The 144,179-nt window shown below is 43.2% G+C and overlaps 2 protein-coding genes and 1 pseudogene across 4 annotated transcripts; 2 read left to right on the top strand and 1 right to left on the bottom strand.

The window, feature by feature from the left end:
- Window positions 1-30,151: 30,151 nt before the first annotated feature.
- On the top strand, window positions 30,152-94,490 carry CCDC39 (coiled-coil domain containing 39). The gene is made up of 20 exons (XM_061637390.1): window positions 30,152-30,671; window positions 32,446-32,565; window positions 33,955-34,101; window positions 38,936-39,094; window positions 55,873-55,965; window positions 56,066-56,194; window positions 56,460-56,651; window positions 57,571-57,674; window positions 58,526-58,658; window positions 61,626-61,820; window positions 63,038-63,202; window positions 63,841-63,978; window positions 64,229-64,437; window positions 66,956-67,079; window positions 68,041-68,200; window positions 78,558-78,664; window positions 88,795-88,935; window positions 89,107-89,286; window positions 89,441-89,517; window positions 91,166-94,490. The coding sequence occupies exons 1-20, from the start codon at window positions 30,522-30,524 to the stop codon at window positions 91,311-91,313; spliced, it is 2,871 nt and encodes a 956-aa protein (XP_061493374.1). The 5' UTR covers window positions 30,152-30,521; the 3' UTR covers window positions 91,314-94,490.
- Window positions 70,282-70,388, top strand: LOC133389869 (U1 spliceosomal RNA; annotated as a pseudogene).
- On the bottom strand, window positions 91,929-120,614 carry TTC14 (tetratricopeptide repeat domain 14). 3 transcript variants are annotated; one of them, XM_061637392.1, is made up of 12 exons: window positions 120,314-120,612; window positions 114,577-114,701; window positions 111,415-111,614; window positions 110,244-110,328; window positions 110,009-110,138; window positions 108,305-108,457; window positions 107,576-107,647; window positions 101,121-101,240; window positions 100,902-101,024; window positions 97,928-98,045; window positions 96,244-96,353; window positions 91,929-93,266 (listed from the first exon to the last, which is right to left on the bottom strand). In XM_061637392.1, exons 1-12 carry the CDS (start codon window positions 120,457-120,459, stop codon window positions 92,354-92,356), a joined length of 2,295 nt encoding a protein of 764 aa, XP_061493376.1. In that variant the 5' UTR covers window positions 120,460-120,612; the 3' UTR covers window positions 91,929-92,353. The 3 variants fall into 3 exon arrangements, 1 of the variants encoding a protein (XP_061493376.1); XR_009764123.1 differs by lacking the exon at window positions 96,244-96,353 and having other exon boundaries at window positions 93,251-93,266; window positions 96,819-98,045; window positions 120,314-120,614; XR_009764122.1 differs by lacking the exon at window positions 91,929-93,266 and having other exon boundaries at window positions 96,272-96,353; window positions 96,819-98,045; window positions 120,314-120,614.
- Window positions 120,615-144,179: the final 23,565 nt, after the last annotated feature.

Genomic DNA, 144,179 nt, shown 5'->3' with positions numbered 1-144,179 from the left:
ATAACACTGCTTAAAGAAAGATTTGTATTTCAGCTGTATCATACCAGTGAAAATACAAATAATCACACTGTGGGTGGTTGTTTTTTAAATGGAACCTTTTGGAGCTGGTAGAACAAACTGAGCATGCTCGATTGCCAAGCAACCAGAGGGAGTGGAAATGTTAAATTAGAAGGTGTGGTCATTAGGAACCTGCATAAGAACATAAGAACATAAGAAGAGCCTGCTGGATCAGGCCAGTGGCCCATCTAGTCCAGCATCCTGTTCTCACAGTGGCCAACCAGGTGCCTGGGGGAAGCCATGATTGATCCTTCCCCTCAGTGTGAGTAGAAAACACCATGTTTGCAGCTGGCATTGAGCCCTTATTGTGGATGGTGCAAACAGAAAACAGAGGTAAAAACAGCATGTTTAGTACGAAGTAATGCTCCCATGTGGATAAGCCCTCAGTGTCACTTAAGAGAGTCTGGGTGCGTATCAATTGTACATATGTAGCCTCTGATCTTAGGACAACTGGGCGAGAAATTTGATTCAGTTCACATTTCAAGTTGAATCTATCAAATTTGCACATTCCAAAACTACATGAGAACCATGAGAAGCCATCCTTTGAAATTCGCACTTGGGGAAAGTATGCATGAGAATGAATATATGAGTGAAAATAATATACAAAAATGCATTTTATTATGAGAATTGTTTTTGCAAAAATGTGTAGATTAGTCAAAACTGCCTACAACAATGTGTTTATTAGGAGAAATTCTCACTAAAATGCTGGATAATTTTCATGAGGATTTTTTTTTTTTTAAATTGCGAATTGCAGAAACGTGGAGAACTGAATTTAAGACTGGAAAAATGAGAAATGGGGAGAACTAAACTGACAGATCTTTCCATCCCTAGTTAGGAATGGGGACAGTGGGTGTCATCTCTCATTCTCCCCCCATATTCTCAGTATCCCTGGATTTTGACTATGTAGAAAGGTTGAACATATTGGTCTGGTATATAAAACAAATAATGCTAAAACATAATTTATTGGGATTCATATGAGAGATAACAAAAAGATACAAAATGGTTGTGGCTACATTTAGATATGGGAGGTACTCCACTCCAGTTAGATTCTTAACAGTTCTTCTAATATTGGAGATATATACAATACTACACATTAATTAGGAACCAGTATTTATTTACTAAGGTTCAGCAGGATCGAAAACTCCTTATTTATTTATTTACTTATATCCCGCCCTTCCTCCCAGCAGGAGCCCAGGGTAGCAAACAGAAGCACTAAAAACACTTTAAAACATCATAAAAACAGACCTTAAAATACATTAAAACAAAACAACATTAAAAACATAAAAAGCTTTAAAAACATCTTTTAAAAAAGGGTTAAAAACATTATTTTTTAAAAAAACATTAACGAGCAATTCTAACACAGATGCAGATAGGTCTCAACTTAAAAGTCTTGTTGAAAGAGGAAAGTCTTCAAAAGGCACCAAAAAGATAGCAGAGATGGCGCCTGCCTAATATTCAAGGGGAGGGAATTCCACAGGGTAGGTGCTGCCACACTAAAGGTCTGTTTCCTATATTGTGCAGAATGAACCTCCTGATAAGATGGTATCTGCAGGGAGCCCTCACCTGCAGAGTGCAGTGAACAACTGGGTATGTAAGGGGTAAGACAGTCTTTCAGGTATCCTGGTCCCGAGCTGTATAGGGTTTTGTACACCAAAACTAGAACCTTGAACTTGACCTGGTAGCAAATGGGCAGCCAGTGCAATTCTTTCAGCAGCGGGGTGACATGTTGGAGATACCCTGTCCCAGTGAACAGTCTCACTGCCGCATTTTGCACCAGCTGCAACTTCCGGACCAACCTGAAGGGCAGCCCCACATAGAGCGGATTACAGTAATCCAACCTGGAGGTTACCAGTGCGTGGACAACAGTGGTCAGGCTATTCCGGTCCAGAAACGGCCACAGCTGTCTTACCAGCCGAAGCTGGTAAAAGGCACTTCTAGCCACTGAGGTCACCTGGGCCTCTAGCAACAAAGATGATCCAGGAACACCCCCAGACTACAGACCTGCTGTTTCAGAAGGAGTATGACCCCATCCAAAGCAGGCAACTGACCAACTATCCGAACTCGGGAACCACCAACCCACAGTGCTTCCGTCTTGCTAGGATTCAGACTCAGTTTATTGGCCCTCATCCAGCCCACCACTGAGTCCAGGCACCAGTCCAGGGCTTGCACAGCCTCTCCCGATTCAGATGTTACAGAGAAATAGAGCTGGGTATCATCAGCATACTGCTGACACCTTGCCCCAAATGTCCTGATGACTGCTCCCAAGGGCTTCATATAGATGTTAAACAGCATGGGGGACAAGATGGTACCCTGCGGCACCCCACAGCACAACTGCCAGGGGGCTGAAAGACAGTCACCCAATGCTATTCTCTGAGAGTGACCCTGGAGATAGTATCAGAACCACTGTAAAACAGTGCCTCCAATACCCATCTCACCAAGTCAGCCCAGAAGGATACAATGGTCAATGGTATCAAAAGCTGCTGAGAGATCAAGTAAGAATAACAGGGTTGCACTCCCCCTGTCCTTCTCCCGATAAAGGTAATCCACCAGGGCAACCAAGGCCGATTCAGTCCCATAACCAGGCCTGAACCCAGACTGGGATGGGTCAAGATAATACGTTTCAACCATAATATCTCTAAAATGTAAAGCCTGAGGATGTGGACAGGATTCTAGGAGAAATGAGGGCCACTACCTGCTCTCTGGACCCTTGCCCATCTTGGCTGATTAAATCTGCCAGATTGGGAGTGGCTGGCTGGTTGGCGCATTTGATTAACATCTCCCTAAGGGAAGGTTCTATGCCAACACTGTTGAAGGACGCTGTGATAAGTCCTTTGTTAAAGAAGCCTTTGTTAGATCCTGCAGATCTTAACAACTTCCATGCAGTCTCTAATCTCTCTTTTCTTGGCAAGGTGATTGAGAAGGTGATGACTGCTCAACTCCAAGTTTTCCTGGATGAATCGGATTATCTAGACCCTTTCCAATCAGGCTTCAGGCTCTGTCATGGGACAGAGACTTGTCTTGGTCGCCCTGCTTGATGTACGCCGGGCATCAGACAGGGGGAGTACATCCCTGTTGGTGTTGATCTCTCCGCAGACTTTGATACCATCAACCATGGTATCCTTCTGGTCCGTCTAGCTGGTGTGGGAGGCACTGTTCCTACCTGATGGACAGGACCCAGAAAGAAGTGATGGGAAACTACTGCTCTTCCTCCTGGCCTTTGACGTACAGGGTCCCGCAGGGTTGCATTCCATCTCCCATGCTTTTCAACAACTATATGAAACCTCTGGGACAGGTCATCCGGAGATTTGGAGTGCAAAATCATCAATATGCTGATGACACTCAACTCTATCTCTCCTTACCTTCTGACTGCAGGGAGGGAGTGCTAATCCTAAACCAGTGTCTGGAGGCTGTGAAAGACTGGATGTGGGTGAACAAACTGAAACTTAATCCAGATAAGACGGAAGTGTTGCTGGCCAAGGGGAAAACTGTGCCGGGATAGGGCTGCAATCTGCTCTGGATGGGGTTGCACTCCTCTTGAAGGAGCAGGTCTGCAGTTTTGGGGTGTTCCTGGCTCCTGCCCTGCTGCTTGAATCTCAGGTGGCTGCGGTGGCTAGGAGTGCTTTTGGCCATCTTAAAATGGTCTACCAGCTGCATCTGTTCCTGGAAGCAGGTGACTTGGCCACAGTAATACATGCTTTGGTGACATCGAGGCAGCGGCGTCACTAGCGGGAGTGCGGTGGGGTGCGGAACTTTGGTGTGCGCCCTCCCAGGGGCATGGACGAGGTGGCTGGGCTTGCGTGTGTGTGCGCGTGTGCGCATGTGCGTGCACTCGAGGCCAGCCACCCCGTCCATGCCCCTGGGAGGGCACATGCCAGAGGGGCACCCAGCCGGAGAAGGCCTGGGAACGCCGGCGCGCCTCCCTCGCCCCGCCGATGCTGCTCCCGGTCTCGCCCACCCGCCTCCGAGGAGGAGTTGGAGCAGCCTTGCCGGGCAACGGCGCGGGGCGGGGCAGCTCTGGGTGTCACCCCCCTCATGGTGACACCCGGGTGCGGGCCACACCCTCCGCACCCCAGTAGTGACGCCCCTGCATCAAGGCTTGACTATTGTAACGCACTCTACATAGGGCTGCCTTTGAAAACGGTTTGGAAACTACAGTTGGTTCAAAATGCTGCAGCCAGAATGTTAACTGGAGCACAGCACAGGGATCATATTTCACCTGTGCTTTACTGACTCCACTGGCTCCCAATTTGTTTCCAGGCCCAATTCAAAGTGCTGGTTTTGACCTTTAAAGTCCTAAACGGCTTTGGACCAGTGTATCTGAAGGACTCCTTGCACCCATATGCTCCTAGCCTGAATTTAAGATCATCTGCCTCTGGTCCCCTTTGCGTGCCTGGAACTAAAGATGTCAGACTGACAGGCACATGAGAGAGAACCTTTTCAGTTGTGGCTCCTAGGCTTTGGAATTCACTGCCTCAAGAAGCCTGTTCTGCTCCCTCCCTGATAGTTTTCCGGAAACTCGTAAAAACTATCTTGTTCCAGAGAGCCTTTGAGAGGGTCTGATGGGTGAGTCTGACACTGTACGTTGTCTATTTTTACTCTTTCTTTTTTAATTTTTATCTTGTGGTTTTTACTATTGTTTCCCCATATATTTACTCATATATATACATGCAGGTTTTCGGTTTGTTTGTGTATATGTTTTTTGTATTTTATTGTATTTTAAATAATTGTATTTTATGTATTTTAACTTACTGTTTTGTCTTGTGCTTTTATTCTGTATAATTTTATTATGTATATGTGTGGTTTTATTGTAAGCCACCCTGAGTGCCCCATTGTGGAGTAGAAGGGTGGGATAGAAACATTTTAAATAAATAAATAAAATAATTTGGCAGGATCACCCTAATTACAAAGGGGGAGGGGGAACTACTGTGCCAGAAATTCTTTCCTTATTTCAGTCCCTGCCTTTGTATATATTAAAAGATAACTGGCAAAAGATGATAAATATGTTTTATTTTGGTTCTTTTTGTTTGTTTCTTCTCTGCCCTGGCTCACGATAGCCTCCCAGACAGTGACGGAACTAGAAAGACCTAAATGGGCCCAGCATACCGATAGCCTCTACGGTATTTCCACCATGAACTTTAAGATCAGCTCTCTTAGGGTTACTGTCTGCGTGCCATAATGGGACAGCAAGGGAATGCAGGGAGATGTTGGTGACTGATCGGCAACTCTGGCATTCTTTTCTTCTGGGAACTCACCGAATCCCAAGACTAGAGTCCTGTTCATTCAACATATCTATGCATGTTTTATTGATTTATACCAGGTGTGTGGAACCTTTTGCCTTCCAGATGTTGCTGAACAACAACTCCCATCAGCCCCAGCAAGCATGACCAGTTCAGCAACATCTGGAAGGCAAAAGCTTCCCCACACCTGATTTAAGCCTCTTATCTTCCACACCTTCAGCACTACAGTATTTCCAAGGCATCTGGGAATGCATGAAAAGAGGAGTGGGATCATGCTGACTAGCTAGACCCCTAACCCCTGCATTGGAATTTGTGAACATATGCAGGTAGGGTCCATTAACAACAAGAGTGGGGAAACCTTTCCACGTTTCAAAGGCTGTATTCACACACACACAGACACACACAGACACACACACAGACACACACAGACACACACACAGACACACACACACACACACACACCCCAAAAGCACTTGAGCAGGGTCAGTGAGAGGTGTGGCCTGAAGAGGGGGGCATATACTCTGTGGAGAGTTCCAAGGGCCAGACAGGGGTGCATGGAGGGCTGCATTCGGCCCCTGCGTCTGAGGTTTAAAGCTGTCAGTGAAGATGAAGAGGCAAAGACCATCTCCTGCTCCATTCACTCGTATCCACAGATATGTCATCTATATGGATGCCTTCCAATAGCAGATACATTTTAGTCATATTGGCTTTTGGTGGCCATTCGCAGGACAAGATGGGGATTAATCTGTATATCTGGGGGATTTGTGATACATCCAAATACAGATACCTGTTCTGAGACTGTGGGACGAGGCTGGGCTATGAATTGAACAAAATAAATAAAAAAGCAGTCCCAGTGTTATCAGGCCGAAGGGAAGCAGAGCTGTAATTAATCACTACTGGGCCCAGTGCAACTGTTAAAGTAATTAAGCAAATTTATTAAAATAGAACCAGCTCAGTGGTTAGGATAGCTTGCAAAGATTCAGGCCTATGAAACTGATGGATCTTATTTATTTATATATATTTTAGAATGTATGACTACCACCTTTCTGCTGTGTATGCATTACTCAAGGCATCTTACAACAAATGACTATAATTTCACAGTAAGGCATTCAAGGGAAAATATCGCTAAATACCTATTCCAGAAGTCTTCCTCATGGGTTAAATGTGGAGGAGGGTATTTCTAGAGGTATTTGTTGATTCTTCTGGTGTCTTGAAACAATTAGAAAAGTTGTAAATAAAAAACCATGATTTCATGGGGACTGAAGCTCATACAATCTTGTGGCCTGACCCAGGACATTTTGCTACCTCAAGTGAAGGACCGGATGGTGCCTTTTCCATTTCCACATACAGAAGCCAACCGGACTGGCAATTAAATCTTATGTAAATCACTGGCCACAGACAGCATCCTCTACATCTGAGGACAGCAGGTTAGCTTAGGGGGCTCACACACCTCTGTCTTCCAACACCTCACCTGCCATTCTCAGTGCAGGGGGATCTGTGACCCACTGAAGTAGCTATCTGACAGCACTCATCCTTACGTAGGGCCAGCCCTGATTCAAAGTATTGCAGATACAGAAATGAAAAAGGAGGTTTCATATCTGGTGGTCCTGTCCCCAAAATGCCTCATTTTGGGAAGATGTTATTAAATTTACAGAAGAAATGGTCAGGATTTTAATCCCAATGAATCCATTAATTATTCTCTCTGGTTACCTGAAAAATGTAGGATTAAAGATCCAAATGGAACTGATTTTCCTCAGTGGGAGCTTACCTTGAAATGCAAACAGCAGCTTCAGAGAGGTTATTTTTGTTGGGATTGAGAAAGAGTTATACTCCCCGCCCCTTTGGCTACTTAGGATTCCTTTGCTGCTGCTATGTGTATAGAAAAATCGTAAGAACACAAGAAGAGCGTGTACTGGAGCAGACCAAAAGCTCATATAGTCCAAAATCCGGTTTCCACAGTGACTGATTGAATGCCTATAGGAAACCTGCAAGCACAACTTAGCACAACAGAAGTCTCCTGCTCATGACCTCCAGCAACTGGTATTCAGAGACATAGCATACTGCCTCCAACAGTGGAGGTAGAATAGCGGAGCCTTATCTTCCATGAGTTTGTGTAATCCTTTTTTAAAGCCATCCAACTTGATGACCATCACTACATCTTCTGGAAATTAATTGCACAGTTTAAGTGCTGTGTGACAAAGTATTTCCTCTAGTCTGTCCCAAATCTTTCAACATTCAGCTTCATTGGATGGCCCCAAGTTCTAGTATTATAAGAGAGGGAGAAAACATCTCCTTATCCACTGGACATGACATTAGTTCTTGCAATTAATTTGTGTGATTCTTGCAATTAACTTCATGTCTAGTTTGGCCCTCAATCCTGTGGAGAGGATTCCTTGTGATGGAGCAGGGAACACAGGATGGAGTAATTTGCACGGGGTTTTTTGGACTTCCCTAAGTATATTTCTTTCAGAACCTCTGTGCCAATAGCAATTATGTGGATCCATTTCACCTATGGACTCCTTCTGGGAGGAAGGCTTGGATAGAAATTTTTAATAATGATGGTGGTGGTGATGTCCCTTCTCCTGCAGCAGTGTGAAGTCAAGATTTCTCTACCTCCTTCTCCCTGCCCCCCAAATAAGGCCCTGGGTTTGGCAAATGTACATTCCAGTTTTGTGTCTGATTAAAAAGATATCTATTTTCCTCTTCCATTTGACTGCAGTAGCATATCAAAAGCATTAGCAAATTTAAATAATGGACAATTGGATCCCCATGAAAGCATCAGGCTGTTTGTGACACTATGTCATGCTCTAGGCATTGTACAAATTAGGATGAAATCTTTAAACGCAGCATAAATCATAGTGCTGATTTAGGACTGGTGGACTGGTATCCAAGCAAACTAGAATGTCTTACCTGGTGAGCATTTATCATTGAACCACATGTTGGGTTTTTTATGTGCTCTATAAATGTCAGTCAGAGCCAGGCTGTAGGATGGAGTACTCCTTCATGGAACACCCCTCTGGAAATGCACTCTGGTTAAAGGGTGTGGAAGGCTATTTTGACATTCCTCTAACCAGAGCATTCTTAAAGATGAGTTAGGCAAATCAATAGTGCCACCTGTTGGTAGCTTCAAAAATTACACACACATTGAAACTATGCAGTCTGTTTCTAGACACTTACTTGGAAGTAAATCTAGCAATGACAGGGGAGGAAAATGGCTTAAATTTAATAGGGCTTACTCCCATGTACATATGCACAGGATTGCTGCCTTGGCGTTACTTAATTACATGCCATGCACTTCTACTGAGTCAATAATTATTTGCAAAACTCCTCTTCCTTGACATGGCTAATCCTGTAATTTAATCTCAGAGAAAATGAGGCTGTAGTTCAGGTGTTAATTGCTCTGAAAGAGGTGTAAACGGCTGATAATGGGATCATTGCAAAGCAGAAAAGTTCCTTTGACCAAATTGGTGAAGTTTATCCCAAGTACTTTTGCCTGGATCAGACTACATGGTGACTGGGAGATGGTGTCGTGTAGTGGTCAGAATGTCAGACTAGGAGTCGGAAGACCCAGGTTCAAATCCTCACTCAGACATGAATTTCACCTTCAGTTAATCACTATCTTTCAGCCTAGACTACCTCAGAGGGTTGTTATAAGGATAAAAGGGGTTGGTGCCTTAAGCTCCTTGGAGGATGGATAGGATAAGATCTGTGTTGGAATTGCTTTGTAAGATGTTTTTAAAGCTTTTTTTAAAAAAGATGTTTTTAAATACATTTTGTTTTAGTATGTTTTTAAAGATGTTTTGTTTTAATAATTTTTAATGCCTGTTTTTATTATGCTTTAGAGTGTTTTAATGTTTTTGTTTGCTGTCCTGGGCTCCTACTGGGAGGAAGGGTGGGATAGCAAATGTGTTGTTGTTGTTGTTGTTAATAATAATAATAATAACAACAATAACAATAATAATGATGATGACTATAAATAAACGATGAAACATACATAGTGTTCAAAATATGTGTCGACAGGAATGGATCCACTGAGGAAGGCAGGTGTGAACTGCAGTCACATAATGGCTTCACCATGCAATCATTTTTTGTGCCAGTGGTCAGCCCATGTTCAGTGGTTTGTAGAGCTGCTCTAAATATCTGTAAGTAACAGAAACTAAGTTCTGTGCAGCAAATAACTAACACAGGGAGAAATCGCCTCAGTCCCTAATCACAATAGCTGATTCAGATGAAGTGCATATTACAGGAGCACATATATTCCATAGCTACAACACAAACACTGAACTTGGTCTCATCTGTGAAAATCGGCATCCTAATAAACTCAGGGTTTTTTAAAAAAAAAAAAATTCTAGGCCTCATGGATGAAATATAGCATGCTTGGAAGTATGTGAGGAAATGCCCACTGAAATCAAATGGAGTGGTATTGGGTAGGGATTTGAACAGGATTTTGAGAAGCTGGGGAGAAAAGGGGGGGTTCAGTGCACAGCACCCTTCCCCCATTCCCATGTGGCTAGTGGAAACAGAAGGGCAGAGCAATCCGAACAAAGGGCTGGGGAGGAGCAATGCTATTGCTCTACCACTGTATCCCAAACCCTACTTGCTCATGCAGGTGAGGGCAGGATATGTGGGTTTTACTCCGTGTTTGTAATGCCAGCTCTAGGGTGGCATAGCTGATGGGACTGAGGATCGGTCCCTTCTGTGTGGTTTTATATCTAGCAGACCAAAAGCTGCCAGCACTGTATCCCAAAATGACCAATCTTTCTGAAGAAGCTGTAGCTCAGTGGGAGAGCACCTGTTTTGCATGCAGAAGGTCCCAGGTTCAATCCCCGGCATCACCAGGTAGGGCTGGGAGAAGCTCCCTGCCTGAAACCCTGGAGAATCCTGAGCTAGATGGACCAAGGGTCTGACTCAGAACAAGGCAGCATCCTGCATTCCTGTGTGCAGCTTTCTGCCCACAAGGGCAGTGGTTCCCAAACTCTCCACCCCAAGGACCACTTGAAAATTGCTGAGGGTTTGATGGGTGACTTAATGATTTTTTTCTGCCTGTTGTAGCCAGTCATAATGTGCTGTGCTAGATGCTACGTTATTTTTTAACAGTATTTTTGTGGCTTCTTTTATTTCTTGTATTGTACAGCAATTTGAATTCTATGGAATACAAGTTGTAATACCATAAAATGCAACATGAATATTAAAAGAAGCAATAAAAATACAATTGAAAATCCCCTGAATAAAGCTCATGGAGCACAGTTTGGGAACCACTGCGCTAGGGTGAAGCTCCCTCCATGACACTCTTTGCCCCACTGATTGTGTTATAAATATGTTGCAACATTTTCAGCACAACCATATGCATGCTAATTCAGAACTTCCATTGTGTCCAGTAGTGTTTACTCTCAAGAAAATGTGCTTAGGATATACACCAGAATTGATTGAGCATTTAGATTGATCTAAAATATTTTGATTGATTTTTTTTAAAAGAACTGTTTATTGTTTTTAATGTAATACTTACAAATTCGGGGAGAGGGGAGGCGGAAAATACCTTCTTAGAAGGGGCCTTCCTTCCTGCATCTATCTCAGCCAGACAAGATGGGATGCCTCTTCTGAGATCATGCCTCTTCTAAGATCATACCTGCTGTGTCCCATGCACAAACAATTAAAGAATTCTGTGTTCTCCAGAACTACTGTTTTATTTGTATCATAACAAATGCAGATTTAATCAATTAATTAATTAACTCATACAATGAATTGAGGGGTAAAAAATTATTTAATTGAGTGACAGTTCTAAGAATAAATTACATAAAATAAAAAATGCAGAGATGTAAGCAATAATGCTTGTGCCTAATTTAAAAGGATCAAATTGTGGGGGATGTTAGAGAATTTGAAGAGGCACAGAATTTAGGCTACTTTCATGCAGAAATTTGATTTTGTGCAGAGTACACATGGGCCACACGTATTAGAAATCACAACTCATGGCATGCCATAACTAGCCATTGCTATCCCCAGGGCATGCTCCCAATTCTATATAGCTCCAAACAGGAAGTGGCAGTGGGGTAAGTTAAGAATGGTTATGGACTTTTAAGGGTACTGCTGCTAACGGTCCCACTGCCCTGATAGACTGTTCCTGCTCATTAATTGATGTGTACAAAAAAGTCCCCTGCAACCATCTGTTTTTCAAAGTCACCCCATCTCCTGTTTTCCTCTTCCTCACCAATGGCTGAATGTGCTTTACTGTGTTAGGCTGTAGACAGAAGGCCAATGAGAAGCTGAAATAGTGCCATGCTGCATGGCCTGCTGTCCTCACACTGAGCATCAGAGCAAGATGACCATACAAAATCTAACATTATTTCAATAACTGTCAAGATATTTATTTTTGATGGTTGATTTAAAAAGATAATTTATAGCCCACTTTCCCCTCTCCATATGGAGCAGCCCAAAGCAACTTATAGTAGTTATCAAAACATCTTAAATCAAAAGCCAATCATTAAAATGTCGATAACATCCCCACCTCCCAAAACAGCAGCATTAAAACATCAAAATCTTATTATGCAACAGGAAAGCTAGGCTAAACGAGGGAAAAAATGCTTAAGAGGTAGAATCTATCTCTGATTGACCGGTGGGCTAATTGACAGGTGGACATAGTTTGGGGAAACTGGACACCCTTGTGGGCCAAGATTGGCCTGGAGACCAGAGGTTCCCAATCCAAGGTGGATAAATCAAAAGCTTTCTGGGACCAAAACAAAAAACAAAATTCAAATGATGTCAGAATACCAGAGAAGAAGGGCAAAAACCAAATGCACATGTTAGGGAATTCCACATGTTGGGTACTGCCACAAAAAAGGCCCTCCCATAAGTTGCCATCAGACACACTTCAAGAGGCAGAGGCACATGCAAACGATGTGCCATCAGATGATCTCACAGAGTAAGGAAATCTATATGAGAGGAGGTAGTCCTTTAGATTACTTGTTCCTAAGACCATTAAGGGTGTAAAAGGTAAAAAAACAGCACCTTGAATATATTGCGTGGTCTTCAATGCTCAGGTGCATCATACCTAACAACTGTTTCCCATGAAACGGGGAAAGGATGCTGGAAGCATGCTTGCATTGTAACAAATTCCTTTGACTATTCAGATTTATTCATTATAGAAATGAGTACTATCATGTTCTTTCACTCTTGTTTACTTCCTTCAGGGATAAAAGCAGTATGATGACATGTGTCAATCTGTATTAAATAAGATGTAATAGGAGATGGAAGCCATGTGGTTACAGTTGGAGAGGGAATAATCATAGATATTGCTTCCTTTTTCCCCTCCTCACCATTTATTTAACATGTCTGACTTTAGAAAAGTTGGAAACACAGATGTTATCTCAATATTTTTCTCTTTTTAGCTGATATCTAGAAGCTGACTTAAAAAAAAAACACTCCACAGGTTGAGGAAAGCATTGTTATTTACAGGGCCAGCCCTACCATTGAGCAGGGGAAGGCAGCAGATAACAGGATACAATGAACCCTGTCATTTATTTACTATATTTTTAGCCCATAGATGTACCATTTGGTTTTGTGCCACAGGCTTCAAAATGTTATGACCATCTCTGTTTGCAGAAGTAATACAGTTTGGTTGGATACTTCATACGCTGCTTTCTTAATGCACATTGTTAATCTGTGTATGTGAAATAATAGCATTTGTGACAAGTTTTTTTTAAAAAGGGGGGAACTGCAAGAAAATGTTGCAGTGTGCAGTCTTGCTGTTCAGGGTTTCAGGTGCTCCATTCCATTTCCCCTCCTAAGCTTTCCATTTCCCACCCCAATAGTCAGTCAACATGGGGGTTGCCAGGTTCATGGCCTGAGACTGATCCTGTATCTTTAGGAGAAAAGAAAGCCTGCCAAGTGCAGGTATTCTTGCAACTCTGTAATGGGAAAAACCACAAGGTGGAATTCTCCTTTCCTCCTCCACAACTTTTAAAGATACAGAAGGCCTCTTGGAGGCCAGGCCAGGCAACGAAGAGGTCTGTATCTTTAAAAGTTGTGCAGGGGGAAGGGAGAATTCCTCCTTGTGGTTTTTCCCATTACAGTGTTGCAAGAACACCTGCACTTGGCTGACTTTCTCTTCTAAAGATACAGGATTAGTCTCAGGCCCTGAGCCTGGCAACCGTAGTCAGCATCCTGTCCTGTGCCAACTCAGTCCTCATCAGACTACTTTTGGGAGTCCCCCCCCCAGGGTTTTATAAAGTTTTTTTGGTACTTCTGTAAATCCTAGGGTTTCCACAACAAATCTCCCCCTTGTGCATGGGTGATGCCAGTTTGGCTACATAAAGATCCACAGTCACAACCTGAACATCAAAAAATGAGGGAATAATACCTGAAAGGCTTACCTTGCATGCAAGGTTCTATTAAAAGTTGAAGGGGTTGGGGAGGGAAGAGTGGAAGATAGAGAGGACTGTTTATTTTTTAAAATCTTTTTCTCATCAGGGCTAAAAAGAATCATCCAAAGCATGTCAAAACTGGAAAACAATTTACTTGGGATGGTCTCCTTAAGTGTCACAAAACTCTTCTCTGGCTGCTGTGACATCTTCTAATGACATTACAGCTTGTGGCCCCATCTCATCTAATCTGTTAGCAAAATCCAAAAGTCACTTATGTCAGTCTCTAATGCAAGCTAAATGAGTCCTCCAAGTAATAAGAAGCTTCGCAGAATTAGTTTTCGTTCTGCAGAAAATTGCCATTGGGGCCGGCACTTTTATCTAAAAATTTCACTTGTGCATAAGCAAAAAACTCATATATTATTTGGTTACATTCCATCAGTATGAGAAATAACATTGTGAGAATTCAATGCATGCTAATGATATATAGAAATCCACCTGCTTTCCGATAAAATGAGTTTAATTTTCTGTTGCCCACTGCCTGGTTGGCCTTTCATAAATTACTTATGCACAGCTATTATTAAAATAGAGGGAAAGCAAATTAGAAAGTCCGCATATCTCTCTACTGGATTTAACCAAGGCAGGGCTGTGACAGCTAGAGTCAGCGTTTTTGAAAAAAAATTCTGCTCTCTTGAAAATTTTTGCATCTCTATACAATTCTGTGCCACTGTTGTAAACGTTCTGACCTGCCTTCTTACCAAATTAACCCAAATCCTTTCTATTTTTCAACATTAATGGAATCCTCTAGAGTCCTGCTGATATATATTAAAATATATTTATTGGTTAATTTGAATTCCAGCCATTTTTTTGTACCTCATTTCCCAGCACTTCTGTTATATCTCTGCAGTTTGGAGCTTTAGCATTAGAAACCTTACAAATTAAGATAAATGCATCTGACAATTATCAGATCAAAAACAACTTAACTTTCATTGGAATATATGATTGCAAATTTCCCTTCCTGATGAAAGGGAAAAATGAGGACTTTCTCCTTGAAACAGTTAATTGGATTTTGAAGCACTGTATATTTCAAGCAATTGGTACAGCTTTTGCCTGGTCTATGACTATATGACCCTTTGGCTTTACAACAGACAATGGGTTTTCGTTTTCTTGCAGATCTTTCAAGTCCATAGTTCACGGTGACTTTAACTTTAATTTCTGTTAATGATATTATTTTGCTCTTTTTAGGATCAAACTTTCGTGTGATGGGTTTGAGCAGCAGTGGCAATCCCATTAGCTTCTCAGATTGCACTCTTTTTAATGCTGCTTGGAGCATTATTTCATTTTATAATATCTTTTCTCACACTATATATATTTTACAAACATAAACACACACACACACACACACACACACACATATATATGCACACACACAAAGAATTTAAAACTAGCTGTTACTCTAGGAGATACATAAGAAAAATAAATAAATTGAGGCTACAACCCTTACCTAGGATTCAGTCCCATTGAACTCAATGGGATTAACTTCTGAGTAGACTATAAGGCTGCACTGTAAATTATTAAACCTTTGTACAGGTGAATCTGATAACCCTAATAGCCATAAGCCATGGGATGCAACCCATATTAGTCATACTTAGAGGAGACCCATTGAAAATAAGGGACATGACTAACTTAGGTGCATCAGTTGAAATGGGTCTACTCTGAGCTGAATAAAAACCCCAGTGATTTCATTTCCATATGTGTGTGGTAGGGTTGCCAGGTTCAATCCCTGAGACTGATCCTGTATCTTTAGGAGAAAAGAAAGTCAGCCAAGTGCAGGTGTTCTTGCAACCCTGTAATGGGAAAAACCACAAGGTGGAATTCTCCCTTCCCCCTCCACAACTTTTAAAGATACAAAAGACCTCTTGGAGGCTGGGCCTGGCAACCAAGATGTCTTTTGTATCTTTAAAAGTTGTGTGTGGGGATGTCAGTGGGGCTATCCCTGATTTACTCTGTTAGGAGCGTGATTAAAAGGAAGGCCAAAGGCTATTTCTGTGCTTGTGAGTTGACCCTAGTTGCATGGCTATAATGAAAAGGAGTGACTCAAGGATAAGACACAGTACCCTCCATAACTGGGGGGTGGGAAGGATTATTGCCCAAATAATCCCACCACCAGACTCTATCTCTAAATGACTAGAAAAAGGAAGGAAGTAAAGCCCGAGAAAAACAAACCAGTGATTTCTAAAGGAGTCAGTGAGGGAAGAATGGGTTGCCTTTCTATTCCACAAGAGAATGTTTCATATTCTCTTGCCTGTTGGATTGCCCTCTGTTTTTTTTTTCTCCTCCTCCTCCTCTGCTGGAAATTGTAGGTCTAAGAGGGGTAAAACTATAGTTCCCAGGATTCTTTGGAGGAAATAGCATGCTTTGAGTGTGTTTTAAATGTATGGTGTGTACACTGCGGATAAAGATAGAGATTAATCATGAGTACATCTATGTATCAACAACGTCAAATTTCAAAATATTTAGAAATAAATTTGCAAATAACAAGCATTTAAAGTACAGGATGAATACAAAGTAAGTTATCAACTAGAAGCAAACTGTATTAAAACAAAAATGGACAAAAGGAACAGCTCTGGAACAGCCTTCCAGTTAATGAACTGTAATAATTAATAATTAATAGTTAAATAACTCCCTCATTAGGAGCCAGCTGCTCTCAAACTTACATTGCATCTACCGGTTGCTTAATGTCAGCTTTCCTTTCACGTCTGCGTAAGTTAATTCAATTGTCCAATGGCTGGGATCGAAATAACTTTGGGCTTGACTTCCTCAAACATCCACTGCATACAGACACAAATGCCTCATAAGGGACCACTTTTGAAACTTTGTTTTTGATTGGAAAGGGGAGAGCTTTCAAAAGCAGTTTGTGATATGGCATAAAGATGTGCCATTTCAAAGAAAATTAGCACTCAGCAGGCACAAGTGCTTCGGTGCCCCTAATGTAGCTCTTTAAGCCAGCCTTCACCAACCTGGTGTCCTCCAGATCTCATCAGGCCCTGAAGGGCACCAGGTTGGCAAAGCCTGCTTCAATGGAGTCCAACCAATATATGTACAGAGGATGCATTCCGATAGAGGACCGTCCTTTGACAGCCCTTTACACGGAGGATGGTCCTTTCTAAAGATTATTGTAATGTACGACAGGTGGGGCTGCCTCTGAAGCTGTAGCGTAGTGGTAAATTCAGAAGTGCAGGGTCCCTTCATGATAGTCACAGCCACATCCTTTTTTTTTTTTGCTGCTGGGTTGAGCATGAGATCCTTGTTAATGCCTTCTCCCATAACAGATGTTCCTAGGAACCAATAACAGGAGAGTGTTAGCTACTGAGAAGAGTCTTCTCAGTTAACTCACAGCTCCTTTCACTCAAATTGGCTCCAGTCAGCAGGAAAGGACAAAGAAGGATGTTAGGAAACTCTTCTTGGTGGCTATCACACACCCCTGTTATGCTGATTGGTTCATAGGATGCTGGAAACATTGGGGCCCTGCTCCCACACAAGTAAGGGGTCTAAGACCCCCTGAGTCCCTGGATGACTACACTCCTGCTCTGAAGACAATTTGGAAACTGCTGCTGGTGCAATGATTATACTATTTTTATAATAATTTTAAGTTTATAATTCCTCGAGGCTGTGTACACACCATACATGGAAAGCACATTATTTCCCCCAAAGATTCCTAGGAACTATAGCTTGTTAAGGGTGATGGCAGCTGTAGTCCGTGAGGGGTAAACTACAGTTGCCAAGATTCTTTAAATATATGGTGTGTATGCAGCCTCAGTCTCCTAGAAACTGACTGGTATTCGATGATGAACAAAATGAACAAACAATAGGACACATGAGCGCCTTACGCTACTGTGTATTTCACCTCTCAATGTCCAAAGATGCTGAGAACCAAGGAAATTTCCCCATGCCTAACATCCAGGCATCTGTCTGAACCAGCAGAGACTGGAGCCCCGATGTCAGTGGGGCAGTGAACCCACTCTAGGCTTTCGTCTGAACTTTCAAGGAGCTTTGCACCTTGGACAGCTCCTTGAAAGTTCAGACTATAACTCGGAGCACATTCACTGCCCCACTGACATCAGCTGCCATTAGTCTGAAGTGCTCCCTTTCTACTTTAGAGTTTGCAGCATCGTAGTACACACAGCTATGGAAGTATCTTTGCCAAGACATTTCACTAAGCTACAAAAAGCCCCAAACACTATATGCCTCCCAAGACTTTCTGGAGCAATCTGTCCTGCCCCCTTCGGATTCTGGGAAGCAAGACTATTGCAGGTATCTTGGAAGGTTCCACTTCTTGGCAGAATTAATGCTCTCCAATAATCGGCTCATTGCTGCTTTAGCCACAAAGTCATTATCAAACAAAAACTGGGAATAGTAGGCAGACATTTGACACTAGGAGCATAATATACTGAAAACAACACACAAGTCTTGTTTGCATAAGCATGTGAATTAGTCAGCTTAAGGCCAGAGGGAAAGACAGCATTCTCTTATGATGACTTTTTTAATATATGAAACTCACTCTACTGTATTTGTTTGATAAGAGATTCAAGCCTATTGTCCTGCCCTTTACTTCTCATCAACAAGAGCACTTCAGTGCACAGAAATATGATTTTTCTGCAGAGGAACAAAAGCAAGTGAGAAGAGGGGAGAACCAGCAGATGGAATATTAGGGCTGATTTTGGCCCCCGAGCCTGAAGTTCCTTACCCCTGCTTATGGGGTCCTAAACAACCCCTTCAGGAATGCTGTTTGTGTTCATTCATGTGATCACGGCCTAAGTTTCAGTGGCTTGAAATAAAGTAAGAGGTGCACATCCCCTTTTATTTAATTGTTCAGTCAAAAGTATTTCCAAGTCCGTAACTTCTTTCCTGTTTTGGTCAGTTTTACTGCAGGACCTAATGTATCCGTTTTGTTTTTAGTAAAAGTAGCAAGTTTCTCCACAATGCCTCAGCAATGACGATTAAGAATTTGGTTTCCTACTAGCCAAAGTTTTCTCCTGTTTCTAGCCAAGGCTCTGATTCCATCCTGAATGAAAGGAAGAATTTTAACAAGGTGTTTGCTTGTGAGTTCAGGACGTGTATTTCTAACGTGCACCAGATCAAAACCTTTGCTTCTCTGTATTGCCACTGTCCGTTGTGTACTTAAGTGGATCTTCAGTCATCTTTCAGCTGACCAGCATCCATAATAATGATGATACCTTTCTCTCTCTCTCTCTCTCTTTCTTTCTTTCTTTCTTTCTTTCTTTCTTTCTTTCTTTCTTTCTTTCTTTCTTTCTTTCTAAGAACTGAATGTTAAAGGTGACTAAGTTCTGCACACATGCACACCCCTAATGGCTGAACATCTCCAAAGGGCATCAAGTCTTTTGGAGTAGTAATGAATACGGATTTTTGTCTTGCGCACTGCATGGGAGAAGAACTTTTCACGCCTTTCCCCATATAACTACCATGAAAATTGGACCCTAAGCAAGAGTGTGAGTCACTGATCAATACAGCTCCAAGGCTTCATGCTGTGTGCAGAGAGAACTGTAAAAGACATTAGAAGAACACAGAAGTGGAAGGAGAATGGAGCCAGATTGTGTCTGTTAGGAAGCTATTATCCAAAATCAAAATGTGTTTATATGGGATGGGAGCCATTTCCTAAACAAGAAATTACTGCCGGTGCTTCTGACACCTCCCTCAAATGTCACTCCTAGGTTGCAATGCCCTTGCTATCATGGATACATCTACATGTATAACCACAATGTTTTACAATAATAATTAACTAATCTCTTGCCAATAACAGAATGTGCTAAACTTAGTGTAGCTCTGTTCAATACCTAAGGGGCTTCCCTTCAGATAGATCTGGAAGCAGCAGCAGTTAGGCTGCATACTGAAACAGCCAGGTGTGGACATGTGGCGCCATTGCTGAAAGCAGGGGTGAGGAACCTTTTCCAGCCCAAGGGCCGCATTCTCTTCTGGGCATCCTTCTGGGGGACAGATGTCAGTAGTGGTGGGCAGGGCCAGAGGCAAAAGAGGGCAGAGCAATGAATGTAACTTTTTCTTTTGTACCACAGGCTTTTTCCTATACATACTCACACACCACTCTCTATCCTCCATCCAGGCAAGCAAGAGGCATTGTCAGTGTTGAAGGACACATTCCAGCCAGGCAAAAACACACAAGGATGGTGAGAAGCAGGGCTAGTGTGCAGTGTGGTCTGAGGAGAGGGGGTGTGGCTGGGGAGGGGTTTTGGCCTGGGGAGAGTCCTGAGAGCCAGCTAGAGAAGCCCGGAAGGTCACAATCTCAGGCTTAAGGCGAGTTAGTTTATTGAATTTATGAACTACTCCCCACAATAGAATGTTCTGAAGCTATTTACAGGTATAAAACACAGTGAAAAATACTTAAACATATTAAAAACAAAATGGAAGTAAAAACATAAAGACAAAAACGTCTTTGCCTAGGACCACAACAATAACAAAGTTGGTGCTAGGTGGGCCAAGTTCCTTTGGGATGGATTGCGTCAAGTGGTGGCTTTGCACTAGAGGAAGTGCTTCTGCTTGCGCAAGGGAGACAAGGAAAGGGGAACCCTCGAAGTCTGAGCCAACAACCAGCCAAAATGAAAATAATAATTGTTTATTGCAGTCCAACGCGTTTCAGGTATCAAAAGACCCTTTATCAAGGGCAATCTGTGAAAATACATACAAACAACATTAAAATCGATTACAAAATGTCCTTAAGAATATAAACTACAATATGTTTATAAGCTTGTCTATTAAGAATAAACAGTGCCATAATCTCCTGGAGGCTGACTCATAAACTGAATCAATAAGTAAAAGAGACAACTGAAATGAAACATAATAAAAAATAAAACTTCACATTAAAACTTCACAGAATTGTACATACACCTCAAATTAGGAATTTTTACAGAGCTTCTCTGATTTGAAAAAGCCTGAACTTGGAAAAAGAACAGAGAAGAATACAAAGGTGAATGTCTTCTGTACATCACACACTGTTATCTAGTCAATTAAACAAACAAAATTCATAGGAGTAACTGGCTCTTAGAGGAGGAGTTATTCCTAAATCTTCATTGAGACCTGTGGGGGAGACATTGGTTTGGCCAATGTAAAGTTTTTTGCAGGGATACTCTATGGCATAAACTACCCAAACGCTGTTCCATGTGGGAAAGTGGTGAAGGAAGTAGACTCCGTTGTCCAAAGGGTTAGAAAAAGGCACTTACGGGTGTGTTTGCACAAAGAGCAAAGGCCGCATGGATGGTGCCACACAGGAGCAGGACCTCCTGTGAGAGTGGCCTGAGTGGAACCTGAGGGAAGGGTGGTATTGCTATGCACAAGCCAATCCCTCAGGTTCTCTGTATGTTTGAAAGAGAATACGGGTGGCTTCCTGCACCAGTCCCTGCAAAAAACTTTACATTGGCCAAAGCAGGAGACCCCTCAAAAAATGTATTGGACAGCACCTTAGTAACATTCACAATAACAGAGTGGGATCTCCATTGGTGACCCATTTTCAGACCCAAAGACATGCTCCCAATGACTTGGTCTTTTGGGCCATAGGAAAAGTGCAGTGTACAAACCATGATGTTCTGTTAAAAAGAGAACTTTTTTGGATCCTCCAGTTGAGGAGTGTATCCCCCACAGACCTCAATGAAAATTTAGGAATAACTCCCCTATTATTGACAATTGCCAGACAGGTAGCAGTTTGGTGTGCCATTTGTATGTATGTGCATTCACTTTTACATAACATTTTTCTTTATGAATACTGGTATCCTATATCTTTAAGAACTTGAAAATTCTTCTGCCTTCTCTGTGTGGCCACACCTGACTATCTGGGTTGTTGCTGATCCTCCTTTTTTTTAAGAGTCAGGTGTTTTCAAGAATAGTGTTAGCTTTTTACACCAACAAGATAGCAGCGTGTTAATTGCACAAGGTATTTTTCTTCCTTTTTTATTTTTCTTATACTCTTTCTTTCAGGTTCCTAAAAAAGCCCTGTAAGAATTTTTTTAAAAAAACTTTTTTTGGAGGGATCTGTTTAAATTCATTTATTTTTAGTTAGTTGTGAAGCTTTCATGTTTTTAATTAATTACAAGATAGACACCAGATTTATATGCCACGCACATGGACGTTTGCATTTACTTTTAAATAATATTAATTTCTACTGAGATTAGCATCATACACCTTTAGGAATTTATAACTCTTCTGTTACATCCACCTGTTTGGTTATTATTTTCCTCCCTCTAAGAGTTAGTTGTTTTTAAGAATTCAAACAATAATTCTTGTTAAATCTTGGGTGCATGTTTATTTTCAGGGTCGTGTGAAGTTCTGTCCTCCTCCAAGAGCCAGTTACTCATATTTATTTATTTGTTAAATTTTTATACCGCCCCACTAGCATAGCTCTCTGGGCGGTGTACAACAGAAAGTATATACAATAAAATCACATAAATCGGTACAAAAACATATATATAAAAATCCACAAATCTAAAACCAATTTGAACATATTAAACTAAAATGCCTGAGCAAAGAGAAAGGTTTTAACTTGGCGCCGAAAAGATAGCAATGTCGGCGCCAAGCGCACCTCAACGGGAAGACTATTCCACAATTCGGGGGCCACCACTGAGAAGGCCCTGGTTCTTGTAACCATCCTCCGAGCCTCTCTATGAGTCGGAACTCGGAGGAGGGCCTTCAATGTTGAACGTAGTGTACGGGCAGGTTCATATCGGGAGAGGCGTTCCAGGAGGTATTGTGGTCCCACGCCCTATAAGGCTTTATAGGTTAAAACCAACACTTTGAATCTGGCCCGGAAACATATAGGTAGCCAGTGCAAGCAGGCCAGAACAGGTGTTATATGTTCAGACCGCCTGGTCCTCGTTATCAGCCTGGCCGCCGCGTTTTGCACAAGCTGTAGTTTCCGAACCGTCTTCAAAGGCAGCCCTACGTAGAGTGCATTGCAGTAATCCAACTGAGAGGTTACCAGAGCATGGACAACTGAGGTGAGGTCCTCCCTGTCCAGATAGGGACGTAGCTGGGCTACCAACCGAAGTTGGTAGAACGCATTCCGTGCCACCGAGGCTACTTGAGCCTCGAGTGACAGGGAAGGATCTAAGAGTACTCCCAGACTACGAACCCGCTCCTTCAGTGGGAGTGTAACCCCGTCCAGAACAGGGTGCATATCCACCATTTGATCAGAGAAATCACCCACCAACAGCATCTCAGTCTTGTCTGGATTTAGCCTCAGTTTATTAGCTCTCATCCAGTCCATTATCGCAGCCAGGCAACGGTTCAGCACATTGACAGCCTCACCTGAAGATGAAAAGGAGAAATAGAGCTGCGTGTCATCAGCGTACTGGTGGCAGCGCACTCCAAAACTCCTGATGACCGCACTCAGCGGCTTCATATAGATGTTAAAAAGCATGGGGGACAGAACTGATGCCTGCGGGACTCCACATTGGAGAGCCCACGGTGTCGAGCAATGTTCCCCAAGCACTACCTTCTGGAGACGACCCGCCAGGTAGGAGCAGAACCACTGCCAAGCAGTGCCTCCAACTCCCAACTCCACAAGCCTCTCCAGAAGGATACCATGGTCGATGGTATCAAAAGCCGCTGAGAGATCAAGGAGAATCAACAGAGTTACACTCCCTCCATCCCTCTCCCGACATAAGTCATCGTACAGGGCGACCAAGGCTGTCTCAGTGCTAAAACCGGGCCTGAAACCCGATTGAAATGGATCTAGATAATCGGTTTCATCCAATAGCGCCTGGAGCTGGGCAGCAACCACTTGTTCCAAGATCTTGCCCAGGAATGGAATATTCGCTACTGGTCTGTAGCTATTAAGGTCTTCTGGGTCCAAGGAAGGTTTTTTCAGAAGTGGTCTCACTACTGCCTCTTTCAGACAGCTAGCGACCACTCCCTCTCGTAAAGAGGCGTTTATCACTTCCCTGGCCCAACCAGCTGTTCCATCCCTGCTAGTTTTTATTAGCCAGGAGGGGCAAGGATCTAGTGTAGAAGTGGTTGCACGCACCTGTCCAAGTACCTTGTCCATGTCCTCGAGCTGAGCCAACTGAAACTCATCCAATAAAACATGACAAGACTGTGCTCCGGACACCTCATTAGGATCAACTGCTGTAAACTGGGAGTCCAAGTCCCGGCGGATGCATAAGATCTTATTCTGGAAGTGCCCAGCAAATTCATTACAGCGGGCTACCGATTGCACTATCATGTCCTCAGGGCCAGAATGAAGTAGCCCTCGGACAACTCTAAAAAGCTCCGCTGGGCGGCAAAGAGATGACTTAATAGTGGCAGCAAAGTATTGTTTTTTCGCCATTTTGTTTGTTTAATTGACTAGATAACAATGTGTGATGTATATAAGACATTCACCTTTGTATTCTTCTCTGTTCTTTTTTCAAGTTCAGGCTTTTTCAAATCAGAGTTCTGTAAAATTTCCCAGTTTGAGGTTTATGTACAATTCTGTGAAGTCTTAATGTGAAGTTTTTTTGTATTATGTTTCATTTCATTTCAAATCTAGGTTTACCCATGTTTTCCTGGACTCGCAGGAAAGTTTTACTTCTATAGTTTTCCCCAGTTCATGCTCAGTTTTTAAAGAAGTCTTACTGTTGTACTTGATTCAACTATTTATTCATAACAGACAACTTATAAACGTTGCATTGTAGTTTATTCTTAAGGACATTTTATAATTTATTTTAATGTTGTCTATATGTATTTTCACAGATTGCCCTTGGTAAAGCGTCTTCTGATACCCGAAATACATCTGGCTGCAATAAACAATTATTTGCATTTGGGCTGGTTGCTGGCTCGGCACTTTGAGGGTCCCCCTCCTTGTGTGCAGTGCATTTGGGGTGCCTCCCTCTCTGTTTTCCCACCCTGCTTGCGCAAGGTAGAGCACCTGGTTTATCCTGATCACTTCTACCTAATGCAGCCACTTGTGTCCCTTTCAAGTCCCCCAGATTCAAGGTTTTGTTGTTGACATTTAAAGCCCTAAACAACTTGGGACAAGGATACCTAGTAGACCAGTACAGACCAAGTCGATCTCTAAGATCTTCAGGGGAACCCCTGCTGATCATTCCAACATCAGCGGATTGTCACCTGATGAAAAGTGGAAGCAGGCCTCCTTAACAATAGCACTCATCTTTTGGAATGCCCTCTCTTGGATAATCTGTGAGGCAGAAACAGTAATTACTTTTAAATGCCTCTTAAAAATCTAGGTTTACCCATGCTTTCCTGGACTTGCAGGAAAGTTTTACTTTTATAGTTTTCCCCAGTTCATGCTCAGTTTTTAAAGAAGTCTTACTGTTGTACTTATTGTTGTACTTTTAGATTATATTGATTTCCCCCCATGTTTATTTATGACTTGTGTATATTTTATTTAAACAGCGAGATCCTGCGTGGTATAGAAATTAATTAATTAAATAAATGTTAATATATATTTCATATTCTTTGTAAACTGCTTAGAGTTTTATTTACTGTTAAACAGTACACAAATTGTTGAATAAATAAAAATTTAAAATGACAGGACAGCAATTCCTTCATATTATATATATATATATATATATATATATATCTTGTGTATTTCCATCAGCTACATGCACAGATCCTTCATCATCTTTATAATCTATAAAGATTATATAATCTCTTCTTTAGGATGATGATTTCTTCTTGTTTTGTATTGTATTCTGGAAGCCTTTGTTGTAGAACCTCATTGCTTCTCCTATTCTCATTAATCAATTGTTCCCCTTCTTCTCACATTCCATTGAATATCTGCAAAGTCAATAACTTTCCACTTAATCTTTTCACCATGTTCCTTCACCCCTTCTCTCGCATTATTTTCTAAAATATCTTTATTATTCTCACAGCTTTCCTCTGAATCCTTCCCAACATAACTTCCTTCTTGAACTATGGCTCTCAGAGCACAGCTCTAAGATGAGATCCTCCTAGTGCTCTGTGAAGTGAACACTTCCCTCTCTTTTCTAGGGAATGAAGTTCTTCTTGAAGGAGGATCAGGGAAGCAAACTCGATCTTGAAGAAAAATTCCTTAGATGCTTCTTGGGTGTTCAATGATGTGCAAAGATTGTGCACATATGAGGTAGTTGGAGGTTTTCAAGTGGGTTTGTTTTTTCTCCAAGCAGATGTCTTAGCTAAATATAGATACAATTCTTCAGCATCTAAGTCAATGAGATGTCAAGGTTACACAAACCAATCTCTTTAGCAGCTAGAATGCCTCCCAAAAATTGACTGATCGATTAAAATCAGGGTCCAGAGTCAACCTGGCAAGTCTCAACCTCTTTGGCTCCTTGGCCCACAGTCCCCAGCCCTCCCTTGTCTGTCCACTTCCTACCTGCTAATAATAAACAGCCCTTCCTGTCTCTGTGTGTAGTTTTGACCCCATTCAATTTCTTCCTTGGTTCTGCCTTTCTTTGCTATCCAAGCCCATCAAGTCCCTTCTTTACAAGCAGCCAGTGCCAACTTTCATTCATTTCTTTTAACCCTCCTATACTCTTGGATCAGCCTCCCTAGAATTCCTCCCATTGCAAGTAGTATTCACTGCTCACAATATCAACCATCCTGGACTCTACGATCAGCAGATGAAGCCCTGTTAGTGGTTGGGGCTGCCTGCCTGGCATTGACCCTTGACAGGGCTTTCTCAGTGGTGGTTTCCCATTTGTGGAATGCCCTCCCTCGTGAGGTGTGTCTGTATCATAAGAAGATCCTGCTGGATTAGGCCAATGGCCCACCTAGTCCAGCATCCTGTTCTCATAGTGGCCAACCAGATGCTTATGGTAAGCCCATAAGCAGGACCTGAGCACAAGAGCACTCTACCCTTCTGAGGTTTCTAGTAGGACTATGCACGTACTCGCTTCTGATCTGATTTGTGGTTCCCAGTTGTAAATACAGATCAGGCCTAATCCCGACTCAATTCAGATCCAAATCACAATCCAGAAATTATAGATTTGGAAATCCCATTGACTTAACTTTGCCAAAACAAAACGGCCATAACTTTTTTGTTTTTCTTACTTAGAGACATGACATATGGAGATATGATAGCTACTATATAGGGGATTAAACCTGCCTATTGGCAAGTGGATAGCTCCAGGGGTTTTCATGTTAGCCATCTCTAAAGTTTCAAATGTTTTAAAATTAAAATAGACATAATGGATTTGTTTTTTCATACAGGGACATGAAATGTGGTGACATGGTAGCCCCTATAGAAGGAATTAACCCTGCCAAATTTCAAATGGGTAGCTCCAGGAATTCTCATGCTAGCCACCATTAAATTTTACTTTTTCAAAAAGTTTTCTTTAAAAAACGGTGAGATTCTCAGTGATCAGTCATGCCAATTCTCATGCTCCTGTGTTTCCCTGTTCCTTTGTTCAACATTTTGAAAGAAACTGAGGGTTTTAAAAATTAGGTTTGCAATACTAAACACGAGTGGGCAGCATTAGGGCAGGCGTGGGCTGGCAGCACCATATAGGTAATATGTACATAGGGACATGAAATTAGGGGACATGGTAGCTTCTATAGAGATTAACCCTGCCAAATTTCAAGTGGGTAGTTCCAGGGGATTTCATGCTAACCTCCTTTAAAATTTGCTTTTTCCAAAAAAGTTTTTTTTTAAAAAAAGACAGTAAGTGCTCAGTCATGCCATACTCCTGTGTTTCCTATGTCCCTTCAACATTTTGAAAAAAATAGTGTTTTTAAAAATTAGGTTTGCAACACTAGACATGTGTAGGTAGCATCAGGCAGGCATGGGCTGTCAGCACTGACAAAAAAATTGTCCATGGACATAAAATTTGGGGACGTGATAGCCCCAATAGAGGGGATTAACCCTGATAAATTTCAAGTGAGTCGCTCCAGAGGTTTTCATGCTAGTCACCTTTAAAATTTGCTTTTTCCACACACACACACACACAAAAATTTAAAAAGACCCTGTCATATAAGAGGCAGATTGCCAACAACTCTAGTGAGCGAGGGAAAAATAAAAATACTATTTAATATTAATAATATTCACTGTTGTTAGCAATTGGAAATAATAATAATCTCATAATGCTAGCTAATATGCCCATAAGGTTTTGCTGGTTGGCTGGCTATTAATAATAAAAAAGTGCAACCACACCAGCTGGCTGCTTCTTATTGTTTGTGGATAGCAACTGGAAAATAACAACAATAATACTGAATTCAGAAAGCTGTGGTTAAATATGCCTGCAAGGCTTTAAAATAATTTTTAGCAACCAGAATCAAATAATAAAAAAACAAAGACAACAAACTTTTTTTTTTAAATGTAAATAAGGATGGGACTAGGATTGATTTGGAAAGGTCAGAAAATACTCAAGCTGAACAAATACCACCCAAGCCCCCCAAACATTTCGAAGAACCAGAATTTACAAAAGATTTCTCCATTTTAAGACTTCACCCCTTCCAAACACTGTGACTAAAGAGTGTTGGATAGGGTGAGAGCATTCTAGCTTTCCTCCCTTTCTCCATACCTGGTGTTTATTTTTATGGTGTTGTCATTTCAGAGACACTCTATCTGGGTTCATTAGAGATTGTTTTGAGCTACAGATCTGTACAACTCGATTTGGGACTAGCTGATCCAATTTGTAGAGTTTTGTAGCTGCTTCAACCTGATTTGGGGCGCAATCCAACTCTCATTTATGCTAGGCTGAGGGGAGCTGGATGCAGTGGATATCCAGCATAAGTCCCTTAGCCAGGCTGCCAGCTCAACCAAGACTGGGGCAAGTAGAGCCAGTATAATGCCCCAAAAGGGGTGTCGGGGGCATGTAGGAGAAGGGGCCGAGGTGAGGGGACTTAGGCCACATTCAACTCGTGTTCGTTCCAATCCAGGCAAAATATATGGTGGGAAAAAGATCAGTCTAAGAAAATAATTGCAATAGAAGTCAATGGAGAGGGCTTACTCCCTAGTAGGGGGATTTAGGAGAGCAGGCTATTACTTTCTGGTTCCTGAGCTTAGCGCCTAGCTGAGCCGGTGTTCAGCCAGTCCAGAGGCTCATAAATGGCAAATGGATGTGGCGGAACTTTACACTGGCTTTTCTTGCCCCAGCACAACTTACTCTGGCTTCCCCTGAGTTGGATTGCTCTGCCCAACAGGATACACATAGGCCTGAATTGGCTCCATTTGGTTTGTTGTTTGTACAAATACAATGCACAACCCTTGTTTCCAGGAACTTTCATACGGAAGCATACTGTCTCCAACTTCATTATTGACTTCAGGAGGAACTTAAAAATATTCCTGTTTACCCAGACATTTGATGGCTTAAGGATACTGTTCCTGGCAGCCCTAAAATCATTGCCTGAGAGAATGCAATGTTTTTAGCATTTTTTTAAAATATTGATGTATCTGCCTCAGCAACAACACATGATATTAAAACAGACAGGCACCTTCAACTCTGATATTTCATCACCTGCTGAAAACATTTTTTATTTCATCAAGTGCTTTTACAGAATGCATTTGACTCAGGGTGCTCATTTGTTCTGTATTTTATGATCTAATAATTTTATGAAGCTTTATTGATTTTATTGTACCCCATCGTGATTTTTTTAATGAGTTGGATGATGAAGTTATATCACTCCCTCTTCCCAATTTTATTTAAAATAAATAAAATGTAGCTCCCTTCCCCTTCTTTAAGTATGACAATGTTTCTTCAAAGTCCCCTCTCTGATCAGCCCTATATATCTTGCCTGAATTCCGTCTCTTCTGCCATTTTCAAGTGTCAACCTCCATTTTTCCTTTCAGTTGCCTTCTCTGCTGCACCTTTCCTTGCCCATGGGCTCTCTGTCCCTTTCCCTAAATCACAAGGAATGCAAAGGGAGTCACATTTCCTTATCAGAAGAAGCAGGTGATTTTTTCCCGTCTGAATCTGTTAATAGGTCAGAAAAAGATGTCAGCCTATACCTGCTTGTCTGTTCCCCATATTCATTGAGGAGGGAGACCAAGACCACAATCCTAAACCAACTTGCTTGAAAGTCAAATGGAAATGGACTGCCTTCAAGTTGATCCCGACTTAAGGTGAACCTATGAATAGGGTTTTCATGGCAAGCGATATTCAGAGGTGGTTTACCATTGCCTTCCTCTGAGGGTGAGAAGCCCAAGGTTACCCAGTGAGCTTCATGGCTGTGTGGGGATTCGAACCCTGGTCTCCCAGGTCATAGTCCAACACTCTGACCACTGAGACTTACTTTCTGAGGAGACATGGTTAGGATTGCAGTCTAAATTGTGCTTTATTTTGGCCCACAGTCATTTTATGGATAAGAACTCTTTGCGTTGTGTTTTCATAACATGGGTTTTAGGCCACCAGAGATTTTTTATTTTATGTTATGTTTTTAATATGAAGGAACTCTTCAGGGAGTAGGCATATACAGGCATGCAGCTCCACCTACTGGAACAATGGCATCTTATATAAGTGAACACTGAAAACGCCAGGAATATTTGTTCATGTGACAAGATGGGAGGGAGCCATGAAACAAAATCTCGTTGCTCAAGCCACTAGCACCCCGACCCCCAAGCCTGGAGCTGGCCCTGGACCCAAAGGGATGAGAGAGAAGGAGGCAGGTGGTGGAGTTGGGAAATCCTCTCCACACACCATGCCTGGTTTTATAGAACTGTAAAAATGCAAGGGATCAAGCTGCACGTGCACACGTTGCTAATAATAACAACAATAACAGCAGGAGGGCATAATATCAAGGTGGCATGTATATGTCTGTGAGAGGGAGCGAGCAAAAGTAACCCGACGCCAAAGGCGGCGTGGCGGTTGCCAAGGTCTCACACCGGCCGTTGCTAAGGGAACCCAGGGCGCGTCAAGGTCCGGGGGTAGCTATGGCGGCGGCAGCCATGAGCGTGGAGGGGAGTCACAGAACCGGCGATGGCGGCGGCGACTCCACCGCTTCGATACTGGCCGAGCTGCACTGGGACGACGGATTCGCCATCCCCGTGGCTAATGCGGAAAACAAGGCTCTGGAGGAAGAGGCAAGGGGCGGCGAACGGGGTGGAGGGGCGGGAGACGTGGCGGCTGCCTGAGCTATACAGGACGCTTGCGCCAGGCCCATAGCCCGCTTCGGGGGGGGGGGCAGAACAAAATTTCTGTAATAATTTTTTTTATAAAAAAAAATTCGGAGAGTCCCAAAAACACGGGGGACGGCCCCCTCCAGCCCCCCGGCTAGCCGGCGCTGGGGACCCCCTTTCCTCTAAACCCCTTCATATCTCCTCTCGCCGCCCCCCATTCTTTTTGGATTGGGATTACCTGGGAATTGGGGTGTGGACTAGGTAGTTTTGCTCGACCCCCAGAGCAGGAATGCCGAAATGGATGTTGCTGTAGCGCCGCCTAGTTTGCCCCAACAAAAATTAATAGAAGCAGCCAAATAATCCCACCCACAAAAGAGGCAGCCTGGTGTGTCCCTGCATGATTTTTTAAAACTGCTCTTCCACTCAGAATCCATTTCGAGGGGCTTTCAGTAAGATTTTGCTCCTTCTCTGCACTGGGTGGGATTGGAACATTTCAATCACTTCCCAATACAGAGATGTAGCAGAATTTCCTCAGAGGAGAAGTTAAAAGAACATCTGGGCTGGTCCTTCAGTCAGATCCAGACTCCATCTAATACAGCATCCTGGACTGCCCCCCCCCCCAGCAACTGGTATTCAGAGGCATACCTGGGAACATGGAGTTTCATCTAGCTAAGCACTGTTGATAGGCAGGAGGCTGCCACTGCAACTCTGCATGAATAAATCTAGTTTGGGCTTGTTGCCTTCCAAGGCAGGGTGACTGATGCGGAGTGTAGTGGGTACAAAGTAGGAAACTTCTTGAGGTGTAAGAATAAAGTGTGCCTTCCATCTTAATTCAAGGAGGGGGGGAAGCATGCCTCAGCCACTTGAGGCTTGGGAAGCATTGTCCTGATGCAATATGGTTCCCTATAGGGCTGGCTGACAGTACTTAGGGACCCATCCTCGTGCAGGACCTGCCCATAATTTGTAGGAAAAGTGCTCTAGGAGAGCGCTACTGGATCAGAGTAAAGGTCTATCTAGTGATGCTAAGCCAACATTCTGTTTCTATACAGTGGCCAATCAAATGAGGAGCATGAGCTGGGCGTAAAGGCAGCATCATTTGTCCCCAGCAGGCCCATAGCCAGGAGAAGGCTTAGGGGGCCCACCCCTATTTTTTAAAAAACAAAAAATAATTACATTTATTACAGGGGGGGGAAATCTCCCCTTGCCTACTTTTTTAATGCTCCCTTAACTTTTAGTTTAGCTGGTCCCCAGCATATGGTATTCAGAAATAGTTTTCCTTTGCACCTAAAGGCCTCTCTAGCTGCCCTGGACAAGTTAGCTACATTAGCTACTATAATAGCGAATAAGTATTGATAGACCAATTTCCAATGCACATGTTTAACCCTTTTAACAATCTATTTAGGCTAATGGCTTTGTGGCAGTAAATTCCATCATATATGCATTACGGTCAGAGTTTGTCCATCCTCCCCACAGATTTTGTATTGAAACCAGCCTAAATCCTAAATTGCACAAGTTTAGGATGCATGCACTGGTTACATTATGGCTATGACAAAGGGGAAAGGGAATAGGGTTAACTTGCTTTTAAAACGGGATATACTTTATGGACAGCTCTCAAAGAATCCCTGGAGTTTTTAATGTATGGGTGGTTTTTCTCCTCCACTCCATCTCTAAATGCAAATGTCTGAAAGCCAGACCACAAGGGAGATGGTTTACATGATGCCTTGTAACATTTTTACAGCTGCAAAAGTTTCAAAAAGAAAAGGCAAACTTAGAAAATCAGTTGACTGACTATGAAGACCGTATTGCAGCAATGACATCACATTTAAAGAACGTCGGGCAGGAGTTTAATTTGACACAGGTAAATGTTTAAGATCTCTTCTTTGGTCAAATATATGTGTAGTGCAATCCTACAGTTTATTTTGAAGTAAATCCTACTGTGTTCAGGGAGGCTTACTCCCAGGTAAATATGCACAGGATTTCAAACTATATCCCACCTTTCTTCCTTCATGGAACTGATCTCCCACCCAGGCACTGACGAGACAGTTTCAGCAAGTTTGCTGCATCATGTGCCTTCAGAGCATAATCTGGGTCTGAAATCCTACACACACATACATAGGCCCAGTGAACTTGATGGAATTTATTTCTGAGGAAAATATGCCTAGGGTTTGGAAATAGGACACATTAAACTCTGTAGTATTTACTTCTGAGTAAACATGCATAGAAACAGGAAGGGGGTATTGATCATTGTTACTTGTGCAAGGCCCTCCCTGTGCTCTTACCATTTTGCATTTATAATTTCCAAATAAAATATCTAATTGACTTGTATTCTTTTTTCTTGTCAGTAGATTTTGCAGTTCATCCTTGGTTCATATTATTTACAAAGGAATGTTATGCAAATTTTTGTATAACAGAAAGCCATAATATCATTAATTGTATGGGCACATAAAGTTTTAGTGGATTTTTGTAAGTTGAAGGGATTCAAAAAAAATCAAATGGAAGCTTAGTAACTGGTTAGATTTGTTGGTTCTAGATAGATTACGGAACTTCTTCCATGTAAGAGATAGAACATTTTATCTGGAAAATTAATAATAATAATGTCAGATAATTAATGTCAGTTAATTCATATATCAGCTCATGATATTAAGTTATTCACTAGTGTCATGCTTTTTGAACCAAATAGGCTCCAAATTGATGGAGAAACCCATGTGAATATAATTAGCTCTACGTTTGTTCTGCTCTGGATTAGAGAAAAGTAAAATAATAGATTCATAATCTCATCTGAATTTTTTTTATCACTTGGATAGCTAACTATAAAAAACTGATCAGAGAGAGAATGCTGGACCTTTTATTACACAAAACGCGCACTTTTGTAGTCTAAATATCAATAAGGTTATTCTAAATTTACACAAGAGCCAGTGTGGTGTAGTGGTTAAAGTGTTGGACTATGACCTGGGAGACCAGGGTTCGAATCCCCACATAGCCATGAAGCTCACTGGGTGATCTTGGGCCAGTCACTGCCTCTCAGCCTCATGAAAATCCTATTCATAGGGTTGCCATAAGTCAGAATCAACTTGAAGGCAGTACATTTACATTTTTTATATTTACACAAGTGGAACTCCTTAGCTGTATGTTTTATACATTTGCATCCACTTTTATCTTCAGTTTCTTCTAAATTTCTTCTAAAAGGTGCCTGTAAATCACCAGTGTTCATTAACCCTGCACAATAATTAATTGCCTTTCTCTTTAGTCTCTTTTCAGAGCCAGGCAGAATGAAATTGAAACCGAGCAGCATTTTAAAGCCCTCGCAGAGAGAGAAGTGGGGCGCCTGAAAAGTGAGATTCAAAGGCTGGAGAATGATATGGTTTCATTAAGAGAGAAAAAAAATAGTCAAGAAGTATGTTTCAAGTATTTCATCATATATCTAAAAAATATCTTGCCAAAGAGGGAAGCTCTCTCTGCTGCTATTCTTGCACTGAGCTGTGTTGCTGCATTAAACAAAGGACTTCACACAGCAACAGTTCTGATATTAGAATGATTTTATTGGAGCTTTCCTTTCTACAGTATTTAATGATGCAAGTATTTAAGGTGTTTAATGCAATATGGAATATGCAGTGTGGAAATGGTTATCCAAGGTCTTCTCTCAGTTTAACAATTAGCCTGTTTAACAGAACTTATTAGAAATGTAGAAAGCTGCCTTATACTGAGTCAGACATTTAGTCCATCTAGCTCAGTATTGTCTACACTGGCTGGCAATGGCTCTCCATAGCTTCAGCCAGGAGTCTTCACAGTCCTATGTGGACATGTTTGGAATTGATCCTGGGACCTTGGGCATGTAAAGCATGTGCTCTGCCACTGAGCTACAGCCCATCTCTGCTTATCAGCTTATTTGTAAGTAACTGTTTACTTGGGGCTATAACTTTACTTAATAGTTAAGCAGCCTCTTATTGAGGCAGTCATATGGAATTATTGTTAAATTGCTTTGGGATGTTTTCTGGGAAGTGATCCGTATATGAAATAAATACATTTAAAATAAAATAAACAAATAATTGTTGATCTATTCCTGGAAGTGGTTCTCGAAAGTCTCAGACTGAAGTATTTCCTATCACCTGCCACATGGTCCTTTTCACTGGAGATGCCAGGGATTTAACATGGATCTTATGCATGTAAACCATGTGTTCTATCACTCAGCTGTGGTCCATGCAAATCCATATTTGAAAACCCATGCAGAGGGGAAAAACATCACTGGAACAGAGAAACTGAAGGGAGAAAAAAGGTTAATTATCCCTCTCTTCCTGCTGCTTCTCCACTTCCAAGCTCCCCCTCACTGGATCATCACCTTGTAGTGGTGAGTGGGCTTGTGTGTTCCAATGAACCCTATGAGTGATGCTGTTGGGAGTCATGTACTCCCAGCAGGGTAACCCATGGCGGTAAGGTCAAGGGAGAGGAACCAGACAAAGAATGATCCAAGAATGTCCTCAATGGCAGAACAGGCGGAGGATAACAATGTGTATGTTACAACTGCTGTGGAGGCAGATGAAGGCTGCAGCAGATAAAAGACTTCCAATTGTCGTGGTATCCATGCCATTGGATCAAAGCCTTTCTCTGTCAAGATTGTGTGTTGATCGTCATGTGCCAATCTCCCCATGTAAAACAAATTCATGCACAGGTGTCTTCCGAGCAAACCAAACCAAAAGTCCCATGGCGATCAGCGAATGGCAACGGGGGCAGGACTGTGAAATCTGGGAGCCCCTAGTCATGGACTGGCACATGGGCGGTGGATACTGGCTCAAGGACCAAGGCAATTGAGTAGTTTGGCAGCTATATCCACGACTGAGCAGTCCTTTTCAGGAACCACTCTGCTCACCCCGTTTAGGGAGGGGGCTAGAATAGGTACCCTAAACATAGTCTGCCACATCTCTCTCCCTGACTGGATTACCACATCCAGTGAGGTTACCACTTAGTGGTCGCAAAAGACAACTGAACTTTGGAACATGGAATATATGGACATTGCTGGATAATACAGATAGTTAACGTCCTGAATGCAGGACTGCCATCATTGTGAGGGAGTTGAGACATTTTAATATTGACATAGCAGCACTCCAAGAAACTCGAAGAGCAGGAGAAGGACAACTGAAGGAAGAAAAAGGAGGCGATACCTACTTCTGGAAAGGACTGCCTGAACAAGAACGACGAATACATGGATTAGGCTTTGCTATTAAAAATAATCTTGTGAAGCTCTTGTCAGAAGTTCCTATTGGCATTAATGAACGACTCTTAACTCTCTGGTTAAAACTTGCCAAAACCCAGCAGGCAACTATTCTAAGTGCTTATGCACCAACATTAGATGCTGATGAAGACACCAAGGAAAATTTTTTATAACCAGCTGGACACCATCTTATCAGAGATACCTAAGTAGGATAAAATTATCCTCTTGGGCGATTTCAATGCAAGAGTTGGGCATGGTTTTGATTTATAGCCAGAAACCATTGGGAAAGAAGGAGTTGGCATTAAGGAGTGCTTAATCAACAGGTGCAAACTAGTTCCTCTGTAGCACCATCAATCTAGCTTAAGGATGTGACGCTGGAGAACGTTGATCACTTTTCCTAACTTGACAGCCATCTCTCTGTAAAAGCTGACATCGATGCTGAAATTCAACATCATCTGAGCTCTGCGAGTGCCGCATTCTCCCAAATGAAGCGTAGAGTGTTCGAGGATCGGGATATTCGCAGGGAGACCAAAATGCTTATTTACAAAGCCATTGTACTACCGTCCTTACTGTGTGCCTGTGAAACATGGACCATTGATAAACGCCACTCCCAACTTCTTGAAAGATTCCACCAATACTGCCTCTGGAAAATTCTGCAAATTACTTGGGAAGTCAGATGGACTAATGTTAGCGTTTTGGAAGAAGCAAAGACTACCAGTGTTGAAACAATGATCCTTCAACATCAACTTTGCTGGACCAGCCATGTTGTTTGTATGCCTAATGACCGTCTTCCAAAGCAGCTACTTTACTTCCAACTTAAGGATGGAAAATGGAATATTGGAGGACAGCAAAAGAGGTTTAAAGATGTTCTTAAAGCGAATCTAAAAAAGTTAACATGAACATTGAGAACTGGGAAGTCTTGGCCCATGAACATCCCAAATGGAGGTTGGCTATTATCAAAGGTGCCGTGGACTTCGAAGAAGCACAAATACCGGGCGAATACGAGCTAAGCGGAAGGCACGTCAAACAAATCCTCATCGCGACCATCTTCCATCTGGAAACCTATGTCCTCACTGTGGAAGGCTGTGTGGATCCAGAATTGGCCTCCACAGTCACTTATGGAGCCACTGTTAAAGACCTTATCTTGGAAGACAATCTTACTCAGCCACGAGTGATCGCCAATGATAGTTTCGTTTAGTTCTCGGTGCCAGCAGAAGTCCCTGCTTGTACCAAAGTATTGCCACTTCATTTTTTAGGTTTTTGTGGGGGTGGGATCTCTTGATTATAATTTTTTTTTAACGGTTAGATATGCAGTTATTTATATCTTTCATTTTGTTTAAGCTAGAAGCAAATACTGATGTTGAAAGTGGGTTAAGCATTATTCTGTGAGGAATTTTTTTGGACCAGGTTGATTCCCACATTGGTCAGTGCAGTTGTAACACTGCCTGATCTTCCAATCACAATCTGATGTTGGGAGTGCTGTGCAAGCCCTTCCTCCCAAAGGAGCCCAGTGTGGCAAACACATCAGCCTAAAAACAATACAATAAAAATCAAGTAACAACATCTCTTAAACATCATGGAGGGAGGGATGGAATTATGTGCCTGAGGTCATCTGTAACTACTGAAGCTTACCTTAGGAGAGAAATACCCAGACAGCTTTCTATTTTCCATAATTTCTAATTTGGACAACATTTAATAATAGTTGGTGTTTGGCATCGATTTGTAGGAACAGATTTATTTATTTATTTATTTATTTATTGCACTTGTATACCGCCCCATAGCCAAAGCTCTCTGGGCGGTTTACAGCAATCAGAAACATTAAAACAAATATACAATTTAAAACACATATTGTAAAAAACAATTTAAAACACAATTTTAAAATTTAAAACAATATAAAAACAATTTCAAACACATGCTAAAATGCCTGGGAGAAAAGGAAAGTCTTGAACTTGTGCCGAAAAGATAATAGTGTTGGAACAGATGGTTTGATACATATGATTGCTGCTATACTGATGTTATATTGTGCCTGTAAATGTTTTGAAGATATTTTTATTTTTATCAAAAGCCACCCTGTTGCTTTTTAAATGCTGATAAAAAATACAGGCTAGGTTCCAAACAATCCTGAAGCTTGTTCGATCAGCCCAGGAGGCCTTCGGCTGATTTTTCCACAAACAGCAATCTCCTGTGGTAGAAACAGAAGACTGTTTCTGAAATAGTTTCTGAGTCAACTGCGTGCAGTTCCACTGAGCTTGCAATAGACTGAAGATGTGTCTAAATATGCCTTTGGACCCCAGAAATAATAAATAATGTTATTATCTCTCCCAAAAAGGGTTGAATTAGATGCGATAGGCCAGCTGTGCTGGGTCCTTCTTTGCTTTTTAAGCAATTTTCCCCAGCCTACTTCCAATACTGGAAATGAGCTGAGTTGATCAAAAATGGCTAAAGCAACTGAGAAGTAAGGCTGGAGAACAGGATTGGTTTCCCTCCCCTTCTCCACACGTCCCTTTGGCTGTAAGTAGCGGACCCACACCCTGCTTCTGCTTTATATATGAACAGGGCAGACACATCCTAAACATACATGTGGCTGTTCTGTCATGTCTAGTTTGGCCCAAAGACACAGATATAGGAAGGACTGAGAAGCAGCTTGACTGACCTCTTACACTTCTTGAAAGCAGTAGTGTATATTAAAATCCTTCCAGTATAATGAGCTGGTGACAGCCCACTGTCATGAGTACAAGTCAACTTTATTTACTGGGACCCATCACTCTCTGATTTAAGTCAGTGTCCTCAGATTAGATTAATTCAGCAGGATTTCTGATTAATGGAGGGGGGGAAGCAGAGAACTGAAATATATACAGAACTGATTCTGGCATTAAGTACAATATTTTTGTCGGGTATCTAGTCTTGAGTGGGCAATAGCATAGTTATTAAGAATAAGAGTCTTCTTGGGCTCATAAAAATATGGTATTATATTTTATTTATTAAATCTTTCTTTTTTCTTCTTTTCTCCAACTTTAATTAGAATAATGTTTTCAAAGTGACTCAGAAGCTGGAAGCCTTAAGATGCCAAATGAACTGGGACCAACAAGCTTTGGAGGCTTGGTTAGAAGAGTCTGCACGTAAAGACAATGATGCAGTCACAATCCAGAAATATGCACAGCAAGATGATGGCAAATTACGAGTATGTATCCTTTTAAAAAATGTTCATGTATGATCTGCTCTCCACCTGAATATCATTACTTGCAGCATCAGGTTAGGTGGCAAAGAGATGTAATGCCATACTAGACATGACTTGGAAGACATATGGAAGTCTACAACCATTATTAATTTATTTATAAAAAGATTTTACATTTTTCAAAAATGGTGGCAGGTCACTTCACAAAAGAAGACAATATAAAACAAAATAAGCAAGAACATTAATAATAATTATAATGAAGTACATAATTAGCAGCTTCATAATTTTAAAATTACTTAATTCGTCAGCCTGACAAAAGTGATTTTTTATCTGGCATCTGAAGAGAGCCATCACCAAAAAAGCTCTTCCAAGGCCCATGTGTTACACACTTCATTTTCCATAGGAGGACTGCCATCAAGCGGGTTATAGCTCCACCTATCGTCCGAAGGCAAGAATGTTTTTGAAGTCAAGACTAGGGGCGTCAGGCCCCTCCCACTCTCCAGTTCATTCTTGCCTTCGTCCGTGCAAGTTGGATATATAGTTTAGCGTCTAGATAAGTTTTTGTGTATTTGTGTGACAGGGTGTGGAGGTTTTGTGTGTGTATTCCACGTTATTTCCTTCCCTCTGTCTTTTACTTTAGAGTCTGTGGGACTGACTGTACTTTGTCTTTGTACTTAAGGGGGATCCCCTTTTTGTCTATTTTTTTCCCTCAGTCCCTAGCTATTTACTGGGAGCCTGCGGCTGCGGTTCTCCCTTCCTAAGGTGGCGGACGCAGCCTTGTTACGGGAGCTTGCGGCTGCAGCTCCCTGCCTTGCCGAACGGCGATTCTGGGAGACCACGGCTGCGGTTCTCCCTTCCTCAGCCGGCGGACGCAGACTTAATCCAGGAGCTTGCAGCTGCAGCTCTCTGCCTTGTGCTGCCGCTCTTTTTTCAACTCGCCGCCTATTTTCGCGGCAGCTCCCTTAGTTTTTTCTCCAGAGCTTGCGGCTGCGGCTCTTTCTACTTTCAGTGTCCCTTTCTGGTTGGGCTGCCCCGCCTCCCCCGGCTCGTTCTGCGGCATTTTAAATCTCGCCGCGACTGCCTTCGGAGCCTGCGGCTGCGGCTCCTTATTCCCCTCGCTTGCTGAGTCTGTCCCGCGGCTGTAGAGATCTGGCTCGCTCTCTAAGCCGTGATCGCGCTTCTCAGCCCCGTGGCTCCAGAGCGTTTTTTGAGGCCGTTTTTTGAGCTCGCTGGTGCTCCCCTGTGACCGCCATTGCTTCTTCATTGCCCCAAGCCTTTCTGATTGGCCAATTTTCCCGCTCTTTTCGCGGGCGCCATTTTGTTCCTCCCGCTTTTTTTCCCGCCCTTTCTGTTTGGTCCTTTCCATAGTAAACGATTCTGTTCTAGGCCTTTTCTGTCAGTTTCTGCCTTTTCTGTCAGTTTCTGTGTGTATGCTGCAGAGCAGAACCTCTATAATCCTGCTATAAGTTCTTCAACACAAACTGCTGCCTGAAGCTGACTATTGAAGCTGTTTCGTGTATCCAGCCTAGTTGGAACTGTACATTCTGCCCCATCCGTGGCCGTGTGCAAAGCCTGTTTGGAACTGTGCATTCTGCCCCATCCGTGGCCGTGTACCAAGGCTGTTTGAAATTGTACATTCTGCGTATACTCAGGCTGTCTGGAACTGTACATTCTGCCCCATCTGTGGCCGTGTACCAAGGCTGTTTGATCTGTACATTCTGCCCCATCCGTGGCCGTGTACTTAGCCATCGGAGCCGGTGCATTCTGCCCCATCCGTGGCCGTGTACTGAGCCTGTTCGGGTCTGTACATTCTGCCCCATCCGTGGCCGTGTACTGAACCCGCTAGAAAATATATGATGGCGGAACAGCCAGCGACAACTCAGGCAACCAAGCCGAAACAATCTAAGGTGGCCAAGCATAAGCACACCAAAGCGGTTGCCAAAACTAAACATCTATCCAGCCACAGCACAACCAAGCGGCCACGCTACGTCTCTGTTCTGGTTTCTGAGGAGGCGGGCCAGGAATAGTTAACGAATCTATTTCACTCTCCGACTGCTTCCTCCTCCGAGGAGGACTTTGCTGGGTTTCCTGACCAACCAGCAGCCAGCCACCCTCCTCCCATATTACCACCTAGGGCTTATTCATCTTCACAGCCTGCTGAGCCGTCCATAACGTCGCCTCTCCAAGTGCAACCATCTACCTCACCGGGGCTGCAGCTGTCTCATGAGTTCATATCACAACTACAAGACATGCTGTCGTTCTTCACTCAAACACAGTCACCGTCACAAGTCCCCGCCATTCCTCAGCGCAGTGTGGACCACTATGTACGCAATGAGGCAGATCCATCATGCTCTCCAAATCCTTTTGACATTGCCAGGGGCAGGTTTGTTGATGACGTTTCTTGTGGGGAGGAGTCACCATTTGCTGTGCAAGCCGAAGGAGACAAATGGAGTGATCATTCGGAACATGAGGAGGATACATCTTATCGCCTGTTTGATGCCTTAGATTATCAGCCCCTTGCTCGCAGAGTATTGAACACCCTTGGTCTCCAATCTACACAACCTGCAGCTGCCACTCCCGCTATTAAAGGGGCCAGGGTCTTGAAATCCCCCACACCAGCAGAGCACTACCTTCCTGTGCCAGATCCTATTGCTAAACTGGCCAAGGACAAATGGTCTCATCCATTACAAACATGCCGTTTTAACACCCTTGCGGACAGACTTTACTCTTTGGCTCCGGACTTTACAAGCAGACTGGCCGTCCCTGGCATAGACGAGCTGATCTCCAGTCTAGTCTCTAGATCTCTTTTGCCGAGGGAAGGAGATTCACATTTAAAGGACGCCACTGAGCAGAGGCTGGACTTTGCCTTACACACCGCTTTCTCCATGCGAGCCTCTGCATCAGCTTCCATCTTTTCCAGGGCAGCGATGATGTGGTTGGATGACCTCTTAGATGATCCTAATCCCGATCCTGTCTCTCTGAGGAGGTCACTGATGAAATTGCGCAAGACAGCGGCTTTTGTGGCTGATGCCACCTTGCACGCAAATCAGCTGGGAGCACGAGCTATGGCAGCTCAGGTAGTCGCTCGATGGACCCTCTGGCTTTGTCACTGGGAAGCAGACTCTACAGCCAGAGTTAATTTATCAAGGGCACCTTATTCCAGCTCATTACTCTTCGGCGAGAAAGCCCTAAAGGCAGTGCTTGTTGACCCCAAGGATGCTCGAAAGCCTGTCTTGGCCACTGTCAGGAACGTTGATCGCAGGCCTTTCAGACGTTTCACCGCACGACCCAGCCCTTTCGAGGAACGCGGCCCGGGGGACAAGGCTGCGATTTCTGAACCTATGATTTCCGTCCCTCCAGGGGAGTCTGGAACAGATGTTTCCCAGGCAGAGGTCAGTACCAGGGGCGCAGAGGTACCTCAACGTCCTCATATAGGGGAGGGTCTTGCCAGCACAGACAGTACTGACGTGATACCGGTAGGGGGCAGACTGCTTCTGTTTGGAGACCATTGGCTGCGTCTGACTCAGGTCGCCTGGATCAGAGATCTTTTTTGTTATGGCTATGCACTAGAGTTTTCGGCAATCCCTCCGGACAGATTTCATCCCTCCCCTTGTCCCAGGGCACCAGCCAGGCACTGCATCATGCAGACAGCCATACATCACCTCTTGGACACAGTGGCGATAGAGCCAGTCCCTACAACAGAGAGGTCGGAAGGGGTGTACTCCCTCCTATTTGCTGTGCCCAAACGAGATCTGTCATGGAGGGCGGTGTTGGATCTCAAGTTCATCAACTTTCGTAAAGTATTGCAGGTTCAAAATGGAATCCCTCCACTCCATTACAGAAAGCCTTCAAGAAGGAGACTTCTTGGCTTCTATCGACCTAAAGGAAGCGTATCTCCATGTGCCTATTTGCATAGCCCACAGAAAATTCCTTCGGTTTGCTTTCGGCCCCCAGCATTTTCAATATCGAGCGATGCCGTTCGGCCTCTCATCTGCCCCGAGAGTATTTACCAAGGTGCTACTCATACTAGTGGCTTACCTCCGGCTTCAAGGGGTCCATATCTACCCCTACTTGGACGATCTTTTAATACGGGCGAGTTCCAGGGAGCTGGCTCATCGCCATCTAACGCCCACGCTCCATGTCTTGCAGGCCTACGGCTGGCTAGTCAATTTCGACAAAAGCCATCTCCAACCAACCCAACGCCTACAACATCTAGGGGCGATGTTGGACACCCTGCAGGCGACGGTGATCCTGTCTCCAGACCACATAACTGCTATCACAGACATCGCACGGTCTCTGATGCACCACGCAACCGCAGACATCATGCTTCTAGCCAGGGCTCTCGGAATGTTGGTGTCCACCATCCATATTGTGCCATGGGCTCGAGCTCATACTCACCAACTCCAGTGGGCTTTGTTGCCGTTTCAGCAGGACATTGCCAGGTCAAATCATTGAGCAATTCCCTTGAGCCCCGCACTGCGTCTTTCATTCTGCTGGTGGACGAGGTTACAACATCTCACCCAGGGCACTCTGTTCAGAGAACCCCGCAGGACTGTTATCACCACAGATGCCAGTCTCCTCGGCTGGGGAGCCCACTGCAACTCCCAGTTTGTTCAGGGGGTTTGGACCACAGCAGAGCAGACTCAGAGCATCAATTGGCTGGAACTGAAGGCTGTCCACTTAGCTCTGCTCCATTTTCAGTCTCTGTTCCGCTTGGACCATGTCCTCATTCGAACAGACAATATGTGTGCCAAATCTCATTTAAACAGGCAAGGGGGGACCAGGTCCCATCCTCTGCAGAACCTAGCTTCCCTCATATTCGACTGGGCAGAGCAACATCTGCAATCCTTAAAAGCAGAACATCTCAGAGGAATTTGGAATGTGACAGCAGACTGGCTCAGCAGACAACAGGTCTTTCCGGGAGAATGGAAACTTCATCCGACCATTTTCTATCTTCTCCAGTGTCGGTTCGGCGTCTTCTCAGTCGATCTATTTGCCTCCAGTCGCAATTGCCAGCTACCCAGGTACTTCGCTCGATACCTGGACACGACAGTGGAAGCGGTGGATGCCCTATCGCTACCGTGGCTGGATGGCCTATTGTACGCCTTCCCTCCAATACCACTATTAGCCAGAACCTTGAGAAAGGCGCGACGCGAGAGGGCCAAACTGGTTCTGATAGCTCCATATTGGCCCCATTGACCGTGGTTCTCGGATCTCCTTGCCATGTCAGTGACGGACCCTTGGACGCTCCCGGTCAGGCCAGACCTCTTATCCCAGGGCCCAATATTGCATCAGGATCCCAATTGGCTCAAGCTAACAGCGTGGCTTTTGAACGGGGACATTTAAGGTCTGCTGGCCTGTCTGACACTGTTATTGACATTATCTTGACCTCAAGACGACCAGCCACCACCCGTATATATCACCATACTTGGGTGGCATTCTCCAGGTGGTGTCAGTCCCAGCACCTCGATCCTTCCCAGGTGTCAGGCCCAGGATGCGACTCAGGAACCAGACCAGAGGTTGTAGTTAATTCGTGTTTTATTAGAGTAATGTCCAACAAAGACTGCGCTTTCTCATGAAGCAATACAGGGATACAGGTCCTGCGACATTGGGAGAAAGTTGACAGAGCAAGGGGCTGCTTCCCGCCTGTTCTTTAAGAAGGGGCTAAACGGGCGCGCAACCTTTCGCTCCTCCTTAACTCCCCCTCAGGTACTGCCCGCCTTCCCCCCCTTCTCTCCTGTCTTTTCAACCATCTGCGTGTGCGTGGTGAGGGGGGAGGCATCACCTCCTCCTCTTCTGAAGTGTCCGATTCCCCTATGGGTGATAAAGGAGGGGCTGAGGGTAAACCATCTCTCCGCCTTTCTGCTGTGATCAGCCCTCCCTCTTGCTCTGAGCTGCGGAGAAGGGAGGGCCTGGGAATGTCTGGGGGGGATTCTAAAACTTCAAGGCTCTCAGGCTCCCCGTTGCTAGGCGACCCTATCTCTGGCATGTCCTCTGTTTCGGCTTCGCTCCACAGAGGTAAGTTCCTCCCTCCTCCCTCTGCCAGCCATTTGAATCCTCTTCTGACAACCCCCCAGGAGCCCAGCTCATCCTTCCGACACCATCCCCCTTCTCAAGCTGTGCCCCCCTCCCCCTGTCTGGCTTGGGGCGGTGAGGAAAATGTTGATGGAAAAGTTTTACTAACTCTGGAGCATGCACATCATCTGCATTTTCCCATGATCTGTCAGCCACTCCATAGCCCTTCCAGTGAATCAAATACTGCAGCTTGTGGCATCTGATCCTGGAATCCAAGATTTCCTCAACTTCAAACTCAAGCTGCTCATTTATCAGGAGTGGGGACCCAGGAGGCTCCTCCGGCTGCAGCTCACTGGGAGGGGCAGCTTTCGTCAAGAGGGATCGATGAAACACAGGATGTATTTTAAACGTGTCAGGTAGCTTCAGCCGGTACGCCACGGGATTAATTTGAGTTTCTATTTCAAAAGGACCCACCCTTTTGTCTTGTAATTTTCTACATTTGCCCGGCATCTGGAGGAAACGGGTGGACAGCCATACCTGGTCTCCTGGTTGAAGGGGGGGCCCCTCCTTCCTGTGCAGGTCAGCAAGTCGCTTGTACTCTGTTTTGGTTTCGTTTAACTGCTGTTTCAGTGTTTGTTGCACCGCTTGCAATTCTTTTAGGAAGTCCTCAGCTGCCGGTACCAGCATTCCTTCTGAGCTGCTTGGAAAGACTTTAGGATGGAATCCATAATTCGCGAAGAATGGGGTTTGTTGAGTGCTGGAGTGTAGAGAATTGTTGTAGGCGAACTCTGCAAAATGCAAATATGATACCCAGTCAGTCTGTTGATAGGACACATAACTTCTTAAATATCTTTCCAAAATGGCGTTCAAGCGTTCCGTTTGCCCATCTGTCTGGGGGTGATGGGCGGAGGAGAGTTTTAATTCCGTCTGCAACTGTTTCCACATTGCTCTCCAAAATTTGGCTGTGAACTGAGTTCCTCGGTTTGAGACTACACTGTTTGGCAACCCATGCAGTCGGTAGACTTCTTTGATGAATAACTTGGCCGTTTCCTTAGCCTCTAAGGCCCCTGCACAAGAGAGGAAATGCGCCATTTTGGTGAGTAGATCTACCACGACTAAAACGGCTGTCATTCCTTGGGATTTGGGTAGATCAGTTATAAAATCCATGGAGAGATCCTTCCAGGGTTCATGTGGTACAGGTAGCGGTTGTAACAGTCCTGCTGGTTTTCCTGTTTGTGTTTTTGTCCGCAGACAGACAGAACAGGACTTTACATAGCTTTCAATATCCCTACGCATTTTAGGCCACCAGAAGTCCTTGGCCACGTTCTGAATGGTCTTGTAAATCCCAAAGTGTCCCGCTGTGATGGAATGATGGCACTGGCATAGGATTCTGAGCCTTAATTCTCCTTCTGGCACATATCTGGCTGTTTTGAACCATAATAGTCCATTCCTCCAGTGAAAGGTTACTTCTGAGTCTTGACTTTGTCCCGTCTCCTGCCCATATTTTAGTACGTCTGCATCTTCCTGTTGTGCCTTTTTGAGTTCCTCTTCCCACGAAGACTGGCATGATCCCAACATTAATTTCTCTGGCGGGATCACGTACTGAGGCTGGTCCTCGGATTCACTTTCTTTGTACTGTGGCTGTCTGGATAAGGCATCAGCTCTCTGGTTTTTGGCTTGGGTTTGGTAAGTGATCTTGAAGTTAAACCTGGTGAAGAACTGGGACCATCTTATTTGTCTCTGGTTCAGCTTTCTGGCAGTTTGGAGGCTTTCCAGGTTCTTGTGGTCGGAGCGCACTTCGATCTGATGAGGGCCCCCCTCTAGGTATTGTCTCCAGTTTTCAAAAGAGTCCTTGATGGCCAGCAGCTCCTTCTCCCAAACTGTGTAATTCTTCTCTGCAGGCTTTAACTTCCGAGAGAAGTACGCACAGGGGTGCAGCTCCTTTCCTTCTTGGTCTAATTGCAGAAGGACCCCCCCGATAGCAAAATCTGAAGCATCTGCTTCCACGATGAAAGGGCGGGTCGGGTCAGCAAAGTGCAGAATGGGCTCGGAAGCGAACCTTCTCTTCAGCTCCTCAAAGGCCTGGGTGGCACTCTCTGTCCATTGAAACTTCTTCTTCCCCCTTAAACAGTCAGTCAGAGGAGCTGTCAATTTGGAAAACCCTGGAATGAACTTTCTGTAATAATTGGCAAACCCCAAAAACCGTTGTACATCCTTTTTGGTGACAGGTTGGCCCCAGTCCAATATACAGCTTACTTTCCCTGGGTCCATCTCCACGCCTTCCGCTGAGATTCCATATCCAAGGAAGTCTAGAGACTTGAGGTCAAATCCACATTTCTCTAATTTAGCATACAGGTGATTTTCTCTCAGTCTCTGCAACACCGTCTTCACATGCTGGTCGTGGTCTTCCTGGTTCTTTGAGAACACCAGGATATCATCTAAGTAACAGATTACATATGTGTCCAACAAGTCTCTAAACACGTCGTTCATGAATTTTTGAAAAATTCCTGGACTTCCACAAAGCCCGAACGGCATGACCAGGTATTCATACTGTCCGTAAGCGGTCAAGAATCCTGTTTTCCATTCATCTCCCTGCTTCATCCTGATCAGATTGTACGCTCCTCTCAAATCCAACTTCGTGAAGATTTTTGCAGAGCGCAGTCGGTCCAGCAACTCTGAGATCAGGGGCAGCGGGTAGCTGTTGGGGATGGTGATCTGGTTCAATGCGCGATAGTCGTTACAGGGTCTGAGTTCCCCCCCTTCTTTTTCACAAACAATAGTGGCGCTCCAGCAGGGGATTGTGAGGGGCGTATGAATCCTCGTCTCAGGTTTTTATCCAGGAATTCCTTCAGGGCCTCCCTCTCAATCTCTGTGAGAGAGTAGATTCTCCCTGATGGAATGCTGGCTCCTGGCACTAGATCAATCGCACAGTCGTAAGGGCGGTGGGGGGGGTAAAGTCTCTGCCTCCTTTTCATCAAACACATCTTTGAATTCTTCATACTTTGGCGGCAGGGTCACTTGCTCGATCTCTTGCACTGCCCCCGCTAAGGTGTTCTTGATTCCTTCAGGTTGACAGTTCTCCTGGCAATACTGTGAGGTGAACCACACCACCGCCTCCTTCCAACTTATTGTGGGTTCATGCTTTGCTAGCCAGGGCATTCCCAGAATCACCTCAAAGTTCGAGAGATCTGACACGTATAGCGAAATGAACTCTTCGTGCCCAGGGATTTGAAGTTTCACTTCCTCCGTGGCTTGTGTCACCCCTCCTGACTTCAGGGGTCTCCCATCGATAGTCTCCACAGCTAGGGGAGCGTTCAGTTTCCACCGGGAAATTCCATGACGCTTGACTAACTTTACATCAATAAAATTTGTGGAGGCTCCACTGTCAATTAAGGCAGTGGAATTAAACACCACTCCTCTGGAAGTTGTAATCCGAATAGGCAAGACCAACACCCCCTTTGAGGGAGGTTGGATCGTTGGGGGGCCTTTATACAACGCTGCCCCCAGTCCACCGGCCTGCACGTGGACTGGGTGTTCTAGTTTCCTGACGGCTCAGCTTTCCCCCCTTTTAGTCCACAGTCTCTGGCCACGTGGCCCAGCTTTGAACAATAAAAGCATAAACGTTCTCAGCGGCGTCTTTTCTTTTCTTCTTCTGACAGTCTTGGCCTAGCCCCTCCCTGTCCCTCAGCTGCATTACCTGCCATTCCTGCAGAGGGAAGGGTCTTGCTGCGAGATGCCGAGGCTGAGTATCTCGGGACCTCCTGCTTCCTTTCCAGGCGCCTTCCTTCCATCCGGTGATCTATCTGTAGGCATAGCCGGATGAGCCCTGGTAGGTCAGCGGGGGGGGAGGTCCTGGCCAACTCATCCAGGATTTCAGCATTTAATCCACTCCGGTACATAAACATCAGGGCGGCGTCATTGTAACCAGTTTCCTGGGACAGAATTTTAAAAGCGTTAGTGTAATCGGAAACAGTCCCTTTAGCTTGCTTCAGAGCGCCTAGTTGCCGCACTACTGTTTCAGCTCTTTGCGGGTCTTGGAACATCTCGGTCATCTCCTGTATAAATCCTCTGTACCTTCTTAAGACAGTATCTTTTCTCACGAGATACGGAGTCACCCATTTTGCAGCTTCTCCCTCCAGGAGGCTAATCACGAAGGCCACTTTAGCCCCATCGTCTAGAAACTCCATGTGCCTGACATCCAGATATAACTCACATTGAGCCACGAAAGTTGCCAACTGATCACTTTGTCCCGTGTATTTTGGGGGCAATCCAATGGGAACCTTTACTGCGGCAGCTGGAGGGGCTGTTTGCATCTGGTCTATCGTGGCCTTCAAGGTTTGATTATCCGTCTTCAGCGCCTTGACTGCTGCTAGCAGGGCTTGGACATCCGTCTGCAATTCAGCTACCTTAGTCCTCAAGAGTTTCACTTCTTCCGTCTCAGAAGTGGGGTTCGTCCGGCCCGCTGCTCCCTTTGACATCTTGCCCCAGTCAAGTGAAGAGAGCGTTGAGGGTGATTTAGGTGGCTCTGTCAAGCTGTCAGGCCCAGGATGCGACTCAGGAACCAGACCAGAGGTTGTAGTTAATTCGTGTTTTATTAGAGTAATGTCCAACAAAGACTGCGCTTTCTCATGAAGCAATACAGGGATACAGGTCCTGCGACATTGGGAGAAAGTTGACAGAGCAAGGGGCTGCTTCCCGCCTGTTCTTTAAGAAGGGGCTAAACGGGCGCGCAACCTTTCGCTCCTCCTTAATTCCCCCTCAGGTACTGCCCGCCTTCCCCCCTTCTCTCCTGTCTTTTCAACCGTCTGCGTGTGCGTGGTGAGGGGGGAGGCATCACCTCATCCTCTTCTGAAGTGTCCGATTCCCCTATGGGTGATAAAGAAGGGGCTGAGGGTAAACCATCTCTCCGCCTTTCTGCTGTGATCAGCCCTCCCTCTTGCTCTGAGCTGCGGAGAAGGGAGGGCCTGGGACTGTCTGGGGGGGATTCTAAAACTTCAAGGCTCTCAGGCTCCCCGTTGCTAGGCGACCCTATCTCTGGCATGTCCTCTGTTTCGGCTTCGCTCCACAGAGGGTAAGTTCCTCCCTCCTCCCTCTGCCAGCCATTTGAATCCTCTTCTGACAACCCCCCAGGAGCCCAGCTCATCCTCCCGACACCAGGCCACAATACAACAGGTCCTGCAATTCCTTCATAGGGGCCTCCTGATGGGACTTAGACCCAACACCTTACGTAGACATGCGTCCACTCTGTCGTCCATTCTCTCAGTGTCCTCCGCTGGTGCTCCTATTGCCTCGCACCCGTTCATCAAACGTTTTCTGAGGGGAACCGCGTTACGCTCACCGGCTGTATTCCACCATTTTCCCTCATGGAGTTTGTCGAAGGTCCTACAGGCTTTACAACGCCCTCCGTTCGAGCCCCTTAGGACTGTGCCTTTACGTCTGTTGTCATTCAAGGTCCTGTTCCTGATCGCGATCACCTCTGCGAGACGAGTTTCGGAACTGGGCGCATTGTCTTCTGCCCGCCATCTCTGTGTCTTTCACACGGACTCTGTTGTGCTGAAAACTGATCCTTCCGTCCCAAGGTCAATTCAGTTTTCCATTGCAACCAGGACATTGTTCTTCCTTCATTTTGTCCGAATCCTACCCATCCCCTAGAGAAGGCTTGGCATTCATTGGATGTTTGGAGGGCTCTCAAGACCTACCTGTCTAGGACCCAGGATATACGACGAACTGAGTCTTTGTTTGTATCCTTTCATCCACGTTCTATGGGGCATAAAGTAGCTAATTCCACCTTATCCCGCTGGTTGCGTGCATGTATTACCTTAGCCTATGAGTCCCTTAAGCTTCCAGTTCCAGCTAGTATAACAGCTCATTCCACTAGGTCAGCGGCCACTACGGCTGCTTTTGCTACCAACGCTCCTGTTGCTGATATTTGCAGAGCTGCTGTTTGGTCTACCCCACACTCGTTTATAAGGCATTACAAAATAGATCGTTATGCCTCTGCCGATGCCTCTTTTGGCAGATGAGTGTTGCAACAGGTTCTTAATGATGATTAGGATGTGGGTGGTCCCTCCCTGTTATGGGCTGCTTTGGTACATCCCGCTTGATGGCAGTCCTCCTATGGAAAATGGACCATTGGTCTCACCTGAAGGGTGATTTTCATAGGAGGACTGCCATCACGACCCTCCCAGTTGGAGGATACCTAGATATTTTTGGGGTTTTTTTCATATATTCCTGTTACGCTATTATATTAGATTTACTAGTGAAGTCAAGACTGCTATTAATGTTATATCGCTACGTTAGAGTCATATTATTATGATTATTGCTATTGTGTTATGTCTTTGCTGGTAGGCCCGTTGGCCTTTTCTCCTGCATTTTTAGATATCTCTCTTTGGACTCGCTGCGAATGAACTGGAGAGTGGGAGGGGCCTGACGCCCCTAGTCTTGACTTCAAAAACATTCTTGCCTTCGGACGATAGGTGGAGCTATAACCCACTTGATGGCAGTCCTCCTATGAAAATCACCCTTTAGGTGAGACCAATGGTCCATTTAATGCAGGACCACCAGGAGAACCTCATCTGCTGATCTTAATGCACAGGCAGATGCTTTGTTTTTATTTCAGCGTAGCAATCAGAATGCAATCAGAGCAACATGAGAAGGGTATTCGTAACATTTTGCTTGTGGGCCATTTTCTCAATCCAAACTATCCCTAGCTGCTCTTCTCCTGTATCTTTTCCCTTGCAAGAAGAAAATCAGCTTGGTTCTTTTGCTTGGGAAATGGCCCACTGGTAAAACATGAACAATGAGGTCTTATGCACACTTACTGAGAATTAAATTACATTTCAGTTCAGTGGGACTTTTTTGCAGGAAAGTGTGCATAGGATTGCAAAATTTAACTTCCTCCAGGGCTGCTCTTCTGATCAAATTTAGAACCTACCACTGCTTCATTAAAGTAAAAAAGAAGAACTACCAGGAGGCATTCTACATGCCTAGTTTAACCCATGGTATCCATCCTGAAATGCCTTGCCAATGGGCCTAAATACAACAATTAATTTAAAATGAATGCCTGTGTAATTTAATACAGTTAAGGAATTTAGGAACCCTAGAAATAATCCAGCTAACATAAAATGTAAGTAAAGTTCTCCTTTGCGCTGCTTAAATGATTTTTACTATGTACTAAAGCTAAAAGGTAACAATAAAACAGCCTATGCCAACTCGATGCTCTCCAGATATTTTGGACTGCAACTCCCATCAGCCTCAGTCCAAAATGTCTGCAGGTTGGTGAAGGCTACAGTGAAGTATCAGGTATTTAGTAAATTGATGTGGACAGTTTACTAAAAGCAATATATTAGAATATATTAGAATATATTAGAAGCTCAACTGGAGTGCATACCGCAGATCAGAAAAGGTACCGCCAGGGCCAAGAAGATGCCAGCATGGTTAACGAGCAAAGTCAAGGAAGCTCTTAGAGGCAAAAAGTCTTCCTTCAAAAAATGGAAGTCTTGTCCAAATGAAGAAAATAAAAAAGAACACAAACTCTGGCAAAAGAAATGCAAGAAGACAATAAGGGATGCTAAAAAAGAATTTGAGGAGCACATTGCTAAGAACATAAAAACCAACAACAACAAATTCTATAAATACATTCAAAGCAGGAGACCATCTAGGGAGACAATGAGACCCTTGGATGATAAGGGAGTCAAAGGTGTACTAAAGAACGATAAGGAGATTGCAGAGAAGCTAAATGAATTCTTTGCATCTGTCTTCACAGTGGAAGATATAGGGCAGATCCCTGAACCTGAACTAACATTTGCAGGAAGGGATTCTGAGGAACTGAGACAAATAGTGGTAACGAGAGAGGAAGTTCTAAGCTTAATGGACAATATAAAAACTGACAAATCACCGGGCCCGGATGGCATCCACCCGAGAGTTCTCAAAGAACTCAAAGGTGAAATTGCTGATCTGCTAACTAAAATATGTAACTTGTCCCTTGGGTCCTCCTCCGTGCCTGAGGACTGGAAAGTGGCAAATGTAACGCCAATCTTCAAAAAGGGATCCAGAGGGGATCCCGGAAATTACAGGCCAGTTAGCTTAACTTCTGTCCCTGGAAAACTGGTAGAAAGTATTATTAAAGCTAGATTAACTAAGCGCATAGAAGAACAAGCCTTGCTGAAGCAGAGCCAGCATGGCTTCTGCAAGGGAAAGTCCTGTCTCAGTAACCTATTAGAATTCTTTGAGAGTGTCAACAAGCATATAGATAGAGGTGATCCAGTGGACATAGTGTACTTAGACTTTCAAAAAGCGTTTGACAAGGTACCTCACCAAAGGCTTCTGAGGAAGCTTAGCAGTCATGGAATAAGAGGAGAGGTCCTCTTGTGGATAAGAAATTGGTTAAGAAGCAGAAAGCAGAGAGTAGGAATAAACGGACAGTTCTCCCAATGGAGGGCTGTAGAAAGTGGAGTCCCTCAAGGATCGGTATTGGGACCTGTACTTTTCAACTTGTTCATTAATGCCCTAGAATTAGGAGTGAGCAGTGAAGTGGCCAAGTTTGCTGATGACACTAAATTGTTCAGGGTTGTTAAAACAAAAAGGGATTGCGAAGAGCTCCAAAAAGACCTCTCCAAACTGAGTGAATGGGCAGAAAAATGGCAAATGCAATTCAATATAAACAAGTGTAAAACTATGCATATTGGAGCAAAAAATCTTAATTTCACATATATGCTCATGGGGTCTGAACTGGCGGTGACCGACCAGGAGAGAGACCTCGGGGTTGTAGTGGACAGCACGATGAAAATGTCGACCCAGTGTGCGGCAGCTGTGAAAAAGGCAAATTCCATGCTAGCGATAATTAGGAAAGGTATTGAAAATAAAACAGCCGATATCATAATGCCATTGTATAAATCTATGGTGCGGCCGCATTTGGAATACTGTGTACAGTTCTGGTCGCCTCATCTCAAAAAGGATATTCTAGAGTTGGAAAAGGTTCAGAAGAGGGCAACCAGAATGATCAAGGGGATGGAGCGACTCCCTTACGAGGAAAGGTTGCAGCATTTGGGGCTTTTTAGTTTAGAGAAAAGGCGGGTCAGAAGAGACATGATAGAAGTGTATAAAATTATGCATGGCATTGAGAAAGTGGATAGAGAAAAGTTCTTCTCCCTCTCTCATAATACTAGAACTCGTGGACATTCAAAGAAGCTGAATGTTGGAAGATTCAGGACAGACAAAAGGAAGTACTTCTTTACTCAGCGCATAGTTAAACTATGGAATTTGCTCCCACAAGATGCAGTAATGGCCACCAGCTTGGACGGCTTTAAAAGAAGATTAGACAAATTGATGGAGGACAGGGCTATCAATGGCTACTAGCCATGATGGCTGTGCTCTGCCACCCTAGTCAGAGGCAGCATGCTTCTGAAAACCAGTTGCCGGAAGCCTCAGGAGGGGAGAGTGTTCTTGCACTCGGGTCCTGCTTGTGGGCTTCCCCCAGGCACCTGGTTGGCCACTGTGAGAACAGGATGCTGGACTAGATGGGCCACTGGCCTGATCCAGCAGGCTCTTCTTATGTTCTTATGTTCTTAATATAGGTTGTGAGGTTGTGTCCAATGCTGTGTGAGTGGGGTTCTGCTTGCACAAGAGAACTCTTCTTCTGTTCTCCCCACATGCACTCAAAATCTTCTCTGGAGACTCCCCTAACTCTCTGAAGCAGAACTTGAGGGTGTGTAGGAGGGAGAAGAAGACAGGAAAGTTCTGTTGTGTAAATGGTAATCTGTTGGGTGAGCAGAACAGCTCACCACCTATGGATACTGTGACGCCCTTCCCTGGCTCTCCCTGTCAGGTTCCTACCTGCTTGTGGCTACTGCCTGTCACTAGGCACCACCAGGGACTCCACCAGTCCGGACTGTCCTTTTTTATGGTTTCCCTCTCTGCTCTAGCACAGATCTCAATAGATCCCCCTGCTAGGCAGCACCACCAGTCACGTCCTATAACCAGTATCCCCAGAGACTCTGCCTGAGTCTCTCTCAATCAGGTTACCTCTGTGACTGCGTGCTTAAACTGTCCCAATCCCTTTGATCTATACAGAATGCATATAATTCTGTTTTGCTCTGAATACTTGTGGTGTTATTTTCTTTCCTTCACCGCTGCCACCATTTGTTACTGTTTCCCTTCAGCCTTGGTTATTACCTTACCCTCCCTTCTGGTCTGTGAAACCCCAGCCAAGGATCAGGCCTTTGGTAAACCAAATAAGTATTTATTTATATAACAAAGATAACAAGATTACTTTATAAAGGCACATAAGCATATGGTTTCATCTATTACTATTCCAAACTCCACCTCCCTCCTTCTCCACACTCTCCTGACAAACACCTCTCAAACAACTCAATAACGTCCACCCTCTCAAACAACCCACTAATGTCCACACACGTCCATTCAGATTCAACTGTCATTCTTCCTTTTATACTTTCAGCCATTCAAACACTCAGCCAATCATCCAGCATTCTCCTGCTCATTTACTCCCCCCTCCTCTTTCACTCCACTTACCACATCTCTTCTATACAAACAGCACTTACCATATTTACATTAATACAGGAACATCGCAGATACCACCTATGGAGTTTTAAGTAGTTGGACTGGATAATCTTTGAGGTCCCTCCTAGCCTTAGGATTTTATGTTTTTAGAATTCTTTTTTGAAAACATGGCCATGGCAATGTTTGTAACTGTATTTTATGATTGGAGTGTAGTATTTTAAAAACTATGTTTCATTATCTTTTCATTGCAGGTGTTAACTCTACAGATAGAAATGCTGACTGTACAATGTAATAACAGACGCAGAATTCTTGACAACGAGCTTACAGAAACCTTAGCTGCTCAGGTTTGTCCACAGAGCAACTGGGGAATGAATTTTGTGGCAATACTTCAAATGCTTCTCATACCTGGAATGCATTGTTAGTAGGTTCCACTTCTATTTACAGATAGAGCTGGATAAGACAGCCGAAGATTTCCGCAGGGTTCATCATGAAAGACAAGAACTTATCAGACAATGGGAAAACACCATAGAACAAATGAAGAAAAGAGATCAAGAAATAGATAACTGTGCCTTGGTAAGCCATTTTTTGGCTTTTGATCTGTTACGATACGCAATGTCATCTGGGCTTCCATTTCCTAAGGAGTTAAATGTTATACAGTATGTATCTATACATATTTTATGTATTGTGTTTTATTTAAAATTAGGTTTTACTGTCATGAACTGTTAAAGCAAGAAACAAAGCAAACTTCCCCTCAAGAACTTAAAACTTTTTTGTGATTCTTAGTTTGTTTTATTTAACTGCATTGTTATAAATAATTTATATATTTTTCTATGGCTAGCTTTTAGCACAGGCAAGACGGGCAATCCGTGCAAAGGAAAGTTTGCTTAAAGACAAGATCCAGTTTTTGGCAAATGAGAGTGGTAATAACATGGAGTACGAGAAGAGAATTGCCATAGCTGATCGGCAAGCTGCCAAACTGAGACAGGATTACCAGAAAGAGGAGGCTAACCGAAATCAGCTCCAGGATGAGGTAATTTTAGCATTGCAGTAACATATACTGAAACTGGCACATGGAGTACCATAATCTTTGAGTTTAGTTTCACTTTGGAAGAAAATGCTTTCCTGTGCCTATGTAACAGACATATGCAGTAAACTTGAGCAAGTTAAAAAGCAGCATAGTTCATGCCTCACAAGCCTTCAGAAGTGGAGACACCTTTCAAGAACGGAGAGCCCCACTATATCTGATGCTTACTAAGAGATAGCCCAGAGGAAGTTGTAATCAAAACTTGCTATGGTCATTGCATGTAAGGCATAGTTATACATATATGGAACTTGCTCAGTAGTTCAGACTTTGAGCTTTTACATTTGAATTAGGAAATTGAAAAATGATTTTGTTGTCTTTACGCCTTTTGTCAATGCAGATAGGTTTGCTGTCTTTTTTCCCTTTCAGTTAATTTTATGCACAGAAATTAAAGCTCATACAGCCATATAATCTAGTCCTATATTTTAGAATTTCTCCTTTCTGCTATGATTATTAATTTGAGTCTCTCAGATCCTAAGTTCAGCATTCTCCAGCCTCTGGAGTGGACTTTGTTGTTAATTAGAGCCAAACTACACCTCACAGAAGTAGCATAAATTGAGACACAACCAACATTTCACACCTTTATATTTCAAAAAGGCTTTGAATGGGAAATTTACTGAAAAACATGAATAAAATATAAAGCGGAAAGGTATGAAAACAAGGGGTGCTTATCTAAAATTTAGAATAACTGTTTACATTCCAGAAATGCAGGTTATCTGTTAGAAATTGAAAATAAAATCTGTGTTAGAAATACAAAATATGTATTTCAATACAAGTTGGTGGGATGCCTGAAAAATGCACTTTGTAAATGATAAAGTACTCTGAATAATTACTTGTATTCTCAAAATTCTCTTAACCTAACAATTAGCTGGATACCTTGAAAGCTACTGTGGATGGAACTGCATCTGAATTAGAATCTATGAGAATCAATGTAGCTAACCTTAAAAAGGAAATCCAAGACAAAACTTTAAGGTAGGGATTATAAATGGTGAGATGATTGCTAGTTTTTTTAAAAAAAACTAAATATTTTTGTGAATAGTACTAGAGGAATGGATACTTCAGCATTGTCTAAACAATGATGGCATGGACAACTAACTTCACAAGGATGGCTACTTAACATTTACTGAAGCCACTGTTTTTGTGTGCTGGCTTCCCATTTATAAAACCAGTCAGCTGGCTGTTCACTTTTTAAGACCTTGAAAGCTAGTGGGACCTGGCTGGTGATAAAAGAACGGTTTATAAATTATTATTATTATATCCCGCCCTTCCTCCCAGTAGGACCACAGGGCAGCATAAATGACTTTACTGAATGGAAACTTAGGGACTTGGAACGTAATTTGGTGCATGGTGCAATATTGCCTGGATGCTAAAAATTGTCTCCCCACTTTGAAATTATTATGTTATTCTCCCTCTCCAATACCAATCTGTGAGTCTTCTCAGAATGGTACAACACCCCACCACCTTCTACATCCTGAGAAAGTAAGAGAGTTGACCATCAGGAAATGTCTCAGTTGCCTTTTTGATAAAACCTTAAAGGGCTTCTCTGATTAATATCTTAATGTGTGATGAGATGGAGGGAAAATTAAATGAGATCATATAGTCTGACTTATTTTGTCATAAAAATGTATTAAAAAGTGGCTGAAATTTGGGCTGCTTACTAGGTAAGACCCTAGATGGCCCTAAATAGTAAATGACATTTCATAGAGTTACTTACATTTTATATTGAGAGTTAGGGATATTGGCTCCAATTTTCAACTGCTTCTGTACAGCTTTTGGAAATATGTATGTAACTCTTTCTTCTCACCCCATATATCTGTGCTAAGGCTAAATTTGATAAAGGACCAGAATGAGAGTCTTGCGAGTAAACTGAAATATGTGACAAACCAAGCCCTGAGTTTAGAAGAAAAAGTAGCCAGAACAGAAGAGCTGCTGAAAGATAAGGAGAAAGGTGTCAAGGTAAAAACATGAGAGAGAGAGAGAGAGAGAGAGAGAGAGAGAGAGAGAATTTCTTTAACTTTGTCAAAGTGTGACTGGAGTTTGATGTCTTTGACTGACAATTTCTTTTCAGCTGTTTTTATATATTACTATATAGAAATATTTGTTAATCCATGTGAGTTCGGATTAATCGTTTCTATAATACTTTGAAGTGCTGTTAAGAATGGCTCTTAATCAGGTTTATTGGAATAAACATATAAGAAGTTTTGAGATTTAAACATATAAGATTGGCCGTACGCCAAACAAAAGTGCTTTGACTGAATTGGGAATGAGATTCAAGGGGGAAAGAGAGGCAGCATTTCTAAGGTGGAGGAACTTAAATGTTCTTCCAAGCACAAGAAACAATAATCCTTGAATCACACCAGTAATCACAGAGGGCGTAAGGCAGGGCTGGTCATGATTTATTTCCATATAGGAATTTATTTATTTTTTAAATCTAGTTCAAGAAAATATATAATGAGGATGAGGTCTTATTGAATTTTTATCCTGGCCCTCCTGAAGGTGCCCAGGGCATCAAACATAAACAAAACAATTTGACAAGAAAAAAAAAGTACTAAAACTGTTAAAAACATTCCAAAACACAATTACAGTTAAAAACATTCTAAAACACAGTTAAAGAAATGGAAAAACACAGTTAAAATATTCTAAAACACAGCTTAAAAACTTTATTTAAAAACGTGATGTTTTTCAAAGGAGAAGGTAGAAACTGTGCATACTAAGTGTGAAATGTAAAAATGTACAGTATTGTAATCACTCTCCAGATGTAACATTTTAATATTCTGGATTATACTATTCCTTTTTTTCATTATTATTTTTTATTTGCAACTTAAAAAAAAGAAAAAGTAAACAATTAATGTTTACAATTAATGAGCACTATTACTACCACATGTGAAGCATGTAGGAAACACTGACAAAATATATTTCGGAAATTACTTAAGATGAGAATGCTACTAAGTTGTCTCCCTTCCTTAAGCTTAGAAACCCGTCTAGAAACCAGAAAAGATGGCTATTTTTGCATAATAGTACTCAGCTTATAGTACTGGTGAGTTTGTAACACTGCCCAGATGCATCAGATCATGATGATATACAAACATCATGAGGACTGTGCCCCGTTCTAAATTCTAACTTTTTGGTATAATATATCACAACACTGGACCTTAAATTTATTTATTTATTTATTTATTATTTGATTTGTATCCTGTCCTATCTCTCAGCAGGAGCCCAGGGCGGCAAACAAAAGCATTAAAAACTTTAAAACATGATTAAAACAAAACATCTTTAAAAACATTTCTTAAAATAAAAGAATGACTTTATAATTTGACAAGATGAACTTTAAATTCATCTTTGAAAGTGTAGAATTTACAAAAATGTGGATTGATTTTTTAAAAAGGAAAAGAATAAAAGAAAATCTGAAAGCACTGAAATGATTCAACCTGACTGCAAACTGCAAGAGATTATCCATATTTTCAGTAGGGTGAAGAAACCATTTGCAGTGCTTCTTTCCTTACATTATTTATTTATTTATTTGATTTATATCCCACCCTTCCTTCCAGCAGGAGTCCAGGGCGGCAAACAAAAGCACTAAAAACACTTTAAAACATCATAAAAACAGACTTTAAAATATATTAAAACAAAACATCTTTAAAAACATTTTTAAAGCTTTAAAAACATCTTTAAAAAATGTTTAAAAACATTTTAAAAAGCAATTTCAACACAGGTGCAGACATAAGAGGTGGATTATCCAGTATAATGTGAGCATAGTAGTTCCACAGCCAAGAGGTGATAGCTTAACTAGGAGGAACTGTTCGTAAACAATGTCTGTAATGTGTTACTCAGAAGTATGCTTCCTGTCAAAATTAGCCATGCGTGTCTATTTGCCACATTATTAATTCACTGTGAAAAGATACAGGCAGGGAATTATGCATTCCATATCCCATCCTTTCCATGTGAGCTTCTGTTCCTCAATCGCTGCCCCCACTCCCCCAATATCTGTAGGAAAGCAGAGTTGCAAGGGCTGAATCTTATTTAGCACTCTGAACATTTTAGAATCTCTTTGAATTATTAAAGTAACTTTATTAAGATCTTGATAAATTAGGAAGAATTAAATGTGATCCCATTTCAGTCAAAACGAACTATTATTTTTCTATTCAGTCTGTTAGGGTACTTCCTAACTGCATTTTATAAATTGGTTAATGGAGAAATTAAAAGAACAGACACATTTAAAAGTATTTTTTTTTCTTTAGGGACACAAGTGGTCTGCCCGTTTGGTAAATGGGATAGATATAATTGTCCTGAGTTATTGTATTTTAGGAGACATTAAGCAACAAGCTAGTGAGGGTGAGGGAACAGGACTAGGTGGGAATGGTCTACCTCTGGAAGAAGGAGGGGGAGGCAGAATGGAGGTGTCAGGGAGGGGTGGCATGGGTGGCAGAGCAGAATAGATGCATGTCCCAAAGAGACATAGGCCCATCCAATGTAGCTAATTCAAATTTTGTTAAAAGCACACCCTTGTTTCATCATTATGTTCTAAGGGTGTTTCCAAACTGTCACTGTTTTATGGGTGGGATTCAACGCATACCAGTAAATTCAGGTTGTACAGTTAAATTGGATTTGGGCTCTTGTGCAACAACCTCAGTTAAAAAAAAAAGTGGGAGTTTTTGTGGTAAGGAACGTGAATGGGAAATACACTGTAAAAACCTGGGATAATAATTGCTTGACCCTATGTTGTGTAACCTTCTCGCAAAGAAATCAGAATGAATGTTTAATACATAGTCGACGTCATATAAACTCCTTGCAAATGCTGTACCAACAAATCAGGACGAATGCTCAGTAAAAATGGTCATCTGGAAGCGACCTTACAGTTGGAAAGAAGATGTATAAAGCAACAGATTTCACGGTATTTACATTTCGTATGCTTAATGCCATCAGGAGAAAGAGGCACAGGCACTACAGTTGAGAGACGCACATTTTAAGAAAACAAAAGAGTTGCAAGCACTTAAAGACAAGGAGAGATGTGTCACAGCTGAAATTGATGGACGCCGAGGACAGATGAAAAACCTACACAGTCGGTTAGTCCGGCTGGATGCAGATACACTTAAGCAACAAGAACTAATATATAACCAGGCAAGGAATAACATGTGTGTGTGTCTGTCTGTCTGTCTGTCTGAGCAAAGGGACATTTGCTGCAGGAGAGGCTTTAAAAAAGTATTAGAACACAGAGATAAACATTTAAGAACTGGAGAAGGTAATGGGCTGAACACTCTTAACACCCTGCTACCTTATTCTCTGAACCTTAAATGTTCACTTGTGACGGGTGCCCCTTTCCTGACAACTTTCCCATTAGCACTGTCTCCTTGCCTTCCTGGTTTGAAATCCAGCTGTGTTCCTGATTATGGCAAAAGCCAAAAATGGTCAACTAAATTATTTTAAGCCTACCACTTACATACATCCCTAGCGTGTGTGAATTTTCATTGTTATTTCTTGTAACAGATTGTGCAATTCTGTCTCTCTAGGCACACAGACAAAATCTAAAGCACCAGCGTTTATCAAATACAGTGTTAAGTAGGAGAATATTTGACCTGAATTTATAAAGTTATTATTTTACCCTTCTATCATGAATCTGTTTATCTGAAAGCAAGTATCAACAATATTAGAGGAAGCTATTTCTAAAAAGAAAAAAAATGATTTACTTGGAAGCAAATTCCATTTACTTCCAAATAAATATGTTTGAAATGGGATTATATGTTTCCCAAATCAGCTTTTTGCTGTGGCTCCTCTGAACCATGGCTGCTTCAGGATAACTTTTTGAAGCAATACAAGAGATGAACATGCCCAAATCCTGTTATGTGTTAATGGGATTTATATGCATAACTGTCTATGCAGTACTTTGAAAATTTACCCTTTTCTATCAGCATCCGCTGGTAGTGGTAAGATTGCTACTCAGCTGTAAGCCTCCCTAAAGCAGACTCTTTATCTGAGCTGGGGACACTTTGTTATATTTTCAGATTAGTTGTGAGCCAACATTGCACACCAGCCATTTTAAGACAGTCTACAAATGAGAAAGCCTATAGGCCAGAAATAATTGCACAGTAACAATTGTTTAATTAGGTGCCTGCCCTATAGCTATTTGTGTGTATGTATGTGAATGTTTTAGTACTTATAGAAGTGACTCTTAATGGTTTGCTTTTCAGCTTCTCTGTTGATTCTATTTATTTATTTATTTCATTTGTATACCGCCCCATAGCTGAAGCTCTCTGGGCAGTTTACAACAATTACAAACATTAAAAACAAATATACAAATTTAAATATACAAATTTTCTTACCTAAAATATTTTTAACAGGATTTTTACATACAGCAAGTGGAGAGAAGGCTGTCACGCTTGCAGGGGGAGCTTAACACAGATGAGAGGCAAATTTTAGAAGCAAAAGTTGCTGAACTTACAAAGATAGCAGAGGAAAAGAAACAGGCATACAATACTCTACAAGCACAGCAGAAGAAACTCCAGGTAATGTGACTTTTCATCTCATGGGGTGATAACCTAAAACAATTTTTTGCACCTAAAGCAATTAATTTATAGCCCATGGAATGGTCTAACATAGCTCCATGTTCCAAGTCAACGTCTGGGCAAGAGTTTGTCTTGGAATGTCACTTATGTAGGGTGAGGTCCAATGTAGTATGAGTGGGTGTTCTCACACACAACAGAGCTTCTCCTTCCTCTTTCTCTTCTTCCCCACTCCAGCCCTTGTGCACCCTCAAAATCTGCTCCAGAGGATTGGGGGGAACCTCCAGAACAGATTTTGGGGGTGCTGGAGGGTGGAGAAGAGAAACTGGAAGTTCCATTGCACAAGTGGATTTCTGTTGGCACACGTGGGCAGACATCATTGGACGTCACCTATATTTCTGATCTTGGAAGGAAGAAAGAAGGGGTACAAATGTAACATAAAATAATAAAAGTGAGATAAGGTGGTAGCCAGAGTTTCTGGAAGCCGCTCTGTCTGACCCAGGTCTCTTGCACCTAATCTCAGATGCCTGAGAGCTGAATAAATACACTTTGCTCAGTTATGTATCTGTGACTTTGCAAGGGACTACCAATAACAAAGCAGTATTCTTGAACAAACTAAAAGCATCTTTTTTTTCTTTCAGAGTGACACCCATTTTATCAAGTTGGCTATGACTAAGACTGGAGAAGAAATGGCTGGTTTGAATACCAGAGTAGATGAGCTAAATCTTTTCACTGACAAATCGGAGAAGCTATTAAAAAAAGCCAGAGCAGATAAACAGGTATGGTGATGGTTTTTCTAAATTGAAAGGAATCCCCTGCCTCCCCGAAAAGATGGAAAAGTGAAATATAAATAATGAAAATAGTGCTGACCCAAAAACATGCTTGGGTTGTTTGTGCTGACAGATTGGCCCTGTGCATACATAAGTTGAAATGTCACAATTCTGGAAACCAAACTATTGAAAACAAAAGTTACATTTCAGAAGATGTTGGATTTAGTGCTAAATATTCTTCTTGTTTTGCCAATTGAAGGATTTGATGATTGAAGATAATCTCCTGAAACTAGAGATGAAACGCGTAAGAGATACACTGTACAATAAGGCAGAGAAAGTTCTCTCACTTGAAAAATGGAAGCAACAACTAAAAACGGCAATGGAAGAAAGAACGGCAGATATCAAAGTTCATAAGGCAATGACTGAGACTCAGATAAGAATAATAGAGCAGGAGCGTCAAACTTTGAGGTATTTGCCCTATGTGCTGTAAAGAGAGGGGATTTATTTTTCCAAGAGAACATCTGATATTGAAGGAATCCCCTGCAAGGGCCATACTTGCTGCCTCTCCCAACCTAAGTAGCGAACTAATAACAAGTGTTTCAGTAGCCTCTTTACAGTACAGGTATTTCTTTATATTGCGTGAAATACTTGGCAATCAATTTCTTAGGTTGTCTTGCATTTGATTGTTCAAACCCACTTTCCATTCTGAAAATAGTTCAGATGTATTCTTTACCACTCTGGCATTCATTACTGTTCAGAGCAGTCACCAGTTCAATTTGTTTATTGCATGTTTTATCTACTTCCTCCAGGAACCTTAGAAGCCCCTCATTTTATCCTTATAAGAACCCCAGAGGTGGGTTAAGCTGAGAGATCATGGGTGGCCCAAGGTCATCCAGGCAGCTTCATGGCTGAGTGGGGACTTGAACCTGGATCTCCCCAGTTCTCACTCAATACTCTAACCAGTACACCAGAGACAGGGAATTAGTGGCCCTTCAGATGTTGTTGGACTACAACTCCCATCATCCATAACCATTGGCCATACTGGCTGGGGACTGATGGGGGCTGGAGTCCAACAACCACAGGTTCCCCATCCCAATACTACATCATACCTGTATTATATACTTTAGAAACTTCTGAAATTTGTTTTACTGATACATTTGTGTAATTTGCCTCCTTGGTTAGGAACTGTTTGTGTTGCTTCTTCTAAAGTCTTGACAGGAACCTCCTCATGCAGGAACTCTAGATAGAAGCAAACATGTATATTCAACACTTACTCTCAGGCAGAGTTCTGATACTGGGAGCCTGCTTTTATGTTTGTTTGCTTGTTTGTTTATTACATTTATACCCTACCTTTCCATAAAGATGAATACCAGAAATGGGTCCAAGAAACACTTGCTAGTAAATCAGACAGCAAGGCAGGAGATGCAAGGGCCTGTTTTCTACAGGTTTAAGAAACTGGGAAGTAAGAATCTTTGTGCAGTGGGTGATGAAAGCCAAGTGGGAAATGAACACTCAACCAGCTGATTTGGCAGTCCTTTTTTCCAGCCTCTGTCTTCCATCCACAGCCCACGCAATAGGAAATTAGAGTGATTTAGTATGACTGGAGCTTAACCCCTCACCAAGCAGGCAGACTCTGTGTTTTTCCTTTGATAATTACACGACTAATTGGCACTTGCATATAATTTGATTTGGGGTTGTTTCCTGCTGTTGCTTATTCTCTTCTTGCAGTGGCAATATTAAGATACTATCAGCAGGGGGCAGCTTTTGCAGCTGTAAGACTGAAATGCCAAACCTTTAAATATTTTGGTAAGGTTCCTTGGATGGCGGCTCCCCATGATGCAGGAATTTGCAATGTAATGTTGAATTTGTCTCCTCCTGTGTGTGGGGGATTTGAGACAACTGCGAGCTGGGAGGACTGGATGCCAATGATAGCTAGAATAGATGGTTATACAACTACCGTATTGGTGTCACTAGTAAAAAACAGATGACGCATCACCCGCTGTACTATAGGGGTTCACAAACTGTTTCACTGAAGGCAAAAGCTCCCCCAAGGATGCATCTAAACAGGTAGCTTTTGGAAGGTCTGTTTCCAAGGCAGTACAGGCTGCATCTCAACCTGGGATCTGTCATGTATTGCTCCTGAACTTAAATGTCTTTCACAAGAGAAAAGCAGTTTTGGAAGGAGACAATTCTTACTTTATTATTGCATTTAAATCCGGCCTTTCCTCCAGGATGATCAAGGTAGAATACTTGGTTTTCCTCCCTCTCCATTATCGTCACAACAACCCTGTGAAGTAGGTTAAGCCAAGAGGCAGTGCCTGGCCTAAGGTCATTCAGTGAGCTTCATGACTGAGTAGGGACCCTGGTCTCTTACTTTGCAGTCACACAAAGATCAAAGAAAAAGACAGAGCTCAAGGCAAGGATCTCATAAGCCAATGGAAGCTTCATGGTCCATATAGAAAGGACTCTAGAAAAACACAATCTCAGTGAAGTATGCTTTGTAACTGGGTGGGCACACAGGCGTAATAGCTTTTTTGCTGTACTGATTGGAAAGGAGGAACTTGTACTCTTGCCTTTGTGGAACGCTCTCCCTGGGGAAAGATGCCGGGCACCATCATTGTTTTTAGGTGCCATGTTAAGAATTTTTTTATTTACCCAGTCTTTTGGTGGTTAAGTTAGCATCTACTGTGCTGCTCATCTTTTAAAAATGCTAGATGAGCATTTTAGGAATTTTCTCTTGTACATTGTTTTTAATTTTGAGTTTTAATTGACTTATTTGACTTTTATCTTGCTGTTAAGTAATGAATAATATAAATAAATAAATACTTTCCAGTTCTGTCCCTCCCCCGGAAAAAATAGCAGAGGATCACATATAGCCTTATATCCCATTTCAGGTGCACGTGACGTCTTAGGAAAGGCCACAAGTCTAATTGTTTTCTGTGAAGCCTATTAGTTTGTCTTTGATTTTCCCCCCCTCTCAAATCAGTTCTGAGTTTCATGAGCGACTGAGTAAAATTGAGAAACTGAAGGGCAGATATGAAATCATTACCATCGTCATGATGCCCCCAGAAGGAGAAGAGGAGAAAACCCAGACTTATTATGTCATCAAGGTAACCTTCCAACTTGGATGCTGCCCATTAGCTTGAAAACTCTACAGAATAATCTTGTTTGTATCCATACTTCACCTCCAATCTCTGCTCAACTATGTTTCAGCGCTGGGTTTCCTGCTTCTATCCAGTGTGAGGTTGGATTTATGTTTCTCATCTTGTCATCTGCACCTTCTGGCTCTCTTGTGTTAACTGTTATTTGGGGGAAGTGGACTGAATTGGTTTTCACCATCACTTCCTGATCCTAAACTACCACTTGCTCTTTTGTAATTATCTTCCAATGGCAGACTTCTGAGGGTATAACAATGCCAGCTTTTAAATAAGCATCCTTTGCAATTCCCATGAGTTGTATCGAATGTAGTGCTAAGTAAGCATTTTGTCAGCACAAAGATTTCCACTTGCACAACAAGACTTCTACACATGCCTCCTAAATGGGTTCCCCCAACCCTCCAGAGCAAATTTAGGGAGGGCATGGGGTGCACATGGGGGGAGAAGGAGATAGTCCCACTGCATAAACAGAAATCTTTGTACTTAGTGCTGCACTGGATACAACCCAATGTTCCCATCATAGAGATCACTGAAGTAATCTTATGGATTTGAGGAACTGCACCATCATCCTGTGTTCCTGGTCAAACTTAAATCATTTTCTCCAGTGACTCACAGAACCTTCTCACTGTTTAGGTACCATGTATCACACATTTCCATCATGTGTTTAGTATATTTGCCCTATTGCTTCTTGTAAGCCTAGGAAGCTTTTCATATGACCAGATCTTGATCCAGGATTGACAACAAGCAGTGTTTTGAGTTATTAGACAAGATGCAGTTGTATTTAACTACTTACCATTTCTTCCTTTTTGATACGTTATTCCGTAGTACCCAAGTGTAAGGCATTCTCAGGATATGGCAATTTAGCTAATCATTTTAAGATTCTGAACTTTGTTTTTTAAATTATTATTATTTCAAGGCTGCCCAGGAAAAGGAAGATCTTCAGCGTGAAGGAGACACTTTAGATGCAAAGATCCAACAAGCTGAGAAAGAATGTGTAGCCCTAGAGAATACTCTGCATGTGCTTAACAACTGCAACAGCAACTACCGAGACTCATTCAAAAAAGTCACAGAGAAAAGTAAGTAAGTAAGGTAAAAAAACCAGAGGTCTAAGAGCAAAGGGAGGTCCGTAAGGATTGTGCTTACTAACTGCACTGTGACCTGCCCAAAGTCGAAGGACTCAGTCTCAGACACATCTGTGTTTTTTTCTCTTTTTTATTAAAGTTATAGATACATCAAAAGCAGTGTGCCACATTAACCTAGGTACACTTTCGAGGAACTTTTGCCCTGAACTAACACTAAGCATGTCTTTGCGCCTCTAAGACATTCACTCAGCAACTGGGTTCCCCCCGAGTCCCCTTAGGTAGGCTTGGATCTCACATGCACACGCAGGCTCTTCCTCAGCTCAGACTGTTGAACTTCCCACCTCACAAAGGTGGTTTGATCTCAGCTTCTGTCTCTGACACGGGGGGGCTGCTAGATGACAGTTCGGATGGGGGAAGCTGGACAGCGCTCAGCTAGGAAATGTCTGATGTGCAAGGTTGAATCTCTGGCGGCGGTGCCGGCAGTGCTTCCACAGGAGGGCCAGGAGCTGAGGGGGCTGAGCTGTTCAAGACAGGAGCTGGTATCTGCCCCCCCCCAAGTTCCCAGTCCAAATCCTCATCCTCTGTTTTGCCCTTGTCCATCTGCCCCCTCTCTGCTTGGCTCACAACATAGTCACAAACATTGCAATGCAATGCAATTTTCATTTTTAGCCCTTCTAGGATCAGGACAGGAAATCTAGATAGATGGAACTAGTGTTATGCAGTGATGTTTTGGTCTTAGATGAAGACCTGACTTCAAGTCTTTGCACAGTTGTGAGCCTAACAGAGCCAACTTGAGCATTATTATTACAAACATAACTTGTTTTACAAGGTTGTTGCAAGGAAATGTAAGAAGTTGTTAACATAAGGACAAGATACAAATGGGAAGGAGGGATGAAGAAGGCATAATAAAATGTGGTTATAATCAAATTGAGTTTTCTCATGCCTTTATAACTTGATGTAAATTCTTAATATGCAACAGGACTGGCAGGGAGAAAACACAAATAAGAACTAGTAAGGACTGCTTTTAATTTCCAGAAGCTAGCAGAATGTCTTGATTAAATTTTGAGGCAGACCTCTTTCCCTCACTCCAGCATGTTGCTCTGGAGCCATATCCTGCCCCACATAACTGTTGCTTTGGTGGCTGGTGGCACGAGGCCCCTTAAGTAGATCGGGCTGCCTTCAACAACTTCTCAGATACTGGGCAAAATATGGCTGACCAGATTTGGGGAATGCACCTAGAGAGAGCATTTGCAGTTAACCTTTGCTCCCTCTGCTGCCTCTATTATTTTATTATGCCATCTCCATAAATGTGGGGGTTCTTGAAAAACTGCAGTTTTAAAAGAGAAACATTTTAAGCATCTAAAAGAGAAGGGCTTTTTAAAAAAACCCTTGGGGCTATGCAGATATAGAGCTGGTTTGCACAACAAAGTTAGCCAAGCTGTGGCATAGCAAGACTGCAAACATACAGGCTCCCAGGGAAGAGGTCTCAGCTGATTTGCTCCTTGCCAGTTATTTTCACTGCCATGTTGAGCCGAGCCAAGATTAGGCCTAGTGTGTCACCTGAATTGGGATATGTGGTTAAGCTCTCTCTCCCCACTAATCACAAGCAATAATCAGGAATAACCCTAAAAAGGCCAGGGAGGAGCAAAGTGGCTGAAAGTGCCTCTTTGGGAGCCTTCTTATTCACATAGTGTCCTGAAGTCAATTTAGCTTACTGTGTTGTGCAAGCCGACTTGTAACAACAATCAACCCTAAATGGTGGTTAATCAATATATATATATATATATATATAATTTTTATTATTGCATATATATCCCACTTTCCTCCAAGGAGCTCAAAGTGGGATACAAACATGTTTGTCCCCCTCCTGATTTTATCCTCACAATAAGCATGTGTGGTAGGTTAGGCTGAGAAATGGTGACTGGCTCAAGGTCACCTGATGAGCTTCATGGCTGAGCAAGGATTTGAGTGCTGGTCTCCCAGGTCCCAGTCTAGCACTATAACATTACACCACACTGGTTCTCATAATTCACACAAAAATGTGAGCACGTTGTTATGCGCAGACATAACATGAAAGGGGAGAGACCATGATCACGAAGGTAGTTTTCCCAGGGTTAGGCTCATCCATTGTACTCTGGGTATGCTGACCCCTATGATTTCCCCAAATGTGGGAAACTCAACTGATAATATTGGCTCACATTATGTCTGCACAGGTCCTTACACATTTGTTTCAGTCCAGCTGATTGCATAATATTGTTATTCGGATTAATTTAATATATTCTAAAACAACCCATTGAGACGGTCTGCCCTTGAAGACTTACGGAATTGGATGGATTCCTGAATGTTCTGAGGGATTTTCCAGCTGGCATGGCTGGTGCTTCTGCCAAGGCTCTTCTCTCATTGTGGAATGATGAGATGCGTAGAGCCATCGACAAGATCACTCCTGAGTGCCCCCCTGCCACTGTGGAACATGTAGGTCACCTTGGTATTCCAGTGATTTGCGTGTGATGAAACAGGAGGGTTGACAGCTGGAGCGCAGGTGGTGCAAATCTCAGTCCAAACCTGACTGACCACAGGTAAGGCTGCACTATCATGCCTACCATGTGGCAGTGGTGGTAACAAAGGAAGCTTACTTCTCTGCCACCATTGTGTCTACAAGTAGCCAGCTAGCAGAGCTTTTCCAAGTGGTGAATGGGCTTTTGTCATGTGGCCAAGATAGTGCTGCTCTGACGCCCTTGGAGGCTTGCTGTAACTACTTTGCAAGGCATTTTCTGAGAGAAATTCGGACAGAGTTGGATGTCACAGTTAGACCAAGTCCAACGGAGGCGTCTAAAGCACTGTCATGTTCCATCTGTATTGGATCAGTTTCCATTATTGCGGCCTGAGGATGTGGACAAGCTGTTTAAAGAAGTGGGGTCCACCACCTGCCTCCTTGACCCATGTCCATCCTGGCTGCCAAGAACTAGCCGTAGGGTACTGACTGGGTGGGTCCAGGGAGTGATTAATGTTTCGCTGGAAGAGGGGGAAGTACCATCTGCCTTGAAGGAGGCGGTGGTGCTTCCCCTCCTTAAGAAGATCTCCTTGGACCCAGAGTGTTATACAACTGTCACCCAGTGGCAAATATCCCCTTTTGGGGCAAGATGCTTGAGAAGTGATGGCAGTCAAGCTTCAAGCATGCTTGGAGGAAACTGATCCATTCCAGGCTGGCATCAAGCCTGACCATGAAACAGAAACTGCCTTGGTCGCTCTGGTTGACATCTGTTGGGACAGAGATAAGGGGAATGCTACCCTGCTTGTTCTCTTTGATCTCTCAGCAGCTTTTGATACTGTTGACCATGGTATCCTTCTGGAACATCTCAAGGTGGGCATTGTGGGCACTGTGCTTCAGTGGTTCTGCTCATACCTCCAGAACCGCTTCCAAAAAGTAGTTATGGGAGGCTGTGATGTTCCTATATTAATGTATATATGGTAAGTGTTGTTGTTTTAGAAGATACATGGTAAGTGGAGTGAAAGAGGAGGGGGAGTGAATGGGCAGTAGAATGCGAGATGATTGGCTGAGTGTTTAAAATGGCTGAATGTATAAAAGGAAGAGTGAGAGTGGAATCGGGGGGGAAGAAGAGAAAGAGTGGATTGCTTGGTGGGGTTTGAGAGAGTTATTTGCCAGGAGAGAGTGGAGAAGGAGGGAGGTGGAGTTCGGATTAGTATTGAGTAAAACCATATGCTTATGTGCCTTAAGAAGAAATCTTGTTAATCTTGTTAGCTTTGTTATCTGTAATAAATACTTAATTTGGTTTACCAAAGGCCTGATCCTTGGCTGGGGTTTCACAGACCAGAAGGGAGGGTAAGGTAATGACCAAGGCTGAAGGGGAACTGTAACAAATGGTGGCAGCGGTGAAGAGAATAACAATACCAGTATTCAGAGTCTCTGGGAATACTAGTATTGGGACTTTACTGGTGGTTGCCTAGCAGGGGGATCTGTTGAGATCTGTGCTAGAGCGGATAGGTAAATCATAAGAGAGTGCGGTCCGGACTGGTGGAGTCCCTGGTGGTGCCTAGAGACAGGCAGTAACCACGAGCAGGTAGGAACCTGACAGGGAGAGCCAGGGAAGGATGCATCACATGTGGTGGCAGTAGCGGTGGGATACAAACAACAGAGAATCCAGATACAGTGGTGTGGCAAACAGAAATAACAAAACAAGATTTCTTGTGAGAGTGACTGGCAAAGAGTGTGTGGCAAAGAGTGAGTGAACTCAAACACCATGGCTGAATACATAAAAATGAAAAGAGAGGAGCTGGTGGAGAAGTGCGTAACATTCAATTTACCTCACGAGGGTAAAGGGGTAGATGAATTGAGGGTAGCACTAATAGGATTTGCAACTGCCCAGCAAAAACAACCTGTCAGAGAAGAGACCCCAGAAGGATACTCAACCAATCCCGCTTATATAGAGTATTTGAGAGAGAAGTTAAGATGGGAGCATGAGTTGGAAACTGAAAGATTGAGGAGGGAGGCTGATGAGAAAGAAAAGCAGCGGGTCTTTGAGGCTGAGGAAAAAGATAAACAGCGAGAGTTGGAAGCTGAGAGATTGAAGATGGAAGCTGAGAGAATGAGATTGGGGTTTGAGGAGAGGGAGAAGCAACGAACAGTGGATGCCGAATTACAAGTAGAAAAGTTAAAATTTGAAAGAGAGAAGTTTCATTCTGATGAAACAAGAAAGGACAGAGATGGAGCAAAAATAAAAATTACTCCAAAGGACTTTGCTGTCTATGAGCCTGGTCAAGATCCTCAAATTTACCTCAGCACCTTTGAAAAAGCAGCTCAGTTGTGGGGGCTACCTGAAGATAAATACATGCAGTATTTATCAAACCTGATTAAAGGGGAATTGGCTGAGGTATACCAATATTTCCCCTCAGACAGGCCCGTCACCTATGCTGAATTCAAAGAAGCAGTGTTTAAAAGATTCAGACTGGGGCCTGATTATTTTAGAAAGCTTTTCAGAAATTGCCAGATACAGACAGGGAGGTCTTTTGTGGAACTGGGAGCAAAGTTGATGGATATATTTGGAAAGTGGATGAGTAGTGCCAAAGCTCAGTCAGTGGAAGAGGTGAAAAGCCTCATGATACTGGATCAATTATACCATCAGTTACCACCAGAAATAAGGCTCCTGGTCAAAGACCGTTCCCCTACATCTGTGCAGGAGGCCGCAGAGATGGCGGATCACTTCGCCTCCAATAGAACTGGCTGGGTGGGGAAAACATCAAGAGATTTTAAAACCAGACCATATAGTGCTGGCAGAAGGGATGTGGTACCACAGCGAGTGAGTCCTCCATTAAAATCTGAAGGGCACAGGACACCCCAGAGTGGATCTGTGTACCCTAAAAGTGAGGAGAAATTATGCTACAAATGTGGTAGACCGGGGCACCTACGTTTTCAATGTGAGGTTGCCAACCCCATTAGTAATCCTGCTCAGACAAGGGCAGTGAAAACAGAGCCCAAGGCTTTAGAAACCAAAAAAGGTTCAGTTCTGCCAGATAAACTGGACAGAAGTAACAGACCTTGATTCAAGTCTGAGAGAGGAAGTGAGTGTACAAGGGGCAAATTATTGGGCATTGCTTGATACTGGTGCCGCTCAGACATTACTGAGGCCAGATTTAATAAAATCTGAGGTAATATTACCTCAGGAAACTGTGACTATCCAAGGAGTGAGAGGTCAACCAGAAAGTTTGCCTGTGGCCCTGGTGGATATGACTTGGAGAGGCCGAGAGGGCCAATATAAAGTAGGCATTAATGCCCAGCAACAAGAACCAGTAATACTGGGAAGGGATGTAATGGGCGCCCAAGGAAAGATCTATGTAGTGACCAGACAGCAACTTGGCAGAGAAAAAGAAGCCATATTAAGGGAGGCTGAAACAAACAGGGTGGAATCTGTTAACCAGCCTCAGGTCACCATAGCAACCACTAGCAGGCCTGCTGAAGGAGACAAAATGTATCAAGTGGTCTCTGGGAAAGAAGCAGATCAATTCAGGGAAGAGCTGCATAAAGATATAAGTTTGAAGCAGATAAAGGAACAAGCTCTGACCCAACAGATTCCTTTCACTGACAAACTGAGGAATCAAGTTGTGTGTGAGAATGGGAGTTTATATAGACTGTGGATGCCTGCTGAGAGAAAGGGTGAATGTGAACCAGTGAAACAAATGATGGAAGTGGAAAAGAATTTGAGTCAAGCACAGGAGAAGCAACGTTACTGGTATGACAGAACAGCCAGAGAACGTGTGTCTGATGTGGGAGATATGGTTATGGCGTTCATACCCAGGAAACATGACAAATTACAGGCTAACTGGGAAGGACCATCTACCATCAGAGAAAGGCTTGACACAGTGACATATGTAATCACCACAGACCAATTAAACAAAAGCAAAGTGGTTCATGTAAATATGTTAAAGCCTTACCATACCAGGGATCCACAGGTGTTGCAAGTTACCTTATTCCCTGAGGGAAGTGGGCCTGAACTTCCAGATTTGGTACAGGAAAGCAAAGACAAAGGAGGGGTAAATCAAGTGGAATGGTCAGAGGAGGTAGAGGAGGAAGTAAGAGAAGAGATTCTGAGAGTTTTGAAAACCTATAGGAATCTCTTTAGCAACAAACCTGGCCGAACCAGTATAGTTATACATTCCATTGATACTGGAGATCATGCCCCAATCAGATCTGTTCTGTACCGTGTGAATGGGAAAGTTTTGAATGAGATCAAAAAGGAGGTGGAAGATATGCTGGAATTAGGAGTGATCAGGGAATCCATCAGTCCCTGGGCCTCAAGTATTGTCCTGGTTCCGAAAAAAGATGGAACGACCAGGTTTTGCATTGATTATCGGCTAATCAATAAAATTACTGTCCCAGATGCGTATCCTATGCCTAGGGTAGACGCAATGTTAGAGTTATTGGGGGCAGCAACCATTATCTCTACACTAGATCTCTGTAAAGGATTTTGGCAAATGGAACTAGACAAGCAATCCAGAGCCAAAACTGCCTTCAGTACACCAGATGGGTTTTATGAGTTTGTGACCTTACCCATGGGCAAGTTCATTTCAGAGGCTAATCAATACTGTGTTGCGAGGCATGTCAGATTTTGCAGTGGCCTATATCGATGACGTGGCCATTTTTAGCAAGTCGGTGCCTGAGCATCTCCAACACCTGACAACAGTATTGGAGGCCTTAAGAAAAGCAGGCCTCACAATAAAAGCTAAGAAATGCCAGTTTGGACTAAAGGAAGTAATCTATTTAGGACATAAGGTGGGGAGTGGGAAAATCACCCCCTTATGGAGCAAGGTGGAGGCAATACAAGCGTGGCCGATCCCCTTAACCAAAAAACAAGTAAGGGCATTTCTGGGTGTGGCTGGATTTTATAGGAAGTTTGTGAGAAATTTTGGGGAAATAGCAACCCCCTTGCATGAATTAACAAAGAAGAAGTGTTCTGAGCGTGTGGTATGGACGGATGAATGTCAGAAGGCTTTTGAACTACTGAAGCAAGCCTCGTGCCAAGAACCCATATTAATAGCACCAGACTATGAGAAACCATTCATCGTGGCTACAGATGCGTCGGACCTGGCGCTGGGAGTCGTCTTGCTACAGGAGAGAGAAGGCACCAGACATCCAGTGGCATACCTGAGTCGCAAGCTGACGCCGAGGGAGAAAAACTATTCGTCGGTCCAGAAGGAGTGCCTAGCGGTCGTGTGGGGACTGAACAAGTTGCGCCCATACGTGTGGGGACGAAGATTCACAGTGACTACGGATCATCGGGCCTTGTTATGGTTGCAGACTATGAAAAACCACAACACTATGCTGCAGAGGTGGTCCTGGGTCCTACAGGACTATCAGGTGGACTTCCAGTTCATAAAAGGCAAGGACAATGTACTGGCCGATGGACTTTCCAGGCAAGTGGCTGGGACTGCAGTGACGTGACCAGACAGAGGAACAAAGAAAGACATTTTCCCCATAGAGACTTTTATTTGTTAACGCGACGTATAAATCCTGGAACAGGAATAATACTCTGCTGTTGTTTAAGGGGGGGGGAATGTGATGTTCCTATATTAATGTATATATGGTAAGTGTTGTTGTTTAGAAGTTACATGGTAAGTGGAGTGAAAGAGGGGGAGTGAATGGGCAGTAGAATGCGAGATGATTGGCTGAGTGTTTAAAATGGCTGAATGTATAAAAGGAAGAGTGAGAGTGGAATCTGGGGGGGAGAAGAGAACTGAGTAGGTTGCTTGGTGGGGTTTAGAGAGTTGTTTACCAGGAGGGAGGTGGAGTTCGGATTAGTATTGAGTAAAACCATATGCTTATGTGCCTTAAGAAGAAATCTTGTTAATCTTGTTAGCTTTGTTATCTGTAATAAATACTTAATTTGGTTTACCAAAGGCCTGATCCTTGGCTGGGGTTTCACAGACCAGAAGGGAGGGTAAGGTAATGACCAAGGCTGAAGGGGAACTGTAACAAATGGTGGCCGCGGTGAAGAGAATAACAATACCAGTATTCAGAGTCTCTGGGAATACTAGTATTGGGACGTTACTGGTGGTTGCCTAGCAGGGGGATCTGTTGAGATCTGTGCTAGAGCAGATAGGTAAATCATAAGAGAGTGCGGTCCGGACTGGTGGAGTCCCTGGTGGTGCCTAGATACAGGCAGTAACCACGAGCAGGTAGGAACCTGACAGGGAGAGTCAGGGAAGGACGCCTCACAGAGGCTACTGTTCAGCATCATGAGAATTATCCTGTGGTGTTGCACGGAGTTCTACCTTGTCCCCCATGCTATTTAACAGCTATATGAAGCTACTGGAAGTTGTCATCAGGAGATTCGGAGTCAATATGCAGATGACACCCAGCTCTACCTCTCTATTCCAACTGAATCAGGAGAGGCAGTTGAGATGTTGAACCAGTGCTTGGAGGCGTTGAGGGACTGATGTGTGCCAATAAATAGGGGCTGAATCCTGAAAAGACAGGGGTATTATGTGTCCAGAGTTCTCATGTCCAGGAGGTGGAAAGATAGCCTCTTCTGGATGAGGTTGCTCTTTCCTTGAAGGAGCAGGTCCACAGCCTGGGGGTACTACTTGATCCAACAGTCACTGGAGGTTTAGGTGGCCTCCGTGGCTAGGAGTACCCTTCTCCAGCTCCGGCTGGTTCACCAGCTTTGGCCCCTTTTGAACAGTGCTCCATGGTTTGGGAACCTCCAGACTGGATTATTGCAATGCATGCTTTGTGGGGCTGCCCTTGAAGATGACTTGGAAACTTTAATTGGTCCAAAATGCAGTAGCCAGATTACTGGCGGGGGTTCCTCTTAGAACTTATAACCCATTTTAAAACAGCTGAATTGGTTGCCAGTTTGTTTCCAGGCCCAGTTCAAGGTGCTCACATTAGTGTTTAAAGCCCTGAATGACTTAAGTCCATGTGGTGTAGTGCTTAGTGTTGGACTATGACCTGGGAGGCCAGGGTTCAAATCCCCACACAGCCATGAAGCTTACTGGATGACCTTGGGCCAGTCACTGCCTCTCAGCCTCAGAGGAAGGCAATGGTAAACCCCTTCTGAATACTGCTTACCATGAAAACCCTATTCATAGGGTCGCCATAAGTCGAGATCAACTTGAAGGCAGTCCATTTCCATTTCCCCTACAGTCCCTCTCAGGTGTTGAGATCAGTAGAGGGAGCCCTTTTGGTAGTTCTACCACCCTTGGAAGCTCAGGGGTGTTGGTGACCTGGGAGAGGGCATTCCCCTAAGCTGTGGAACTCCCTCCCCACCGAGAAGTATCTAGCAACTTCATTGTACAACTTTTGGCGATTTCTGAAGGCACATCGCTTTACCTGGGTCTTTGACTCCCGAGATGTTTATTTTTAGGATCTACCCTATTTTCTGTGACATTGTTTAAGTTGTTTTTAACTGTTTTTAAAATTGTTGTAACCTGCCCTGGGACCTCTGGGTAAAGGACAGGTAATAAATGTACAACCTTGTGTACATTTGATTACATTTGAGGTCTCACTGTAGACTAGCTAAGCTTGCTTTGAAATACATCCATATACTAGATGTGAGAGTGGTGTAGCCTCCCTACCTGGAGTGCATACCCTGTCCCACGTCCAGCACTAAAATGAGTGTCCTGGACCTTTTAATAATTTTAATGTATTTTTTTGGTTAATGTGTTTATAACATCTTTTGCCCGTGATTATGTTTATGGTTGATTGTGCTTGTCAGGCCATGGTTGGTTTTACTGTATTTCTTAGTTGTTTTGGATTACATTGGATGTTTTAAACTAATTTCTATTGTACGTCAGCTAGAGACTTCGATGAATTCAATAAACAATTATGTTTTTATAGGTGAGGAGCATGAGGAGAAAGTGAAACTGGAAGAAGAGAAAAGAGCTGCTGATGAGAAATACAGATACAAGAGAAGACAGATCAAGGAACTCCAGGAGGATATACAGGTGAAGAGGCTTCCGGTTTAGCTCAGTGTGAGGGCCCATCTATACTCCTTATCCAAATGTAGACTTCTCTAGAAACACTGTCATCCTATCTATTCACTATTTCTTATCTGTGAAGAATCACCTTTGCTTTGCAAACTGCAAACTCCACATCCTCAGCCTAAGCAGGATTTGACAAAGCAATGATGAAAGGCAGAAAAAAACAGAAAAAGTTTCCAACACCTCTTCCCAGCTCTGAACAAAAATAATTTTTAGTAGATTCATTCAATTTTTTTAAAACTGTAAGCTTTTTAAAAACATGCTACTGAAAACAAGTATTCCTTGATACATGTAAAATAAATATAGGCATATTGTTTATTTGTTTATTTAAAATATTTCTATCGCACCCTTCTACCCTACAATAGGGCACTTAGGGTGACTACAATAGAAGAGCACACACATATATAAAAATACACAATAAAAACACAAACATTACAGTAAATTAAAATGCATAAAATACAATTAAAATACATTAAATGCATTATGTATACACACACAAACATACATAATGTATATATGTGCATACACATATAAGAGAGTGAGAACCAAAGAACTTAAAAGATAAAAGTAAAAGATAAAAAACTTTGGTTGCTGTAAACCGCCCAGAGAGCTTCGGCTATGGGGCGGTATACAAGTGCAATAAATAAATAAATAAATAAACAAACAGTGTCAGGCTGACCCGTCAGTCCCAACCAAAGGCTCTCCGGAACAAAATAGTTTTTACAAGTTTCCAGAAGACCATCAGGGAGGGAGCAAAGCAGGCTTCTTGGAGCAGTGAATTCCAAAGTCTGGGAGCCACAATTGAAAAGGCTGTCTCCTGCATGCCTGTCAATCTCTTTCATTCCAGGCATGCAGAAGAGACCAGAGGCAGATGATCTTAAATCCAGGGTAGGAACATATGGACCTAAGCAGTCCCTTAAGTACACTGGTCCAAGGCCTCCTTGGATCCTCAAGAGTTAAACAACTTCCGCCCAGTCTCTAACTTACCATTCTTGGGCAAGGTGATTGAGCGAGTGGTGGCCAAACAGTTGCAGGCACACTTGGATGAAACAAATTATTTGGATCCATTCCAGTCGGGTTTCAGGACTGGACATGGAACTGAAACAGCCTTGGTCGCCCTAGTGGATGATATGAGGAGGGCGTTGGACAGGGGAGAACATACCCTCCTCGTCCTCCTGGACCTCTCAGCGGCTTTCGATACTGTTGACCACAGTATCCTTTTAGATCACCTGGAAGGATTAGGAATAGGGGGCACCGTTTTACAGTGGCTTTGTTCCTATCTTTCTGACAGGCACCAACGGGTGGCTTTGGGGGATGAGGTCTCAGACCCTTGGCCTCTCAATTGTGGAGTGCCACAGGGTTCTATCCTCTCCCCCATGCTATTCAACATCTATGTAAAACCGCTGGGGGCCATCATCAGGAGATTTGGGCTGCAGTGTCACCAATATGCGGATGACACTCAGCTCTATCTCTCGTTTAAGTCCTCACCAAGGTTGGCTGTAGATACCATGTCCAAGTGCCTGGAATCCGTTAGTGAATGGATGGGAAGGAATAGGCTGAAACTAAACCCTGATAAGACCGAGGTATTGTTCGTCGGAGATAAGAATAAGTTGGGAGATATAGACCTGGTACTTAATGGAGTAAAATTACCCCTGAAAGACCAGGTCCGCAGCCTCAGGGTCATTCTCGACTCCCAACTGTCCATGGAGGCCCAGGTTTTGGCAGTGAGCCAGGCAGCTTGGTATCAACTTCATCTGATACGGAAGCTGCAGCCCTACCTTCCTGTCCACCTGCTCCCACGAGTGGTACATGCCCTGGTCTCCTCTCGCTTAGACTACTGTAATGCGCTCTACGTGGGGCTGCCCTTGAAGACGATCCGGAAATTACAGCTGATACAGAATGCAGCGGCTCGTTTAATTGGGAACTGTCGTCGCCGTGATCACATCACACCAGTGCTAATAGATCTACACTGGTTACCAGTTGTTTACCGGGCCCAATTCAAGGTGCTGGTACTGACCTTTAAAGCCCTATACGGTTTCGGCCCAGTTTATCTTAAGGAGCGCCTCCAGCATCACCAATTAGGCCGCCTAACTAGATCAGCCACACAAGGCCTTCTCTCGATTCCCCCAGCTGAAAAAGCTAGGCTGGTGCGAACCAGAGAGAGGGCATTTTCAATTGTGGCCCCCACCCTCTGGAACTCCTTTCCTTTCGATCTCCGCCATGCCCCCTCCTTGGTAGGCTTTCGTCGAGCCTTAAAAGCCTGGCTGTTCAGACAGGCCTATGGCTCTTCTGGGGAGGGTTAGGTTTTTTATGTTGCTGACCACTTGAAAGAGTGGTGTTTTTAATGGTTGAGTATGTTTTCATTGGTTTTATATTGTATTATATTGGAAATGTACGTCGCCTAGAGTGGCCGTTAATTCGGCCAGATAGGCGACTAACAAATAAAATTTTATTATTATTATTATTATTATTTAGGGCTTTAAAGGTCAAAACCAGCACTTTGAATTGGGCTCGGAAACAAATTGGGAGCCAGTGGAGTCGATAAAGCGTAGGGGTGATATGCTCCCTGTGCTGTACTCCTGTTAACATTCTGGCTGCTGCATTTTGGACCAACTAGTTTCCAAACCGTTTTCAAAGGCAGCTCCACATAGAATGTTATAGTAATCAAGCCTTGATGTCACCAATGCATGTGTCACTGTGGCCAAGTCAGCTGCTTCTAGGAACAGACTTAGCTGGTAGACCATTTTGAGATGGCCAAAAGCACTCGTGGCTACCGCAGCCACCTGAGATTCAAGCAGCAGGGGAGGATCCAGAAGAACTCCCAAACTGCAGACCTGCTGTTTCAAGGGGAGTGCAGCCCCATCCAGAACAGTTTGCAACCATGTCCCTGGGGCCGTTTTCCCCTTGACCAGCAACACTTCCGTTTTGTCTGGATTAAGTTTCAGTTTGTTAGCCCACATCCAACCCTTCACTGCCTCCAGGCACCTGTTTAGGATGAGCACTCCCACCCTGCCCTCAGATGGAAGGAAGAGATAGAGTTGAGTGTCACCAGCATATTGATGGCATTGCATTCCAAATCTCCAGATGACCTCTCCCAGCGGTTTCATATAAATGTTAAAGAGCATGGAAAACAGAATGCAACCCTGCAGTACCCCATAGGCCAATGGCCAGGGGGTCGAGAAGTAGTCTCCTAGCACCACTTTCTGGGTCCTATCCATCAGGTAGGAATGGAGCCACTGTAGAACAGTGCCTCCTAGACCCATCCCAGCAAGACAGCTCAGAAGGATACCATGATCGATGGTATCAAAGGCCGCCAAGAGGTCCAGCAGCATCAACAGAGATGCACTCTCCCTGCCTGATGCCCAGCATAGGGCATCAAACAGGGAGACCAGGGCAGTCTCTGTCCCATGACCAGGCCTGAAGTCTGATTGAAAAGGGTCTAGATAATCCGATTCATCCAGGAAAACTTGGAGCTGAACAGCCATCACCTTCTCAATCACCTTGCCAAGAAAAGGGAGATTAGAGACTACATGGAAGTTAAGATCCGTACTGCAGAGATGTTGCTCCACCAGGAGCCTCCTAGTGCTGCCAGGGACAGCCAGCCTGGTGGATGTAGGCCCCAATGGAAGGCCCGAAAACAAGGCATTCCAGAGGTGTGGCAGGGGAGGACTTACGCGAGATCCTTCTTGCATTTAGACCCCTCCCTCAGGTCCCGATCAACATTCAAACTCTGCTGACCTAAAGGCTGGTGGAGTAAACTTTTTTTTAGAAAAAAAATCCAATTGTGGTCTACAGGGAGCTCTTACTCCCCAGGAGGCCTGTTGGCCAGAGTTGGCACATTCTGGTAATCTCGTACATGCGGCTCCCTATGGAGCCGGCATTCAGCCAGGCTGGCGGCTCCTAAGCGGGATGAGGATCCCACGGAGCTTTCCTCTGGCTCCTCTGCCTGATGCCTGGCAATTGGATTGCTCTGCCCAAGAGGCTGACTGGTACAAGGCCATGCAGTGCAGCTTAATGACCAAGTGGGGATGTGAATCCAGTCTTCCCGGATTATTCCAGCACTTAACCTGTACACCACACTGGGTCAAGTGATGCGTCCTTCCCTGGCTGTCCCTGTCAGGTTCCTACCTGCGCGTGGCTACTGCCTGTCACTAGGCACCACCAGGGACTCCACCAGTCCGGACCGCTTTCTCTTATGGTTTCTCTCCCCGCTCTAGCACAGATCTCAACAGATCCCCCTGCTAGGCAACCACCAGTCACGTCCCAATACTAGTATTCCCAGAGACTCTGAATACTGGTATTGTTATTCTCTTCACCGCTGCCACCATTTGTTACAGTTCCCCTTCAGCCTTGGTCATTACCTTACCCTCCCTTCTGGTCTGTGAAACCCCAGCCAAGGATCAGGCCTTTGGTAAACCAAATTACGTATTTATTACAGATAACAAAGCTAACAAGATTAACAAGATTTCTTCTTAAGGCACATAAGCATATGGTTTTACTCAATACTAATCCGAACTCCACCTCCCTCCTGGTAAACAACTCTCTAAACCCCACCAAGCAACCTACTCAGTTCTCTTCTCCCCCCCAGATTCCACTCTCACTCTTCCTTTTATACATTCAGCCATTTTAAACACTCAGCCAATCATCTCGCATTCTACTGCCCATTCACTCCCCCTCTTTCACTCCACTTACCATGTATCTTCTAAACAACAACACTTACCATATATACATTAATATAGGAACATCACATTCCCCCCCCTTAAACAACAGCAGAGTATTATTCCTGTTCCAGGATTTATACGTCGCGTTAACAAATAAAAGTCTCTATGGGGAAAATGTCTTTCTTTGTTCCTCTGTCTGGTCACGTCACTGCAGTCCCAGCCACTTGCCTGGAAAGTCCATCGGCCAGTACATTGTCCTTGCCTTTTATGAACTGGAAGTCCACTTGATAGTCCTGTAGGGCCCAGGATCACCTCTGCAGCATAGTGTTGTGGTTTTTCATAGTCTGCAACCATAACAAGGCCCGATGATCCGTAGTCACTGTGAATCTTCGTCCCCACACGTATGGGCGCAACTTGTTCAGTCCCCACACGACCGCTAGGCACTCCTTCTGGACCGACGAATAGTTTTTCTCCCTCGGCGTCAGCTTGCGACTCAGGTACGCCACTGGATGTCTGGTGCCTTCTCTCTCCTGTAGCAAGACGACTCCCAGCGCCAGGTCGGATGCATCTGTAGCCACGATGAATGGTTTCTCATAGTCTGGTGCTATTAATATGGGTCCTTCGCACAAGGCTTGCTTCAGTAGATCAAAAGCCTTCTGACATTCATCCGTCCATACCACACGCTCAGAACACTTTTTCTTTGTTAATTCATGCAAGGGGGTTGCTATTTCCCCAAAATTTCTCACAAACTTCCTATAAAATCCAGCCACACCCAGAAATGCCCTTACTTGTTTTTTGGATAAGGGGATCGGCCACGCTTGTATTGCCTCCACCTTGCTCCATAAGGGGGTGATTTTCCCACTCCCCACCTTATGTCCTAAATAGATTACTTCCTTTAGTCCAAACTGGCATTTCTTAGCTTTTATTGTGAGGCCTGCTTTTCTTAATGCCTCCAATACTGTTGTCAGGTGTTGGAGATGCTCAGGCACCGACTTGCTAAAAATGGCCACGTCATCGATATAGGCCACTGCAAAATCTGACATGCCTCGCAACACAGTATTGATTAGCCTCTGAAATGAACTTGGTGAGTTCCTTAGTCCCATGGGTAAGGTCACAAACTCATATAACCCATCTGGTGTACTGAAGGCAGTTTTGGCTCTGGATTGCTCGTCTAGTTCCATTTGCCAAAATCCTTTACAGAGATCTAGTGTAGAGATAATGGTTGCTGCCCCCAATAACTCTAGGCATAGGATACGCATCTGGGACAGTAATTTTATTGATTAGCCGATAATCAATGCAAAACCTTGTCGTTCCATCTTTTTTCGGAACCAGGACAATACTTGAGGCCCAGGGACTGATGGATTCCCTGATCACTCCTAATTCCAGCATATCTTCCACCTCCTTTTTGATCTCATTCAAAACTTTCCCATTCACACGGTACGGAACAGATCTGATTGGGGCATGATCTCCAGTATCAATGGAATGTGTAACTATACTGGTTCAGCCAGGTTTATTACTAAAGAGATTCCTATAAGTCTTCAAAACTCTCAGAATCTCTTCTTTTACTTCCTCCTTCACCTCCTCTGACCATTCCACTTGATCTACCCCTCCTTTGTCTTTGCTTTCCTGTACCAAATCTGGAAGTTCAGGCCCACTTCCCTCAGGGAATAAGGTAACTTGCAACACCTGTGCATCCCTGGTATGGTAAGGCTTCAACATATTTACATGAACCACTTTGCTTTTGTTTAATTGGTCTGTGGTAATTACATACGTCACTGTGTCAAGCCTTTCTCTGATGGTATATGGTCCTTCCCAGTTAGCCTGTAATTTGTCATGTTTCCTGGGTATGAACGCCATAACCATATCTCCCACATCATACACACGTTCCCTGGCTGTTCTGTCATACCAGTAACTTTGCTTCTGCTGAGCTTGACTGAGATTCTCTTTCACCACTTCCATCATTTGTTTCACTGGTTCACATTCATCCATTCTCTCAGCAGGCATCCACAGTCTATATAAACTCCCATTCTCACACACAACTTGATTCCTCAGTTTGTCAGTGAAAGGAATCTGTTGGGTCAGGGCTTGTTCCTTTATTTGATTCAAACTGGTATCTTTATTCAGCTCTTCTCTGAAATGCTCTGTCTCTTCCCCAGAGACCAGCTGATACAGTTTGTCTTCTTCAGCAGGCCTGCTAGTGGTTGCTATGGTGACCTGAGGCTGGTTAACAGATTCCACCCTGTTTGTTTCAGCCCCCCTTAATATGGCTTCTTTTTCTCTGCCAATTTGCTGTCTGGTCACTACATAGATCTTTCCTTGGGCGCCCATTACATCCCTTCCCAGTATTACTGGTTCTTGTTGCTGGGCATTAATGCCTACTTTATATCGGCCCTCTCGGCCTCTCCAAGTCATATCCACCAGGACCACAGGCAAACTTTCTGGTTGACCCCTCACTCCTTGGATAGTCACTGTTTCCTGAGGTAATATTACCTCAGATTTTATTAAATCTGGCCTCAGTAATGTCTGAGCGGCACCAGTATCAAGCAATGCCCAATAATTTGCCCCTTGTACACTCACTTCCTCTCTCAGACTTGAATCAAGGTCTGTTACTTCTGTCCAGTTTATCTGGCAGAACTGAACCTTTTTTGGTTTCTAAAGCCTTGGGCTCTGTTTTCACTGCCCTTGTCTGAGCAGGATTACTAATGGGGTTGGCAACCTCACATTGAAAACGTAGGTGCCCCGGTCTACCACATTTGTAGCATAATTTCTCCTCACTTTTAGGGTACACAGATCCACTCTGGGGTGTCCTGTGCCCTTCAGATTTTACTGGAGGACTCACTCTCTGTGGTACCACATCCCTTCTGCCAGCGTTATATGGTCTGGGTTTAAAATCTCTTGATGTTTTCCCCACCCAGCCAGTTCTGTTGGAGGCGAAGTGATCCGCCATCTCCGCGGCCTCCTGCACAGATGTAGGGGAACGGTCTTTGACCAGGAGCCTTATTTCTGGTGGTAACTGATGGTATAATTTGTTGGTCAGTGACGCAGGCTGTGAGACTCACAGACAAGGTTTTTAGCAGAGAGAGAGAAACCTGAAGCAGAAGGGTTAAGCTGTGAGAACAGAGTGCCAGACTATCAAGGTCAGTGGCCGGCTGGGAGTGTGATAAGGTGGGAAACTTGCAGGAACTCAGTGTGGGGGAAGAAATGTCAATGGAGAGAGCTGTGTCTAATGTCTTTGCCTAGTAAAGACTCTTACAAGAAACTTGCAAGGCCCAAGTTTTACTAATCCATTCCTAAGATGACAATAGTAACCTGTCTCACAAGCTTCTTCTGAAGCCCTGTGTAACAAACACATTTGTTTCTATTCACTTATGTACAGAAAGATTAGGGTTAATAGAATATTGAATGTGATTGGCTGGAGTGTTTGCAAGGGGGGGGAGCAAGTGAAAGGTCTAAAAATGGGAAGGAAGTGACAGTTGAGAGGGTTGTTGTGGCAGTTAGTCAGGGCTAAGTTTATGAGGTAGATAGTGTGGGGTTTGGGTCTTATGGTGGTTTGGGTTTAGCATGGGTAGATAGGCAGGTTATAGGTTTAGTACTATATCAGTTGTTTCTATAATTTTTACTGTAAATATAATAAACATTGCTTATTAATTTAAAATTCCATGTGCATGCTTGGTCTTTCCTATGCTAACAAACAGGGTTCTAAATGCTAATAACTACATATAAACCCACAGATCTAAACCACATTCAACCTGATAGCCTCTTCTAGGGAGGAGGTGGGATGCTGAGGCTTGTGGTGTAGCAGGTAACTGGCCAAAGGTGAGGCAGGCGTCTTTGGGGTCACTGGTTTCAGACATGAAGGAGCAGGAAGGATTGTAGGTCCAGGATCTGGGATGCCACAACCTGCATGTATTATAAAGCACTTCATACATTAAAAGCTCTATATGTACTTGTCTAAACCAAAAAATAGTCTCCTTGAGGAAACAGAACTGCCACTAACAATTCACTCTTGTTGGATGTGCAAAGTCAACTATATGCGAGGGACCCTACACCCAGAAACAAGCAATGTGCCCTGGTAACAGCTGATTCAGAATGAGGCCTCTCACAATTCAGTCAGGTGTCAGGCAGAGGACAGGGCAGGGGATACCTCTTTCCAGCCCCTCTAACAGTTGTTTGGCCTTGTGAGAGGTTTTAGGTTTCTAATCCCGATACATTAGTTCTTCTGATCATTTCTACTGTAATGATATAAGCCGTATCTGTTTCCACACATGATGGGATGAAATGAGGGTTGCACCCATTTCCTCCAGCCCCTGTGTTGGTTGTCACATTGCATAGGGTCCGAGACATTTCATTTTCATTTTATTAAATTTATATACCGCCCATAGCCGAAGCTCCCTGGGCAGTTCACAACAATCAGCATAAAATACAATGAAACACATATTTAAAACAGTTTTTTTAAAAGCTTAAAATTTAAATTTAAAAAACAAAAACATTTTTACACATACTAAAATGCCTGGGAAAAGAGGAAAGTTTTAACCTGGCGCCGAAAAGATAGTAATGTCAGCGCCAGGCATACCTCGTCAGGAAGACTATTCCATAATTCGGGGGCCGCCACTGAGAAGGCCCTCTTTCTTGTCGCCACCCTCCGAGCCTCCCTCTGAGTAGGCACCCGGAGGAGGGCCTTCGATGCTGAGCGTAGCGTACGGGTAGGTTCATATCGGGAGAGGTGTTCCATCAGGTATCGTGGTCCCACACCGTATAAGGCTTTATAGGTTAAAACCAGCACCTTGAACTGGGCCCGGAAACATATAGGCAGCCAATGCAAGCGGGCCAGAATCGGTGTTATATGTTCGGACCGCCTGGTCCCCGTTATCAATCTGGCCGCTGCATTTTGCACGAGCTGCAGTTTCCGAACCGTCTTCAAAGGCAGCCCCACGTAGAGCACATTGCAGTAATCTAATTTAGAGGCCAGTGTATATAAGCCCCAAAGTGCACAATCTATGGATCATGAAATAGAAGTGTACAGATCGCATGTTTTGGGCTAATACATTAGATTTCACAGGCAGAGGCTCCTATGAAAACATGACAAGCAGCAACACCAGATGAAAGCAGGAGAAACCAGAGCAAGTCTCACCCCAAAAATAAACCCTGCCTACATCAAACCTATTAATTGTGTTTAGTTTGTACTGGAGTAGTGTCTTGCTTGGTATACCACCCTGACATTTGCAAGAGAAGAATATTTAAAAAGTAAATAACTAGTTACTCGAACTCTCTAACTTTGATATCATGCTGCTCTTATTTTACACATCTGAGTTACAACTCCCAAAAGAGAGAATACAGAAATGTATACTTTCTTTTACTATGTGGCATTCATTTATTGTTGTATTTTAAAAACGCCTTCGAAACAGGTTTATGTGTAAACTTTTATTTCCCCAGACTATGCAGGGTAATCTTGACACTCTTTTGAAAGATGAGAATCTTTGCAGCCAAAAAATGAAAGAAAAACAAACACATATTTTGCTGTTAACCAAGGACATAGATGACCAGAAGCCAAAGCTAGAAAGAGCCACGAAACAGGTTAGTTTAAATGAACGTAGGTTCATTAAATGAATTGTTTGGCTTTCAATAAAATACTAAATTAGAGATCAACATTGCCAGTTACTGCCAAAATATGTACTATAAAAACCTATTAACATAAAATCTAATGTTAAACTTTTAAATACTTGTAATTCTTGTGTGTTTAAAAAGGTTTCCCGACTATCCAAAGAGATCCGCACATTAAAGGACACTCAGTCAGAAACACAAGAAGAACAAGATATTGAACTTCGTTCATTGAAAGAGTTCACCAGATCCATTGATAAAATGCTACTTGATATTTCAGAATCAAATCCAGATTTAAACACAGCCTTTCAGAGATATTTTGAACAGGTATCATCCCTTGTTAAAAAAACTGCTTCTAAGACTTGCATGCACTGTCCTTAAGATCATGCCACACAATATAGCCGTTTCAAAGAAATATCCTAATACAAAATTGGTATGTTTGTTTATATCCACTAATGCCTAATATTATGATTTTTTTTAGGCTTCCATACCTCTTCCTGAAATTATTTCTCATCTTAGCTTGCGGTCATCTACTCACAGCTCATCATCTTCCACAGTGTGAGTGCTATTATAAAAATATTTTAATTAAATCTTTGTTATTGCATAATGACTACAGCATTTATCCAAGGAGGACAAGCACGGTTTATGTTTGCAAGGCCACTCACCTTTCCTGACAGGCTACTTGGCAGGAGTCAGAACGGTAATGCCTCTTCAGTAGAAAAAGGGTAGTCTGCACATAGGCTGTCAAATACAGCAGGCAAAGCTTGATGCTCATACTAGAAAAGGAGCCCACCTAATTTTGGTCCTGCCTTCTGACTGAAGAACAGAGTCCTTCAGCTTAGCAGGACTAGAGCAAAACACACTAAGTGATAGCATAACACTTTAGTTACTCTCACCCTCATGGAATAGAAAGGGGCCTTTAATTAGGCCCTCAGCTATCCCCTTGGATAGACTTGCAAAGCAGTGAGGGACAAAGGAAAACAGAGGGTGATATTCAGCACCAGTCTACTCAAAGTAGACCCATTGAAGTCAATGTACTGAAACAATCCTTTTGATTAGCGTGTAAAATGGATTTTTAAGGGGCAATTCTTGAGCTAATTCAGAGTGATGCTTCACACAATTAAACATGCTGAACTTATTTTCAATAAGCTGTTTCTTAGCATGCGCTAAGGCCCCCTCTTGTTTTGGTGGTGCTCCCTGCTGATTGTTTCAAGACCTTGCTCCCAGTCACTATGAGTACTGAAAAGGGAACCATCCAAGACATAAAGCAGAGGACAGCAAAGGCAAAACCTTACATGCCAAGAAGGATGGCAAAAACAAGGAACTGACAGCCATTTTATAATAAGTTGTGCTAATATGCATATATTGTGTGCCCACATTACAGGTGGATACAGCTCAAACAAAGATTAGGCCTACAAAATGTATCACTTGTATGGAATTTTTTTTGAATTGTTAATATTACTTAGCATTTATATAGTATTTTATTTAAGGCAGAATCTTACAGGTATTTACACCAGGCTGAGGAAGGATACAGTGGATCTCTGCCTGAGCTGGTAGTATCCTGGCTCAGTTGGGTTACACTGGCGTAGGTCCCTCATCACGTCTTAGCTGCAGCTCAGCTATCAAAAGCCAATCGCTCCCAGCTCAGTCAGGGCTTAGCTGAGACTGGTATAAATTAAGCCTGTGTAAGTTCCAAAGCAGAAGTGTTCTGGGGTGTGGCAGGGGAAGGACTATGGGGAAGCTTATGCCATATCCTACATCTGTTCAGCTCAGTTATGTGACCTCCAGTCCTGGAGTTAGTTAAGCCAGGAAAAAGACTGTCGGCTGAGCCAGCATTTTCCCCTCCCAAGGGCTCTTGAACGGAGCTGGAGCTGGCATACTTTAAACTGGCTTCCTTGATGTAGGATTGCAAACACAAAGTTCTATTCATCTTCACCATATTTCTACGTAAACAGAGAGTATTGAGTACCTGTGTGTATCATCATTTGTATAAGAAAGAAAAGTCTTGCCAACACGTTCCATTTTGAAAAAAAATCAGGATAGGATTTCTGTCTCAATTAGATTTCATTGTCAGTTGATGCAATTAAAACAACTCCTATTAAAGTTATCCTCGCTGTTACCATAATAATGGTTTTGATTCTTGCAGAGATCTAGTTTTCATTTTTTGTATTACAGATTTTGTGATGCCTTTATTTTTGTCTTCTAGGTCCCGTAAGAGTTCAGCTTCGTCTTCAAGTCAACCACAACTTAAAGTTTTATCTCTGACTTTGAGCCAGAGTCCTGAACCTGTTTTTTCGCATCCTTCTAGCCCAAGTAGCATTTCTGGAACATCTCGCAGCAGAAGCCCAAAATAGCATTTAGGGTTATGCTGCAGGGAATATCTGAGTTTGTAAGAGACAAATGATTTATTGTTTACACTGTTTTTAGAAATATGTTTGTTAAACTGCTGTAGACTTTATCCTCATGGATACATAATTTAAAAATTATTTAGGTGATCTCCAGTAGGCACTACGACAGCCCCAAGTGGGTAACGTGTTCTTCTTGTACCCACTTGGTGGTGGTTCTAGTATTCCCTGAGAAACACCCTTTAGGTGACTAAAATGGTTCCTTATTGGCAAATGGAATTTTTTTTAAAAAAAATCTTAATGGAAATGAATTAAATGTAAACATTTTAGTAGCATAATTAAGAATTATAAAAACTGCCTTTAATGTTTCACATTTCTTCAGGCTTTATAGGATCCTGTAGTTTTAATTGTGAGAATCTTTAAAATATAGTGTCAAAAAATATTGCCCTGCCCTACCTCTCCCAGTAAACTTTCTGTATTCATCTGACTCAGCTTAGGGAGCGTATTTCACTTAACCAAGACTCCAGAGAGCATTAGGAAAACTGCTTTAAATCTTATGGCTTATGAGACTGCACCCCTCTCCAAAAAACATCACAATGATTGAAGTGAAAAAGCCACCAGATGGAGTTTTGTAAAAATTTAATAGCAAGACAGACTATATATACACTGATAGCACATTCATTAAAAACTTTTTGAGTTTATGCTTATGCTAGCCATAGAAAGTTAACAGTCATTGATGCCTTGGAAAGTTTCCTCCTGTAAAGTGCAATTTGGCTGCTACTCAGCACAGATGGCAGTCTTAATAGTAGTTAAGTTTTTCAACCAATCACACCATCACATCTTAATATCCTAAACAGCATAAGAAACTCAGTTAAAAATATGATGTAACTCTTGCATATTCATCATTCCCTAAATCAGTATCTTATCAAGGGATGGGAACAAAAAATAAAACCCTAAACATTTCTATTTTTCTATTAAGAGCACAGACTTGTCTAGTAATTAGAAATTGAACTATGCTTGCACCCAGTGTAACAGATTCTTTTAAACAATCACTGGTTTTTCTGCTTGCTTCCTTTTTCTCTCTCAAATTCAGCAATCTGATTAAATATGTTGAGTAAGTTCTGAGGCAGTTGTTTCCTAGCACCACTTCCCGATTGTCCTTTACCATTGAGTGTAGCTTCCTCATCTAGGTCATTGGCTTTTCTGGTATCCCTTTCCTTACTCTTGGGTTCTTTCTCACTTTTAATCCATGCCAACTCAGGCCTGTTGTCGGCATTATACCTACTAGGCTCATTTATCCACTGGCTGGTATATTGTTTGTAGTATTCAACTGATTTGGTTGAGTAATCAGACCCTGTCGGAGATGTGGAGTACTTTGTTTGGCTTGGGCTGTGCTTTTGATAATGCTCCTTCCTCCTCAATTCTTTTTCTAATTTTCTTGAATATTTTGTCTTGTTCCTGTCATCAGACTTTCTACAGTAGGAACCTGTACTATCCCTCCTATCAGAAGAAACTTTATCTAACTTACCCTGTTTCTCAGTTGTGTTACTATCTGCCTGAGTCTTGGAGCCGTTGTATGAATCTCTGGAATCTTCAGACCTACCTCCATAAGCATCTTCATTGGGAGCACGAGTCCTTGACAGAGAGTACTCTCTCTCTGTTACCTCAGGTTTTTGATAGGCTAACCCGTCCTGTCTCTCCAGCAGTTTCTCCATTTCATGCTTTTGATTAAGGAAGGAAGCAGAGGTATTGGCTGGAGGAGAATAGCAGTCATTTTTCCTATTCTGATGTAAGAAACTCCTAGAAGTGTGCTTTTTTGAGCTGCACGAGGATTCGGACCGACTCCGATTCCTTTTCTTACGCTTTTTGTTATCAGAAGAGGAAGAGGAGGAAGGAGATTCATCTGACGAAGAATCAGAGGAGGAGGAAGAGGAAGTTGACCTTTTCCTTTTCTTCTTTAACCTAAAAATTTTAATTAACCATGAGGCCAGTAGCATCAAAAATTCAACGTTTTGGCAAAACTGTGTAGTAAAGGTTCATACTCAGCTGCTAAACTAATATGTATATATGTATGTGTGCATGCATGCATGCATATTTAAGCACAAATAGATAAAACTGAGAACACTATTTTGTCACTGGGAAAAGGTTCAGATTTCAAATTTAAAATTGTAAGCTAAACCAAGCAAGCTAGTTTTAAACTTTTCTGGTAAGCATTTTCAGAGGTTTGACTATGACTATAAGTCTCCTTACATTACACAGAATAAGACAACCAAATCTACCTATCAAATGGCAATACTAAAATATGCTGATTGAATGTAAAGTATTATTTAAAGACCATGCAAATTTCAGTAGTCAGAATTGAGTAAGCTACAAGGAGACAAGGCTTTCCTCTCATTAAAAAAAACCCAACAGCAGATTAAGTCAAGTCTGTATGGAATGACTTATCTTGCTTAGCAACACTTGTCTGGAATACTAATTGAAATGCCATGTATTCTTTCTTTGCTGCCCCTTATGTTCTTCCTTCTTCAAATAATCTTTTTTTACAAAAAACTTTTGCCTCAGTCCTTTCATCTTTAAGGTCAAATATATGAAACTCCATCTGCTCACATTCATCTCATGCTATTTTTGTCTCCGCCCCTTTCTCTGTTGTCTTCACTTGGGTCACAGTTTAGATTAACCTGTCATGAGACCATGGACCTGTCTTATTTTTGCTTATGAAGTTCTGAAGTACCATGTATACTAATGGCGCTGTATAAGATGCAATTATATAGTTTTACCTACCAAAGACTAAAGAGAAAAATGTAAGAGTAGTGCCTAAGGATTTTGAAGTGGGAAAGATATGGTTTGTTGCTTTGCCTTAAAATAGATTTTCAAAAAGCATCATTGCTCATTTGGTACACAAATCATTATCCACACAAGCTACCTTTCCTAGCCTAACTAGAGTGGCAAGTCCCACTGATTTCAGTGTCTTTAGATGACAGCTTAAAATTGCAGTGGATTACGCTGTTAGACAGAACTAAGTACAAAAGAGACAGCGGAGAAAGAGGATGCTCCCAGCAAAAGTTTTAGCCCTGATATTCAAGAATCGCCCACATGGAGAAGCAACATGCTGGGAAGATCTGTTCTACACAAAATATCTTGCATTATATCCAACAAAGCCATTGCACAAGCTGAACAATTTCCACTCGCACAATGGAACTTCTTCACCTCTCTCTTCTTTCCCCAACCCTCTGGAGCACAGAGGAGGGGAAAGGGAGGGGAAGTTTGGTGCATAAGCGGAAACCGTTCTGCTCACAAAGACTTAGCTGGATTCAACCCCAACAAGTACCACTTGTAATATACTGCATGATATAATATTATAAGAAGACAGAACTGTGACAGAGCAATGGCACTGCCCTTGAAGACAGCAGGGAAGCTACAAACAGGTTCAGATTGTAGCTGCAAAGCCTCTAATGGGACCTGCCTTTTCAGATCATGTTACATTGATCCTTCATCTGCTTCACTGGTTAGCAGTTTAGGAACATAGGAAGCGGCCTTATACTAAGTCAGACCATTGGTCCATCTACCTTAGTATTGTCTACACTGTCTAGCAGTGGGTCACCAAGATTTTAGACAGGGGTCTCTCCCAGTCCTTCTTGGAGATTGAACCAGGGACTTTCTGCATGCAAGGCAGATGATCTATCACTAAACTACAGGCCTGATTGCTTCTGGGTTGAAATTCAAGGTGGTGTCCTCAACATTTAAAGCCATGTATGGTACAGGACCTGCCTGGGACCTTTGTTACATTTTAAGAACCTCCACCATCTGAGGTAAGGTGTAAAGGTATGCTGTAGAGGTCCTCTTTTGCCTATGGGGATTTAGACATTCTCCTGAGAGACACTCGCCTGCTACTCTTAGTTTTGCCGTTAGGTAAGCAGTGAAAACTAATTTTTTAAAGTGACCTTTTGCAGAATTCTGATTTTATCATACATTCTGCTGCTGGGTTTTGCTATAATTTGAAGTGGATGCAGGCAACATTTTTGTCATATGCTGATATTTTTGTAAACTGCATTGTGTACATTGGTAAAAAGACAGGGTTTAGATTTAACCACCATGTTTAACAGTAATGGACTCATACCCAATCTAGACACAAGCATAATAATCTTAGGGTCTGTTTCTGTTTTAGTTTTTTTGAGTTTTCCAAGCATTGCTTGCTCAAAGAAACAAAGGTTTGCATTAGATATGAGTGGTACAAAAAAGATGACTAACACTAAAGGGACATTGTTTTTTATATGTTATTCTGCATCATCAATGCTAAATTTTACAAGATGTGTATAACTGGATATTGTGGATGTAATGGGTCTGTCACATTTTATTTTTTCTCTATTTAGGAGATTCCCTAATGACTGCGTTCACACATCACAGTAAGCCATAAACCATGGGCTACTATGCATGAGTGAATTGCACTCGCTTCACTCCTCCCCAATAGTGTTGGGAGGAAACAAACCACAATCCCTGGCTTAGCGTTACATCTTAATCAGGGATCATGGTATGTTTCAGTCCAAGTCAAGAGCTGATCTTGGCTTGCCAACGGTTGTAGCCCTCCAGTGTGTTCCAACTACATGGCAGTACCTGGTTAAGAGCATCATCACGTTCTGTTTTCTTATGGAATGTGAATTAAAGAATGCTTAAAGCATTCAAAACCATGTCTCAGAGTTCTGCTGTCCTTACAAAGCAACTTCATGCTTTAATCCTCCTATTTATTCCCAGAGCCTTTAAAAACAGAATTAAATAACTCTTGAGAAAAGCTGAGGAAAACCTTCATGTCACAAAACAAAACAAAATCACACATCGCAAAATCAGCTTACCAATAACAATGAACGCCTGCTATACTTACAGTACCACCTAGACTCTATGGAAGGCTCTGGTAAGAAATAGCAGGTAAAATGTAACGGGTTACCTTTTTTCTTCTTTTAAGAGCTTACGCAGTTTTTCTGCACTTGTTTCTATTTTCTTCTCTTTTTGCCTCTCTTCTTTTGCGGCTTGTTTCTCTCTCATTTCCAGAGATTTCTTTTTTGAATCCCAACATCAAAAATATTGCATTAACAAGCCACAAGGTTAACGCAAGGATTTCCCCCACCCCACAATATAAACACAGTTTACATCAACCCCAAGGGTATCATATAAAAAAAAAGACATTCAAGACAAAATAATTATGTTCAAATGGAATGTTAAGCATTGAAATGAACAAGTATGGTATTATGGTAATTAATATTGCAGTTTATACCCCATATTTTAAAGGAAGAGAATGATAAAGAAAGGATCAAGAGGAGAATTCGTACCCATTACCCAATATAATGACAGTAATTCAGAAGACATACATGAACGATTAAAAAGAAAAACAGCAGTGGTTGGCCACACAGAATTAGTCAACCAAACACAGAGGCATCAAGGAAAGCACCATTATTTGGATTTTTGCATAAAATGTGACCCAAATTAAAACATAATTGGAAGAGGCCATGTATGAATACAAACCATTTGGCAACCGTACCACAGCCCAGTTTGATGCATGGTTTACACGCGTAATCATATTCCAGTGGGTTGTTGGTGATGAGCAGCACCAGAAGTCAGACACAGCAGCAACAGTTCCAGTTCAGAGGAAAATGCATTGAAGAAAAACATATCATCAGTATTACAGGAGGACACCCTGTCAGTCTCAGCTGTAACTCAAGCCAACTTCGTATGTACCTGTTTAGACTTTTCCTCTCACTGTCTGGTGCTCCCCACCAAAAAGAGAGGTGCATAAAGAAAGGGGGACACTGTGTCTATTTTTACCAAGATGCTTCCCATTTACAGGCTGCTTCTGACTGGCATGTCATGTGGAAATGCGTTGGTACAAATAGACATGGCATCCTGCTTTGTATGTGTTCTGTGCACGATGGAGTGGCACCATTAGGGGGGAAAGCCCAATACTGGCATGTACAAAATGATCCTCAATGTCTTTGAAACATGCATGCTATAAATAAATCTGTGAACTAGAAAACTTTAGTTACTAAAGCTTGAAGGCATGCTAGTCCTGTAGGTCAAGGCTCTTTGCAAATTACATTAGGTGGTAGGTGGTCAGTGAGTTCATGGCAGAACGGAATTTGAATCTAGTCCATGGACCAGTATCTCATTGGCACTAGTGCCAAAACAAAAGGCAACCATCTTCTCTGCAATATTTATTTTGGTTCTGCTAGAATCGTTCTTATATCCCTGCCTGTGTCATACTTGCAACCTACTCCTCAACATACTTCTCAGCAGGTTTCACCAGTTTCAACAACAGTTATTCCCATGTAACTGTGCTCTGGAAATTCACTTAACTAACAGTAGGTCCTAACTAAAACGAGGTCTCTAGAACTCATATGATTCAGCCATACTGAAGTCAGCATCCACAACCATGCTTCTGATTAAACTGCTTGAGTGCAGCCCCCACCCCTGACCATCAGCAGTTCAAGAAATCCACAGACATCTGGTTTGATAGCTTCAACAACATTCTCAGTAGCTGATCCATAAGGATTGCAAGAAAAAAATACAACAAAAAAACCATGTGATTGCCTCTTGGTGCATTTACCTCAGTCAACTAGGAGAAAGTAAAGAATCACCTGCATCTGCTTACGAAGTTTCAACAAGGCATCCTCAGCTTCTTTAAATGTCTCATCTACATTTAAAGCTTTCTTGTAGTAGCTCTCAGCATTCAACAGCTTATCTTCCTCTTCCAACCTGGCAACAGATTTTACAGAACATATAAAACTTTCTAACTACTACAAGTAGTCCTGCCTACATTTTTAGGGCTAGATCACTTTATGCTAAAGAAATGCTGACATGCTTAACAATAAATCTTGGCTCCACGAGCTAGAGGGAGCACCAGCTGACGAAGCGTCAAGGCGAGTTAAGCAGCAGAGCGAGTTCGGCAGCAGGGCGAGGAGGCCAGCCCCCCCCCCCCCCTGCCTGTCTGTTCCCTGACCTCAACTAAACTGCAGTCTCCAACCCATTGACGTAATAAACCTTAAACAAAACTATGCAGGTAAGAAGCCAGCAGGGGTGTGGGGGCTTTCCAGTGTTTTGCACCGCCTGCAGCATGTACGACTATCTGCCTGTTGGACAGAAGTCGTGGGTATGCTCTCGGTGCAATAAGCTCCTGGCTCTCCGGGAACGACTTCATTTCCTTGAGGCCAAGGTGGCGGACCTGGAAAAGCTGAGAGGCAGAGAGGTGTGTGGAGGAGGCCTTCAGGGACGTTATAGCTGTGTCCCACTCCAACGATGACAGCTCTCCTGCTATCATGGACAACGATGGTCTCGGGGAAGGAGAGCATCCAGCTGAGGAAGAGGGAAACGATCCCTTAGAAGGGACCCATTCCTTGGGGGATGAGCAGCTATCCTCTCGTGCCGAGGATATATCTCCAGGGGGTGGAGGGATCCTTGTAGTGGGTGATTCAATCATTAGGAACATAGACAGGAACATACTTAGACTTTCAAAAAGCGTTTGACAAGGTACCTCACCAAAGGCTTCTGAGGAAGCTTAGCAGTCATGGAATAAGAGGAGAGGTCCTCTTGTGGATAAGAAATTGGTTAAGAAGCAGAAAGCAGAGAGTAGGAATAAATGGACAGTTCTCCCAATGGAGGGCTGTAGAAAGTGGAGTCCCTCAAGGATCGGTATTGGGACCTGTACTTTTCAACTTGTTCATTAATGACCTAGAATTAGGAGTGAGCAGTGAAGTGGCCAAGTTTGCTGATGACACTAAATTGTTCAGGGTTGTTAAAACAAAAAGGGATTGCGAAGAGCTCCAAAAAGACCTCTCCAAACTGAGTGAATGGGCAGAAAAATGGCAAATGCAATTCAATATAAACAAGTGTAAAATTATGCATATTGGAGCAAAAAATCTGAATTTCACATATACGCTCATGGGGTCTGAACTGGCGGTGACCGACCAGGAGAGAGACCTCGGGGTTGTAGTGGACAGCACGATGAAAATGTCGACCCAGTGTGCGGCAGCTGTGAAAAAGGCAAATTCCATGCTAGCGATAATTAGGAAAGGTATTGAAAATAAAACAGCCGATATCATAATGCCGTTGTATAAATCTATGGTGCGGCCGCATTTGGAATACTGTGTACAGTTCTGGTCGCCTCATCTCAAAAAGGATATTCTAGAGTTGGAAAAGGTTCAGAAGAGGGCAACCAGAATGATCAAGGGGATGGAGCGACTCCCTTACGAGGAAAGGTTGCAGCATTTGGGGCTTTTTAGTTTAGAGAAAAGGCGGGTCAGAGGAGACATGATAGAAGTGTATAAAATTATGCATGGCATTGAGAAAGTGGATAGAGAAAAGTTCTTCTCCCTCTCTCATAATACTAGAACTCGTGGACATTCAAAGAAGCTGAATGTTGGAAGATTTAGGACAGACAAAAGGAAGTACTTCTTTACTCAGCGCATAGTTAAACTATGGAATTTGCTCCCACAAGATGCAGTAACGGCCACCAGCTTGGATGGCTTTAAAAGAAGATTAGACAAATTCATGGAGGACAGGGCTATCAATGGCTACTAGCCATGATGGCTGTGCTCTGCCACCCTAGTCAGAGGCAGCATGCTTCTGAAAACCAGTTGCCGGAAGCCTCAGGAGGGGAGAGTGTTCTTGCACTCGGGTCCTGCTTGCGGGCTTCCCCCAGGCACCTGGTTGGCCACTGTGAGAACAGGATGCTGGACTAGATGGGCCACTGGCCTGATCCAGCAGGCTCTTCTTATGTTCTTATGTTCTTAATATATTTGACTAAGAAAATGGGATTTTATTCATAAGAAAACCCTTTGCTTTGTATTCTGAACTACTTCACCCAAGATATATTCAACAGTGATTCATACCAGAGACCAGGACCAGCACTGGGAGGACAAGGCATTTCCAGTGTGCTTCCATTTCTGGTCTCAACAGTGTTGGATGGGAATCACACTTGCCTTGAGCAATTGGTTCCTTGCCAGCACAAGCAAGACAATTGTCAAGAAACACAACAGTGAGAATTATAGCAACATTCATATGCACTTCCTCCATGCAAACGCTGTCGAGCATGAACCTGAGGACATCCAGGCATAGCAGATTTAGTAGCAAAGCCACATATGTGAAGTGTTACCAAATCAAATGATCCAGCATCTCCATGGTTTGGTTTAAGAAGAGATGCAATGAGTTCCCATTTGAATCCAGTATTTTGCATGATAAAAAGTTACATCTAAAGCAAAGGATTAAGCCCACAACCCATATGGAACGAAGGACAGCAGAGGGAAAAAGTAGGTATTAAGGTATGGTGGGAGGGGTATAATAAGAGCTGGTTTTTACTAGTTTTCCTGGACAGCCACATAGAGACGAGCAAGAGGTGGTGGGCCTCTACCTGAATCCCAAGACTGAATTAGCCAGTACACATATCACTTTTTTATGCCTCTTTTGCCTCTATAATGGTAATGGGGGGTAACTGACTTCCCAGAGGAGGACAGCTTTAGCCCAGTGTCCCCCAATTGCTGAAAAGTACCTTAAAAGTACTGTGAACAAAAATGAAAGATGCTTCTGTGTTTCACTGAAGCACAAGTCAACACTTACTGGCCTCCCCGTTCAACAAGAGTTTGACAAAGGTACTTTGTGGCATTTCTGTGCGTTGGACAGTTTTCTAAAGCAACTTCAAAATCATTGATTGCTTTATTTAAGCTTCCTTTTGTTGCATACCTAGAAAAAAAATCTTGTTAGCACAAATTATTTTACCTTTACTCATAAAATAATTTAAAATGCTCTATTCCAGTTACAAATCAGACAGACACTTACAGAGCTCCACGGGCTACTAAGGCTTCGACATTTTGTGCGTCTATTTCCAATGCCTTGTTGTATTCATTCATAGCATCTACATGACGACCTTCTTTAAAATAATCAACACCAATCTTTACACTAAATAAAAACAGCATCAGGAATATTATGTTTATATGCAAATCAATTATTCAGAATTGTGTTGCACAAGTTTAAACATAAGTTGACAGTCTCAATTTCCTTTAATTTTCTAAAACCACCTTCCCATCATCCTTGCAGATTTTTTCCAGAATTCCTTAAAAACCAGAGTTCAAAAAGACAGGGGAATTTATCAAGTTATATGAAGGACAGAATTATTTGGGCACTAGCCCTATCTTTTATCGTGTCTCCATGGTGAATAAAGTAGCATTTAGCATTTTTATGCACACGTACACAAAAAAATGCTTTAAAAAAGGTGCCTCTTTAACTATTTAACTGCTCACTTTACAAGCACCTTAGCATAGTTCCAAGTCATCAACCAGAGGAACTCGGCAGAATCATGGCTACTGTCAACTTCAAGCAAATATTACACCCTCAAGAGTCATGCAGACCTTTACCCATTCCAAGTGGTCTGAACAAATTCAGAATTCATACTCCTGGAAGAAAAATGAACCATTGGTTCTCACCTGAAAGGGGATTTTACTGGATGCCAGTCCATCATGTGGGTTAACCTGCCATCTGGTGTCCAAAGACAGAAAACGCACTGTAGCTCTGAGGAAGGAGTTAGCCACCACTGGCTTGTAGAGGCCACTTCATTTTTGGATAAGTCCTCTGGGTGATATTGCAAGAGAAACTACCTGCAAACATGCAAGAGAAAAGGAAAAACACAGAAACAAAACCAAGGACAAAAGCAATAAGCAAGTGATGGCATGTCTCTTGGCCACTAATGAAGATTACATCCTTACATGGATGCTTCATTAACCTAAGCACCTGAAGCGCATGAAGACAAGCAATGGATGCATGACAGTGCGACACAGTCCTGAATTACTTGATTTTTAAAAAAATTAAAGAAAAAACAATGTACCATAATAACGAGAAGCTATGTACAAACACCTGTACTCTACAAAAAAGGGAAAACTGAATCTTAATAAGGGGAAGCTATATACAAACACATGCATTATATCAAGTTAGCAGCTGCACCACAATGGAACCAGGAGGAACGTGATGGACTGGCATCCAGTAAAATCATATTTCAGGTGAGAACCAATGGTTCATTTTCCCTGGATGCCAGTCCATCACATGGGACATACCAAAGCCATCCCAGCTGGATGGGTCAGGATGAGCCAACCAAATTAATGGTATTGCCTGCTACAGTATCCTCCTTCCAAAGGAGGTCTCTGCAGATGTGTCTGATAAAGGTTGATGGAGAGGACCAGTTAGCTGCTCTACAAATTTCCATCAAGGGTGTATTAGTTGTGAAGGTGGCCATGGTCAAGGCCAACCTTGTTGAGTGCGCTTCGACTCCTTCAGGTGGCAGGAAGATAAGGGCTTCGTATGCCAACTGGATGCATGTTCTTAGCCACCGGGCCAGAGTCACTGCTGGTGCCTTCTTATTTTATTTATTATTTGATTTATATCCCACCCCTGCTCCCTGTAGGAACCCAGGGCAGCAAACAAAAGCACTAAAAACACTTTAAAACATCATAAAAACAGACTTTAAAATATATTAAAACAAGACATCTTTAAAAACGTTTTTTAAAAAAAGCTTGTTGCTTTTGTCCTTGGTTTTGTTTCTGTGTTTTTGCCTAGTGACCTGGTGTGAACTGAGATGAGAAGGCTTCTGTGGTCCCCGAGGGACTTGGTCCACTTGATATAGGCCTTGAGAGCCTGTGTGACATCCAGGCAGTGCAGGTCCTTCTCCAGCAGGTGTGCCGCGTTGGGGCAGGAACATGGTAAGACTAGCTTCCCTGTTGAAGCTCATATTTACCTTAGGGATGAAGAGAGGGTCTATTCTGAGGGCCACTCAGTACCCATGGCAGGGTGGGAAGCTGTGAAGGTCCCCAGCTGTGAGATGTGCCTGGCCATGGTGATGGCAATGAGGAAGGGGACTTCGTACAACGTGACCTGGAGAGATAAGGTGCCTAGAGGCTCAAATGGGGGGCGTTGCAATCTCTGCCAGACCTTCTGTAGATCCCATGACAGGAGTGGTGGACAACTGGGGGATGTGAAGCAGCTGCACCCTTTGGGAAGCGATGTATCAGCAGATGGGTGCTGACTGGGTGGTTGAACATGGCAAGGACCACCAAGATGGCTGATGTCTGTCTCCACAGTTGTACTGACCTTTAACCCTAGCAGGAGACCCTTATTCAAGAAATCCAGTACCTGCTGGATGGTGGCCCTAAAGGAGTGGATTGTACCTAGTATGACACCAACAGGCAAAGGCTTTCCAGTTCACTTGGTGAATCTTGGTTATGGACAGTCTTCAAGATTCCAGGATGATGTTTATGACTGCCATGCCCAGCCAATAGATCATATTGTAAATGGTATCTGGTTGCATTTGATCCAGCAATATATTTGTTGCTCCTTAGACATCCACAAGTCATTGAGGCTAAGCAAACCTTTAAACACTGGTGTTTCAAGTGCTCATTCATGCTTGGTGTCAGAAGAGGCTGCAAATGTGCCCCTCTGAGGCTATTGGAATTTTTTAAAATTGTTATTAGTGAGCGTACCAGACTGATTAAAAAGGTGTTTTTGTTGTATCAATGCCCATAAGGCAGCGTATACCTTTCAACCTTTATCAAGTTATCTCTATACAGAGTACCACATTGCCATGGCTTGGCTGGGGTGGTGTGATGCCGTTTGCAGTCCTCTGCCTGGCAATGAAAACTGAGCAGTTTTAGCTGCCACAAAGTCTCTTCCAGCTAGGGATTCCAGCTATACCTGTGCCACATTACTTCTGGATTAGCAAGCCTAGGACCATTTGAGCTACTGATGAACACTAAAGGCTCTACAGGTTGTGGTTGGCGCTAACATGTATGAACAGATTATGAAGCCTGAAGGAAGTGATCTATGTTCTTCGGAGCTTTCATCTGACACACAGTCAATGGGAGGCAAGAATAGTGTAATGCAGCAGCGGGAGGAAGCACCCTCTCCCCCTCGTGTTTGTATCCAGATCTGGCTATTCTGTAAGCCATCTCCAAAGGTTCAGACAGGGATCTCTCCCACCCTGCCTAGACATGTTGAGGATTGAACCTGGGCCTGCTGTATGCATAGCTGTTGCTCTGTCTCTGAGCAATGGTCCTTCTGCTGCTGATAAAGAGGAAGATTTAAAGTGCAAGGACTCTTCCTCTATTACTATTTCAGTACCGTATACTGAAAGCTGTCACAGAATGAAGGCAACTTCACATAATTTAGCCATTTCTGGGCTTAATCCTTAGGCAGGAATCCTATCGGAACAGAACCAACGAAGGTGTGAATCTCAAGTATAGATAATAAACAATGTAACCCTGCAGGACTGGTGAACGAAGTCTACTATTTGGATAGTCCTTGTATTTAATCCTCTGTATATCTTCTATTGTATGAGATCAAGGCAATTTGGATGTTGGTGGCTGCCAAACAGGGCCTCCTTGATTGAACTAATATGTCAGCAGATTGCTGGAAGGACCATTCTTGGCTTGACTGAGGCAGGATGGGTACCTGCATAAGTGGATTGCCTGGTCAGACAAAGTGCTGAATTTCCATTTGGGCCCATTAGTAAAAGACAAAAATAGGTCAGGCACTCTGGCTATTACCCCTTGGTTGTCTTCTGTTGTTTGACCCTCCACCGTTAGCGCTCGGCAGCCTCACAGGGGAACTGTAGCTTGTGTCGCCCATGGGTCTCTTTCTCCTTGCCCATAGGCCACAGAGGCTTTGGTGGTTACCCGGCTCTTAAGGATGCTCCTGTTTAGTGGCCTTGGCATTCTGTGCCGCTATATTATGGAAGGCTTGCTAAACCGATGAGCAGGGCTGGTCGAGGGCATCCTTCATGGTAGATGCCATGACTGCCATCCGAGGGCTTGAGATCATACCTGCCTGCTCCACAAGCAGTCCTTCTTGCACAGTGGGAAGGGTGATGGCCGTAGCCACTAGTAGGGGCTGGGGACTAAGGTTGCCAGCTGGAAGAACACTCACAGCTAAAGTTGAACCTCGGAGAGATTTAGAAATACCCCCATGAGCAGCGACAAGAAGAAGGAGGGAAGGTGAAAACAGCACTGCCTGCTGACTCAGATGGCCAAATTCTGCTCAATGGACCTGTGGAGGCTTGCTCCTCTTATCCTTGACTTCAACCTAGGTTGAGAATGAAGTTCTGGGTAGGTTTAGAGCCGCTGCAGAGCTCAACCAAAAAAGGAAAGGTGCAGGAAAGTTTTTGGCTTCAATGGCAAACGCAACTCCGGAGACCCAGAAGAAGCACCTACTCAGCTTTAGACAGCCATTTACGGCAGCAAGCTGCTTTCCTGGCTAGCAGAAATGGGGAGAGAAAAAGGCAGGTGCACCAAGGAACATCTACCAGATAGTGTCGCAGCCCAGGTGACCAGAGACACAGGATAGGTCAGGAGGAAGATAGACAAACCTTTTGCGTTGTAGTGTCAGTGCCCCTGATGTTTGCTCCCCAGGCAAGTTGGGCGCTTGCATCAGCTCCTCTTGGCCCATGTACTTGGCCCTGCATGCAGCCTGGTTGTTTGAGCTGTTGTCCTGAGGCTTCTGGGCTTTTTGTCCTTGGAGGGTTCTGCACATACCTTGGCACTCGAGACAGTTTTAGGGGCGCTATGCTTGCTGGTGGAAGTGCCCTGGGCCCCAGTAATATTCACGGCTTGCCCAACTGATAAGCAGGGCTGGTCGGGGGCATCCTGCATTGCCGCCATATTTCCTTCTTGTGGCAGCCTGTTCTGCTCACTGCTGCTGGCGAGAAAGGAAGGCTGCTGTTTTTGCAAAGGAAAGTTGCAGCATATGCCCTTCTGGATCTTTGCTGGGAGAGGTGCCCTCTATGGGGCTCCACACTCTCTTAACCCTGTCCGAGGCAAGGGGAAAAAGAGGAGGGAGGGAGACAGAGCATCTCCTATGGTAGGGATGACTAGCTTTGAACTGCTTGGTTAGATAGTTAATAATACTAACAGTAAAATGGTTCACCAATAAAAGGTGCCACAGGCCCAGGCTTCCTGTGGTAATGGAATGGGCCCATGTGGCCTGAGTATCCCTGTGTGTGAGGGGAGCTGATGAGAAGAATGGGGCAGGGAAACTGACTTCCAAGCAGAGGCCAAATGCCGGGCGGGGGGGGGGGCACAGTGAAAAGAGGGCTGCAGTTGTTCCTGAAGATGCTGGCAGCATATGCCCTTCGAGCTGAATGGCTCTATGAGGTGATTGCCCTCTATGGGGGCTTTGTACTCTCTCTAACCTGTCTGAGGCAGTGGAGAATGATAAAAGGAAAGTTGGAGGTGATAGAGATAATAATAATAATAATGATGATGATGATGATGAACAATATGTAAGTAAAAGGTTCGCCAACAGGGGACGCTGTAGCCCTGGGCCTTTAAGTTGTAATGGAATTGCCCAGGCAAAATATCAGAGGAAAGGGAAAAAACGAGGGAGAGGCAAAACAACTCAAATTCTTATTTCCTTGCCTCTTGGGGGCAAGGCAGGGGGTGAGGGCAAAGAAAACATGGTAGAAGAAACTTCTGAAATGCAAAGAAAAGAAGCGGGACTCCCTGTGGTGTTGCTGGATCTATCTGCAGGAAGAAAAAGCCACAGAAAGAATGTCTGTGGCTGGGTGGGCACAGTAGGAAAGCGGGAAAAGAAAAAGCTTTTAAACTGCTGCTGGCTGGCTGCTGCCCTATCTGAGAAAGGAAGTGAGGGCTGGAAGGGGCAGCTGCATGGAGAGGAAGGGGCACAAAAAGTAGGATTTGAATAGACTCTGGCTGCAGACTCAACTGCCTCATGGTCCCCTTCCAAAAACGTGGGAGCTTCAGGCAATCTTGCTGTGCAGGACCCTAAGAACAAGAGGGACTGGGAGCTGACAAGCAAGAGTTATATGTGAGGATTAAATGGGACAAAAGGATTTGAGCGCCCCCAGAGACCCCCTTTTTGGTGGAGGCAAGAAAAAAACCAAACACCCCCGAAGAAAAAGACCACACAAGGTACAAAGGGGGTAGAAAAGGGGAAATCCTTATTTATATAATACTAAATCTAATTAAAAATCAAGGGAAAGAGGAAGAGAGTAAAAAATCCTCACACAGTAGAAGATGTGGAAGCTAGGACAGAGATGTGCCTTGGAACACGACAGGAAACGAATTGGCCTCTACAAGCCAACAACAGCTAACTACTTCCTCAAAGCTACAGTGCATTTCCTGTCCTTGGACACCAGATGGCAGGTTAATCTATGTGATGGACTGTCATCCAAGGAAATGACGGTTCTTTCCAAATGTACATAAAACATTTGGCAATAAATAAGAAGAAGCATGTACCATTTTAAGGCCCAGGAAGCAGATTGTCGTTTCCTCAATGCAACAGCAAAATCCTCTTCACTGAAATTTTTGCTAGGAGCAAAAATAAATCAAGAAACATTTTAGTATATTAAGACGACTTGACTATATAGCAAGTTCTTGCAACTTGGGTAGATGTACTTGGCATTCAGGTCCATGACTAATGGGATATGATCATGTTGAAAACAGGAAGTAATATTTCCCATAATCAGAGCATTGCAGGCCAAGTAATCTGCTATATTTGCAAACTGCTTTTGTTGTAAACTGCTTAGAGGTTTTTACAATCAAACAGTATATAAATTTTTGTTAAATAAATAAATAAAATAAATTCAAGAGATCTCTGCAATAAGTTTTTTTGGCTAAGTGTTAACATTAGAAAGAAAGAACTCATAATCTGTTTCTTGATCTTCCTAAACCACTTCTATTACAAGCTAGTAAATTTATAGGCCCATTGACACATACAATTTAGACCCACTGACATCAATGAGATTAAATTAATTTAAACCTGGTTGTGGATCAGAAGGTTACCCAATATAAACTATTTGCTTTGTTGGTGAGGCAGTTTATATTTGCAACTAATATTTTTTTAAGTGCTTTTTCTGCACTTTTTTCAAATAGGCAATGGAAGTGTCACTTTATACAATGTTCTCCAGGAGCCACCCAAGGTGTAAAAGAACAGCAGCACTTTCTGTAAAGAGATGCCCGATATACCTTTGTAGTCCTCTCATTAATGATGGTGGGCTGGATTCATTCAGTCCTAGCTTTCCTACCAGAAACTCAACTACTGCTGGATTGGCAAAGCCCAAGGAATGATCCAAAACTTTTTCAAATGTTTCCAAACCGCTGGCTATTTCAATACTCCTCCTGGGGGAATAATAAAAAAAAAATAGGCAGAAATCATGAGCATTTTGTGTTTGATTCCATCTTCACAGTGACCACATCTTTCTCATTATATTTTTATCACAGAACAGGAGGCGGCCTAGCCTAAAGATACTATGAAAAGGGTGTCGATGGGATATGCTGAAGTAATAGGTTAAACAGAGGTCTAGCACAGTGGGGAGGAAAGCCTGGCTGGGAGTCCAGAGTCTGTGAGTTCAAATCCCCGCTCGTGTCTCCTGGGTGTCAAGGGCCAGCTAAAGATCACCCCACAGTGAGTGGCTCAGGGGTTACGTGCCCTGCCTCCTGTGCAGCTGTGGGCAAGTTGCATAGTCCCCAGGAGCCCAGTTGCCCCCAGCTGACAGTTGCGGACAAGGAAGGGGCTGGCTTGTGCAGCTGTGACAAGCTGAGCAGGCCCTAGCCAGCTGGGGAGATCTAGCCTCAGAGGGAGGCAATGGTAAACCACCTCTGAATACCGCCTACCATGAAACCCCTATCATAGGGTAGCCATAAGTCGGGATGAACTTGAAGGCAGTCCATTTGCATTTTTCAAACTTTTGGGCCCACTTGAAATTTTTTTGCAAAATGGTGGGGAGTTGCTGTAAGAAAATGTTGGTAGCCCTTCCCGCTGTTGTGTGTTTGGGCATGCAAAAGCTTTCTCAGGGGAACAAATGCAGCTTCCCTCCATCCGCCATGCTAGTAAATGGAGAGATGTCTGCATTGACTGAATAGGATAACCCAGTCCAATCCAGTCCCCTCCAGATGTGTTGGAGACTGAAAAGGAAATGTGTATGAAAAGCTCATTAATGGGCTAGAAACACACTGTAAATATTTGGAACTCCTGGACACACAGTAAGTCACTGCATAAAGCACAGAAGTTGCAATGCACTGTATTAAATATTTTAATAGCCAATGCTGACTCTGAAACACATTTTCTGCTGATGTCAATATCAGCACTGCCATTTAAGTTAGAAAGTTAATCACAGTGTTTGACCAAAATGTTAATGATGTAGCACTATGTGAATGAGCCTAGCTAGTCATTTCTGGGCTTATGTGTACTCCCCTCCCAACTCCTCCTGCAAGGTTAATGAGAACCTTTGAAGCTTTTGCTTTTAGGTAACCATGACCTCCTGTTTTATCTGACTGGTAATCATGGTTTAAACACTAAGGTCATTTACACAAGTCATCTTCAAACGACTGTTATGAAGCTGGCTTGTTTAAATTAAAGATTGTTAGCAATGGCCAGTTCCTGGTTCAGACAAAATGGCAAAATGCCATTAACTAAAAGAGGAACTGAAAGCTTCTAAAGTCCTCCTCCCTGCCACTGAGGAGCAGGAGAGGGGAAGGGGCAAAGCGTGCAAACCCAAAACACTAGGATGATTCATGTAGTGTGAAACTATGGTTTAGCATTATGTTCAAATGTGGCCAATGTTATGAAGTTACAACAAGGATATTTTCTTCTATTAAACAAAGCCCAGTATATGTCAAAAAAGTTTACTGAACCACTAAAGAAAGATGCAGTACACTACTGTTTCATACCTATAGTGCAGAGGCAAGTCATCTGTGCTGATTACTCCTAATTTGGTACTTGCTAGGCTTGGAGACAAAGCAGAGCTGTGCAATGATACTGTGAGCTTTTCATGGTAGCGATCAATATCCTTGATTGCAGCTATTGAAATACATAAAAAGACATCCTGTCAAAACATCCTGAAAATAAACATGAAGGGGCAAATCTAGTAGTGAGGCAGGCAAAGGTTATGATAAATTAACTTGCCTTGAATAAGGTCACCTATTTGATAGTATGATAAAGGATCACCATGGCTGCTTTGGGAAGGCACATCTCTCAATGGACAAAGAGCCTGAAAGAGAAACCAAATAACCAAAAAATTTAGTATCCTCTACCAGACCATCAATTATTGTTGGAGGGGGGCACACAGAACTTACATGAATGAATTCTCAGTCCAGTCATTTTCATGGGAAAACATTTTTCACTCATATATTAGCTACAAATCAGTTAAAACTAACTTAACAGAAACAACATTGATCTGAACCCTACTGTAATGGCAACACTGAAGATTCAGGGAATCTGTGTATAGGAACACCAAGTCCTGCCGATTTAACATTCTAGCTTCAAATCACAAGGATAAGAAACAATATGTGTAAGGGAAACCATGTTGGGGAGAGTTTTTTTGTTTTTTTGCAGTATTCCCCTGTGTGGTCATTGCTATTTGAGCCAACCCTATAATTCTCCCAGTATGCCATGTAGGCCATCATGAAGACTGGCAGTTGCAGTAATGATGAAGAGATGCCAGTAGGATGAGGACATGATCCATCAGAATCACGTGGTACACAGAAGCAGGGAATATGAAGCCACCTGCAGATCCTTCTTTTCATGATTACAAAGTCCCACAAGAAACTCTGGCATCTCCTACACAGGAAGAGGCACTTCTTCCAACACTAGTGCTTCTCACTCATTTCCTAGTAAGATATGCACAAGTTACCCTTTTGCATAACACCCTGGAAACACAATAAAAGGATATAGAAGTCACTGGAAAAATGTTCTATGCAACTATTGCAAAACAAAACATATATATGCTTGCAAGAGTTTGGTTTTGAGTAGTCCCCCTTTTAAAAGAATCTCACATACGCTATCGAAAACTACAAAAACTACATGATCAAAACTGCAACAATTGAAGGTTTTTATGCCCTCAAAATAACCTTTGAGCAGAAAAAATGAGGAACGTCTTGCCAAGGTAGCAAAACACCTTCTAGCTCAAGGCAAAAATACATTAAAGCTTTGAACTATTCACTGTCTCACAGCTCACATTTTACTTTTCCTGAGCAAGCCACTTCCAATTAATTGTGCAAAAGGCTAACATAAAACAAAGCTATCCATTAAGTGTCTCCTGTGCAACAAATAACATTTGAATAGTTATCAGACTTACAGTGATTTCGAGATCTGCTATCTCACGAGTGACACCACTCCGCAGGCAGAATAGCACCATGAAAAAACCAAATTCACGAATAGAACTAATCCTTCCTATAACTATGTCCCCACGTTCAATATCCCGGAAAAACAGTTCTCTCCTCTCTGCACTGGGAACATCGATGAACTGCTCCAAAGGTGGCATAGTAGCATAATAATCTTCAATAAATTGAGATAAAAAGAATCATGATTAAATACTATGTAGACAGTTTTTGAAAATGTTACATCACCCATTGTTGCACATAAAAACATTTTTAAACTATCACCTGCATATGTAATTTGCAAAACTGCCATTTCAGAAAACACTTTCAGAAAAAAATGGAACCTCTCCAAAAACTACTCTACTCCATTCTACACGGAAAAGGATATATAACGGGTTGTATCCAAAGAAGTAGGCCTACGGCTGTACTACCCTGAACAAGTCTGATCTCGGAAGCTAAGCAGGGTCACTACTTGGATGGGAGACCGCCTGGGAATACTGGGTGCAGTAGGAAGGCAATGGTAAACCACCTGAGAATACCTCTTACAATGAAAACCCTATGAATATATATAAAAAAATTCATAGGGTGGCCATAGGTCGTAAAAGACTTAAAGACATATAACAACAATCCAAAGAAGTCATCCCATTGGGACAAGTACGTCCACCTGCAATATCCATCAGGGGAAAACTCCAAAACAGATTTTGGGGGCACACAGGGATAGGAGAGCAAGTGGAAGTCCCTGCAGTAAGGGAACAGCTTTGCTGGATACAACCCAACGTTTCTAAAAACCAAAACTGTAGTTTACGAACCTCCTCCTCATGATCTTTCTGTTGTGCCATTGCAAGATGAACAAAACTGATGAAAATAAGAATGTGTGCATGACAGTGGCTAGTGTCTACAAGAGATGTGTATATTCTGCCAATGTAAAACACATGCTCTTACATGGAAAGTCCTTCTCTCTAGTCCCAGATTTGCAGAAACTAGCCATAGTTACTGGAAGAAGAACCACTCCACATTTACTCTCAGATTCTTAATTATTTTTTATTCATGGGCTTCATCCAGACTAAGTTCCAACACATTTGTCTGCACTACATATTCATGATAAATATCGGAAAATCATATCATTCTTCATCTTTTAATACCACACTGTAGCACCTACAAAAATAACTTTTATCCCAAAATTTAAATCAAAATCTTCAGTTCTACAAATGTCATACTAAGCAGACAAATGGAATGGAAATGGACTGCCTTCAAGTCGATCCCGACTTATGGTGACCCTATGAATAGGGTTTTCATTGTAAGCTGTATTCAGAGGTGGTTTACCATTGCCTTCCTCTAAGCAGACAAATATGGACCGTTAACATTAAAAAAAAAATTATCCCCACCCCATAACAGTTAATTGTACATCTAGAGCAGCCCTTGCCGAAGAGTTACTAACTCACCTATCCTTATATACTTACATTAGATGTTTGTGACAAATTGAGAACCAGAAAGGAAACAAAATTCTTTCAACTTTACAAAACTCTCTCCTTAGCCTCCTGGAAGCAATCCTTACCTCCCACAAGTGGCCAGGAAAGTAGTTCTTATACATGTCAGATCTACAATCTAAAGAAGATGAATGCAATAACCACACAATCTTTGCAATGAGTAATTTGGAAATGAGCAGAAAATATCACTTTGCCCTGTAATCCTTCATATGTCTACTCCTTTTGAGTTCAATGGGGCTTACACTCTCAGTAAGTGAGTATAGGACTGCATCCTTACAATGCAATCTTAATCACACCTATTCAGAAGTAAGTTCTATTAAATAATAGGGCTCACTCCCAGGTAGTTGGGGTTAGGACTGCAGCCATAGCATCTTACAGCTATTCACCATGTTGGCACACAGGACACTTAGCAGACTCCTGCCATGGCCCATTAGCTCATAAGAACTTGTCCGCGTGCACTAGTGTTGGGACCTGAACTCAAACATAAGAAGCTGCACCTTCTGTTTGTAGCCCACAGAAGCCGTGGAAGCTGATGCAATGAAATGTCTATGCTTCTGCCACTAAAGTGTAAACTAATTCATACACTCCCAAACCTATCTAAGAAATTATATACGTCAAGTTTTGAAGCCACTGGGAATCCCTCTATTCCCACCACCCCAAATGAAACACTGGGAAAAAAGGACTACAAGAAATATTTAATTATCAGATTACTTTACTCTTTCAAGAACATGAATAATTTAGAACATAAAATCACACTGTTTGGTATATTAATAAAATAAAAACAATTTTGACTTCTTAAGACAATAATTATTAGTATTCCTGGTGTGACAGATAAAGCTGCAACCTGGTACATCCTAAACATACCAATTCCTCTTAATTTGCTAGTGAAAAGAAGGGAAACAAAGAAACCACTCACAAATAAAAAAAGAAAAAGAAAAAGGAGTTTATTATTTGGGCTTAAAACGGCACATTTTAACAGCACACATTTTATTTATTGGGACAGAGCACAGTATATTATAGAAAATACTAACGCATTTCATTTATTTCCCCAATCAAAATCAGCGTCTGAAACAGATCCATAGTTTTTGATTTGGATGTAAGCTTCATGAACTTCAGAAAATGGAAGATCTACACACAACAAAAACCAGATGTCCACCTGTTAATATGATTCTTGATTGCATTCACACATTTGTTTGCTTGTTTTACTTGATATAGAAATCATAGGCAAGGGAGAAGAGGCAGGAATTAAACGATGTGTTGTACAAAGCTTTGCCGGTATAATGCAAGATCTTGGTAAAGTCCCGGATTATACTCCTGGCCAAAATACGTGAAGGTGTTCTGTACTCTGCAAAATTTGAAAATGGTATTCCAGCTACATCTGGAAACTTGACTGGATTATAAGCAATATTTGAATTCTGAATAAAAAAGTAATGTGAATGGATAACAATATTAATTTTAAAAACTGCTTTAAGAAGTATTTCACTTCTAATACTTGAAAGGGTAAAATATTTATATGAAGGTTTTCCTAATTTTTTCAATTTCAGGCCTTGAGGGGAATAAACAAAGCAAAACATGAAGGACAAACACTTATCAGCATGTTTTACCAATCTCAATAGCACTTACAACTTTTGCATTGTCTTAGTGAAATCTTACCCTCATTTTCTTCATTTGCTTCTGTTGTTGTTGGCACATTTGTTTTCCAAGAATGACAAAAAAGGAGATCTGCTTTTTTTGCAATGAAGTGCTGTATCTCAATATTTTCAATCCCTCTCTCTTTCCTGAAACAGCAAAGAAAAGAAAGTAGCATCTCCTAAAGCATGGGTCATCAATAGAGTTGCCAGGTTCAATCCCCGAGACTGATCCTGTATCTTTAGAAGAGAAAGTCAGCCAAGTGCAGGTGTTCTTGCAACCCTGTAATGGGAAAAACCACAAGGTGATTCTCCCTTCCCTCTGCACAACTTTTAAAGATACAGAAGACCTCGTGGAGGCTGGGCCTGGCAACCAAGAGGTCTTCTGTATCTTTAAAAGTTGTGCAGGGGGAAGGGAGAATTTCACCTTGTGGTTTTTCCCATTACAGAGTTGCAAGAACACCTGCACTTGGCTGACTTTCTCTTCTCCTAAAGATACAGGATCAGTCTCAGGCCATGAACCTGGCAACCCTAGTGATCAATCTGGGCCCATGGGTATCAGTGTGCCTGGCAGGACCTCCTACAGCACCCACCAAAGGTCTCAGTCAACAGACCTCAGTAAATATAGCCTCAAAAATCCAAAATGTATAAGAAAGTATTCCCTCGTCTTCCTCACCTCCTGTTTGCACTTACTCAGTCTCTCCTGCATAGAGCATGCTCCTTTAAACATGCCCACATTTCACTGGATACCTGAACTGGACACCCTCCCTCCCTCTCATTCAGAACAGAGAGGTGCAAAGAGTTTATTACTGGGTGCGAGCGCAGTGGTGGCTGATGGAAATGCCTTTTTCCCAGGAATAGGGGACATGCCCACACCATTTTGCAGTCCTGTCTCTCTTTCAGATGTGGCAGCCATTATGTCACGCACCCCACAACACCTATTTTGCAATCAGAGCCCATGGCACTTCCTCAAAATTCCAAATGGGCCCATTGGCCAAAAATGTTGGTGACCCTTGCTCTAAAGCAGCGATTCCCAACGTGGGCGGTAGTGCCGCCCTGGGGGGCGTTACAGCCTTTCAGGGGGGCATTGGCATGACTACAAACTTTAGGGGGGCATTTGGGTTCATTAGGGGGGCACTGACATTTGGCGGTCTGATGCGACAGTTGACGCATTTAAGTTTAATTTTATTTAATACACAAATCATTAATTTTTAAACTGTTTTGTCCCCAGTTAGAATGTATTTAATAGTCTCAATTCATGGAAATAACACTATAAATAGCGTGTGCTCTTTAGTAAAGAAATTCTGAATAGCGGCCAGTGTCATATCAAGGAATCAGGGCTGTGGAGTTGGAAGCAATTTTGGGTGGAGTAGGAGTTGGTAGAAAAGTACCGACTCTGACTTCAAAATAAATTTTGATTGACAATTTTTTAAAAATATAAATTCAAAATGTCAAAAAAGCTTCCCATGAAGCCAGCTGTAGTTGAGCATTTCACCATAACTCAAGTTGGAAAACATTTTGTGTGTCAGTGTATGACACAGGACCCAGATGAAGACAAATGCTGTGATGCCAAGATCAGCGCATATTCTGGCAGCGATAAAAATGCTCCTATGTGGAGTTGGAAGCAATTTTGGGTGGAGTCAGAGTCGGGCAGTAGAAATATAGAGGAGTCGGAGTTGAAGGTTTGGCGTACCGAGTCCACAACCCTGCAAGGAATGGAGATATTAGCCACGCCCCGGCACTAGGCAATTTTCCGATGCTGTCTTGAGGGATGTTGGAACCAATCACAAGAGAGTGTTTGATAAGCTGGGTGTATTGGTGGAGGGCGCATTCTTCCAACGGATGAGTGCCATGTGCAAATGGGTGACGCAGACAGTTATTCGCTGGTTTTCTTCAGGAATGGGACACACTGGCTACCCGTTGTTTCTGTGATGTTTAAATGGACTTGTTTAATAAAACAATGCCGGTAAACTGAATGAGTTTGTTGTTAAGTAACACAGTGTATTCTATTGGTTCATACTGTGTAGACTTCCAGATATTGTGAAGTTAGCCAAAACTCATCAAGCTCAAGGATCACACTAGTACTTTATAATAAATCTCATTTTATTTACTTTTCTATAATTATGTATGTATATTAATAAATCATACTAAGAATTCAATATGTAATCTAAGTGCAATAAAAAGGCATGATAAAAACGATTAGTAATAATCATTGAAAATACCTTTTATGCATTACTCATATTTTAAGGGAAGAATAGGAAGCATTGCCATATACTTAATCTGAGAGGGGCGGGGACTTCCGGGAAGGGTGACTTCGCTTGTGCCTGCTTTTGGGACGGGCTCCCGCCTCAAAAGAAGCTTATTCAGATATAAATCAGTCAGAACATTTTTTTTTTTGACTGATGAAATTTCTCCCGGGCAGGGAGAAACGTAGAGATCAACCTCAAAAGCCTGTTTTTGTTGGGAGGACTGGATTTCATTAATTTATGAGATAAGGTCCAGCCAACAATGCCGGACGGACTTTCTAACAAGCTCTATCTGTTTAAGCGATACGTTTATCTTTTCTTTAAAGAGAGAACGGACTAACAGGCAAGCACCCTTCTTTCTATTATTTTTTTTTTACTTGGTTTAAATTGTTACAGCAAAAGGAGATTTGTCAGATTGATCGGCTTTGGACAACTTCTGGGTGAGCTATAACTCTCATCTGTTATTCACGAAATTAACAGCTTATCTCTGTTTCTGTCGCAAAAAGCTGTCCTGGAAGTGCATTCTAAAGATAATAAACAGAAGAGGGATTTCTATTCCTGATTTCTATTCCGAGGAATATTATATTGTCTGGGACTATTCTCTTTTTGGTCTATTTTATTTTGACGAATCTGCTTCTTCACGACGCCACTAACTGTTTTGATGCTGGGAACTAAATTTGTTTTGCATTCTTGAACATAGAGAGATAAGGCAGGTTGCTCTGTTTATACTGTGATGTCATCAAGCCTGGAATATTAACCCAATTGTTGCTGAAATAAGAAGTGGTTCTTCTTTATTTTTGTTTTGCTTTGTTTTCGTGGTTTTAAAAATGGCAATCAAGAAAGTGGCTGAGAATCTGGAAGTAACTATGTTTCAGAAAATAATGGATGAGATTGAGATAACGAAACAAACCCTGCAACAGGGTAGTAAGGAGCTGAAAATTGAACTGAGCAAAATGACGCAGGAGCTTAAAGAAATAGGGGATCCTGTGAGAGAGGATAATGAGATCAGAGATGAGAAAAGAAAATATAAAGGGAAGATACAAGCCCTGGAGATTGGAACAAATGTGGAATTGGAAAAAGATCTGGAGTTTATGGATTTTAGAAATAAAATCTACTGTTTGGAATTTAACGTTATCTCTGAAGAAATTAATGAAGATATTAGAGATAAAGTTATCAATGGCTTGGATAATCTTCTGGACTGGAATGATGTGATGGAGCTTGATATAGAGAAAATCTATGGAATTAACTGCAGCCATGTGACAATGGAAAAACTCTTAAGAGATGAGCCAGTGCATTTTGTAAAAAAGAAGAACACAGATATGACTTTACAACAGTATTTCAGCAACTTATTCAGAATGGATGGCAAGAAAATATTTGGGATAGAGGAAATTCCCATCAGACTCTTATTATATGACTATGGTTACAACAGCAAGATTATTATGGAATACTGATAATGGAAGATTGGACACTGAAATTACTGGACTTAACAGGACTATTGAAGATGGAAGATGGAACTAATAGGGATAATGGAATAATGGCTACTGAAATTATTGGACCTAACAGATTCTGATGAGATGGATTAATCGAAATGTTTATTTGGACTATGGTTATGACAATAAGATTATTATAATTATTAATGAGATGGATTAATTGACATGTTTATTTGGAGAAAAATTGATAGATATATTTCTTAAAGAATTGAAACCTCTCTTTGACTTTTTGTGGAAAGAATAAAGTAATGTTTATGAGATTTGATGATTAATTAAGATAACTACTGGAGGAAAGTGATTTTATAATATGATTTAAGAGACAGGATTGTTATATATTGTAGACCTATAACTGATTTGATATGTGACAAATGGGAAGTCAACATTTTATTTTTTTTGTTTAATCATTTTTGTTTTGTTTTGTTTTTTGTCTTTGAATGTTTTATGATTTTGTTTTCTATGTTTTATGAAAATTTGAATAAAAATTATTGTAAAAAAAAAAAATCTGAGAGGGGCGTTGGGCACAAAAAGATTTTGCAAAGGGGCATTGGGTCGAAAAAGGTTGGGGAACGCTGCTCTAAAGGAACACTATTCCGAATGAGGAGTTTGCAGTTTGATGACTATAGCAACGTTATAGATAGAAGATATGTTGTTCCATTACAGTAAGCCTGCTGTAGTACACAACTCCTTTCTTCAGCTGATGCTTCATAATTATATGGTCACAATTATATGGTCAACACTACGACTGTTGCTAAGATACTTCAAGCCTGGAAAGATAAATACTCACCATCTATTACGTAATAGACTGAAGACCTCACTGCCCTGGCTACATTTGAACATATTTTATATAGACGTTAATTTTAAGTAGACACCTATTTGGACATCTGGAGGGCTTATATTATCTGCTTAACTCAAGATGAATATACTGATGAGTCCCATATCAGTAATGTAAACTGATAGTGATTTATTGCTACTAGTAGCATTTATATATTATTTTTCTTTATTTTTTATAGCTTCAGCATTTTTGTTTTATTATTTTTCCATTTCCTTTCATTGTTAAATTTGCAAATAAAAATACTGTCTAATTCTGCCTTGAGCCATTTTTGTGCTCAAAATATATTAGCTCTTATTACACTACCCTTTCAACATATCACTAAACATGTTTATCCTTTGATGCCCTTAACAGGACATCTGTACAGCCTTCAGCATGTTTATTTAGAAGTCCCACAACATTTAGTGACACTTTCTGCCTGACAATCATGTTTATGATGATTCTGACAAGGACCTCTGAGCCCTAACTGGTTGGTGACTGCCAAAGCTTATACATGTAGCAAACAATTACTAACATCTAAACTGCTATGTTGAGTAGGGTTGGGGCTTGATATCATACAACATGTAACGCTACAAGAGGAAAATATGCTCATATTGTGGAAAGAGGAAATAATTTAGTGGTGAATTTCTAGAAAGAAATGAAGAAGGCCCGTAGCTCAGCGGCAGAGCAGTTACTTTGGTTGCAGAAAGCCACAGTTCAGACTCCTGAATCTTCAAGTAGGGCTGAGAAATAATTCTGTCTTGCAGACCACTACCAGTCAGTATCACCAATTTTAACCTAGAGGGGCTCAGAACAAGGCAAATTCCTAAGGCTAAAGCCTACTTTAAACTACCTAGGAAACCCCACCCTACCCTACCCACCTACCCCTATTCCCAGATAGAGGAAGTAAGACTGCAAATACGCAGGACACTCTGCACATGTTCAGAGGCTCTCTTTCCAATGATCACTATTACACAGACCGCGGTCTTGAGCCCTGGTGTAAAAAAGAAATGCGCAGAAAAGCCTGCCCTTCGCTGCAGGCAATCCAATCAGCCCACCTCCACTGCCTACCTCTACCTAAATGACAAGATGCAAAGCTGTGACGCACCACAGTGCGGGCCCTCCGTCCCCAAATACCCCGCCCCTCCACGCGAAGCCACGCCTCCTTTTGCTTTTCACAGCCAGGACAAGGCCAACCCCCTTCGCGCTCTCGCTCACCTGGCTGGCGGCAGCGCCTCCAAGCTAGCCCCGCCGGGTGGCAGGAGGCCCTGGAAGTCGGGGTTGTCGTGCTGCTCAGTACGGAGCAAGGAGAGTAGCGCCGGCCCGTGAAAGCCGAGCGCCTGGCGGAGCAAGTCCCGATCCATTCCCCCGCAGTCTGCCTGCCGCTCCCTACGCCCTGAACAGCGCCTCCTCCCCTCACGCAGAACGATCTCCCCGACCCGGAAGCTAAATCTTCCGTAAGGTTTCTCTCACGCATTCCTCCCCCTTCCACGCCAAGCCTCGAGCTTTGCGCAGGCGCAGAGGAAAATCTACCCGTCAGCATTAAACATAAGTCACGCCCCACGAAGAGTGGGAGGCGGGGCTAATAAGGAATGAGCGGGAACAAGCTCGTTTACCTCACGAAGTGATTGCGACACACTTTGTGCTTGGGGCGTTGCTTTTCGAGAGGGAGAGCGATGATACTTGGGCAGTTCGCCGGGTGGCTGTGTGCCTGCCATGCATTGAGGCTGTAATCCAATGCACACCTGGGAGTAAGTCCCATTGAACCAATGGAGCTTACTTCTGAGTAGGTATGTATTGGATCGCAGCCTTAAGCACGCTTATCCTGGGAACAGTTGGTTGTTCAGGGTGCTGGGAATTGTTGCAAATTACTGTTCTCATGATGGTGCGTTCGCGGCCGGGCTCTTGGAAACAACCTCTCAACCCAGGGGCGTCACGAGGGCGGTGTGGCAGGTGCGGGCCGCACCAGGTGACACCCTGAGACGGGGGTGACACCACGAGCCGCCCCCCCCCGGCGATGCGCCCTTCACAAACTCAGCAGCCTCGTGAGAAGCCCTTGACTGCGATGCCTGCTTTGGGCATGTTGGGGGAAGGAAGGGGAGGGAACAGGCAGCGGCCGACGGAGAAACGAGAGATCCCCGGGAGGCTGCCGACAAAGGCAGCGTGAACATGGCCGGCAGCCGACTCGCGTCAGCAAGGGAGACCCCCCTCGCGGCACGCTCGAAGGGCGCAAAGCGATCTCAGCATTCGGCATGCCAGCGGAGACGCTGCACCGAAGCGGGGCTGAGATCGCTTTGCGCCCTTCGAGCGTGCCGCGAGGGGGGTCTCCCTTGCTGACGCGAGTCGGCTGCCGGCCATGTTCACGCTGCCTTTGTCGGCAGCCTCCCGGGGATCTCTCGTTTCTCCGTCGGCCGCTGCCTGTTCCCTCCCCTTCCTTCCCCCAACATGCCCAAAGCAGGCATCGCAGTCAAGGGCTTCTCACGAGGCTGCTGAGTTTGTGAAGGGCGCATCGCCGGGGGGGGGCGGCGGCTCGTGGTGTCACCCCCATCTCAGGGTGTCACCCGGTGCGGCCCGCACCTGCCGCACCGCCCTCGTGACGCTCCTGAGAAAGTGTGGGCAAGCTGACAGCCATAAAAGTTAAACGCCTTATTTTGTACATTGCCCAAAGAACGGGCAGAGCAATCCTTCGGCTATGGGGCGGTATACAAATGCAATAAGTAAATAAGCCTATAGGATTATGCCCTGTGTTGGGGACGATTCATAAATGAATTACTGTATATAATTAATAGTATAGCTTGGTTTTTATGCAATAACAATATGATCTAGACACATGATATAGTTACTGTAAATACGAACTTAAGACTTACATTTGTTTTAAATTTTATTGATTTTTATCTTTGTTTCTAATTGGCTTTATATTAGTTTTTAACTGGTTTGTGTGCCATAGGGCACAATCCTATAAGTATTTATGCTGGGCTGAGGGGAGTTAGGATATAGTGGATCTCCAGGTTAGGCTATGCTGACATAAGTCCCTCATCCTGGCTCAGCCAGTAAAACCCTACTCCTCCGTGCATGTTCAGGGGTGTTCTGGAGGTGTGGTTGTCAGGATGGAGGGGAGGGGTGCACCATATCCTACATCGGTTCAGCTTGGTGATGTGACCTCCAGTCCTGGTGTTAAGCAGGGGGAAAGGGTGGTCTAAGTGAAGACACACAATTGCTCTGTTCTTCTGCGGGTTTTATTTTCTCCCCACTGGGCTCTGCCAGCTGAGCTGGCATTCTCCCCTCCCACAGGCTCCTCAATGGAATTAAGATCTGGTGTACTTTAAGTCAGTGTAACTTCATGTGGCTTAAGTTATACTGGCTTGCTTGATATAGGATTGCTCTGCCCATAACTGTAAATAAGAAGAATTACATTTGTTTTAAAATTTACTGAATTTATCTTTGTTTTTAATTGTGGTTTTTTCTGTATTTTTAACTGGTTTGTGTGCTTTAGTCAGGTTTTATATATAATTGGACTTGTACACTGCTTGAAGGTCTTTTTGAGCAAGCATTGTATGTGTTTTCAAAATAAATGCATACACAATATGAGCAAAAATTCAGAAAAGTGACCAACATGCTCTTCCAAGAAGTAATGGGTTGCATCCAACATTGTGTGAGCAGTATCCCACTTGTGCTATAGGACTTCCTCTCCCTCCTTGCACACCCCCAAAATATGCTGCAGAGTGTCCCTGCTTGAGGGGGGTACAAGGGAGAGCAGGAGAAATTCTGTTGCACAAGCAGAACAACAGTGTTGGATACAACCCAATAGATATAACAATGCTGGGGAAGAAGGGGTTCAGCAATTTCCGTTAGTGGAGGCAGCTGTTGAATCAAAAGCCCTTGGATGAGCACAAGGACGTCATTTGAATTATATCCAATATTTTATATCAGCTATGGGAAAATAAAAAATCAGCTTGTCTCCTACTACAGCACCCTTTGCAGTCCACTGTCAGCCAGCCAGCAGAACTTCCATCTTAGCTGGGCGGATGGCTGGAGGAAAATGGAACATTAGCCTCGTGCTCCCCAACTGTTGCTCTGACCCTGCCTGCTATCTCAGTCATGCATATGCTCTGTATATATTCTGACTACAGGAATCTTAACAGCACCACATTTAGCTAGCAGCAGAATCACTGAAAGAAGAAGCACATGAATGAAAACACTTAAGCATCAGCAGAGGATTGTGAAGAGTTTGCACATTAATTTATTTCAGAAAGATTTTGTTTTGTGTTATGTTTATTGTAAGTCTTTTTGGGTCTGTGAAAAGCCTCTTTGAGTCTGTGAAAAGTGGGGTAAAATGTTCAAAGCAAAAATAGGAACATTAAATAAAGCTGTTCCCGATTGTTGTTTTATTTGCCAAGATTTGTATCTCACTCTGTCATGATGAAAATGTATACATATTAGGATTTTTTTTCTATATAAGAACCACCCAATCATATTAACAATTAATTCTTATATAGATAATGGGACATACATAATAGATATCACTAAATTCCAGATAAGTCAGCAGTACAAACTTGATATAATTCATATACAGCAGGTGTGGGAAACCTTTGGCAGCTTCAGTAATTCCTGACCATTAGCCATGCTTGCTGAGGCTGATTGGAGTTGTAGTTCAGCAACATCTGGAGAGAAAATAGGTTCCTCACGTATGATCTACAAACAAAAAATGACAACACCTGAAAACCGAAACTGCTGATTATGAAAGGTCCCCAGATTATGGAAAACTTGATCTTAAATTGATTTTACCAAATTTCACATCCAGCATTGAAATTTGTACTTTCTGCAGTGTATGATGAGCATAAGGCTGTAGTTTAAAACCGTAATGACATTCAGGGTCCTTGAAAAGTCTTTGCAATGTGGAGATACTCCACTAGAGGGTGAAATAAGATAATTCTGTCTAGAGTCTAACCAAATGACTTCAAATGATAATCTCGCTCTGTGTGTGTGTTCTATTTATGCCCATGTATATTCTGTAAGTGTGCCCTATGTGTTTGTGTAGATAGTGTAGATAGACAGATAGCTATAGCGTATATCTATCAAATATGAAGATTTCTAATAGATATCTGTAATATGGATTCCAAATTTGAATGTTAATATTGTAATCCTGCTTCTATGATGATATTTGCACATGTGCTGATTCAGACCTATTTATTTATTTTAAAATATTAATAGGCACCTTTCTGAGTGTAACACTTTCAAGGTGGCTCACATAACACGACAACTACTGGGAAGAAGGGAGGGATATAAATCTAATAAAATAATAAATAAACAAGGGAATTGACAATACAAAGCATAAAAACAAGACAAAATGACTGCCATCCATCTGCAGTGAATAGCTCAGCAGTAAAACATGCCACTCATAAATATTAAACATGATTGCTGTAGCATCAACAGTTAAAAACAAAACATAACATCCCAGCCAAAAATGTTGCTCTTGTATAGACCATCTGAAATGGGGTCTTCGTGGCCTTCTGGAGATTCTCTAGAGCAGGAGTGGGGAAACTGGTTCTCCAAATGTTTTTATTATCTATTAAATTTATTACTTGTTTGATACCCGAAGGTCCCTAAGTGACTTACACAATGTTAAAACAAAAACAAATAAAACACTATAACAACATAATAAACAAGAATAAAACTAGCAATACCACCCCCACACAGCCACAGGAAGGTTTAGTAGCATATTAAAACAAAACATCTCAATCTATCAAATGCCTGGGAGAAAACGTACGTCTTTACCTGGTGCCAAAAAGATGACAATGAAGGCGCCAGGCGGACCTCATTGGGGAGCATATTTCACAGGTGGGGAGCCACAACTGAAAAGACCCTTTCCCTTGTCATCACCCTCCAAGTCTCCCTCAGAGGGGGGATCTGGAGAAGGGCCTCAGAAGATCTACGGATCCAAGTAGGTTCATAGTGGGAGAGGCATTCCAGAAGATATTGGGATCCTGAGCCGTAAAGAGCTTTATAGGTCAAAACCAGCACTATAACTTACATAATCCCTGACCATTGGCCATGCTGGCTGAGGCTGATGGAGTCCTACAATAACTGAAGGGCCACAGGTTCCTACCCCTCCTCCAGAGCCAGGGGGCCACCACAGAGAATGGCTTCTCTCTTGCATTAATTAGAAGCAAGGGATTTATTTTTATCTGAGGGTATACATTTTATTTATCTGTTGCATTGATGCAGCAAAATATGAATGTTAGGAAAAATTACATACAATAATGTGTATATTAGGAGAAATTCACACTAAAATGCCAATGAATTTTCATGAAGGGCTGCTGCTCAATGATCAAGCATCTGCTTTGCATGCAGAAGGTCCCTGGTTCAATCCCTGACATCTCCAGGTAACGCTGGGAGTGTCCCCTGTCTGAAACCTGTTGGGATAAGCAAGCTTGCATGCTTTTGATAGGGAGATATCCCTTCTAGCCAGAATTTGGGGACACCTCTATGCTTTTTTACTGTGATGTAACTTCCTATTGATAGGTGTTATTTCCCTTCTCTTTCGCTTCTTTGTTAAGAGATGTTGTTCTCTTATTAGCATAATTCTCCATTAAGCCACAGGACAGAGAAGCCTCTACAGGCTTCTCTGTCAGATGATCCCAATCATGGACTAAATCTACTACCTACTATCTTTTCTCTCTAAGCTAGAGCCTATGTTTCCTGAACATATGAAAGGTTGTGAGGAAACATTTATTTATTTAGATAGTCTGTATGAGGGGAAAGTGTGCTGGTTCATTCTGCTTTGCAAAATATATACTCTGCAAAGAAATAGAACTACTGAACTGTTTCTATTTCATTTTATATTATTTATTACATTTATACCCCTCCTTTCTTTTCATCATAGAAACCCACGGCGGCTTACATATGGTTTCCAGGCACTCTGCCATCCAGGCACTGACCAGACCTGAACCTGCTTAGCTTCAGGAGGGTGCTGGCCTCATGTACCTTCAGATCATAGCCTGGGACCAAATAGGTTATAGGCCTTAGATAAGCAGAAAATTAAACCAGATTTTTGGGGATTTTATTTTGTGGTGGGGTTTTTTGTGTGTTTGTTCCCCCCTCCATATCAGACACTAGCTTAAAGAAACTTTTTGCTGTTGTTTTTCTGAGTTGATTTTTGCAACCAAGCTCTTCTCAGACCAGCAATAAAGAATGTCTTTGCAAGACAATAGAGTTTTACCAGAAAAGTGCCACAGCTAAGTGCTCTTAATTTTTAACAACGTAAAGAAGAATAAAAATTGCACTAGAAGCAAATGAAGTTTATTCCGGTAGTGAAAACCCAAAGCCAGAGGGAGATGGCCAAGGGATAAGAGATTAGGAAAAGAAAAATTCCATCGCAAAAGCTATTATTTTTTATTCTTTGGAAGATGAGCAGCTGATTCATATCAGGGAATTTAGTACAGCTAAAGAAATGCTGAATGGCCTTCAAGTTTCATTTGGCTTTACAAGTTTCAAATCTCAAACAGTATGGATTAGAGAGATGGTGAAACAGAGACTGGAATCAAAGAAAGATTGTGAAAAGCATATCACTTCTTTGATTACAGTAGGGCCCCACTCATACGGCGGGTTACGTTCCAGACCCGCGCCGAAAAGCGAAACCCACTGGAAAGTGGGACATAGCATGTGATCAGCTGTACAGTACAACTGATTGCATACTACAGCTTGTCGCTGTAGCTGGAGTGCGTCAGCTGTAGCTCCCTGTGCTACAGCTGATCGCGTGCTACAGCTGATGAGCTGTAGCGTGTGATCAGCTGGAGCGCAGGGAGCTCCAGCCACCGCACTTCAGCTGGAGCGTGCGATCAGCTGGAGCAGGGGGAGCTTCAGGGGCCAAGCGCCGTCAGCTGGAGCACGGCAGTGTTACGACATGTGCTCTTGGGAACCAGAGTGTGTGAATTTGCCACCCTCATGTCCCATGAAACACACCTCCTTGAGAGGAGGGGATCTTTTGCTAGGGATAAAACAAGAGCTTTGCCCTGAAATGTGTATATATTTAACCCAAGAAATGCAGGTCCAAACCAAAATAAAGCAAAGTTTGATTTTATTGAGAGAAAGAGTAAGAACATAAGAAGAGCCTGCTGGATCAGGCCAGTGGCCCATCTAGTCCAGCATCCTGTTCTCACAGTGGCCAACCAGGTGCCTTGAGTAGGAAAGCATTACAGAATTACTTGGGTGCGTGGCAGCATTAATCATTAATATCCTTAATATCATTAATATCATTAATATCCTAACCCATTCATAACTTTAAGGGTTAAGAAATCAAAGGACCCTATTACTATAAGAGGTGAAAGGTAGGAGAGATTACCTATCCTATGCCCGGAGTGGGTGGCTGAATACAGCTGAAGCTATGTGGAAGAGCTCTGATCCAAAACCAGGAAGGAATCTCTTGGTCTCAAGGTTTTGCACCGAGACCCAGAGTCTCCCCGGTTCTGTCCTTGCAGTCCCTGATGTGTTCCTTGAGAGCGTCGTACACTTGTATGGGAGCTCTGATGTTCCTCAGCCCCCCCTTCCTCTTTCTTCCTCTCCTTTCTTTTTAGATTCAAGCCTCGGTTTTAAAATACTTTTCCCTCTCTTCCCCTCCTGCCAAGGAGGGTATGAAAGTCTGGTGATGTTGTGTATGTGTGTGTGTATCTCTAACTGACCCTGAAAACTAAGGCTCCTAACAAACAATGGGATTCACTGTGGGTGAGGGAAATTTGCCAAAGAACAAGAGAACATTTATGCAGAACATTTATGCCGTAGCTTTAGTTTTGTATCTTAATTTCTGCCCTTGTTACTCTTCGCACAAAACCTCGTGGGAAAGCATAACCAGCCATACTATTAGGTGGGGGTGTGGGGTGGGAATTGTAGTTTAGCAGGCTCCTTGGTCCTGCCTCATAACAGCAGCTGGAGCTCCCTGCGCTACAGCTGATTGCCCCACTGGTGCCCTGTTAGTGGAATGCCGAAAAGCGGGGCCCTACTATACTATCTTTGACAAATTGAAGTTAACTGGACTTGAATTTAATGACCAACAGAAGTTGGGTTTCCTTACGGGCACATTGGGACAAAAATTTGAAACATTTATTTCTCTTTTAGACCACAAACATGAAATTAAATTTGAACAGGCAATTGCTAGACTTGGAGAGGAATGTATTGGGCAGAAATGCCCTTCTCAGTCACCTACAGCAAGTGGCTCAAATTACCTGGCCAGTGGGAAGGATAGAGGAAAGCCCCACCCAAGAGCCAATCACAGTGCTGTTTTACATGTGGTGGGAGGGACTACCTGCCTAAGCAATGCCCGTCACCCAAGAGCTCCTGAAGCAATGGTAGCTCTCCAAGTTTCAAACAGAGAGAACAAAGACAGCATGGTTTACGTGATCATGACAGAAAACCTCAGAAAGCAGTACCCAAAGGGAGCAATTTCCTTTTAATGCATAAAGGTCTGATGGCCAAAATCAAGCAAATGGATAATTGACCGTGGCTGCACAAGCCATAGTACTATGTTTTCATCTCAATGCCCCTCTACTTAGAAGTCACAGGGTTTAAAATAGAGAATAGACCTGAAAGTGACCACTTTCCTTTAACGCTGACTCTCAGGATATCTCCACCTAGTATTCCACCTTTATGCCTTGTAACAGAAGGTTGCTCATTGATAGAATGAAGGAAAATTTGGTCTCAAGAGGTCCATTCCTCTATTGCTTATCTTCTGACAACCCCACATCTGTAAATAAGCAGACAAGAGCTCATAAATGGCTCAGGAGAAATCTTGATCCAGCATCATGAAATAATCCAGGAGTTTAGACCAAAGTTAATAAGGACAAATTCTCAGGAGCCACTTAAATATTGGGCCAAGTCGTGGTTCGATATATAATAATAATAATAATAATAATAATAATAATAATAATAATAATAATAATAATAATAATAATAATAATAATAATAAAATTTTATTTAGCAGACGCCCATCTGTCCGACGAAACGGACACTCTGGGCGACGTACAATATAAAATAGAATATAAAATACAATCTCCTCATATACATAATCATCACATTATTAATATCATAACATCTCATCTAAAGACCATCTTACGTTAATACAGTGTAAAACCTAACCCACCCCAGAGATCCCATAGGCCTGCCTGAAGAGCCAGGTCTTCAAGGCTCGGCGAAAAGTCAACAGGGAGGGGGCATGCCGAAGGTCAAAGGGAAGTAAGTTCCAGAGGGTGGGGGCCACGATCGAAAAAGCCCTCTCCCTGGTCCGCACCAACCTAGTTGTCTTATTCGGTGGGACCGAGATAAGGTCCTGTGAGGCTGATCTTGTTTGGCGGCATATTTGGTGATACTGGAGGCACTCCTTCAGATAAACTGGGCCGGAACCGTATAGGGTTTTAAAGGTTAAAACCAACACCTTGAATTGGGCCCGATATACAACTGGCAACCAGTGTAATTCAATCAACACTGGGGTGATATGATCGCGGCGGCGAGTCTGCTTTATTAAGCGTGCCGCCGCATTTTGTACCAGCTGGAGTTTCCGGACCGTCTTCAAGGGTAACCCCACGTAGAGCGCATTACAGTAGTCTAGTCGAGAGGAGATCAGGGCATGTATCACTCATGGGAGCAGATGTATGGGAAGATAGGGTCGCAGCCTCTGTACTAGAAGAAGTTGGTACCAAGCTGCCCAGCTCACTGCAGAAACCTGAGCCTCCATAGACAGCTGGGAGTCCAAGATGACCCTGAGACTGCGGACCTGGTCCTTCAGGGGCAAACTCACCCCATTAAGTATCAGGTCAAAATCACCCAACCTTCCCTTGTCCCCCACTAGTAATACCTCGGTCTTATCGGGGTTCAGCTTCAGCCTGTTCTCTCCCATCCATCCACTTACGGACTCCAGGCACTTGGACAAAGTATCCACAGCCAACTCTGGTGAAGATTTAAATGAGAGATAGAGCTGCGTGTCATCCGCATATTGGTGACACTGCAGCCCAAAACTCCTGATGATGGCTCCCAGCGGTTTCATATAAATGTTAAATAGCATGGGAGAGAGGATAGAACCCTGTGGCACACCACAGTTGAGGGGCCAAGGGTCTGAAACCTCATCCCCCAACACTACCCGTTGATATCTACCGGAGAGATAGGAACGGAACCACTGTAAAACAGTGCCTCCTATTCCCAATCCCTCCAGGTGACTCAACAGGATACCGTGGTCGACGGTATCGAAAGCCGCTGAGAGGTCCAGGAGGACGAGGAAGGTATATTCTCCCTTATCCAACGCCCTCCTCATATCATCCACCAGAGCGACCAAGGCTGTTTCAGTTCCGTGTCCAGTCCTGAAGCCCGACTGGAAAGGATCTAAATAATCTGCTTCCTCCAAGTGTGTCTGTAACTGCTTTGCCACCACACCCTCAATCACCTTGCCCAAGAACGGTAAATTGGAGACTGGGCGAAAGTTGTTTAAATCTTGGGGATCCAAGGAGGGCTTTTTCAGAATAGGTCTTTGTGCATCACAGTCTTATCACTGCCTCCTTGAGGGCTAATGGCATTACACCCTCCTCCAAGGATGTATTTACCATTGCCTTGATCCCATTGCCCAGTCTCTCTTTACAGCTCATAACGAGCCATGAAGGGCAAGGATCAAGTAAGCAAGTGGTTGGTTTTACAGTAGAGAGCACCTTGTCCACTTCATCAGAGAGAAGAGGCTGAAACCGATCCCAGCAGACCGAATTGCAACTGGCTGCCTCTGGACCACTACTTGTAACCACGACGTACGGAATCCTGTCCTTTAGGTGCTCGATTTTATCGGCAAAGTGTTTAACAAATGTGTCACAGGAGGCTTTTGATTGTTCCATAGGTTCCTGCGCTACTGGACCTACCAGGCTTCGGACCACTTGGAACAACCTCCTGGGACAGCACTCTGCCGACGCAATAGAGGCAGCAAAGAATTGCCTCTTTGCTGCCTTTGTTGCCCGCTGGAAGGCCGCTATTGCCGCTCTAACCAGTGTCCGATCACCTTCAGTGCACGATTTCCGCCATCGGCGCTCTAGTCGTCTCACTTCCTGTCTCAGACTGCGTAACCGTGGTGTATACCAGGGTGCAGTCTGAGTTCTATTCAGGAGAAGAGGACGTTTCGGTGCCACCCGGTCTATTGCCCTAGTGATCTCCCTATTCCACTCCATCACCAGGGCTTCGACCGGGTGGCCTTCAGTTAGCTCCAGAACACCCAGCGCATTCAGGAATCCAATAGGCTCCATCATGCGTCTGGGGCGGACCATCTTAATAGGTCCTTGTCCCCTGCGGAGTGTGTGCGGCACAGAGAGATCCAATTTCACCAGGTAGTGATCTGACCATGACATAGGGCTAGAAGAGACAGTCCCCATCTTCAGATCACTTTCCTTCTCTCCCGTGAGAAATACAAGGTCAATGGTATGGCCGGCTACATGGGTGGGACCCATATTACTTAGGTGCAGTTCCCATGAAGTCATGGTTTCAATGAAATCCCAAGGGGCTCCAGTGAGAATGGCCTCGGCATGCATGTTGAAATCCCCCAAAACCAATAAGTTCGGGGTAAACAACCGTACAGCCGCGACCACCTCGAGCAGCTCAGCCAGGGAGTCTGCCGTGCAGCGGGGTGGGCGGTACACCAGCAGAATTCCTAAACTGCCCTTTGGTCCCAACCTCCAGTACATACAATCAACAAACTTGGTCTCATGGAGAGGAGGTCTGGCGAAAACCAAGGACTCTCGATAAATAACTGCCACTCCCCCTCCCCGCCTACCAATCCTTGGCTGCTGTGCATATCGGAAACCCGCTGGACACATGGCCTCAAGTATAGGAGCCGAGGCCTTGTCCAGCCAGGTCTCCGTAATGCATGCCAGGTCTGCGTGCTCATCCAGAATAAGATCGTGGATGAGTGATGTTTTCTGAACTACAGACCTGGCGTTACATAACAGCAGTCGAAGGTTGGATGGAGTCTTACATGGAGTGATAGGGATTGCAGAAAGGCCAGGAAACATCTAATGAAATATACAAGGGGGGTTCTACGAGATCCGATAAACCATTCCCGGCTAACCTTAGTGTCACTCAGAACAAGCTACAAGCAGCTACTTAAACAGAAAAAGAATGCATTCGCCAGATCTGGCTGGCTCGCCCTTGCACAGGCTGTCAAAGACAGAAACGAGTGCAGATTCTGGGAACTGACAGCTAAAGAGACAAATTGTCCACGTGAGCCATGCCAGATCACTGCAACCCAATGGTGTGACCACTATGGTGGCAATAATTACCAACAAACTAGTCTTCCCCACCTTTCCTCCCTTTGCCAAGATCTAACAATGCCCCAGTGGCCGGAAGTCTCATCAACTCAAATCAAAGAGTTAATTTCCTCACTTAAACAAGGGAAGGCTCCCGGGGAAGACATGTTACCCCCTGAAATTTTTAAAATTTTCCAAGACTGGTGGGCTCCCGTTTTGGCCAAACTTTTCACCCAAATAAACAACACAGGTGTGTTCCCTGCAGGGTGGAATCTAAGTATAATTGTACCAATCCACAAAAAGGGAGATCATGCAGATCCGAATAATTATCGCCCCATAAGTCTGATAGACATAGAAGCCAAACTTTATGCAAAATTTCTGTTGTCGAAATTAGAGGAGTGGGAGGAGGATAACCAGATATTTTACCCTGAACAAGCTGGTTTCAGGAAAGGTTACAGCACTATAGACCATTGTGCAACTCTTTCTCTCTTAGCAAAAAAAAAATGCACGGACCAACAAAATGGCTCTATGTAGCCTTCGTGGACCTAGCGTCTGCCTTTGACTCAATTGAAAGATCTAGACTATGGGAAAAACTCAAAAAATCTAATATAGACAGGCGCCTATTATTTTTGTTAAACTCGTTATACTCTAATACCAGCGCCAGAGTCAGAGTGGGACCGTTAGGCTCCCTGACAGACCCCTTCCCAATAACTAAAGGAGTCAAACAGGGATGCCCGTTAGCCCCCTTTTTATTCAATTTTTATATAAACGACATAGTAACGGTGGTCTCAGGAATGGATCTTTTCCCTCCATCCCTGGGCCCAAGGAAAATATCCCTATTACTATATGCGGATGACATGGCCATACTATCGATAACCCAAATTGGACTCAGGAGGGCCTTAGCAAGGCTCTCATCTTATTGTGCTACTGAGAAATTACAAATAAATTATGCCAAAACCAAAATTATGGTATTTGGCAAAAGTTCACCCAAACATAAATGGTCAATCAACGGTCACTCAATTGAGCAATGCCAGACTTTTAAATATCTTGGTGTACATTTTGCTGACTCTCTTTCCTGGAGAAAACACATAGAACAAACTAAAATCGCCGCTCTCAGAGCTAGTGGAACAATCCTGAACTTCTATTGCACAACAGGAGGTAATTTAGTTTCCCCAGCTTTAAAAATATTTCAAAGTAAAGTCGTCTCTATGATGCAATATGGAGCCCCAATTTGGGGTTGGGAATCCCCTCTGCTTGACCAACTAGAGATAGTTCAAAATAAATTCCTTAAAAAAATCCTGCTCCTCCCCACATCAACTCCAGCGGCGCTAATTCGGGCCAAAACTGGAACTCAACCAGTTAGGGCAAGGATTCACTCAACTCTTTTAAATTTTTGGAAGACCTCTCCGGAAACCCCATTAAGGAAAATGTTAAAAATCAGTGCAATAAATATATGGACGGATAAATTTTGGTCTGTTCAATTAAACAAAATATGTCAAGTTTATCATCTAGACTGTAAAGCCATTCAAGACTCCCCTACTAAAGTAAGCATCAAGGAGGATCTCCTACGGCATATTGCCTGGATTGATAGGCTAGCCTTAATAAATACTAATTATACAAGATGGTATAGCCTTTTTAAAACGGAACAAACTAAAGCAACCTATTTAGATTTCCTCACCTCAGTAAACCTGCGCCACGCTTACACAGCCCTGAGGTTCCAGTCGATGCCTACGGCATACTTGACCGGACGATACAATGGGGTTCCTCGGGCTCAAAGATTGTGTATTTGTGATACCCCAGAGGTGGAGGTTCTCCCACATTATTTGCTAAGATGTCCTTTATACAGTCAACCTCGGACCAAGTTCCTGGAAGAGGTCCTGACCCATGCGCCTGAATATCTCCCCTCCCGTATTTCCCTTCTCCTTTCAGATAGGGATCCCGCTATAACATACAGGGTAGCCCTATTTGCTCTAGCAGCAGCGAAATTGCGGAGGAAACGTCTACTGGACCTAGAACATATTAGCTAGATAATCCATGTTGTCAAATAGATTTTAAATATTTTATGATTTTAAATGTAATTTTTGAAAACATTTGTCTGTATTAAATGTGTCTTCTGTTTGAGGCCTATGGCCAGACAGTAATAAATGAATTGAATTGAACTTTTACTGATGCTTTCCTTGATGACATAGACAGAAATATTCAAGGCGAAATCCAAACTGCAAATGGCCAACACATGGAGATTCATGGAGTTGGTACTGTTCTAAAATGCAAATTACTTGATAAAACTATAGAAAACATAGCAGACAATGTTTTGTTTGTCACTGAATTGAGTTGGAACATGCTGAGTGTATCTGCATTAGGCAAGAAAGAGTTCACAATACATTTCCAGAATGGAAAGTGTACAGTAACTAAAAAAAATGTTTTGTTTGCACAAGCTTTTGAAAATGATGGTGTTTATGAACTGAGTCTTTCAGCTGAACAAGCAAATGCAGCCATAGTCCATAAGGATGAGACCAGCCTAGATCTGTGACACTGGCATCTGGGACATCGTGATCCAAAGGCGATCCTGCAACTACAGAACCAGAACCTTGCGACAGGTATCAAGGTAAACCCAAAGTACAGTGAGAACAAGCAGGTGAGTAAACTGTATTGAAGAAAAGGGAGTTAGGCCCTCATTTCCACCAAGGACAAAGAGGAGAAGCAACAAGGTGCTAGATCTTATACACAGTGACCTCTGTGGACCATTTAATGTACCCTCACTTGGGAAGAACGGATATGTTCTAATTTTAGTGGATGATTTTTTAGGTATTGTGTCACCTACCTACTAAAGGAGAAGAGTAAAATGCATGAGATGCTGAAGAAATACATTTCAATGGTCAGCATGAAGTTTGAGAGAAAACCAAAGGCTCTACAAACAGACAGTGGTGGTGAGTTTATCTCGCACCATACACAGAGCTTCCTGGATGAGCAAGGCATTTTGCACAGGAGGACTGTCAGCCATACTCCTGAGCAGAATGGAATTTCTGAAAGAAAACTCAGATCTCTTCTGGAAATTACTAAATGCTTGTTGTCTGACGCTGATTTACCCAGCAGACTCTGGGGTGATGCGATTGTCACTGCAACATATCTCCAGAACAGATTGCCAACCAAGGGCACCACACACACATCATTTCAGTTATGGCATGGCAGAATTCCAAACCTGGAACATATTCGAGTTTTTGGGAACATGGCTTTTGCTTACATAGCAAAACAAAAGAGGCAGAAGCTAGATGCCAGGACAGAACAGACTATTTTGATTGGCTATGCTCAGAGCTTGAAAAAGTTACTTTTTTGAACTACAACTCCCATCAGCCCCAGCCAGCATGGCCACTGGATTGGGCTGATGGGAGTTGTAGTTCAAAAAAAGTAACTTTTCCAAGCTCTGGCTATGCTCCTGATAGCAAAGGCTACAGAGTAATGAACTTGAAAACTGGCAAAGTCAGCATAAGACACATCTACTTTGATGAGCAATGCAAAGCTGACAAAAGAGGGACTGTGCTAGATTTCTCGGAAGAGCAAGGACACCATGTCCAATCCCTCACAAATATGCCAATGTCCACATATGGGTCACCAGTAACACAACAGACATTTGCACAACCTGACCCAAGTCTTCAGCAGAAGGAAGAGGCAGAGACTGCAGAAAATTAGTCAGAGGCTGAAAGCGGTACAGACATAGATGAGGATGTTGAGATGACTGGGCTGGAAGATACTGCAGAACCACACCAGATCTCAGAACAGGCTCCCAGATACTCATCACGAACCAACAAAGGTGTAGCACCTCCAGGGCCGGTGCTATCACTAGGCCAACTAGGCAGCCGCCTAGGGCGCAGAGTTGGAAGGGGCCTGTAAGGCCATCAAGACTAACCCCCTGCGCAATGCAGGAATCCAGATCAAAGCATACCTGACAGATGGCTGTCCAGATGCCTCTTGAATGCCTCCAGGGTCGGAGAGCCCAGTACCTCCCTAGGTAATTGATTCCATTGTCGTATGGCTCTAACAGTTAGGAAGTTTTTCCTGATGTCCAGTCGAAATCTGGCTTCCGGCAACTTGAGCCCATTATTCCATGTCCTGCACTCTGGGACGATTGAGAAGAGATCCCGGCCCTCTCTATGTGACAGCCTTTCATGTACTTGAAGAGTGCTATCACATATCCCCTCAGTCTTCTCTTCTCCAGGCTAAACATGCCCAGTTCTTTCAGTCTCTCCTCATAGGGCTTTGTTTCCAGTCCCTTGATCATCCTTGTTGCCCTCCTCTGAAACTGTTGCAGTTTGTCTGCATCCTTCTTGAAGTGCGGAGACCAGAACTGGACACAGTATTCAAGATGAGGCCCAACCAGTGCTGAATAGAGGGAAACTAATAGTTCATGCTATTTGGAAACTATACTTTTGTTAATGCAGCCTAATATAGCATTTGCCTTTTTTGCAGCCACATCACACTGTTGGCTCATATTCAGCTTATGATCAACGACAATTCCAAGATCCTTCTCACATGTCATATTGCTGAGCCCAGTATCCCCCATCTTATAACTGTGCATTTGGTTTCTTTTTCCTAAGTGTAGAACTTTGCATTTATCCCTGTTGAATTTCATTCTGTTGTTTTCAGCCCAATGCTCCAGCATATCAAGGTCCCTTTGAATTTTCTTTCTGTCTTCCATGGTATTAGCTATGCCTCCCATGGTGCCTGTGTAATAATTAAGGGGAGGGAATTCCAAAGTGCTGGCACCACAACACTAAAGGTTTGCTTTTCCTATACTGTGCAGAATGGACCTCCTGATAAGATGGCACCCGCAGGAGGCCCTCACCTGCACAGCGCACAGTGACCAACTGGGTATATAAGCGGTAAGACGATATTTCAGGTATCACTATACAATTATATCACACCATAAATACAATATCTTGGGGGAGGGTACAGCTGCTGGGCTTGACTGTCATGCTGCCTCTTTAGCAGCTGCTGTAGAATGCGTGCTGCTAAGAGCAGGGAAGAACAGTGGCTTCAATAGAGTAACACAGCAGTCTTATTCTTTCAAAAGCTAAATGTGATTGCATCTTCCCCCTGCAAAACATGCGCAATAGAGGTGAGGAAAGGACAATCCATGGTGAGATGGGGGAAGTACCTTCCTCCCCAGAATTATTTATCCAGTTTCTCTTGAGACTGGTGCAAGTGCAGCCACTTAATTCTGCAGGCAGTTCAGCTAGAGAAAGGGAAACCATTATGGAATCAATTGTGGCTTTCTTTGATGAGGAAAATATACAGCATAAGCAGTTCAAAATTTTTCCCTTGGTGCACTGTGTGCCATCACACAGTTTAGCAGCATGACACTGTTGGGTATGGAAATATTACTAACAACACAAAACACCGACTGCATGGCAAAGCTCCAAAATAAACACAAATGCACATTTCAACAGAGAAATTTACAACAATCCCATCCTCTGGGAGCCACAGACTGGTAGGAATCAAACTCTCTCAGCAGCTGGAATGGTTTTCTTGTGTTTTAAACATCTCACTTGCTCCTTTCACAGCCACATTAGCACTGTAGGGTGGCCAGTCACTCATAATTTTTGTGGATTCTTCGTATTTTAGGAGCAGTGTTCCTTATAAGAAAAGAACTGGGGCTGTAGAGAAAAAGTGATTTGACCAAAAATTCATGAAATTGACTCAGTAATTCAAGGAGAATTGGTTTCAAGAAGTGACCTTTCTGCAAATTGTTTCACTAGTGACATGGGAGTAAGTCCCATGGAACTTAATGGATTGCACCATTAACCTCTAATTTCCCTCCCTCCCCTGAAACTGTAGTTTGTTTAGGAAGCTGAGAGCTGTTAGGACACCCCTATTCTCCTCACAAAGCTACATTTCCCAGAACGGTTTTAACAATTAATCCCTCTCCCCAGGGAACTCTGGAAACGGTAGCTCTGTGAGGGGTATAGGGATTCTCCTAAGAACTCTCAGCACCCATTACAAACCACAGTTCCCAGAATTCTCTGAGGGAAGCGTGACTGTATAAAGTGGTATGCTCCTACTTTAAAATGTATAGTACAGATGGGGCCTAAAACAGGTGTATCCTCACTAGGGTTGCCAGGTTCAGGGCCTGATCCTGTATCTTTAGGAGAAGAGAATGTCAGCCAAGTGCAGGTGCTCTTGCAACTCTGTAATGGGAAAAACCACAAGGTGGAATTCTCCCTTCTTCCTACACACCTTTTAAAGATACAGAAGACCTCTTGGAGGCTGGGCCCGGTAACCAAGAGGTCTTCTGTATGTTTAAAAGTTGTGCAGGGGGAAGGGAGAATTCTACCTTGTGGTTTTTCCCATTACAGCATTGCAAGAACACCTGCACTTGGCTGACATTCTCTTCTCCTAAAGATACAGGATCAGTCTCAGGCCTTGAACCTGGCAACCCTATTTCAAACAGCAGTTGCTGGAAGCTGCAGGGGAGCAGAGTGCACTTTGCATTCAGGTCCTGTTTGCGGGTTTCCCATGAGCAACTGGCTGGCCACTGTGAGAACAGGATGCTGGACTAGATGGGCCATTGGCCTGATCCATCAGGCTATTCTTGGGTTCTTGCTTACCCAGAAGCTTTAGGGCAGATTTACAGAGTAATCCAACTCAGGGGAAGCCAGCGAAAGAGGAGCCTGCAGGAAGGTCTGCTGCATCCAATTGCTATTCAGAAGCCTCCAGGCTGCTTGAACACTAGCTCAGCCAGGAGCTGCACGCAGGGATGAGAAAGGAAAAGCCTGCCTTCGTAAAGAATCCTACTGGGGAGTAAGTTCTCCCACCTGACTTCCATTGCAATTATTTTCTCAGATCGACCTTTTTCCTGGCATAACTTTTACATGGATCAGGACCTGCAGGAGCACTCTGAACGCAAGTTGGATATGGCCTAAGTTCACCCCCCCCCAGCCCTTCCTCTGACCCAGCCCCGGAACTCCCTTTTTGGGGGGCTTCTGCCGGCTCCGCTTCTGCAAAGCTGATCTTCCCCAGTGGACCCCTGACTGAACCTGGACCCAGCTGGCTGAGCCGGGGTCTGCCATATCCAATTCCCCTCAGCCCAGTGTAAATAGCAGTTGGATTGTGCCTTTAGACTGAAACTGAACAATAGTGGTCTGGCTCTCTTTCCCCAGCTCTGCAGGATTTCAACTATTTGCTCTAAGCCTTATCTATAACGGGTTTTTAGAGCAAGCAAATTTTTCAGCCATTTGTAAGGTAGAGCCATTGCGCATCTCCCCTTATAATACATGGAACTGGTCTATCCAATCTCCATACTACAGAAGACTGCTGTGGTATTTGTTGTAAAGAGCCCCACATCCATGGTTGCTTCCAGACAACCTGCTTACTAAACATTCATCCCAATTTGCTTGCACAACATTTTCAGGGGGATTATATGATACTGCCTGTTCTGATTTATTTGTAGGGAGGTTATACGCCATCACATCAAGCAACTGTTATCTCACTTTCCCTTCTGAAAAAAAAAAGTCTAATTTGGTCTGGAAGCAAGTTTGTTGCACAAGAGTACCAAATCCGCTTTAATTGCTCAACCTGAATTTGTTGGTGTGGGATTGGATCCCACACACAAAACAGCAACAATCTAGAAACCCTCCACCCCCCCCAAGACTCCATAGGCTCTCATTCCACCCTGTACACACCAGGGATGGGAAACCTATGGTCCTCCATATGTTGTTGGACTCCAACTCCGATCAGTCCCAGCCAGCATGGCCAATGGTAACTGCTGATGGGCGTTGTACTCTAGCAACTGGGCAAGTTTAGCCTGGAGAAGAGAAGACTGAGGGGAGATAGGATAGCACTCTTCAAGTACATGAAAGGTTGTCACATAGAGAAGGGCCGGGATCTCTTCCTGATTGTTCCAGAGTGCAGGACACGGAATAATGGGCTCAAGTTGCAGGAAGCCAGATTTCGACTGGACATCAGGAAAAACTTCCTAACTGTTGGAGCCATACAACAAGGGAACCAATTACCTAGAGAGGTAGTGGGCTGTCCGACACTGGAGGCATTCAAGAGGCATCTTGACAGCCATCTGTCAGGAATGCTTTGATTTGGATTCCTGCATTGAGCAGGGGGTTGGACTTGATGGCCTTATAGGCCCCTTCCAATTCTATGATTCTATGAACACTTGCAGGGCCACAGGTTCTCCACCCCTGCTGTACACAATCTATACACTTTAAGAAGGACATTTGTGAAGTCCATACAGTTGCCAAGTTCCAGTTTGAGGGCTGCACTTTGGGGATATTTCCCACATGGGTGCTACATCCATGTGTGGAATGATTCCTGTACAGTATAACAGAGCCTTGTCCTCCCCTTTGCCCTGGCACCATGGGCACCCACAGGCATGAGGGGGAATAGGAGGTCTGTGCACACCTGTCGTTGCTCCCCATTCCTCCCTCCCTTCAGTCACAGCTCGGAGCCTGTACATGAGCAGGGGAGAGAGGTGGAAAGAAAGGAAAAATCATTCCAATATACCTCATGGGGGCCCTTGTGTCTATGGGTGTCCCATCCAGAGTGGCCGCCATTTTGCTTTCCCCAGAAAATTCGTCGCTACATTTTTTTACCCTGTCTTAGAAATAATTCTAAGAATCCTAAGAGCAACATTTACACATATAAATCCCTCCCCCTAGCAAGAATCATTTTTAAAAAACCGAACTGCAAAAGGAAAGGAAGACAGTATGAGAGAAACCAAAAGATTTATCATTAAAAGCTCCCTCCACCTGCCCAATCGCCCATCAGCCTCCTCAGTTCCTATTTCGGCACACAAGCAGAGGCCTGGTGGGTCAAAGTGCTGCAGGGATTAATTAGCTGGTGTTTTCATTAATAATCAAATCAAAAGTACGCTGCAAAAAGGACTGCAATTATTCCTCAGTGCACAGCAATTTTTTTGTAAAAGTCAATGTTAAGGAAAATCAGAAGGAGAACATCCCATATGATGTTGAGTTTCTTCTTCCCGCTTCCCGTTTTCCTCATAGGAAGATAAGAAGCTGCCTTATATCATTGGTCTATCTAGCTGGGGAGATTGCCCAGAAGAGAATGTGGCCTGCAGGCTGAAAAAGGTCCCCCCACTCCGTTATACATGTTCATTGAGAAGCTCCAATGTATTCACCAAATGCCCGTGTTCATTCAGATCGTCTAATCCTATCATCACTGCAGCTGCTCTTCTTTGCACCTGCTCCTCTGTGAATTCATCCTTTTCTGAACATAGTTGGCTGAAACAGGACACAGGATTGATGTGCTGTTGTTCTTATAAAGGTATGCTGGAAATAGACTATTACGCTGTCTATTCCCTCCCAAAAGACACATCATAAACATGGACCTGTTTAAGCCCCACGTTCAGCTTTGGAGGCCCTTCCTATCCCCACTGGAAATTAGACTGGCAAGTACCATGAACATAGTTTTGTCTACTTGAGTGGCACAGCACATAAGGCTTTCTCAGCACTGACAATCAGCTGAGTTTCAGCACTAGGGATGCATTGCGCATAGGGCCTCCTCAGTGCCAACAATCAGCTGTTTGTCAGGCTTGGGAAGCATTGCACACACTTTTGGCAGTGTGGGCAAAAATGGGTCAGCTGACATCACTGTGATATCAGGTGATGGACAGGTAGGCGGCTCCATCCACCTGTCAAACGGGCCTGTGTGGATGTGTGAACATGATCTGGCCCACTGCCCAAATCCTGTTCCCTAACCCTGCTGTATGCTAATATCATGAGTGCAGGTACCCTCAACAGAGCCTTTGCAGTGGTGGCGCTGCAGATTTAGGAAACCTCCTCCCTAGAGTGACCCAGGAGGCTTGCTGTCTTCAGTCTTTGAGGCAAGTTCTGACAATGCGTTTATTTCAATAACTTAGTGTTTGATTCCTTTTCCGATCTTCTGAATAGTCTTACTGGTGTTTTTAGTTCTGCTGATTGTATTTATTGGGTTTTTGTTATTGTTTTAACATATTGCTGTTATTGTTTTGATAGTTATACACTGCTTTGGTACATGTGTGGAGAGCAGGATAAAATTAAACAGCAACAACGTCTATGTATGAACTCACCTACAAGTTATACTCATGTAGGTAAAACAGGGAAGTAAAACAGTGGCAGCTGGTGGCTCCATGTCAGTGGGGCAGTGGAATCCGCTCCTGGTTTTAATCTGAACTTTCAAGGAGCTATCCAAGGTGGATAGGTTAGGTACCCCCTTCCTCCAATGCTGCTTTGCAGCAATGAAGAAGTGAGCTGTTAGGGGTTTCTTATGCAACTTGTTAAGCCCTATCTCATTGAATGCTCAAAGGATCAGGGAAAGTTAAAAAGAAATTATTACTAAATCAGTAGTGGTTGCTGCTTTCTTTTTTAAGCCCACATGTGGATCTAGTTGGGGAGGATCCCTCCACCCTGGGCCACACATTTATGTTGATGCCTGTTTCTGTTTTTAACTCAGCATCTTGTTGACGTTAAAGTAAAGGGTAAAAAGGCATCGGCAATCAATTTTGTATGTTTAGCTTCCATATCCTCTTCACAGTATGAGCATTACTTCTTAATTACTTCATGCCAAGCTCTGGAGGGGGAAAATCCTCCTAAAGAGCAAATTGCAAGTTGTTTCTGTACAATCCTGCACAATGTTACACTGGTGGCAGGGGAGGGGAGGAGATTAGGGTCACATCTTCAGTGCTGGAGGAGAGGGGTTTTCATCCCAAACCGTTCCCCAATTCAATCCAACCTGAAGCTCTTTGCCGCATGGGGTAGGAGAAAATCCAGGCACCAAAGAGTATACAGGAGAGCGCAATCTTTTAGGTTCATAGGGCTTCAGGTCTCAGGGCTTTAGGCAAGGGTACAATGAAACCATTGTGGAAAGCCCAGAGTACAGGACTGCAGAACCATTTCAGGTATAACACCCCTCCTTTGTTGTTGTGCTTGGGATCTAGGAATGAGGGAGAAATTCAGTTTGCATTTCAATTTATGTTATTTATTTTTTTCAGCTCATATCCTGCCTTTCTTCCCCAAGCAGCCCAAGGCAGCAACCACGTCAGTGATAATCTTTTAAAAACAAACAAACAAGAAAGCGTTCTAAAAACAGTTAAAAACATTCTCTCAACCTGTGATCTCAGGGTTGCCAGAAACAGTGACTTTCAGCCATCAAATGCTTGGGTAAACAGGAATGTTTTTAAATTCCTCCTGAAAGTCAATAATGAGGGAGTAAGATGTACTTCACTAGGTTCTGCAAATGGGGAACTGCCACTGAGAAGGCCCTGTGATGGGTGAACACCAATTGGGCAGCACCACCAACAAGGCCTCACCTACAGATTGTAGAGTCCGAGATGGATAGCATGTGCAGCTCAAGAGTCTGCAAGAATGTTTGTGAAGGTATATTCCCAAGCTGCAGAAAAACTATATTTCCCAGTGCCTAGCAACATGCCAGCTGGTGTGTGTGTATGTGTGTGAAAGAGAAAGAGAGAGAGAGGGAAGATAAGAAGCTGCCTTATACTGAGTCAGACCATTGACCCATCTAACTCAGTATTGTGTACATCAGTAGTCTTCAACTTTTGCAGACCCAGGACCCACCTTTAATTCAAACTGTGAGGTAGGTCAGCCTGAGAGACTGTGATTAGCCCAAGGTCACCTAGTGAGCTTCATGGCTAAGCAGGATTTGAACCTTGGTCTCTCAGGTTCCAGCCCAACACTCTAACCCAGCCTTTCCCAACCAGTGTGCCTCCAGATGTTGTTGGACCACAACTCCCATCAGCCTCAGCCAGCATTGCCAATGGTCAGGAAAGATGGGAATTGTGGTCCAACAACATCTGGAGGCACACT

This window comes from Rhineura floridana, chromosome 7, assembly GCF_030035675.1.
Source record: "Rhineura floridana isolate rRhiFlo1 chromosome 7, rRhiFlo1.hap2, whole genome shotgun sequence".
NCBI classification, from domain to species: domain Eukaryota; kingdom Metazoa; phylum Chordata; class Lepidosauria; order Squamata; family Rhineuridae; genus Rhineura; species Rhineura floridana.
This window is presented reverse-complemented; position numbering and strand designations above follow the sequence as displayed.

Coding starts and splice junctions, on each gene's coding strand:
- TTC14 (XM_061637392.1), bottom strand. CDS start 120,459: ATGGATCGGGACTTGCTCCGCCAGGCGCTCGGCTTTCACGGGCCGGCG. Junction 114,702..120,313: donor GAGGCGCTGCCGCCAGCCAG/GTGAGCGAGAGC, acceptor TTGCTGTTTCAG/GAAAGAGAGAGGGATTGAAA. Junction 98,046..100,901: donor CTTGTTGAACGGGGAGGCCA/GTAAGTGTTGAC, acceptor ATCTGTTGCCAG/GTTGGAAGAGGAAGATAAGC.
- CCDC39 (XM_061637390.1), top strand. CDS start 30,522: ATGGCGGCGGCAGCCATGAGCGTGGAGGGGAGTCACAGAACCGGCGAT. Junction 61,821..63,037: donor AAGAACTAATATATAACCAG/GCAAGGAATAAC, acceptor TATTTTTAACAG/GATTTTTACATACAGCAAGT. Junction 89,518..91,165: donor AGCTCATCATCTTCCACAGT/GTGAGTGCTATT, acceptor TTTGTCTTCTAG/GTCCCGTAAGAGTTCAGCTT.